The 121,395-nt window shown below is 41.5% G+C and overlaps 5 protein-coding genes across 12 annotated transcripts; 1 reads left to right on the plus strand and 4 right to left on the minus strand.

Moving 5' to 3' along the window:
* Nucleotides 1-596: 596 nt before the first annotated feature.
* Nucleotides 597-8,921, minus strand: kptn (kaptin (actin binding protein)). The gene is made up of 12 exons (XM_028422380.1): nt 8,459-8,921; nt 7,575-7,657; nt 7,416-7,500; nt 7,277-7,331; nt 6,298-6,376; nt 4,851-4,924; nt 4,272-4,378; nt 2,894-2,998; nt 2,754-2,817; nt 2,526-2,661; nt 2,007-2,180; nt 597-1,689 (listed from the first exon to the last, which is right to left on the minus strand). The coding sequence occupies exons 1-12, from the start codon at nt 8,658-8,660 to the stop codon at nt 1,522-1,524; spliced, it is 1,332 nt and encodes a 443-aa protein (XP_028278181.1). The 5' UTR covers nt 8,661-8,921; the 3' UTR covers nt 597-1,521.
* Nucleotides 8,922-14,641: 5,720 nt separating this feature from the next.
* On the plus strand, nt 14,642-16,537 carry crx (cone-rod homeobox). Of its 2 annotated transcripts, none has more exons than XM_028421664.1 (3): nt 14,642-14,746; nt 15,581-15,748; nt 15,899-16,537. In XM_028421664.1, exons 1-3 carry the CDS (start codon nt 14,642-14,644, stop codon nt 16,535-16,537), a joined length of 912 nt encoding a protein of 303 aa, XP_028277465.1. The 2 variants fall into 2 exon arrangements, with proteins under 2 accessions (XP_028277465.1, XP_028277466.1); XM_028421665.1 differs by having other exon boundaries at nt 14,642-14,738; nt 15,597-15,748.
* A 3,966-nt stretch (nt 16,538-20,503) lies between these two features.
* On the minus strand, nt 20,504-24,105 carry h3f3c (H3 histone, family 3C). Its single transcript, XM_028421026.1, has 4 exons — nt 23,974-24,105; nt 22,213-22,356; nt 21,896-22,049; nt 20,504-21,812 (listed from the first exon to the last, which is right to left on the minus strand). Exons 2-4 carry the CDS (start codon nt 22,338-22,340, stop codon nt 21,684-21,686), a joined length of 411 nt encoding a protein of 136 aa, XP_028276827.1. The 5' UTR covers nt 22,341-22,356; nt 23,974-24,105; the 3' UTR covers nt 20,504-21,683.
* Nucleotides 24,106-26,000: 1,895 nt separating this feature from the next.
* On the minus strand, nt 26,001-110,304 carry arhgap32b (Rho GTPase activating protein 32b). Of its 7 annotated transcripts, XM_028421225.1 has the most exons (26): nt 109,847-110,304; nt 109,563-109,648; nt 86,114-86,389; nt 77,152-77,257; nt 73,570-73,664; nt 73,232-73,316; nt 56,724-56,810; nt 54,243-54,380; nt 53,590-53,682; nt 52,354-52,476; nt 52,004-52,081; nt 49,245-49,326; nt 47,904-47,954; nt 47,200-47,274; nt 37,996-38,145; nt 35,378-35,480; nt 34,410-34,554; nt 33,781-33,863; nt 33,324-33,431; nt 32,776-32,921; nt 32,494-32,695; nt 32,068-32,213; nt 31,897-31,971; nt 30,952-31,785; nt 30,047-30,711; nt 26,001-29,127 (listed from the first exon to the last, which is right to left on the minus strand). In XM_028421225.1, the coding sequence occupies exons 3-26, from the start codon at nt 86,206-86,208 to the stop codon at nt 26,923-26,925; spliced, it is 5,970 nt and encodes a 1,989-aa protein (XP_028277026.1). In that variant the 5' UTR covers nt 86,209-86,389; nt 109,563-109,648; nt 109,847-110,304; the 3' UTR covers nt 26,001-26,922. The 7 variants fall into 7 exon arrangements, with proteins under 7 accessions (XP_028277026.1, XP_028277025.1, XP_028277027.1 ...); XM_028421224.1 differs by lacking the exon at nt 109,563-109,648; XM_028421226.1 differs by lacking the exons at nt 47,904-47,954; nt 109,563-109,648.
* A 2,441-nt stretch (nt 110,305-112,745) lies between these two features.
* Nucleotides 112,746-118,952, minus strand: vps26bl (vacuolar protein sorting 26 homolog B, like). Its single transcript, XM_028421735.1, has 6 exons — nt 118,580-118,952; nt 116,918-117,074; nt 116,334-116,498; nt 116,054-116,229; nt 115,821-115,963; nt 112,746-115,182 (listed from the first exon to the last, which is right to left on the minus strand). The coding sequence occupies exons 1-6, from the start codon at nt 118,800-118,802 to the stop codon at nt 115,045-115,047; spliced, it is 1,002 nt and encodes a 333-aa protein (XP_028277536.1). The 5' UTR covers nt 118,803-118,952; the 3' UTR covers nt 112,746-115,044.
* Nucleotides 118,953-121,395: the final 2,443 nt, after the last annotated feature.

Below are 121,395 nucleotides of genomic sequence, written 5' to 3' on the forward strand. Positions count from 1 at the left end.
GGTCTCCTCTTTCCGCTGCCCTGCTGCTCGTCCGGCGCGTCCCTCACAGAGCTAAATATAAAAATCCCATTGAGTGAAACGCGCTCATTTAACGCGCTCCCCGCCGCTCCAGCAGCATGCTCCTTATTGTTGACGCGCCGAACAACCCCGCGCCTTAAAATAAAGCTGCAGCACAGATCCGCAATTTAAACACGTGCAACAGCTTCGCGGAGGAAAAAACGGCTTTCCGAACTTATCTTCTCGCCATATTCCTCTGCTCAGTCCAGAGTGATGAGTGCAGCTGTTGTTATTGTTGCCTTTGTGGCAGTGCAAGAGGGGAGAAATAAGAGTTGGAGGGCTCCAGAGGACCACAGTGCCACTGACCGGCCAAAAGACGGGGCCAGAGCAACCGAGACCCAGCTCTTCTTTCCACCTGAAGAGTATTGAAGTTCATTTTTAACCATTTGGTTCAAAGTTAGTCTTATTGTAGTCAGAAGATCAATTTTTATTTTCATTATGAGAATAGGCGAAAATAAACAGAGCTAAAACTTATTCAGTTTAACACTAAAAGGGAACTATTGTCCCCAACATCCACACAAAACTCCCTCAGAAAGTCACAGCTTCCACTTTTTATTTTGGATTTTGTTAAATATCCTGGACTTTTTTTTATAAGTTTTATAGGAGCAACTGTTAAATTATTAACTACTGTAAGTATTTTTACATTGCTAGATCTTGTTGGTGCATTTATATTTTTTTTTAGAACATCGTAACTTTATTTTGAAAAGTTTACAACTGATTTAAGGTCTTCTTGAGATCATTTCAAGAGAGACCTGAGAAAAGCAAAATGGGCTGAATCAAACATAAGGCACCGACAGCCTTGTCTCCAGCACTTGAAACAGCGTCTTTGCTTTTCTGCACTGAGAGCAGCCAATCTGGGTGTTTGAGCATCTGGTTAGAGTGCCCCCCATGTGAGGTGTTTTGGGACTGTCCAACTGTGACGAGGCCCTGGGGCCGACCCAGGACACGCTGGAGGGATTACATCACTCAGCTGGCCTGCGATCACCATGGTATCCTCCCAGAGGAGCTGAAGGAGGTGGTCTGGGCTTTTCTAGGCTGCTGCCCCCTCATGACCAGTGCCCTTGATAAGTGTAAGTCTATGGATGGATTGATCGATGTTTTTTACATTTTAATAGGAAGATAAAAACATGTTTGATTTATGTGAAATGTAAAGAGAAGTGGGCTGAGTATGGCACCCCATTCCTGATGCGAAAATTTAATTTTAATTGTAGAGAAATATCCTTCCACTACATCTACATCTTTCAAATTAGTCTAAATTATGATACTTCGTCTCACTGTTCACATCAAACGGCATATGGTTATCTACATTCAGTCTGAAATCACAAGGCAGGCATGAAATGTGATGCGTGATTTTCTAACAGCGTCTGTCATCGTCAGGAACACAAACCCCTGAGAAGTCCTCAGTGCTGGACCTCACTGTGAGCCGATGGGACTTCCACATGTAAAGAATATGTAATGTTCTTGTTAGTTTGATGGCATCTGTGTGGTAGACTCCTGTTTCTGAGCTGGAGGGTCGTTCTCTTCCTCGCTGTGTTGAGCTGCTTCTGACTCCAGCTTAGATCCAGCTGTCAGTGCTGACACTCTCTGGGCGAGACGCTCAAGGACCAAATCAGCAGTGCTGGTCAGACTGTGCTGAAATGACAAAGAAAGAATGAGATGCAGAGTGTGTAAGACGGCAGCTGTCTTGTGCTGTTTTACATGTTTGACAATGATAAAGCTGTAGCATCTGTTCCACTTCTAAATTCTAAATCACTTCTTACGTCTGTTAAAAAGTGGTAAAGGGCCAGCACAATAAGCTACATGCACTTTCTGCTACTGGTCAATAGAGGTCAGCAATTACCTAAACCACAGCTCAGTTCACTTGATGACATCTTTTCTCTGATCACAAGTAACATTAATAACATACACTGTCATTTTCATAACAGAGCTCTGTCAGATTTGCCACTTACCTGCAATATATGTAAACCCTTCAGTGTGAGGACAGCCAGCTCTCTCAGACCGTCCCCGGTCAGGTCTAAGTAGAGGATGGACAGCAAAGGACTCTTGAAGCTCTGCCTCCACTGCAGCTGAAACTGTCCGTCTCCTCCAATCTCAGCCGGCTGGAATTTGTAACAAAGGAGTTCCTGCATGACAGAAAGGTCGGGAGTACGGTCATCACCAAGGTCTCACCACGCCGGTCAGGTGTTCTTATCAAATGAATGACATTGACATCAAACATGTCTGACGGTCACCTTCTGGCCCTCCTGTTAATGTCACCTCATTGTGTATTTCATTTATTGCACTGTGCCAGAGAGACCCACTGTGAGTATTTGTCTTTTTAAATACTGTTTTATATAATAAAGTGTTTTGTCTTCAGTAGGAACCACTAGGCTTGGTGTCAACAGCCTCAGCTTCAAGTTGAAAGGCACTGAGACATGGACTCAGTGCTCTTGGTGAGTTAATGACCATCAGTAAAAAGAGGCTCTGACCTGTCCATATGTTCCCAACAGCACTTCCTTCTGTCCATCAAAATCCAGGTCAATGACCAGAGCACAAAGCACTGCATCCCATTGGTCACTTTCTGAGAGGCATGTGGACTTGGTCAAACCACGCTCCTGGACGTCTCTGAGCAAAACACACAAGTACGACAACACAGAGGACGACTAAGTGACACAGAAACACATGATTCCAGTTTTATGCAGGTGTTTGACTCTGACCTGTAGACAACTGCCATCTCTATAGTACTGGTTACCAGGAGGTTGTAGCCCTCTGCTTTCACACCTGGAAAAGACAAAGTGACTTCGAGGCCTGCTACAGATTTAGACATGACAAAGTAAAGGAGATAGCAGTGACATACTTTTCTCTCTGCTGGGCTGTGTGGCCTCAGTTTGGCAGATCAGAGGAAAAAGCAGCACTGTAGAGATCGGACTGTCGAACTGGACCCGCCAGCTCTGCAAAACCTCTGATTAACACATACAGTATCATTAAACACACAAATAGAAACACACCAACATGAGGTCATGTGATCAATTCTGACTACATGTTTGATTATTTACAAGGATTTAGCACTGATTTATAAAGCCAAAAGCAACAAAGCTACTTTACTGCATCCCTGTTGTTCTAAAGGTGATCTCCATTATCCTGACTATTATACACAATACATATTTGACTATTATGCATAATACATTAAAATAGGGACTGTTTACTGTAGACTCACTCAAGTGATTTTTCATATGCATTATATTGCTCCAGTGTATGAAATGTTTGTTAAAGAATTTCCCCTCGGGGATAAATAAAGGAATTCAGATGCACTGAAATAGAAATAAAGCATCAAGAGCACGGAGACATAAGGGGCTGGATCCTGCTATCCAGTCATGTTGACTTTTTCCAAGTCTAACATTCCTTTACTTTTAGTATGTAGTGCGGCTGCCATGGAAAAGTACTATATTGGCATGAGTAATTTGGCAGTGGGAACACAACTGGAACACACTCAAATGTCACTAAATGGTGCACCAACAGTTGGTACTACAGTTCTCTTTCTCTGAGATACTACAAAATGCCACTCCCCTGCTCCCAGGGGCGTTACATGGTGGGAATAACACGGCTGTAAGGACATCAGCCTTGTTTAGTAGAATGATTGCAGGTGTGTGTAATTAGATACGATGGCTGAATTTCATGCATCAGGCTCGGTTCAGTGTCGGTACTGTCCATGCTGTCACAGCTTACTGGGACACATGAACAGAACAGAACTGTTGTTAGTTATTACTGACACCTGCGCCTCTCTTACAGAGCGCCTTACTGCAGCATCAGAGGTTGTGCTGAATGACTTGGTGTGTTCCTGGGTTTCTATTTAAAAAAAAAAACTGCCGGTAGTTTCATCTATAAATGGAAGAATGTACATGAGGAAATGACAGACTTTGCATATATGTATGATGCAATAACTGGACTATGTGGGTGATCACTTCATAATTCCCAGTGTAGGTCTGACCACCCTCTCTACCTGAGCGGATGTCTTATCAGCCACAGTAAGTGAAAACACCTGTGTGAGTGTGCAGGCCCTTTCAACAACAGTAATAAATGATTTCTGTGCAGGGGTCACAGACGTGTTCAGCTGCCCTGGAGGGAAGAATCAGCACTTCTGTATTCCTCACTCGTACTTCATAGGCAAACTGTGTGAAATCATTAGATGATCAGAGCTGCAACTCTCAGAGGGACATTATGTTTGTCTCTCTCACCTGGTCCAGTCTGGTTGACCAGAGCCAGTCCAACACAGCCGTTCTGACAGCCGAACGCTGAGAGCCGCCGGCTGCCAGCTATGCTCAGCATATCCAGCCATAACACACTGTACAAAGGGAAACACAAAGTTAGAACTCAGGATGTGTAGAATATATATTGATGCATGTGGAGAGTGAAGGCTATCAATGCTGTTCGGACTGAAAGGTGTCAGACTACAGAGAGCGTCGCAGGGCCATAATGTTGCAGCTGATCATACATAATTGATACGTCTACTTTATTGTTGCAGTTTACCTGATGCATTTCAAACTGCTGATGTTACTTTTATTTTTCTGTTTTTATCACGTTTTTCCACTTTCTTTCATTACTGACATGTTTGTAAATCAGGTGGATTTTATCTTCAACATTCCTGTATATCAGCCCAAATGGATTACAGAAGTATTTTCTGAGTGAAGACTTAAGGATAAAGAAGAAATCCATTAGGCTGATTAAACACAGAAGTAGAGTTGATGATCCCTCAACACACACAATAATAAATAACAGAGCCAACAGCGCTGAGGGGGTTTAGAATAATAACTAACTTGCTGGGCAGCTGCTGCAGTTCAGGGAAGAGTCTCTCCACTGGCTGCTCCTCAAACTGGTGGAGGGAGGCGTTCTGTTGGAGACAGGAGAGTGTGGTGTTTGCATGATGAATCAGAGTGTCTCCAACAGATATGCGAAACTCATTATAGTCGGGTTTGATCTCTTTTCCAAAGAGCAAGTAGCTTTCATTCCTCTGATCTAGGAGTCTTCTTGTAAACAGAACAATGTATTTTTGTCATGGATACATTTCCATAACAGTAGAGAGAAGCAGTATTACCTGACCATCACTTACAAACACTAACATTATGTTGTTCATTTAAGTAATATAAATATTAGACAATGAGCAATTATCTGTATCATTTCAGAAAAGATAAGGCAAACGTGTCGTGGCACACACTGCTTAACATACTAATCACACATGAACACTGAACCAGAATTTGCTTGCTGTGATCATATTCCCCTGTCCATCCTGGCCACTACTAGATCTTTTTATAATCTCCTTCCAAAGTCCAAATGTTTGCCTCATGTTTCCACAGAGAGTGTCCCTGCTGAGGTGCAGGACAGGTTCAGTCACACACACACTGAGTTTTATGTCTTTGAAGAAATTATCAGTCTGTGATTTCAATGGTGGGTTTATTTGAACAGTGAGAGACAGAACAATAACAAACACAATCCAGAAAAATACATTCCAAAAACTTGGAGAAGATCTGCAAAGAGGAGTGGGACAAACCCCCCTGAGATGTGTGCAAACCTTGAGGCCAACTACAAGAAACGTCTGACCTCTGTGATTGAAGCAAAGTTACTAAAGCACGTTTTGTGAAGGGATCAAATACTTATTTCATTCATGACAATGTGAATACATTTATAACTTATTTGAAATGCATTATTCTGGATTTGTATGTGATTGTTCTGTCTCTCACTGTTCAAATAAACCTACCATTTAATTATAGACTGATCATTTCTTTGTTAGTGAATCAGCAGGGGTTAGAATAATTTTTCCCTGACTGCATCTGTGTTCTGCTGCTTTTCTGGAGTTGGGTCATGGTGACAGCAGGCTAAGCAAGTTTTTCTGGCTTATTGTGGGGAATCACTGACTGTTCATAAGCCAGATGAGACACATAATCTCTTCAGTTTGTTCTGGGTCTCTACTGTTTGTACTGCACTTAAAAAGAATCTTCCAATTAAACAAAACCTCAGCCAGCTCCTTTTGATACAGCAGCTGCTGAGTTCCTTCCAGATGATGAAGCAGCTACTGTGCCTGGTTGGACAGCTGTGATACTATCCCTCAGTACAAATCAAATACTTTGTAAGACAAATGTGTGAAGCAAATGAGTCCACTTTCTCTTTTGATAACTAACAAGGACACAGTAACATATTTGCACAAAGAAGAGAGAACATTTCCAAGTGTTTGATAAAAATCCCTTGACCCAGTGTTTGATATCTGACCTCCTTGTACAGGTGGATCCTCTGGTCGTGACCACTGAGCAGGAACACAGTCTCGCTGCTTCCATCTGCACACTGCACCCTGACAAAGAGAGAGAAGACACACACACACACACACACACACACACACACAGGGACACACACACACACACTGTCTGAAGTGACGCTGCTCATACACAGTATTACAGCCATGTTTACCCTGAAACCCATTCATGAATATGTGTGTAGAATACTGAAATTACTGCATCACTGGTTCAGGACACTAATTATACAAAAATGTGAAAATATGCACAGTCATCAAGTGCTGCAACAGAAGTAGTATGTTAATCTGAACCTGTAGAAAGGAGCTATTGGTGCATAATGTCTTTGCAGCATCAATAAGTTCATTCATAATTTTAATCTAATGATTTCTGATCATATCACTAAAAGCACAGAATTATATGCCATTATATGCTGCTTAAGTAAGCTCTGCATCCACGAGCACATACTCACTATAGACCACATAATGAAATATTTTGTAACACAGCATAACTCATGCACAGCAAATGTAACACACATAAGAAATGTTTCCAGTGCTGTTGAATGTTTTCTGACTTCACATCCTGGTCACTTTATTCCTTATCATTCAGCTTATTATTTGCCCGGTAATTTAAATGACCTGACTGACACATGTTTAATGTCTCTGGGAACTTTTTACTTGTCATTTACACTTTTTAAGTATTAACTGTTGTGAGTTTCTACTTCTGTTGTATGTGCAGTACCTGATCCAAGATAATTTCTTTTTTGTACGGCTGTAATCTGTTGTATTTTTATAGGCTGCATTTTTAGTAAAATGTTGTTTGTTTGTAGTCTGTTTGAACAGAGTGCCGTGGACAGTGCTGTGTGTTTGTAAAAGTTCAGTCTGTGCTAACGAATGAAATACAGTACTGTCTATTCTATGATGTAGGTGACTATCTTTGCAGCAAACTAACAGCAAACTTACTCTGTGTGGTAGAGCTGGAAAGGTGTGAACTGCAGCTCCAGATTCAGGCAGCTTTCTGCTCAGAGAAAAACACAACAATCAGCATGTGGAACAAGTATCACAGTTAGCACCACACACATCCGCTCACTGCTTCACTCACGTGCGATAGACTCAAGATTGAACTCTGAGCCGGGCTCATAGTCACAGTAGATATTCAGGAACGGAGTTGCTTTGTCACCAGAGTCCTGCAGGACATCAGCAATGAGTTGCACTTTAGTGTAACACACACACAGACTGAGACTCATAGACTTAAATCTACCTTTATGAAGGTGATGCCCACCACCAGGCCTCTTTTGGGTGAAGACTTGTTGAAAGCATCAATTGATACAATCTCTGCATCAACTGCATAAAGAAAAGAATCAACTCTTTGCAGCCTGACCAACAACTACTAGCATTATTCATTAGTTTGGTTTTTCACTATTTATTTTTTTATTAAAAAAAATAGTTAGACACAACAAATAATCCTATTTGAAATGATTACATTTCTCATTTAGAATAACTCTAACTATTAACAGTTGATGAATGTCAGTTAAACTCTGTCATCATAACCATCATAACCATGTCAAGACCATACCATGAATATGAATCAATGAGCAAAAATAGGGCTGATAAAGATGATCAATGAAGACCAATGATTACGATTAGTTGTGACCAGCACCAGTATAATATTGACAACATTAATTTAACAGAGATTCAGATAACAGAGATATTCTGCAGAGAGAATATTTTGGAAGTTCGGCCATTTCTTTTGTACTTGTTAGTAATATTATGGTTTATTTATTCATTCTTATTAATAAAGACTGTACTTCCTCAATGGCACGCATGCATTGACTACCAATAACATACTATAATTTTACTTCAGTTAGCCCCATAGCTTTTGATTATATGTGGTCGTAGGGCCTACAATGCTTCTAACCCAAAAGAAACTGATCATTCACTTTGTGGTAAGTCATATTAATACATAAATCCTCCATCCTGCCTTGTAAAGTATCCAACTCTGCTGCCAACGGCCCCTTTAAATTCTATATCATTATGTGAGTTGCTATTTATAGGTTTGTTCTTATAAAACTTGCAGTGGAGGTGCTTTGAATCACTTAATATCTGTAGAGGTTTATATAAAGTCCCAGCCTTTGTGTGTGGTACCTGGTATGTAGGTGAACTGAACCTCCTTGGCCACCGGCCGGACTTTCTGCTGCAGCTCCTGGTATCTGAAACACAGCACCTTCCCCTTCAGCGTGGCCGCTAACAGCTCCTGCTCCCCGGCCTGACACAGCCCGTAAATGTTACTCTGCGACGGGAAACGGCTGAAACTGTCCTCCACGAAGGGATACGCCTCTCGGAGCATCCTGGAGGAGCCAGCTAAACCCAAATCTTACGAGAAATGTCCAGAATTTAGCCAGTTCATCATGTTTAGTAGCTACTTCGTTCTCCAACCTACAAGCAAGTTAGCTTAAACAGGAAAATGAGCTTAGAATACAAAAAACACTTTCAACAAACAGACGAATAAAACTGATTTTGAAGGCGCTTAACCTTTAAGCATCAGTGTATATATAAGTAACTTAACCAAATTCTCACGGATGAAGCAAAACATCCGGGTTTGGCTGGAGCTGCGTTCACGTGTATTTGATATATTAGCATTCAGTACTAAAAGTGCTGCAGCATAGGCGAAAAAAATAGTTTGTGGACAAATAAACTAACAAATCAAAAAATAAAAATCATACTTAACGATTTACTTTGGATTGTTCCATTGCGTATTATATACATTACTTAGTTGTGCTTGTTTTTGTTTTCAGGAAAGATTCCTTTAACTGAAACGTAGCTCAGTGCCTCATTTACTTGGTTTTTAATAAATTTTAACCTAGCCTGTAACTGACTGTACAGTCCGGTAATTCAGAGTTTAACACGGAAATTACTTCACGGGATTTTAAATGTGAAAATTTGGACCTATGACCACCGTGTTGTGTAATTTCCCATCTACTGAGAGGTTGTGAAGGCAGCGCAAGCTTTTTCTACTTCATGTTGCACATTTGTCACGTCGTGTGTGAGATGCTGCCCTCTAATGGCACTCTGTATCCAGCGCTACTGAAGCAAGTTATGTCTGTTATTTAGATCTTATTTTCAGCTTACATTTATTCCTGTTTATTTAACATGTTTTTTGTTACATGTCATCTAAAGATTGTTGACCGGCCGTAGCTGTTCCTAAATAAACAATGTATGCACAAGTCAATGATGCTACATGTACCACCATGCATGTAGCATTATTGTGTTAGATTGATTTTTAACTCACCAGTCTTGGCTTACGTTAAAGAATATAACAATTTTAATCTTTTTTGCTTAAGTTGCCACAAACCACATCAGTCTATTAAAACTGCATCCACCAGAGGTCAGAGCAAACCCACTCATCACACTGAACAGACTGTGGAGTGGAAGCTGCATGGTACCCTCTTGTGGAGAGGACGGCCTTAAGAGCAACACAGGTTTAAAAAAAATGGCTGTTACATATAATACAATACATCTACACTTCTGATCTGAAACTGCTGTGATGTCCATGTTCTCCTGAAAAAAACACTGTTACTCTGATATAAAAATCCAACAACTCCTACTTGTTGGAACCTGAACAAGTATGTGTATTTCCAAGCCTTGCATTAACTTCATCTGTGGGCTTTAATCAATCACTTTATTAGAATCAAAATTGCATTTCTTCTATTCTCCCTATTTTACCCAAAAAAGCCCAGCAAGGTGAAGGAACCGACACCTGTTGCATTGTGGGAGGCCATTTACAACAGTCCCCGCTGTAGGTTTGCATTTATGATTCATAACAAGTGTGATCTGTCAAAAATAAACGTAAAACTGTATGTATCCATGAATCAACAACTAACAGAGCCCCCAGTATGAGTGTTTGTCTTATAGCTTTCCCACAAGATTATAGTTGCCACTTATTGTGTAAATGTTACCATAAAAACCATCCATTCATCCATTCACAGGCCAGTCTATCGCAAGGCTAACACACACAGAGAAACCATTCACCTGTACCTGTCTCTCACCCAACAGGGTTGAACCCAGAACCTTCTTCTAACTAACCCCATCAATGTGCTGCCCTGCTGTACAACCTACATTTATTTTTAGAGTGTTGCACAATGTACAGGATTATTTAGGGACACAAATAATTGTTGTATAAGTGTTGAAATTTCCCTGTATCCCAGTAATTCTGGGCCTGCCCTCCAGGTGTGGTTAACAGTATCCTGGCATAAGAATCTATGTAAGTGTGGTGAGGGACAGACACTGCACCTTTACATGAAATATCACATTACAGGCAGCTGTCCTGAAACCAGGAAGATAAAGTGAACTGACATAAAAAGCCGCCTTCATCTGCGCTGATCAGTACAACAGCAGCAGTATTGTTGTAATGCAGTCGGCTCTGTGGCCTTTGTCCTTGTTGTCTGACCGCTGCACGGTGTGTGTCACAGTGTCCCATGAAGCAGACGGAGGTGAGGCCCCCACGGGCTGCTGCTCCATATTGTGACAGTTCAGAGGTGGCGGTGCGCTACACCCCCACTTCTCCTAATACCACCTGCTAATCCATCTGCAGGATTACTGTCCACTGTAATCACTCATCCTCCACACTGACACACCTCACCTCACAGCGCATCTCCTGAGTCATTACACACACACACACAAGTGGAGCTTGCAAAGTAGTTTACAGTGGCTGTAGTTTTATGTAAAACTTATTGATCAGGTTTATTGTGCAGTTTGACAGGTATTGGCTTTATTAAGACATTCCCTCACGGCTTAGGTTGTCTGTGGGAAAGCAGCCGTGCTGATGTTTAATTGATGATTATTTGTCTTTTCAACCTGATACTCTGACTTAAAACTACTTCATATGTGAAAACTCACTTTATTGTGTGAAAACAAACATGTAACAGATAACTGAAGGTTACAAGAGAAAGTTATCAGGAAACTGACTTTAATTATTAATAATAATAAACATGTAATTAGTTTAGTTTTAGGCTATGTGAATTCACTAAGACCTGTTTTTTTCTTTATTTCACAGAAGAATTTTTGTTTTGTTTTTTTCTTCCTTTTTCTTTTACCCTATATTAATTTATTTACTTACATTTTATGGGTGTTGGGCTTTTGTATGGCAGATATATGTGGAAAAAACATGAATGAAAGTGATTTTAATTTAAAATTTTAATTTAGTGACTTAATAATTTTACTTTATATTACTAATATTTTGAAAGTTTACAAGTGGAAATAATAATAATCGGCCTCTAAAGCAACAAATAATAATAATAAAAATAAATGATTTTGCAAAAAAAGATCAATTGTTCCAGGAGTGGCTGCTTCAATGTGAGTTCTACAGTGACAGACAGCAAAAAGGAACAATCTCAATGGCTGAGAGACACCGTGCAGCCTCACACCTGCAGGAGGACCTGATGAGAGGGTCATGTTGACCATAATGATGCAGTGCATACTAATGTGATAAAAGAGTTGAAGATGGACCCTTTGAATCAACCAAAGCTTGGATTAGGAACCAGTTAAACTGCCTTTTTGGAAATAAAGATGATCATCCTGCATCCTCGTTGCTGTTGGTATGCTCATGAAAAAACCTCTGAACATTTACCAATGAGGTTTTACTCTAGTTGATGACAACTAATGAGTAAGTACTGGTTACATTTCAGGATTTGAAATCTTTTTAAAATAGCTCTGAAGTACATATTGTTTTTTCAGAGTCATGCTGGCCTCTGATTGTGTGTGATTGGATTGTGTAGACTGCTTTATTTGACAGAAATGTATACAGTTCCATTTGGATTGTTTTTTTAAAGTGTCTATCTAGGTCTATTTTTTAATCTCTGTCAATATTATTTTGGTCCTGATGATTTTTCTTTTTGTCCACTTTAGTTCTCCTTCAGAGGAGAATACCCAAACCATTCATGTGTAGAAAGAACCCCGGCTGAAGACAAGGAGCAGGACCACTGCTGACAGATCACTGTGAGTTTTCTCTTCTGTGATGTCAACATTAGAAATGATACTCACCACATCTAAAACTGAGTATCTTCCCTGATCAGTGCTGCGATACACATTTGCAATAAGCAGGGGGAAAATGCTTAATCTGCACTTTAGGGAGTCTGATCGTCACATCTGCAGGTCATTTTGGGCTGAGTCAGCAGACTGGTGGTGGCTCTGACACCTGTTTCTCTGTCTACACGGTCTCATCAACAGGACATTGATCTTGAAAATCCCTGTTTCATTTTTGGTGAAATGTTGTTTGGTGTAGTACACACACACACACACACACACATGTGGAGCTCTGACTGTGTGAGTGGGCAATAGGAGGAGGAGTGGGGGTGGTCGGTGGCAGTCTGTGCTGAGCTACTGGTGGCACCTGGTTAGCACAGAGCAGATTATTACAGTGTGTGTGTGTGTGTGTGGGTGTGTGTGTGTACGTGCATGTGGGTGCAGGCTGAGTGATTGGAGCTGACAGCAGCCTCTGTATTGCTGGCTGGCCTGCAGATTTAGCCGACCTGTTTTAGACACTCTAATCTGGATTAACCGCAGCAGTGTGTCAGTGGGGACGAGGACTGGAGCCTACACCCTCCCACCCTCTGCCCCTTCACCTGCTTCTCCTCCTTCCCTCTCACTTCCCCTCCCATCTCTCCCCTCCTCCATCTACCTGGCCCACATCCCTCTTTGTCTTCCGTTTTCTAAAGTTTTTCCAGCCTGCAGCATCTTGATCACAACCTGAAGATAAAGATTGCTTGCTTGCATCAATCTGAACATGTTGCTGTTAGTACAGCTTTAGGGGGGAAGGGCAGTCGGGCAGGGATTATGCCAGCTCAGTCCTCTTCCCTACTTCCCTATTTGCTGCTGCAGCTGCAGAACGAGCTGTTCCACTGTTAAGCGTAGATTGCATCGCCTTCATCAAGAGGACGTGTTTTTACAATCTCTGTTATGCATGTCAATCTCAAGACTTTTTCCAATCCAGCTTTGGGGCCCCAAATGAGACTCGACAATAAAAAATAAAAAGCTGTGCAACCAACCATCTCAGTCACACACACACACTTCTATGTCTGTCCAACTCCTTAGAAACATTCTCTCAGCATTGGCACCACTCTGGTCCAAAAACACAAAGGATGTTCCTCTTCATCATTTTAACTCTCCTTGTCCATCAGGTGCCTGAATCCACGTTCGTCTCCCTCCTTCCACCACAGACTCCACGCCACCTTCTTGTATCCTCTGCCGTCTTCTTGTCTTTCTTTGTCCCCCCTCACTCTACACATCAACCCTGTCCATTTGCCCCCTTCAGTGTGTCTGCTTCGGTTCCCTCCAGCCTCCTTTCCCGCTCCACCACTGAACGGATTGCTCTGTCTTTCCTCTCTTTATCTGGAGATAAGATACTTACTTTTCAGATAAAGCATATTATGATAAATCAAATGAGCTTTGTCGCTTTTGTGCAGCTGGGTGTTTCTGTGCACGTGTGTGTGTGTGTGCGTGAAAACAGTGTGTGTATGTGTTGCAGCTGTTTTGGAGATTTCTGTAATCTGTCCGATATGATGTGTGAATGTATGAACTGCAGCAGATGTGCAGCAGGTTAATTGATGAGAAGGGTGGAGGAGGGAAAAGGCTCCTTTCCATCTGAATTTAACGGATTTTGAAGTAGTTATAGATGATGTGAAATATCTTTAAATTATATTTTTGGAAGATTCATTTGTTTAAAATATTCCAATTCAAAACAAACATCTAAAGATATCTTCTATTATTTGTATGCAGACATTTGTATTAGCCATCTTTGTAAACAGCAACTGTGCCTATAATAAACCGTGTTGTCCAGTTTGTCATGTAGCCTGTTGCTGTGCTTCACCTCGTGTGCGCGGTGCGTGCGTGCGTGTGTGTGGGAGGGGTTTGCTGGAGCCACTTGCTCCCTCTAATTAGCAGCGCGTGTCAGTAAAGAAACTCAGTGGACCGACTTCACCAAGGCGCAAAGGCATCCGGGGCCAACTGCACCTGTGTGATGACTTCAGCTGTGTGAGGAGAAGCGGTCCTGATGCTCAGCGCGTTGCTTCGCGGTGGTTTGCTGCTGAGCTGACAGATAGGGTGCATCTGAAAGTGCAGATTTAAAACACACACACACACACACACACACACACACACACACACACTTTGACGTTTCTCTCGGGTACTCCGGCGCGTCCCGCTTCTCTCCGCAGCGGGTTGGATCGGACGCACGGACTTGTTGCTCCACGCTGAGCTGTGAGGGGCCCGCGGCTGGTGTGTTGCGTGTCCGACCTACAAGTCAGCGACAGGACTTAAAAGCCTGCTGTAAGGATGATGTCCTACATAAAGCAACCCCATTACACCATGAACGGGTTAAATTTGCCTGGCCCCGGAATGGATGTGCTACAAACAACTGTCGCTTATCCACGTAAGTACAAACTCCTGTACGCATTTTTATGTTGTTTTTTTACTTTTACATATTTATGTCTGTCTTTGTGTACTTGTGACCTTGAATTTGTGCCGTTAAATCGAGCCAATGTGGTGCGTAAAAGTGCGCAGACTGGTGCGTAACGCTGCAGCCAAACGGAAAAAAGAAACGAAAAAAAGATTTTAAAAAAAAGATTCGTTCAAATAAGAATGAATTCAAAAGGTGGATGGTAACGATACAATTGTAAATATAGTCGAACAAATTCGAGGCAAAGAAAAAGTGACATTTATGAATAACTTCCTAATAATTTGATTTTAATTTCTAAGCTGCTGTTTTGTGCGGACACACACATTCAAAGTTCTTTTGAAACCAACACGCAGCTGCTCTGCTGAGCTCAGCATCACTCAAATACAATGTCACATTTTTTTTTATCTCACTCTTTTTCTTCATATTTTCTGATTTCAAACACGCCGACACAACCTTGATAGAGAATATACAGACATGCACTGACCCGGCTATTGTTCCTTGCTTGTTCTGATACAAGTACATGTATGGAGGGTGAGATTTATGAGACTTTATCTGTACAAACTATGGTCAAATAAAGAAAATCTACATGTGCGTTCTGCTCCTAATATTGTGCGTAATTAGGAAGTAGCCGCTCTCATACAGTTTAATATAATGTTCAGTTTCCATTCATATTTATTCACACACTGAGAAACAAACCACTCAAATCTGTCTGAATTTCTGAAATCATCTGACACACACACACTCAGAGTTGGGCTCATAATTCATATCATCTCTAGCGCTGCTGGTATCCCATAATAATCCTCTGTCTCTGTGTATCTGCGGTGTCTGCAGCCACTCCCCGGAAGCAGCGCAGGGAGCGCACCACCTTCACACGGACGCAGCTGGACATCCTGGAGGCGCTGTTCTCCAAGACCCGCTACCCAGACATCTTCATGAGGGAGGAGGTGGCCCTCAAGATCAACCTGCCGGAGTCACGTGTGCAGGTACTGCAGAGAAGTAGGCTGGAGCCAAGATGGAGGCTGTTCTGTTGGTTACTCATGAGGAGCCATAGACAGATGCTCTGATATTACTGCAGTTACACGTCCAGTCTTTCCTGCCACCTGTCCTGAATCATGCTGTCTTTGTATCTTCAGGTGTGGTTTAAAAACCGCCGTGCCAAGTGCCGCCAGCAGCAGCAACAGAGCAGTGGCCAGTCTAAGCCTCGCCCCCCCAAGAAGAAGGCCTCGCCAGTGCAGGAACCCAGCGCCCCCGATCCTGTCCCTAACCCAACTGGCTCCTACAGCCCCTCCTCAGCCCAGTCCGGCCCTAGCCTGGCTCCCAGCTCCAGCACCGGAAACACAGCTGTGTCCATCTGGAGCCCGGCCATCTCACCACTGCCCGACCCCCTGGCCTCCTCCTCTGCGCCCTGCATGCAGCGGCCCTCACCTTACCCCATGGGCTACGGCCAGCCATCGGCCTACACCCAGGGCTACGCCAGCACCACCTCCTACTTCACCGGCCTGGACTGCAGCGCATACTTGTCCCCTATGCACTCGCAGCTGTCAGGCACCGGGGGTGCTCTCAGCCCCATCACTGTGCCCTCTATGGGGGGCTCCCTGAGCCAGTCCCCAGCATCATTGTCCTCGCAGGGCTACAGCACCGCCTCCTCCCTGGGCTTCACCTCTGTTGACTGCCTGGACTACAAGGACCAGCAGGCCTGGAAACTGGGCTTCACCACTATGGACTGCCTGGACCACAAGGACCAAAACTCCTGGAAGTTCCAGGTCCTCTAGACAGCAAGAAAGGGTGGCGTTTTTGTGTGTGTCGCCATGACACGTGTGTAAGTGGTGAGATAGTGTGAAGCAGTTCTGCCAGAGGATGTGTTACCATTGATTTTGAGTTTGTACGTTTTTTTCGTGACCTCTGTAGAATGTCATCAGACTGATGAAGGGACCGCTGACTGTAATTGATGCTGCCTGTCGTCTTCATGCTATGATAAATAAGAGAACAAACGCCTTTAAAGAGTTTGTAGGTAAAGACTGGAGTCCTACCTATGGAAAACACTGAGCCATCACACACACACACACACACACACACACACACACACACACACTACACTTCATCATTTTGCATTGTTATAGAGTGAAAGGAGTTTCGACATGCAGGGTTATGTTAAGCTATTTATTATTATTATTATTATTATTATTATTTTAAGCTACAATAAAATCTGTAATTTGCATTTAGATTTTTTTTCGAGCATTTGTGTTACAGTGTTAGTGAGTAGTGTTACCATTCTGATCAGTTTGATGGAAACTGTTCTGTTTTAGCTGTGTGACATATTAAAGCGATCTATTCTTTACATTCTTGTGCCCCGCTGATCATTGAGATTCAGTTTGAAGCTGATAAGCGTCAGTATGAAGTGGCGGTAAAGTGGCCGTGTCAGGTGTGGACCCGTCATGTTCGTCATATGGCCTCCATTGCTCTCACTGGTCCGTCTTGGTTATTTTAGCTTATCTGATTCTGGGAGTGACCCAATCCTCTTAGCCTCCCTTCAGCAATGCCCTAAGTGAATTAGCTAGGATTATTGCCCTCTCCCCCTCTGTGTGTCACTCACCTCAGCTTCTTCCTCTGCTTGTTTTCCCTGCTCCGTTTTCTATCTATCAACTCTGCAGTATTGTTTTCTTTAGGGTCTCATCATTCCACTCATCACCCCAGCTCCTCTGACATCTTGGTAATCCTCACATGACCTGATTCTTGCCACATAAATGTAACTGTAATAAATAAAAAATGGCCACAAAGTACCAAATCTCAAGAAAACTGGCACCTTTTAGATGCTCCACCATGGTTCAAAGCTAACATGCTAAAGCTAAAGCATTGAAACAATCAATAAACTTTACTGTTGATCAGATTTGTGCTAATCAAATCTGAACTGATACAAAGTCTTCATACAGTAACACTTCTGAGACATTTGGTGTACGGTATTTCTGATGTAGATAATAAAATGATGACATGTGACCACCACCCTCAGCCATGTTAAATCTAGTGCACTCAGAGAAGACATTTGAAAGCATTTTTTTTTCTGCACTCAACACTGACCTAATCCCACAGTGCTCAGTTTAATCCCTCTGCCCACCCCCTCTGCGGTGCAATTGGTTAATCCCTGTGTATGCATGCACTGATTGGTTAACCTCCCCTTTGGAGAGTGCAGCGCATTTAATCTCCCTCCCTCACCCCCCCTCCCTCTGCACTGACTGTTTCAGACAGACATTTGCGCTGTAATCCCAGGAAGGAGCAGATGTGATGGGGGATGGACAGCACTGAGCAGACCTTGAGGAAGGTGAAAACTAAAACATGGCACGTGGCCTTGGAAGGAAAGCTGGAGGCTTTGAGCAAAGAAAATGTGTTCGGAAATGTTTAAACTGGTTAAAAACAACAGTAGCAGATAGGCTAATGGTTGAAATCATTACAGAAGGCCTGAAGGTTTAAGGTTAGCTACAAACAGTTAGCCAAAGTGAATTAGGGGAGTCTAACAGTTTAAAGTTCCCTAAAAAAATAAAAAATACATACAGTGCTGCTTGAAAGTTTCTGAACCCTAGACTTTTTGTATATTTCTGCATAAATATGAGCCAAAACATCAACTAAATTTCATATAAGCCCTGACAGCAGTAAAAGTGAACCCATTCAAGCTACTGAAACAGAAACATTTAACTTTGTCATTTATTTATTCAAGTAAATGATCCAATGTTACATGGCAGAGCTGCAAGGAGAACCCATCCATCTGATGGTGGGGGTGGTAAAAGGTTTGGGCCTGTTCTGCTAAGTCTGTATCAGGATGATTTGCCAACACTGATGGAACAATGAATTCTGAATGATCCTGGTGAATTTGACAAGGAAATGTTTGTGAGCTCAAGGCAAAGTGGCTCATGCTGCAAGACAACAACAACCAAACAAGTTGTTCTACAAAAGAATTGTTAAAGAACAAAGTTCATGCTCTGAAATGGTCGAGTCAAAGTTCTGACCTTATTCCAACTGAGATGTTGTGGAAACACCTGAAACAAGCAGTTCATGTGAGAAACCTCCCAACATCTCAGACTGTAGCTGTTCTGTACTGAAGAACGGCTAAAATTCCACCAAGCCATGTTTATGACTGATCAGAACCTTTAAATGTTATTGCTGCACATGGGGACACTGATGATGCTGGAAGCCAAGGCTGACATACTTTTACTTACATTATGTGATGTTGCATCGCGGACTTAAGTACATAATAAAGTAACATGTTTCTGCCACATTTGTTTGATTGGGCTCTCCTTTATCAGTGTCAGGATTTATGTAAAAATCAGCTGGTGTTTTGGTCATATTCATGTAAAAAGTCTAACCTAAAAACAATGCTATATCTATGTCTAAGATGTATAGAGAAAACTAAAGGGGAACTTACAGGTGAGACAGGTGAGAATGAAACTAGCAATAGGAGCTGCTGAACTGGTGATGTGACTGAATGCAGGTGTGTGGCCTCCCTCAGCTTGGGGAGGATCCATGCCTGAATATTTCTAGTATATATCTTATTATTATATATTATTAGTCTGCATATATTCAATGGTTCATTTTTAACTGCATTGTAAAATGACTTGTTATATCGTTTTGTTTATAATGTATGTGTATGTGTATAATGTTACTATGCAGATACATGTAAATGTAAAGATGTAAACACCTAAAAGTGAAATATTTATACATTTACATTGTACTTTTCTTTATTTAGACCACAGAGAAAAGAACAGAAACATTTCCAGCACTGCAACGTGAACTTATTGGATTATTATGACCGAACAAACACAAACACAAGCGTGCATGCAGTGAAGTTAAAATGCACAGGAGTACATGAAGTTCCTCCATGTATCCGCTAGATGGCATGGGTTTTCTTCCAGATTTCAGTCACCCCAGTGAGGTTTAACTGGGAGCCGCAGAAATAATACTAAATGAGAATGAGTCCCTCCAAGCAGCTGTCACAAATCAATACAAAGTGCAGCACAAAAGCTTTGTAACATAAACCTCAGCTTAGTCTGTTGTCTGTTGTACTATAAGTAAGGCACTCAAAGAAAGACGGCACTGGATTGTGACATTTCTGCCAACACTTCAAAATACACAGGAGCCACAGCAGCGACACACTTAAAGCATGGGGTTTTGTTTTTATACACTGATCAGGCCCAACAAACTCAACTCTGTCCAAATGATTAGTGGTTATAAAATGAGTTCCTAAGAATAGCTCAGAATAGCACAATTTGTATTTTATAGTGGCCATAATCTACTGAAGTTTGCATTATTTCATTATTATACAGAAATACAGAAAGAAGGTGACTAGAGTGGCCTTGTTTAAGGTCGCCCCCATGTGGCAGATTAGTTCCTCTACACTGTTTTTATCTACTCTGCACTTTTATGTGTATATATCTGTATTTTTTTGCTATTTGTTTGTAATGCCCATTATTTTAGTATAAATTCTTTTTATTATGAATCCATCTTTAATGTTTTCTGAAAAAAAATCATACAATTTAGATGTTTATTTTATCCAAATGTTTTAAATTCTGTTGTCCTCTGTAACTGTCTCATTCTCATTTTCAATGTTGACCTCATGGACAGTGCTAAACGAATAAACCTGGATTGATTATTACTACATCTGCTCGTATCCTGACTTCCTCTTTAGGATAGGTACAGCAGCATATCTATAACAGTAAAATATTATAAATAAAAAGACAGACAAGCATCAGTTTGTTTTAACACCTATTTATTACCACCATAATATGAGAAATTTGGAAAATACAAAGATCAGCTTATTTATACGTCTGAAAATCTTGAGGAATAAGAAAAATATAAAAGAAAACAAATATGAGGTTATACTGTGTATCGCAAATTTTGAGAAAGGGACAGATTATATGGTGCAGAACACACGCAGACCCTAAACATGCAGAGTGTAACTTTCACAATGTTGTCAATTTATACTGTTGTGACAAGTCTAATGTCTACAAGCATCACACGTTTTGACGGATCTACACTGAAAAGCTGAAGAGTGGAAACGGTGCAGCACCGCCCCCGTGTGGCTGCCATTAGAATAGAAGTTTCCTTGGAAAACAGAGAAGCCCTTCCTGATTTTCTATAGCAAATCAGATCACTGTAAGAAAAAAAATGATGTTGATAATATCATTGTTTTTTTCTCTTTTTGTGACTATTTTGGAAGTGGTAAAGGAAGAGATGCCCCTCCATGAATTTATGTGTAAAAAAAATAGACACCATATCCACGACAATAATCAATATTTTTAACCAAGAGATTCTTGTCTGTTGAGTACAACTGGTTTGTAAGATCAAAGCTCACACATGTACACAAACAGACCATCCCCTCCCAGGGTGGATGGACAGGTACAGCAAGCCGTCTGGCTGCAGCTGCAGAGTATCGGAGGTGCAGAGGTGCAAAGGGACGGACAGGGTGGGAGGGGAAGAAGGTGTTCAGAGTGGGCAGAGGCCACGGGGCTAGTTTCAATAGCACCCTGCTGTGGAAGTTGCAGCTCCCCTTAAGCAGACTAGCCCTTCGGTCATGTCCCTCTGCTTCAGGCTCTGTTTGCCACACAAACTGCACCTGCTGACCTCCCATTGAGGAAGGTGAGCTGAACCCAGCGATGCATGTTTGAGTAAGTGTGCATGTGTGAGTCTGATCTGTGAAACCTGTTACATGCACGAAAAAGGTACCCTAAAAACATTTGGTGACGACAAAAAAAATCTATGAGACCAGACTTCAACATATTTCTATTTCTTTATAATAAGGATTACTCTAAAGTCTACTGAGAAGCAGGGCAGGCCAGGGAGAGAGGGTGAAGGGAGTGGGTGGGATGAGGTGAAGGAGTGAGGACAGGGACAAGTAAAGAAAAACAGGACAGAGGAGAAACATGAAGCCATCTAAGCGCGTTCTCCGCGGATACGGCGTGCCAGCTGGATGTCTTTGGGCATGATGGTGACACGCTTGGCATGGATGGCACACAGGTTGGTGTCCTCAAAAAGACCCACCAGGTACGCCTCACTGGCTTCCTGCAGGGACACAGAAGGATAACACTTATTTAGAACACAAACACTACACTAATGTTGATTGAGTAAGTGTTGTGCACACAAACCTGCAGGGCGCCAATGGCAGCGCTCTGGAAACGGAGGTCGGTCTTGAAGTCCTGAGCGATCTCTCTCACCAGGCGCTGGAAGGGCAGCTTACGGATCAGCAGCTCAGTGGACTTCTGGTACCTACGGATCTCTCTCAAAGCCACGGTACCCGGCCTGCAACACACACAATCACTCTTTGTTTAATCTCTGCCAAACTGTTTAATAGAATGAAGTTAGCCTCCATGGAAAATAGAAAATATAAACACTTCAGGATTTTAATAAACGTCCTAAAAAGATGTGTCTCAACACTGATTTATTTGACTCCATAGAACGTTACCTGTAACGATGGGGCTTCTTGACACCTCCAGTGGAGGGGGCGCTCTTGCGGGCAGCCTTGGTGGCCAGCTGCTTACGAGGAGCCTTTCCTCCAGTGGACTTACGAGCAGTCTGCTTGGTACGAGCCATGACGACAGAGTATCACCTGAAGGCAACATGCAAAAAAGAAAATAGTTTTTAAGAAACTGCTTTAGGAGTGAAGCCTTGTGGGCAAATACTAAAGCAAAGAAATGAGAAGATAACCAACGCTACAGCTAAATGAATACCCAAAAACAGCTGAATGACACAAGACAGTTCATACAATTTACTTTAAAAAGTAAAGCATGCACACATGTATGATGCAGGATGCATTAACAACACACATTTAAATGATAAAAAATGGAAATCATTTTCACTGTGATGACAGGAGAAGGCCTATGGTGTTACATAAACTATAAAACAACCATACTGTATTTAAATGTACTTTAATATTAAATAAACTACTAGGACTAAATCCTAGGCAAGGTAAACGAGTTGTTAGGGTAAACACTGTTATGAGTGGAGAGGAGGACTTAAGATGTTAAATCGGTCCTTGAACGACGGAGCGACAGAGACTTTAGAAACCTTCTCCAAACTATGACGCTGAACTCATAAAACGCTACAGACTAGAACGAGCGGGAATAATGTTTGTGGTTGAATTTGAAGGACTCTTATCCTAAAAGTCTGTGAGGACGGAGCAGACTAAAAGTCTGATCTTAGTGAGGAGGCGTTGCTAAGGGTGACGCGTGGTTCAGGAGACGCTTCTTTTTGCGCACGGTGTTCACGGTGAGTGTGAAACGCGCGGTTACTGCTGCAATGTCAGCTGAGGGGGGGGGTCGCTGCACATACACGGGGATCTGCTCGTACAGGTGATGGATGAATGCACAAAGTTTACATGAAGCATAACGACATATTCCATTAAAGCCTAATATTCTCAGGAGGTGCGCCACCCCCTAAACAGCTGCCCCAGGTGACAGAGACAGTTTAAAGTCCTTGAACAATCCGCATTAAGCACAAAGGTCAACGGTACATGTTTCTATGAGAGTTAAGATAAGAGGGGGTTCTAAGAATCTTTGTGAATACGGCTCCTGGTCTTCGGTCAAACTGGGACACCTAGGAAAACTTATCCCGGGTGGGTCTGGACCCTGCACAAACACACCGTGCCGAGCCAATGATCACACCGTGTTCCACCAATCGCACCAATCACGGCGGTACTCAGGCCGTCATTCTGAGATGCACCAATCCGCTCAGCCTATAATGTGCCTCAGGACCAATAGGGTTTTACTCTGAAGGTTTTGGGGCGGGACATACAGGCCAAGGCCCGCCTCATACCGCAAGATTATGGCCGCAGACCGAAACGAAGCTACCAATATACAGGCAATGAGCAGGACGTAAACTTTGACGTTTTTCAACCAAAACACAAAACATGTGCACACAAGACTACAGACAAATCATAGAAGACAAGTGTGGCTATCAGAAAACCGTCTCTGGCGTGACAGAAGATCATATTTAGACCGAAGAGGCGAGGTGAAAGCCGCCGCTGAAAGTGGAGCAGATATTTCGGCAGTGGAAGTACTGAGCCGTGTTTCTCTGCCCGTGCAGCGAGGCAGCTGCTTTTTCTTCTCATGAGAGCGTCGAATAAAACGCTTTTACAGCACAAAAACAACTTTATATTACAGCGTTTTCTACACAAAACGCACAATAAAATCGAATGTCGAAAAGGTTTGACAACATTTCTACTTACCGGGGGTGAATTTAGCGCTTTCTCTTCGCACAGATACAAGTGTGTTGTGGTTGTCTGGCAGTGTCAGTTATTTACTATCTCTCACACAATGGAAGCAGAGCGAGCAGGAGCAAAATGGCGCCCGTGTCAATCATCGGTCTCCCAGAATGCAATGCCAACATTTGTAAACATTGTAAACTTCATTTCCCAAACTTTGTCTTACAAATACTGATCAGGAACTACAGCGATAATAAATAGGGTAATCGCGTATTGAATAATTATTGTTTTAGTCGTAATTGCTGCATTTATTTACTACAGTTTAGTAACTTATTAGTATTAATAAATATAGTAATCCATAATCTACATAATTCTTCTTTTTATTGTTGTTGTAAAGGGCACTTCTGTACATAACTTTAATTTTTTTTTTTGGTTTGGATTGGTAAAGTTTTTTTCCCCACAGATAACAAGAATCCGTATTAAGCCAATGTTTTAATGCCCAACCAGATATATGAATATAATTATTTAAGGAGAGATCTAGCCCAATTAGTGTAGATATCTCAGAGTTCAGTTCAGGTAGAATAAACTGCTCTGCATGGCGTTACTTTACGCTTTGTTTGGCCTTCACACATATTCACTTCATGTGCAGGAGACAGCAGTCAGTGATTTGTGCATCAAAGTTGTATGAATGCTGAAGCTATGAAAACTACTTTGATTCACTAGGAACCTTTGTGTTTTGATGGATGTTTAGTCCTTATAATTTAATTTATATTTAATAATGGCCCTATCAGGTTCACCTTTTGAAAAAGCATACAAAAGTCTCTTTTGTTGTGCATTATTGACCTTAGGTTGAGATTTTTTGCTTGTGTTGTTTCTTGAAAAATAAACTGCATCCTTAACACTGAGGAAGGAAAAATCTAGTAAAGTATTCTTTTATGTAAGAACGTATTCATTGAGATCTATAGACAAACTTTGTTCACACAGTGCATTAGGTAAATATTAGCATTTTACTAAAGGACTTATTTTATTTGGCTAGCTATCAAGCAGGACAGATGGGATATGAATGATATCAGTAGTAAGAAAGAGCAGTAAATGTTGCATAATTGATTTGGTAAGAGGATAAAGAGGAGTTCAGACCAAGCTCTGAACTGGGTGTTAGGCAGACTTGGCAGCAGTAGACGGTCATTTTTGACTTGGGTAAAGGTTGCTGTGCGGTTCCTTCAGGAAAGCCCAGACTGCAATGGTTCATACTGTAATCAATTATTGTTGGTGCACAGATGTGTCTGCATGTCCATAAAAAAGCAGTCTGGACAGAAAAAGAGATCTGTAAGCAGAACATTGACATCAGTGTTCATCAGTCTATTGGGGAAGTCCGTAATGACGTATTTAATAATTTCCTTTTTTATTTCCTGGAGGAGTCCCTTTCAGAAGAGTTTGATGTCCACATTATTTTGTCCTATGAAATGTCAAGACTAAACAAAGCTGAGGTGTATTAGAAACATCATACATATTAACATATTGAAAGCCAAAGAGTTTATCTATTCCTGAACAGCTTTTATTTATTTCATATCTGACTGTGATACCTCTAAGAGTGTTTTCACATTCAAGTACACAGCACCTTACTTCAACGCCCCATCTGAAAAGAAGGAGACTTTTGATAAGGCGATAGGAGCAAAACCTGCAAGCGTTATAGAAGTCAAACAGTTACAGAATACAATCTGGATTGAGACATATTTGTAACATACTGTGATCCATTCTTTATGCAGACCCAGACGAGTGTCTAGTATAATACTAGATACATGTAGTATACATAGAATTTTTACCTGAACCAAAGTGGACCCAGATATCTAAGACAGAAATAATAAATCAGTGTTTTAAATGAGATGATATGAGACTGAATAATCTGTCAACCCTGAACTGCTGAATATCATCAAATGTATTTGTGCATTATGATAGTAACAGCAAAAAACATGGTGTGTAGGAACAAAATTTAAGGCTCTTGACTAGGTTGATGTCCACAAAGCAGCAGCAACATGTTTTTCACCACATTGTTTGAGACAACATTGTTTTCAGCTTTATTCAGTTAGTCCAGTTTATCAAAGTACCACGAATTTGATGGAAAAAAGGAAACAAAAATAACTTCTTACACTTCTGAAGCTACAAGAGGCATTCACACACCTTCCATCTTTACCTTTATGTGCAAGAACCGTGCTGAGTCATTTGGTCCCTCTTCTAATGAAGAACAGACAAGTACCCAAACATTCCATTAGAAGTCATTGAAATCAGTTTATAGCAAAGTTACATAAAATGGCACAGTCACAGAGAAATAAGACATTGATAACCACTATACTAACTCAAAGTAACCCACTGCAGCTCCTCAAACCTCACACTCAAAAAAATGGATACATTTGTACCACCTTCTTGTGTACATGTAAGCAGGAGGATGGCGTGATGACCTACGTGTATCCTCCATTAATAACTTGTGCTGTAACATCCAGAAAGAACGCAATGGATAAAGTACACAGAACTGTTCTGTAAGAGATAGAGTGCATGCATTTCTAAAATGCAAACCGTAGTCCCAGTTGATGCTCATACCCAGCGCCACACCAATAAAAAACAAATATAACTAAAAATCCCTTTTTACTAGTGATTCTATTCATATATATATATATATATGTATTGTATATATATATTTTACATTTTTGTGGTTCCTGTTAAAAGTACCTTATGTCTTTCTTATCATATACATTTATGACTGGCTACTGTCTCAATCAATCACAGTAACATGACCTCATGGATAATAACTTCAGGTACATTCAGGACTTTCTGTAAAAAGTCTCAATATTCTTTACAATTCATTAAAAATACAGAGAAGCAAAAATATTGGTGATACAACAGTCCACTGTCCTGCAGAGGCTGCACAACCATAGCTCAACAGAGTCTTTCTACACCTCATCCTCCTCTTTAAATGCTTTATTCCGTACGGATCTCAGTCTCTGGCCTCTGCATGGCCAGGTCAGTCTGGATATAGGCTCCCTGGCCCAGTGCTGTGGAATAAGCTCTGTTGCTCACTGTGAATCCAGGTGCTGGGTAGGAGCTGGAGCCTCCACGTTTTTGCACAGGGGCCTGAGGCTGAGGTATTGGGTGGTAATCGTCCAAGTTGTCGTAGTGGGACTGCACTGTTTTGGAGCCATGTTTCTGATAGGAGTAGTCTCTGTCCAGGTCTGCTTTGCCCTGACTGTAGTGCTGTTGCTCCCGGACGCTGTGTGACCGCTCTGGTTTGCGAGGATGTTCTCTGGGAGCTGAGGGCTGGTCGTCTGTGCTGTGGTAGCTGCTTGATGTTTTTACTTTACTCTGGTGGTGTTCAGAATCAGGGCAGTCGTAACGTGGCGGCAAGTTCCTCTTGTTAGGATACTCGTGCTGCCAGTGTTTCGACCTGCCACTGTCTGCGCCCAGCTTGTCGTCACCAGTCTCGTACTTGGCCTCGTGTCGGCCGCTCTCCTGCTGGTGGGAGAGACCGTGGCTCAGAGTAGCAGGAAGGGAGTGAGAGGACTGGCATTTTTTGGAGCTGCTATGCTTGGAAGGCCCGTCAGACTTGTCAGTCACTCCACTGCCCTGGACATGCTTGTCAGTCTCTATGTACAATAGGACATCTGGGTCTGAAACCATGTGTCTGGGGAGGTAGCGTCCATCTTTGCTCTCAGCTGCTATCAGCACAGCTTTACCTGGGTCAGATTTACTGCGCAGGTGCAGGGTTTCATAGCCCGATATATCTGCTGGTGTGAACAAGCCGACATTGTCGTACTGAGAGAGGACAGGGCCTTTGATCTTCAGCCTGGCTCTGCTCTCCCTGCGAATGGAGTGCATGCGGAGCCTTTCGGACTCCTCTGGATCCCAAGAGAGATAAGCTGGAGCTTCCTTGCCCCCATGACTGGGGGGCATGTCTCTGCTCACAAAGCTGTGCTCCTTTCCTGGAGGGAGAACATGGCGAGCGAGGTAATGGTACCCAGTTGCTTTTCCACCTGGACGTCCAGCAGGAGCTCCTTGGTCTCGGCCATAGGAGTGGAAGTGCCTAACTCTAATAGTACCGTATGGATCAACATCATAGAAAGGAGCCTCCAAAGGGCCTGAACCCGAGTATGGGCTGTAGCGGTACTGGACTCGTCCATTCTCAAAGTAAGGCTGCAGCTGGGTGACGTGGTAATCTGTTTGTGAGGACTGCTGTGGGGGCTGCTGGTAGGCGTTGCACTGATACATAGGCCGGTGGTAAAAGAAGATGTCGTCATCTGGAGGAACTTCGGTCCTTTGGATAGGAACGGAGCGAATAGAGGAAGGAACATGGAGTGAGTGCACTCTGCGAATAGTGGGATAGCCATGGGTTCTATCATGGCTATAACCCTGATGCCCTGGCCCTGGAGACACATACACACTCCGGGGGTTTCCTCGGGACTTGATGGAGTGGTGGTAGGACCTTGGGCCTAAAGTGCTGTATCTATTATCTATGCGGGCACTGTAAGGTATCTGAGGCTCAGACTTGGACACATAAGAGTGAGGGGGGACACTGTCTGGTCGATAGTGGTGTTGAATGGACTGTGGACCCACAGGAACAGGCCTCTGGTGGTAGTATGAAGCTCCTGCAGGTTCAACTAAGACTTGTTCTCCTTTTGCATGGTACAGGTAGGCTGGCTGGTGCATGGAAGATTTACGAGGAGAAAGAGGACGGTGAGGCAGAGGATCCTCCAAGTGGCTAGAGGGAGGGCCTTCAGTCAGGATATGGTAGGAGGCTTCACTTTGGCTGAGTGCTGCTGTGGCTAGTTTGCTTTCTATTGTGCGGACAGGAGGAGCTGGAGGTGTGGTACCATGTGAGTCGTGATATTTTGCAGACTCAGTACAGGGCTGTACTGGCTTTATGGCCTCCCATGGCTTCTCAACAGGCTCAGCAGAGGTAGGTGCCACTCTTGCACTAGCTTTTGAGAGCTGAGGTTGGGGTTGGACCTGTGTCTGAGGCTGCGATAGAAGATGAGGCTGTATGTGAGTTTGGCTCTGATGCTGATGCTGAGTCTGAATTTGGTGTTGAGGCAGTGAGACGGCCGGCTTTTTGGGCTTGTCAGCATTTGGAGGTGGCTTTTCTGATGGTTTTGGAAGGATGGGGGGTGATGCGGTTTCCTCTGGTTTGACCTGAGAAAAACAAGCAAAACAAAAACAAACTGTTATTTACCGAAGAAAGTTTATAAAAAAAAAAAGTTGACCATTGCTGTTTCAGACATTTACTAATTCCAGGCTGGAAAACAGACAAGACTGGTGACACTGGACACACCAGTCTTGTCAGTTGAGGGGGGTTGTCCGAGCTGTTCGCTTGGGAATCAGCTTATTGCCACAGATTCTTAAGGTCTTACTGTTTTGGCTACCTATGTTTTCCATTTGCACTTTGAGTAGAGACTAACACATAAGGAACACTTTGATGGTGTCTCAGCCACCTCATATGTTCTGTATTAATGTGTCTACCTAATAATCAGAAAGGTGAGCTGTATATGTACTTATTTAACTGTCATCAAGAAAGCAGATAATTGTATTCCTATTGACTGGCAGTTTAATACATTCAGGTCATGCATACCAAAAAACATTATTAAAACGAATTCACCTAAAATTGACCAAACTACACTTAGGTCCCGTTCACACTGGGGAAAAAAATGTGGCTTAAGCAGGATTTGGTCCAGATCAATCCAGATGTGTTTTTTTCCGAGTGTGAACACCTCCAATCCGTCTGAATCCAGTTTGATTTCAAGCCGGCTAGATCCACCCTCGAGAGGTGGATCTAGCAGCATTGGCTCAAATGTGGCTCAGGTGTGAACGCAAAATGGCTAGCGAATCCGGCTAGCCACATTATTAGCCATATTACGAGGCGCCACCTAGTGGTTTGGAGAACAGCAAACACGCTGGATGAAGCCGGATTGAGTGCGGACACAAGTGTGTGCTAGCCAGATTTGAAAATAGGTCTGAACGCATCCAGCTTAAAGGCTGTCTGGGCTCAATCCTACTCTAGCTGGAATGACTTTCTCCAGTGTGAACGGGGCCTTACAAAGGATGTGATATTTACCTCTGGAACAGGCTGTGATAACATTCCAGTGTCTTTGCAGCTGCCACTGGGGGTGCTGGCTGGAGTGGTACTGGATGAACTTATAGGAGTTGAGGCCTCTCCTGTGACAGGGTGCTGCCTCTCTGGACTTTTCCTGGTTGGAGACATCAGGCTGTGTGAACTAGGAAGTGGGACAAACTTTGGAGTGTATGGAGGAGAGGACTCTGTTTCCTTTTGTGTTCCAGCTGAAGTTGTAGAGGACTTGGCACTGTCTGATGGCTTGGTAATCATGCTGATTATCTCCAGTGACTGCCGTTTGACTAAGGGACTGGATGTGGAAGGATGAGGTGAGGTTGTGAACAAAGTCATTGCAATGCCATTTAGTGGTGGGGAGCTTCCCCTCTCTGCTCTCTCCACAGAGGAAGCCTGGAAATGTGGGACAAGTGTATGCGGAGAGTCTTGGGAGTTTGAGGCCTCCTGGGGCTGCAGAGGGGACACCAACGTGGAGGGCTCAGAAGACTGGGACTGAGTCTGGCTGGAGACCTGCTGGGCAGACTCAGCGAGGGCCAGGGCCAACATGCGGGCAGCATTTTTAGGAGGGGGAGGAGGCGGAGGGACAGATGTGGGAGCTGCAGAAGTGAAGGAACGAGGGGTGAGGTCCTTTGAAGACTCCAGAGATACAACTCCTGGCAGGAACACAAAAACACAAGGGATCTATAGTTGAAGAATGAATAAGCAAGTAGGTGATGGTGACAGCAGGCAGGCAAGTTTTAAGGTGCTTCAAGAATGGGAAAGCAAGGAGGAAAGTTAAGGTACAAAATAAATCTTTGCAAACCTGGCAAACTAAAAAGTAAAAATCTATCAGCACAGAAGAGCAAAACAAATCAGTGACACGCCAAAACCTCCACCGAATCTCTGCCCCTTACCTTGGTGTTCTTGGCTGCTAGCAGCTGGTGCTTGCTGTACGCTGTCCTCTCCCTTCAGCTCTTGACTGTCCACACTGTCAGAGGCTGCCAGCTTGGAGTGTAGCTCCATTTGAAAAGCTTCACTCAGCGAGGGCTCAGCTGCCCTCAGCAGCACACTGCCCATCAGCGGAGGAGAGTTCTTGGGTATTGCAGGAGGAGATAATGGCTGTGGAGAGATACCCTGTCCAGTTGAATACTTGTCAAGCATCTCTGCAGAGAAAAACTCTGAAGTGGCAAAAGGTGTCAAACTGGCAGCTTTTCCACATTTAATAGGAGACACAGCCTGTGTTGGTTTATCAGTGTAAGAATAGGAAGTGATCAGTTTCTTGTTTTCTGTCTTTTCTCCAGCAGCCAGGCTGAAGTCTCTGGACAACAAGGGGGAGGACAGACTGCCCAGGAAGGCGGAAGGTATAAGGTCAGAGCCATTGGCCTTGCCACAGACACTGCCAGGGCTCCTCTTTAGCGTAGAGCATTCGGCCCCAGGTGGTGAGTCATCTAGGGGAAAGGCGTATGAGGTGTCGGGGAGACTGCACTGGAAAGACATGGGGTCAAAGTCCAAAGAGGCCATGCCAATGTCTGGCGGGCTGAGATCCACATCTTCACCTGCTGAGCGTGGAGGTGAGATAAGGGCAGGCACACAGATGGGCCCGTCATCTCCATCGCTGTCTTCTGTGGCATCCAGGTTATCGTAGGAGTTGCAGTGCTGCCGGCTGTCCAGCAGCTCGCCGTTAAAGGAGGCTGACAGGGCATCACTGCTGGAGCGTGGCCTGCGAGGGCGGTACACCTTGGACTCCCCTGAGAGAGGAAAAGAAACAATGTCCTCTTTACAACAGTCATTTACCTACGCAGTCAGTGATTAAGCCGGATATGATTAGACAAAGTGATGTGAAGGACACAAATGATTACCTTCAACATTGTGGAGCGAACTCAGTGACTCTTCACTTTTGGCTGACCTTAGTGTTGCTGTGTCTCCTCTGCCACCTGGAAAAGCAATTAACACATCTTAATATTGGCCATGTTTAGCTGATTAAACTAAAAATAAAGGTTTTTATTTTTCATGGCAGTGCAATGACTTACCAGCAAGAGCCATAGCCTTTAGCTCATTGGGCTCACTGGGGTTACGGTGTAGCTTGCGTTTGGACATGGAGGAAGACTTGCCCAAGTTGAAAAAGGAACGCCAACTACCAACAGGAGACTTCTTGGATTTAATAGGAGGCCTCTTCCTATGATTACAAGTGGACAGTTTAATAAACCCAATAAACTCGCAATTATAGACAAAATAATCACAGTCAATTTGGCTGAATGCTCATTGAAAACTCTCTGTGTCGGTCTCTCTGTATCTGGATATATTCTACCTGCTGCTAGAGGACAAATGGTTACGACGGGAGACAAATTCCAGGATTTTGAATCAAAATCCGATTTTGCTACACTAACTAAAGTAGCTCTAATTAACATTTGATATTTAGTATTGTTAAGACATAAAAGGATGACAAGTCAACAAACCTCTCAGTGGGAAACTCGATGACGGTGTGGAACTTGCCCTGCAGGGCGGCTGGACCTTCGCCCACCTCAATGTACTTGCTGTCTTCTGTGACTGGAGAGTTGATCTGGGCTTGGGTCCTTGCCTGGGCCTCCTCCAGACTCAGGAGTTTTGTGGAGGGTGATGAAACCAACAAGGATTTGGGCCGTGACAAAGAGTTGTGACCTGGTGACGTGTGGCAATTAATGCTGGTCTATACACATTAGCTGACAGCATGTGTGTGGCAGTCTGATGCCTCTTCTTACCTGCTCCCTCTCTTATTAGTGAGCTGAGTTTAGTGCTGAAGAGCACATCGACATGGTTGAGGATGAACTCTACCACTACAGACTGGATTCGGACCTCCATGAAGGCTGCTGTGCCACTGAAGCAAGCAGATTCAATCTGTTTTGACCTGAGGCAACAAAAGAAACAACAGATTTGATTGACATCAAAGTTCAAGTTCAAGTTAACGATAACATTTGGGGGGTTGTCAATTAAATTTTAGATTCAACTCAAAGTTAAAGTCCTCAAATAGAAGGACTCATTAAAAACAGCTGTACAACCACACTTTCTGCAGCACACAGCTTATAGATGAGACTGAGTCTAAGAAATTATTAGTGTGTGCTCAATTAAAAAACCCCCAAAACTTCACAGCATGTATGTCAAATTAAGATGATCATTATCGTCTGAGACCTTGAGTTATACCCCATGCTTACAAAAAGAAAAAAATGTAAAGCTACAGTTGCCTGAGAACAATATATTCACCACAGTGTAAAAGAGCATTCAAAGAGCACCTTCTTGTTTGACCTCTCACCTCAGCAGGTTTGGAGCCCAGACAATGGCCAGGTTCTTGCTGTGCATGTTGGTAATGTAGCTGAATGCTGCCAGGCGGGAAAGGTGTCTCATAAGGAACTCCAGGGTTCTATGAATCAAATATTCATTTATGCAGAGTTAATTGCCTTCCACTAGTGATGTGCACGCTAATGGAAACGATAAAGCTTCTACTTCAGAGCATCAGTGTTTCACTGTGTTCTCAAATCCCTCGGCACTTGGAAGTTTGTATTTGCAGTTTTGCAAAGGATGGAAAATTCAACTCATCATCACCAGTACAATGGTCAGCAGGGACCTGGTAATTGATTCCACTCAATGCAGCATTACATAAAGCCTTGACTTTAACACAACAGACACACAACTGATGAGACTGCACAGTGCATCTGTAACCTAGTTGTTCCTACGCCTGCCAAGTGGGGGCAGTGTGCCTCTACACTGACCTGTAATGCGGTGGAGGAAGCTGCTGGATGACATCATGGATTTTAATGAGTCGCTCTTCGTCCGTTGCTGCTGATACAGCCTCCTTCAGGTGAAAAGAAAGTGAAAGATGGACGGATAGGGAGAGAGATAAATAGTGGGATGTACCATTGTATCAACATTCAGCTCATTCTCTTCTCATCCCAGATTCACGCTGTTACACAGCACAGAGAAGACATCAGTTTGCAGCCATGAGGCCCCCCTCCTCAGCTGCCATAACAACCAGCAAACATTTACTTCATCCTCAGGGACGACTCTGTTGTGCTTGGTTTTTATTCTAAGTCCCACAGAAAGTGTGTGTTTGTTATAACAGGGTGTGTCAAGTACAATGTTATCAATTTAGGGTATCTGTGGCCCATAAACATAAAATGAATTCTAAGAATCCTAATTAAAATCACAGGAATTTTAACAGTTTTCACTGGAAATAAGCCACAATGTCTGTCATACCCAATCTGAGTCCATGGGGAATAAACGTCTTTGAGACATTGTTAGACACAGAAACAACACCAACACTAAAAGAGTTGGCTGGCCACACATTCATGTAAGATACTGATGTGTGAAAACTATTTAGACCTGCCCGAGTTTTACTTACAGAGAATTTCTCGTAGAGCTGGTAGGTGAGCAGGGGGTTGGGCAGCTCTCTGAAGTAGAGCTTACACAACGAGCCTACACAGTGTATGTCCTGGATGTAAACATCTTTGGTCAGGTCTGGGATCTGCTCAGAGTCAAACTCATGCCTAGAGAATGAAGATGAAACAAGAGTCAACAAACATGCAACTTTGAATGCTGTAGCTTGATGGATGGCTAGATGTGAGACATAACAAAGGTCCACTTACATGCCCTAACCTCATATCTGCACATCACAACACTACAAGTTATTGAGCAAAACGTTTCTGTTGCATTAAAAGGTTCGGACATACCCTCTCATTATGAATATATGAAGACATGACTATGCAGAACAGGTTAAGGGTTTTAACAGTGTCTGCAGATCTGCATCCAGAAACTACCAATCAGAAGTCACCAAACAGTCTCAGCACCTTGATAAAACCCTGTTTTGTGTGTCTATAGTGAGTCTGTAAAGGTACACACATACAAAAAAAATCCAAACCCAAAACATACAAACAACAACTACAGATGTCTCGGAGTAATCTTACTACTTTAGTATGTTATATTCAGAGACTAGTGTATCATTTCTATAAGCGCCTCTGTGCTCTGGATTTTGGCTGCTGGACAAACAAAATGGAACTGATACACTTGCATAAAGACAGCCGAAAAGTCCCATTTTAAATACTCAGATTAAAATGATGTATATTCATCAGACTGCTCAAAGCATAGCAGAACAAAAGCAATGCCTTCTAACACATCAACAAAACATGCGTTGTCTTTTTCAAAGCAGGACTGCTATAAAAGTACACTCGAAGTCAGCCTTTGGTACAGATGTAATCATCTCTGATGGAATTTGGACTTTGTATGTATGAGCATGGATTCAGAGATTCTCATAACCACTTGAAACTAATTCTGTGCTAAGCTGTGTTCACAGGTCAGAGCGCATGTCCTTACCGCAATTTCTGGATATTTGAAGCAATTCCAGAGAGGCGGTAAATGCCATCCACCACGCCATGCTTCTCGATGAACTCGGTGCAGCTCTTGAGGACCTGGGGCACTGCAGACAGAAAAATGAATCCTTCAGTCACTGTTTGTCCAGCCTTTGCTGAGAGCTACAGGGTCAGGAACAGGAGTTGGTTTTTGAAGTGTGAGTAAAAAGTCGAACTGGGTAAAGTAACTGGGACAGATTTAGGAACATATATATGGTGTTTTGTTATTTGAAATACCTTTAATCTTGTTTCTACCCTTCCAGGTTTTTTGGATAAAGCAAATACATAGTAAGATAACATGTTTTCTGTCTGCATGTGAAGCAGCCAATCACATGCACTCAAAGCATTTAGTGAGTGATTGTGCGTTAGAGATGGACACACACAAAAAAAACTTCAGAAAAATACAGAGCTTCTTCATTTTCCTTCAGCAACCATGAATCATAGAGACGTGTTATTTATCTCTGAGTGCATGTGTATGGCAGATAAGGATAGCGTGTATGTGTTGAAGGAGGTTCCCAGGCCTCCCACAGCTCACACATCATTTAGAGGATGACAGAGAGTGGGACACTCGCCGAAGCAGCTGTTCAGACAAATTCCACACATAGCCAAAGAGAAAACAAGGACAGATTTGATGAAACTAGTTGGCATTCTCCAGCAGTGGAGAGGACTGAGGGTGGATAAATCCTTTCCATATTCTTCTCATGGGAATATTTTCTGAGGTTCACTAAGATGCACAAAATGTGTTCTAACATACTACTAAACTAAAAACAACACAGCAAGAAGTGTAACATTTACCAACTCATGGATCTATTATATGCGCTGGCACCTAGAAGATGGCAGGCTGGTAAGTTTTAAGGCTTCTGAGATTTTCTCTATTTTTTTTTTAAGGGAAAAGATCACAGGACGTCCTGTCCTCTTAAAAGATTATTCAGTATATCCATAGATAAACAACAGGTCATATAGATGTTGCATGCCAGGATAGTTTCTTATTTATTTCTACTTGCTGTATCTTCTGTAAATGCAAACTATGGCTCTATGGGTAATCCCACTTTAAACTCTCTCCTTCTCCATTATATAGATCTGGAAGGTACCTTGCCCAAAACAGCATGGATCAGGAGAAGTAGCATGAACTTCCATCAGTTCAGACTCGTGTTGCACTCTGATCAAAAGCAGCCATTTGGAACAGTCATTCCTCTCAAGTTAGCCCAAATTTATTTAGCTGGAAAGTTAGCCTTCCCTCTAGCACGTGGTGCCAGTTTTTCTTATTAAAAAAGTAAAATAAATTCCAGTATTCACATTCTTTTAAATTTGTGGTTATCTTATTTTTTGCATGTTACTAGTGAAGTTTCTGTTTTGTAGAAATCATGTTCATTATCTGTGTTTTACTTGTCATTCCTGAGGGTCTGTTTTAAATTTGTTTCTACAAAATGAACACCTTTAATGTTCGACCCAGCACAGATGACAGAGTGTCTTATCTCTCCATGTCAGGGTAAAGCAAGCTTTAAAGAGGACAAGGATCCACTCCCTCACTCATGAATGTGTGACACAACACCCAGCAATGACCCGTGACAAGGGGCTTGTTAAATGGACAGGACTCGCTGTGATCTTGGGAGCTAAAGTGCTTGTTGATGATGAGAACCCTTCATGTCAAGACACAGAATATGAGCCATTAACATGAGCAAATTGAGCTTTTAGCTGGTGTCAACATGAACTGAAATTAGGTTACTGATCATTGCAGCAGAGTAGTATAATACAGTCTGGTATAAGCTGATGTTACAGGACACCATTATCTCCCCACTCTGTCACTGATATCACATCAACTCACCTGCCAGACATTAGGCTTATTATTGTCAACTGAAAAAACATTAGCTCAAAAGTCACCAGGTGTGGGTCTTAGCATCACTGTAAAGGCTGCCAGCTAACTAGAAATGCATAACACCCCAAGGATTTGACCATGAAATACAAACATTTTTTTACCTTAGCCATAAATGCTACAAAGTCTGCATATGAGTATAAAGCTTGCTACATACTCATGATAACAGAGAAACTTGCTTGCACTTGCTTTCAGCGCTTCAAGAAGAAAATTGCATCACCTTGTTCTCTGCGCACTGGTTTGGCAGCTCCCGCAGCTTGTTCTCACCACATGAGCAGAACTTTTTTCATGGCCGGGTCCAAAAACTAGTGTGTGACTGGTTGGAATTTCTGAGTGGGCCGGACTTATTGTTCCATCTATTATCATGCTATAAGCATGTACGCGCCCACCTCTCTGAACATTATCGGCTTGTTATTGTCCCTCATTCAGGTAAACAGATATTTGGGAAAACAAGCTAAACCATGAAATCCAAAATAGCAGCAACCTGATCCTCCTCCACTTCAAACATGTCCACCTGGACTGCTGTTTCTGCCGTTGTTCAGCAGCTAACCTGTCAAAACCTGTGTGTGATTCAGAGGGAGGGCCGTATGAGGAGTTCTGCAAACACGTTTCTCAAAGTCTGGGTCAAAATTAACATTATTCTAGTTTATGCCATCTCAACACAAAGAGATTTCTCTGTTCTAGTGGAGTATGTCACACGCTTTACTCACCATCGTGTCCTGAGTTAAGGAGGTGTTCTCCCAGGTCGCAGCCAAACACCCTCTCCCGGAGGATGCCCCTTTGCTTCAGCTTCTGCTTGGTGGGCCTGGACTTCATGAAGGAGCGTAAGAATGTTATCAGCTTCCCGTGCTTCTTAGACACTGCAGATTCAGAAAAAGGAAGGACACAAATTTAGTCTCCTCACACAACTCTTTACTACTCTACGGTAAATAGGGGCTTGACATTGGATCAGATTTCACACAAAATCTACCCATGCACCAAAGTGAAACTCCAGACAAGCAGCTCAAAGTTGGCCTATTGTTAATTTCAGCTTCATTCTAATGCAAACCCTTCCTTTATGTTTGTGTAGTTTCCTTGAAGGAAAAGTTTCGCTCTTAAATACCACCTCCCAGGCAACTACAAAGGAATCCTCCACATCCAATACCAGTACCCTCCACTCCCTCAAAGATAGACAAAAAAGGAACAGACCTTGTGCATGGGAGAAAAAAAAACCTCTGTTAATCAGATACAATGTCTGGGAAGGATCGTAAGCTCCTTAAACTACACCAGTTGTTTATTGTTTTCACTACATCTGCAGCTTTTGGAGGAGGCGGCCTGAGCTGCAGTCATTTGTTCACAAATATCTGCACTAAAAAACACAAATAAACAGCCACTAGTGACATGAGAGTAGCAGCAGGCATGAGTGAACTTGACCTAACTGTGAGGAAGAAATGAACCTAATGCAAGCATCAATATCATTTTCATTTTATTTACAATGCATCCTGGGGAAAGTTACAGCTGATAGTTTTAATCTAACATCATCACCTGTTGAAATGTTTATTTGGGCATTGTCCAGATTTACTCTTCGTTAGTCTCCCCTCTGGACGGGTTGTCGGAACAAGCACGGCGGATACAACTCGTAGTTTCCACACTTTTTCACACAGACACACGTACTACGTGAACCATCAGCTGAACTAACTTTCAGAAACTCTCAGAAACTTTCAGAAACTATCAGGTTGTAAACCTGCAATAAAACACACAAACAAACCCAGTTATTAACGGCTAACATTTTGACTTAAACAATACATTCCAAAACTAATAATGCCCACTCACCGACACTGCGTATGAGTCCCGACGGGCAATCAGAAATGATAAAACAAACAGTTGCTATAGCTGCACTACAACTGCGCATGCTCCGCAGTTGCGTCATTCATCCAACATTCATGAACAACTATTACAGTCAAACACATAACTTAACCTTAAACGTCCCACACCCACATTAGGAAATAAAGTTTTTCTACTGGAAAATCCTACAGGCATTATGTGATAGAAACACTGCAGCAGAACAGCTAACTTGCTAGTGACAACTTTATCTTTGTCAACCCCAGTCCTGTCTTAGGTCTCACTTCTTTTCTACTTGTCTGTGGAAAGTTAGGGAGTGCTGTCCTTCACACCGATTTTCACCAACAACTTTTACCACTATTCTGTCATTTGCACTCTTTCTGCAACTATGCGTCCAATAAAAGAAGCTGGAGCACAAGCAGCCACATTGTGCACAGTGCTGAAACCTGACACTTTTAAACTGACAGTGCAGATGGTCTCACTCTGAAAAAAACACTTACTGAACTTTACAAGTGAGGACAGTAATGAAATGAAAAAAAAAAACATTACCTATCTACTGATCATTGTGTTCTTTCAGCTACACATCTGGAACTTCACTAAATCCTTCACCCCAGCATCTCCTGTCTGAGTGGAAAAACTGCTACGTTGCCTTGGTTTTTATTTATATTCCAGGACACATTCCTTTAACTGATTCTGGACACAGTCACAATCAGAACCCCTCCACTCCTCTCATGTGTTTTCAGACTTCATATCATATTTATTTTACCTGCTAGATAGTTCAGACAGGAGTAAACAAACAAGTTACAACTTCAAAAAACAATTAAATAAATGCCTAATCTTTTGAAGGGATGCAGCCTCTGTTTGCTGTCTGCTTTCAGGCTGAGCTTTGCCTGTAATACAAAAGAAAGTAGGCCACTGCTTACCAAACTAAATCTCCAGAAACAAAACAAGCTGGGTTAAAGAAAGCTCAAGCTAGATTGTGTGTTTGGAAGTTACCATAAAGACAATTAACATGTGTCAGGCAACACAGTCACTCCATGATTTATCAGTAATGATGCTCTGATGATCTTAGACATACAAAGCATCATCTCACACACACACATGTGCTGGTATTAATATTATTTTTGCACAGAACCAGCTCAGAGCAGTCCATGTTTGAGCCCTTCTTGCACAGGGATCATTTGGTAAAAATTAGAGGCTGCCCGTTTGGCATGTTAAATATACACTATTAACATATGTTCTTTCAAAATTAAACAAATGCAGCTGAAAATGACTACATTGGTGGCAAGGAGGAATTAAATAGGATCCAGCTTTAGTTTAAATACAAATCACTTTTTATTCTAAAATGAATCTGTTCTAAAAGTTATTTTTGTACATCAACAGATTTACAATGACCTTCCTAAATCTCATCAGCCACTTTAATGAAGCAGCACCCTCAGTGTTGAATCAACAGCCAGCCTCTACACCAACATCCACAAACAAGAGACATCATTCCATTTCAGGGAACTCTACAACTACAATTCACCCCTCAGGGAGAAATTCCTTCTGTGCTGTGGTACCCGCATACAAAACCGCTGAGGCAGCTTTGTTTACTTACTGTTGAGGCATCAAAAAGGGTCTTCAGTGTCGTGTATGGGAGGAGGTAGGAAGAGGGGCTGACTGTGCAACTGTGTTGGCTTACACTGAAACGTCGCTTTTATTTAGGAACCCAGGCTGAATGTAAGACGTGAGCAAGACGAGTGCAATGACAAGCATGACTCTCCAGAGGAAGGACAGACTCCCATCTGCTTACTGTCACAGCAGATGACAGCCTGAGGGCCGAGCACGCTCAGCCATGATGCTGCCTCCGACACACTCACAGCTGCATTCACACCAGCTAAGTAAAAGGCTGGCAGAGTAAAATGATTTAATAATTCTGTTATAGCTCAGGGGACTTCAGCTATTTAACATTGTAACAGACACATTTTGTAAGAGAATACCATTTAATATATTCTGACTTATGCTGACTTTGATATAGGTGAAAGTTGGAAATGTCCAAGTTGAGCACTACAAATGAAGAGGCCACACACTGCTGCCTAACAAAGATGAGTTTCATTTGTTACATCACTTTTTTGTGAATGCTGTTATAACAGATAACATCACACTGTGTACTTTTTGTGCAGCTGTGCATGGACTTGGCTAAGTTTTCACTACAAAACTACACTACTAAAAAAACAAACACTCAATACTACAATTCCCATGATGCCATTCTTCAGCAGACTGTGCCTTGCATGGTAAACACCCACACTTTTGTTTTGCATTTATAACTTGATGAGCTCAAGCATTAACAAATAGAGATGAGATCACATCTGATCATGAGGGTTTTCTCTAAAACTTCACAAAGATCCTCTACAAATATTTGACAGTTTTTGTATGTCTGTAGAATCTGTGCCTCCATCATAGCAGAAGTGTGGAATTACACCGACTATGTTTAAAATTTCTGGACACAAAAGAACATTCTTGGCTAGATAAGCCAAGATAGTACCAGGCTAAAATTGTTCAATTGCAAGACTTAGTTAACTGTATTTGTGACAAGGCTTTTCCTAAAGAAGCTGGGTTATGACGATCAGGCACTGAGCAGAAACGAGGTCAAGCATCATGTTCTTTTTCCCTGATCTGACCCAAAACCGACTACCTCATTCCTTACAATTAGCTGGAAAGTATTCACAGGACACAGAATAAAGGAAAATTCCAAACTCACAGCAACACAACAGAGCTTCCAAAAGCTGTGACACCACTGAGCCACTCGGCAGACTCCAGCTTGAGACATTTGATACAACAACCACCAGTAGGCGTGGCTGCAGCTCCTTGGGGCTTCACAATGCTCTCATCACAGTCTTTTCACTTCAGCCAGCACCCCCTGGAGATTTAACAACCACCCACGCCCATGTAGGCGACAGAGCGGGAAATTCAAACTACCCTCCTCTTGTCTGTAGTAGTTTCACAAACTCATTATGTAGATGGTTAAATGTCATTACATCACTCCATGAAAGGCTTCTAGCAGGAATGTGAAGTGTAGATGTGCCAAGAGCTTTTCTAAATAGGCTAAATGTTGGTTTACTGTGGTGTGGCCTTCAAAATAAAGTTAACTCTTTCAGGAGAAGTATCAACAGCTCTGTAATAAACAGGGACCCGCAGGATAACTTCACTGACTTCCAATGGCTGCCACTGAAAAAAAAGACATTATTTCGCTGAGTGGCAACTTCAGCATGTTTGCATAACAAACTAACAGAACACAACAGTGGGAGACGCTGTGTTTAAACCCATTAACACAACTCCTGTTGGTAAATGTGTAAACAACAGAGCAGTGTCTGCTTATTAGTAGGCAGTGACAGTGACCTCTGTTTGGATAGAGGAGCCGCACATTCACTGATAGTGTCTTATTGTCCCGTCTTTCAGTGAGGACCGAGGGGCCACATCTGCAGGGTTCTGTCTGTGTGGTCTGGACGAGCAATTATTCCACACGGGCAACCTACAACAGTGAGCAGCCTCCTCAAGGCAAATGTCAATAAACTAAACTGAACAGGAAGTAAACACATTTTCACATTTGTTGAAAGAAAGGTGATAATATTCGAAGTTCATGGTGTCAATAATAAACATGGTAGAATTATCACCTTACAAAAGCTCTGTAAAAGTAGAACTGAAAACAGCTGTAATTGCTCAGGTGTCCCTAAAGCCACTGATGAGCGGATATTCAAATATCAGGAGGAGCAGCGAGCTGTCTGTGACTGTCTCATTAACCTATCAGCTGCTTTATCACTAAATGTTTTACTAAACAACAACCTTCGTCTTTTTGACATTTAATATAAATAGTTTGTGAATCTGTATTTTTTGTAGCATTTCTGTCCGTTTTGTTTGGAAATTAGCCACATTTCAGGAGATAAACTGAGAAATATGGAGTCATAAGGAGGAGTAATGTATTTTCATGTATCCCGAAAATCATTTTCAGTCATTCTACAGTTTTAAATGTAAAATCCCTAAATTCAAACGTATTTTATCTTACCTCTTTTCCATAACGTCGGGTTCCCCGATTAGTGTTATGACAGTACGTAAAAAACAGTAGCCTATAACTTGTCTTTTCCTTCTGCTAACTGTACACCGGTAAAAAAAAATATCGTCCTAAACTCGCCTGAAAGCGACAGGCTCTCTTAAACCAAGATACTCAAAGTTTAAAGTTCAAACCGAAGGAGCGAAGGAGCGAAGGAGCGCCGCAGACCGTCCTCTCTGCTCCGTCAGCCACAGTCCGCTCACAGCACCGCTCCACTCTGTACTAGTACAACCATGCTGCCTTCAAGTGCACCCGGAAACATCCGCTTTCACAGGAATTCAGCCCCATTAAAAGCAGTAATCGAATAAGCAAACCTTCACGTCAACTTTTCAGCTATGCTACGTTTAAAGTTCCAGCACTGTGTGTGTGTATATATATATATATATATATATATATATATATATACACATTTTCAAAAAACAGACCACTTTATCAGAACTAAGCAAAATAAAGCTTTTACCACCACATTTTTCAGCCCGTATATAAATGCAAAATGCTACCATTTGTTGTTCTGAGCGCAAAACTATTAAACATTGATTAATGTGTTAAAATTCATGCTCAAATCCGATTTTTCCATTTGTGGATCGCATAATTCTACAGTTTTAACTTTTGACAACTCAATTTAACAGACAGCCTGGAAGGCCACATAGAGATCAAACTGATTACAAATGCAACTTTTCGCTGCACATACAGCACAAGACACCTGTATTCTCTGCAGCATTGATGAGGCTTTGGTTGTTATTGGATTCTTATGTGAACAGAAATGTTTTGTGACTTTGAAAGTTAAAATAAAATTACAACCCCTTAACTGGATTAGGATGAGTTAGCTATGCTAATGTGCAGTTTCTTTATGTGTATAAGTGCAGTATTTTCAGACTTCATATTTACTGTTCCTTCCCCAACCTAATTTTCTATTGGCTGTTGTCAGGAGCAACTGACTGATAAAATCAAACAAAGATTTGAGTTCCAGCAGGGGCGACAGACACTGTAGGGACAGACCAACTCAGTCCAGCCTATATAATGTCTAAGTAGCCTAGTGTTGACATTTAAGTCAACTCTCTCCTCTAAGGGCCCCTTGGCCCCCCAAAAGCATTATGTGATTTATTCATTAACTAGCTTATTCCCTAAGCAGACATGGTGAGTCAAAATAAAGTCTATCTAATTTGTTGCTGGGACAGAATCACAAGACTGTGGTCAGACTTTTCCACTGCAAGCCGATGTGATGTGTGATGTGATCGCTTTAAGCCGACATGCATCTACTCCAGTACCATACTTGAGTATAATTTTGAAGTAGCAAGAGTTTACAGTATTTCAATTTCTCACCTTTTACTCCATTATAATCCTGAAGAAAGTATTCATTCAATTCACATTAGCGACTATCACATTTCAGATGATTTGTTAGAGGATCCAAAGCAATTTCCTTCCTTTCTTAACTTTCCAGATGTTTTTAATAACCACTCAAAGCTCAAAGACATAAAGTTACATTTCCACAAGAGTGCAGATTTATTCCAAACACCAAAAGACAAACCATTCTGTGAAGCAGATCTTTATCTTTTACCCCATTAATCTTTCCATGTCTGCTCAGAATTATCTTGTGACCCTCAGATGGGCCCTGACAACTGGGTTGTGAACCACTGGACTACATCAACAAACTGTGTGCACGATAATTAACGCTAGCTAAACCTTGAACATCTATATAGAAAGGAATGCATCAGTATAAACAATAATACTGTCACATGAAATCTTTTTCTATGTGTTATGTTGTTTTAGTTTTCCTATATTATCACGCAGCACCAACAACTCACACTGCTAAAAATGACTTAGTTTAAGCAGTTTCTTCCTGAGCAGATCATGAGGAGCAGCTGTCACAGATGCCATGGGGCAGAATAAACAAGTTACACACAGCTGAAGGTTTGCTCTCCTTCTAATCAATTTGTCTATTTGTGCCTTTACTTATTTGCTGTATGATACATTCCAAATCAAATCATAAAAATGTTGTTTTGTTGGCACTGTTGGAGGAGTGAGGGGTGGTTTGGCTTTCAATATTGCAGCAGACTATGCAAGAGCAGATAGAGTTACAAGCCTTTTCATTGCTACAGCTGTGTAGTTAGGTAGTTATTAGTCATTTTGGCTATTGCTATGTGTTGACTGTCCGTCCTGTGACTTTGACCGTGTGCATAGGTCTGTCTGTGGGAGTGCCCATCTTTCTCTGTGTAGCTGGCTGTCGTTCTATGACACTAGCTGTGTAGCCTGCACTGATGCATTACACCACCAGAAAAAGCGCTTTATGTTAGATTAAGTATCACGCAGCTGGTATTTTGCATTATATTAGCAGCATATTTGACTCCTGGGATGTGGAAAGGAGGAGAGAGCGTAATGCCAAAATCAGCTTGGAAGAACAGAACTCCATGCTGCCTGAAACGTAAACATGGCAGCAAATATGAATTTCTATCTATCAGTTAAATCTCAGAATGTTTGCAACACCAGCGAATGTGAGACATTTATTTCTGTGCTAATGTATTAATACAATACAACTACAGATATTAATATTTCCCCTACTTACTGTATGAAGCGGCAACATGAGTTGATGGTATGTAACTGAAAGCTGCCTCTCCAAATAAAAGTATAGCAGGTCTCTTTTTGAAGCTCCAGTGCAGCACATTACACAAGGGGCCTTGCATAGTTTCACAGCACCAGGAAATGATCTGAGATCCTCTAGAGCAGGAGGACAAATCATACTCTGTCTCACACATTCTCTCGCCATTTCCCTTCCTTTCTGCCTCACATAACCAGCTGTCTTGGCTCATGTGTGCTAACAGCTGCCCAAATCACTGGTCCCCAGACGTGACGACGGCCTGCACTGAGAAGGGGAACTAAGAGGCTCTACATCTAGGTCAGTAACTGGTAGGTCTTCTAAGGCTGTCTCTGGAGCAAAGAAGTCAGACTGGATATGTATCAAAAGTTTATAACTGATGTCAACAAAAGAGAAAACATGTATTGTGAAGGGAGTACAACTGCAACACAATACATGGACTAATAGATGGGCTAATAGCTCCTAGCTGGTATGGACTTAATTTTAACTGGAACAGTGCAGCATGTTAACAATTTCCATCGTTTTACTGGGAAGCAGCAAAGGTTATTGGTTAGCAGAGTGGATCTAGGCAGAGCAAGCATATTTTTCCAGTGCTGCGTGGCTCCCTGCAGGAATGTGCTCTTTCAGTCACCATGGAGAGGGAGACAGAGATTCTTACTGTTGCAGGACAAAGCTTAACGCTCAATGGATGGGTTTACAGCCCCCCTCATTGTAAAAGGATTAAATAAATCAAGGCTGGTCGAGACCTAGCACTACGGCACCCCTGCCGCGGCCTTTCAGCTTCAACTAAACAGACACACACAAACACAGCTGGCCCTCGTCCAGACACAGGGTATATTCAACCGTTTTGAGTAATGCTGTAGTAACCTGGCTCACCCCTGAAGTCATTTGCATACACCTTGAGGGGCCCCAAAAACCAGAGGCAGGAGGGTAAGATTGTTCTTTTTTCAGAGCATGCATGCAGGGTATTGTTGCCTCAAAACTTATACACAGTATTTTTTTCATTTTTTATATTTTTATATATAGAACATAATATTAGGAAATGGAAAAAAGTAGTTTGCATCACCGAAACATACATAAACACGACAAGCTACTACTATACAGATGAGGCTACAGGCTTATTAGTCCACCGAAGTGTGGTAATGACGTGAACAGGTAGGTTAAAGGTCACAGACAGGACAATTTACAAGGTAGTGCAAGGTAGTCCCTCCTCTTGAAATGGAACATAAAAAGGTGCACAAGATTTACTAGAAGTGAAGCTATAACCCGACGTTAACTCCCAATTTAAAGTGACAGGTACGCAGTGGTTTTATAGTCACACAAAAGTGAACACACATCACTCAGGGGTAAGGAGTTAGTTTTTAGGTTAGGGGGTGCGACACACCGAGGAGGAGGCAGGGTTTTTTTGTCTACCTGAACTTAGGCTGTAGTGGTTTAGCGGGTCGGCCACCCATGCACTGTCCTGTATCACACTCTCCATTTCCAAGTCTGCATGCATCCCGATGGACATATGGACCAACAGACATTTGGATGGAAGGATGATGGAGACATGAGAGAATCAGCAGAGGGAGAGAAGCACTTCAAGTTAGAGAACAGAGGAACTTAAAGTGCAGTGTACATACAAAATGTCCAGCAATGAAGTTTGTGCAATGAATTAAACGTCTACAATCAATTCTAGGTTCATGAGAAAACATAACTCTAAAGTTATAATCCTTAAGAATTTCAGGAAATTAAACAAGGTTTTTGGCATTTTTGGCATTCCAGGACGGGATTCAAAGAGTTGAATGACTGTAGTTCAGTAAAAAAATTTAGGGAGAGTTAGGTTAATCTTTAAAAGTATTCAGCTGGCAAAACATGGGAGCCTTTTATTGCGAAGCAGGCACAGGAAATGTAATGTCAGTCAAAGGGCAAGAAGCTGACAACAATCACTCCTGAAGCAGTCTCCTGCCACAGATCTCTGACTTTTAGGAATGGAAACTCAAAGAGAACTGAAATCTTAAGGACTATAACTCTTAATCTTCTAAATTATGTACAAAAGTCCAAATGCTTATGTGTGTGCATGTTAGTGAGGGTGGCTTGAGCTGACAGGCGGGTGAAGTGTATATACCAACACGCACATGGGGGGAAGAGATTCCAAGAAGCAGGCTGCAGGCCAGAGCAGGGGGAGGCTGAGGCAGAGGAGTCACAGTCAAATGCAACAAATCAAAACACATGCTAACACTACTGTGAAGCCATTTGCAGTGAAACAACAACAGTAATAATAATGCACTCAGGGAAGTTAGGTTGCAATGCAGAATCTGACATAGAACAGGCAGTTTAAACAGCATTCTATTTTTGAGTTTGATTTTTTTAGATTCATTTTTTTTGCAGCTGGCAAGGGGGCATCTGCAGGTTTTAGAAATTGTATTGAATTGTATGCACACATGCAAAACTAAACAAAAAACAGCAAACAAGAATTAAAACATGGCTTAAAAGCAGAGGAGTGGACAAGCAATAAAGACATGGATCGAGGAGTGAGCTCTGGTTGTGAGCAGAAACTCAACACCACAAGATGCTTTTAAGAACTAGACTGATTAATCAGATAACATGGGTGTCCACGACCACCAGACATCCCCCTTCCCCTCAATTGTAGATGTTGTGTGGTTGGTGTGTCCGACCTGAGAGGCTTTGCGATGGTTTGGAGTCCTGGCTTCGTTAGCCTGGCCTCAAAGCCAGCAGGATGACTGTGACACTGAATCATGCTGGTTGAATCAGTGTTTGGATTTGGAAGATGTGACGTGGATCAGTATGATGTGAGCTGCTATTTTATTTGGCAGCTGCAGTGTGTGTGTTCAGAGTGTGAGGGCAAAGTTCAACCAGAGTCTCTAAAGCAGCTGACACATGCTGTAAAGTGTTCTCTTTGACTCTGTGTTATGCATTCGTCGCTGATGCTCCCCGGAGCGAGCTAAAGCGATTATCTGTTTTCTCCGTACAGCGATAGATTAGCACACTTATTTGCAGCTGATTTGCATAGTGCTGAGTCAATATAACATGATTAGGGAGCTATTTCAGCCAATGATGCGTCACAATTATGGGTTTCCTTTCACGGTAACATCCTCATAAAATGAATATTTATACAGATGCATAGTGTTCCAAAATATGCTCTGTATAGTTACTAGCAGTGTAGTCTAATAAACTGAATGTTATGGACACACTTTGTCTTAATTAAAATGATCAAATGTTAGAATATTAAACCACAAACACATATAGATATTATTTTAAATGCAAAATCACCTCAGTGAAGCAGTGAGTCTCTTAGACCAGCACGTACACACATACACACACATACATCCCAAGCCATCCATCACAAACCTAACAATTCTCTGAAAACACAGTCATACCAGTGAGACATTAGGTGCCACTAGGGGTAATGGTTTCTGTGAATGCCTTGTGAGGAGAAGGAGGAGGAAGAGGAGTACCTGGTTTTGGCACTGAGTTGGTCATGGACTGCGGCACTTTATCATTTATAAGCTCCACACATTCACTGGGAAAGAAGCCAACCTGGAGAGAGAGGGAGGGAGTTGGAGTGAGACAGGAGGAATCAAACAGATAGTAAAATGAAGGTTATATGAGGCATGTTTGTCCTTTCAGTCAGGTGAGCTATAATTTAATTTCCACATCTTTTCCTTGATAACAATGTAGATTAGCTGCACCTGAAGCCTGAATCCACCCACTTTGAAAAAAATGATAAGAGGGAAGAGGAGACCATTTACCTATGTAACTACCTACCTACCTACCTGTAATCTTATTTATAATAACTGAAACACAGCCTGTAGCCTAGTAGGTGGCATGTTGAGCCATTTTAAACTTATGACATTAAGCAGTTTTTTTATTATTCATGTTTACATTTGCATAGTATCAAACAGTACAGCACCTCTGACATCACTTGCTGACTACCCTCTAAAGGAGAGAAGTGGTACTGCCAGTGTGTGCATTTGCTGCGTGACTTTGTTCCCCAACATGGTAGAGTTTAGTGTACATTCACAGTGGAACCTTGAGTGTCTGCGTGTTCAGAAGTAGCAACTCTGTAATCCAGAGGAGGCCAAATGTCTGTGGATGCCGACTACTCTGAAATCAAACTGAAGGGATCAGTGAGAAGCTGCTGGCTGCCATCCTGCCAGGGAGCCTGAATGGCAGGACTGCTTCTTGTAGGCAGAGAGCCAAAACACACAAGATGAGGGAGGCCAGCAGGTCAGCGGAGGTTCAGCCAGAACCTGAGCATTAAACCCCAAGCTTGGTTACTGTACTGAGAAAGACTGCAAGGGGAGTTCTCTTGGCTCTTATTTACTTCACTAAAATGAATCTATTACTGTATGAAAGGTATTTTTGAATAAGATCGTTAAACTTGTACTTGAGATTCAAGTTTTACACGGCTGTAATTTTTCCTATCAAACCTCCAATTACAGTCATTTTTTGCGATTCAGTGAACACTAATGTACGGATGCAACAGCTCAATGCACAGTCTGCATCACTGACCTGCTGATGTATCGCTGAATGTCAAAATGTGTGACATCACCACTGAATCAAGGTGACACCAAATTCCAAACCTTAAGTCTTCAAATCCACCTGAGCCTACCTTAGTACTCATAGTAATTTTTATACTACTCATCAAGTATAATATCTGTGTTTAGTTGCCGTAGGATACAGAGTGTGTGTGTGCAAAACTCCTTTTGCCTGTCTGTGCAGGAGGAACATTGTACAAATAAAACTACTTTTTGAAGACACAAACTCCATTTGTCTTATAAGCTTTCTTTTACACAGATGGTGGACTGTGGTTTTCACAGAAGTAGTAGTCGTTCTGAACTGAGGTGTTTTAATGTGGAGTATGTAGGCGTGAGTCCTGTTTCAACAAGGATCCTACACACACTACTGCCCAGCCCACTCATGCCATTAGATCAAATGAAAATGTGTTCATTAATGATCACCCCCTAGTACTTAATAAGATGTAAATATAGCCCTGTTTCATTCACTAGAACTGCCTGGCTTGTACTACTACATCCCATCTGCACTGTATTTACACTTGGTCCTCACAAACACAGAATTTTTCCACCGAGACCAACTGTTGCAACTTGTGTGTCTTAATAAATCCAACAGAACACATATTTAATCTCCGTTACCATATGCTCTTCTATTATACACAGGATTCTCTAGAAAACATATTTGGTGTGAGTGAAGAGGGCTGTAAACACTCAGGCGACATGCACACTGTGACTCTGGCCTGCTGCTCCATTTGTCAAAAATGCTGCATGTGTTTGGGGCAGAATGTGTCATATCTGTGGCGGAAAAACAGATGCAAAAGCCTGTGGCTGGGTTCAGAGGATGAAAAACCACAGCCCTCTCATTCATCTGAATGGAGCCAGTCAGGCAATGCATTGCAGCCGAGATGACAACATAGCGGACGAAGATCAGGCACAAAAAGAGCGGGCACAAGGCCGAGCTCCTATGCAACCTCATCCAGGCAGGGACTGCTGGGGCCAATCAAAGACGGGGAAAGGCACATTCCTGGTTGATCCCTTTGTAATGTGAAGGCCGCTTTCTAATTTTTAGCCTACTTCTGTTGTAAAACCCTGTGTGTAAACAACTGCACAGCCTTTAATGGAATACTCGTATTTTGCTGCCTCACCATTACCTTAAATAACACCAACACAGCCCCCTGCATTGCTTTAATGCTGGCCTGTTTTCAGCCTGAACGCCCACTGAGTAAATCTGGCTGGCAGTGTTTGTATACATTTGTCAGGGTGCAGCCTATGCACACACACACACAAGTGGACTTGGTTCTAATTGCTTTTCTAACAGCCTTTGGCATCATTATAAGAAAACAAATTGCGTAGACTGCAGGATGCTGAGATATGACCCTGGTGGATTCAAACATAAGTTCTGAACAACACCAGGTTTAGCCTGTTATTGGATTGTACTGAGAACTGCACAGGACTATGAATCCGGTATTACAGAGGAGGCAGGCTCTCCCTGTAATCTGCCTAAAAAGCTTCGAATATAAAAGGATTTGTTTCTTGTTTTGTCTTTCTGTAGACTCTTCAAGTTATGTGAAATCTGCTCTACAAAGAAACACCACTCCTTGTCCTTGAAATACTCAAATCTAATCAAAGGTTTAGAGCCAGAGGGACAAAAATGATGTGTTTTTGACCTGAAAGTGCCAGTCGATTTGTGAGCTTAGTACCTGAAAACCATGCTTGCCCCTCCACCACGTGGTGTCTTCTTTAGGGGGCATGTCAATGACTGACACAATGTCGCCAACCTAACAAAGAAACAGACAGCAGAAAGAGAGGCAAGTAAGCAGGATAGAGAGGAAGAGAGACAGAAAAGGGAAAGGTGAGATTCCCTTTCTTAAATCCTCTTTAGGACAGGGTCTTATCTGAGGATCACAATGTAAAAACTTTTCACTCGAGAGTTCAAAATGGATCATAATCCTGTTAAACTGAGCTGAAACTAGACAGGGATCAGTTGTGATTTGTCCTCCTACTTATGGAAAGTAACTTAAGGAAAACTAAAAAACACTGCTGTTGTCACCTCGAAGGACAGCTCGTCTGAGGCCTGGGCGATGTAGCGCTTGATGACGTGGGCAGCGGCAATAGCTGGCACGTTGATGGACGACTCTTCATGAACCAGCAGATGATTACCCTTATTGTCAACCTGGTGAAAACACACACACACACACACCTAACAGGTTACAATAGCAGCTGCCACTTAACAAATGACAATGACCTCTAAAAAAATTGTATTTATTTTCTACTTGAAAAGAAAATTCCGTGATGCCTACCTGTTTGCTCAAGTGTTTTTGCAGGCGAGTAAAACTTGTATTACAAAAACTAGTTTTTAACAAGTGTTTCCAAGGACTTTTGCAGTCATTGAATATGACACAGCTGTTTTTTCACAATAAAAGCCCCGTTACAAAATAAAGGGTTTCTGACTAATACTTTTATTTTGAAACAATAGCATAAGGGTCTGTATTCACAAAAAAATATAGAATATATAAGAGAAAAATAAAGACTAAAGTGTGTCAAACTAGGAAATAGGAACAAAATTCCAGTCACTCACAGACAGGCCAGTGTGTGCCAGTGTCCACTCATTTATCATCTATACAGAATAAGCCATAAGTGCTGCTTAAAATCTTAACTCACCCACTATACCATGCACTCAAGATAGTCACATGACACTGACATGTGGCGCATATAAGATGTATGCTTCATGGATTAAACACAGACCAGGATGCACTGTGGCCTGAGCTGTCAGACATAAGCTGATGCTCACTAATGCAAGTGTGCAAGTGTGTAGTAGCTCATCGCTACCAGAACATATTCAGCAGCACCTATTACCTTTAATGTGAACCTTAAATACAATATTAGTACTTTAAGTAGCTCACTTAATTATTTTAAATGAAAGTTATTTCAACAATTGCTTCCTTAAAAACAGTGTATCGATTGCTTTGGACATGGTTGTTAAGCTCTATGCCACTAATGGTACGCTTTGAGTTCCATCTTTTTTTGACAGTACAACCAAAGTACATTGTAAAAAAAATGTGTGCGCACATCTGTATTCTTAGTATAAATCTCTTTGTTTTCTGGGATAATTAGGGACACAAAACACATAATTATGTTGCAGCATTGCATCCAAGTAGTAACTGAAATGAAGCAGCAGCTGTCTGCCATCATCCCCTACAGAGTCTTCAATGTAGCACACACATAGCAAACACTATGTAATGAGTATATGAGCACGCCTTAAAGACAGATGGCAGCACAAAGTTACCTCCATCCATGTGAGGGCCGGCCCACAGTTGATCTTGTTGTCAGCGATTGCTGAGAGTCTGGAGAGGTAAGCCAACAACATCTGGGAAACTGACTAAGATGGAAGAAAACATACACACCAGTTAAGAGCCACTGCATTGACTTCACACAGTTTAATTTACCATTGTAATAATGTATTACTAATGCATTGAATGTTAAACGTAGCTGTTAAAGTGGGTCATTGCAGTTTAAGATGCCTTCAAACCATGTAAATAATTACCTTTTAGAGTCTGGGTCCCTTTGTTCTGTGTTTGCAAAGGGACAAAGGAAGCTAATTATGCAGCATTGCGTGGCAATAAACCACTTGAAATGACATTTGCAGCCATGACTTCGTGTTACAAGGGAAATTTAGTTTTACAGGTTCTGGTGCCACAAATCTGTATGATGATCTCATGCTGGCAATAAAACTTTGCTGAGCAAAGCAGGGAGAACATCTATGTTTTCTTAGTACCTGATGGCAAACCTCATGTTGAACTTTATAATGGGGGCATGTCTTTTGTAGTGGCCAGGATTTGTTTTAGATTCTAATGTAAATCTGATCAGCTGCACACTGCAGCAGGGCTCCAGTTGATTCCACTCAAACACTTGTGTGTAGATGCTGCTGTCAGGGCTTACCTCTGATTGATCAGTCAGACTGTCCAATCGAGGCAGCTCGGGCAGCTGTGAGAAGCGTCGGTCGTAGATGCAGAGGTGCAGATGCTTGTCCAGGACACGGAAATCCTCATAGCTGCGCTTCACAATCCAACTTCGACCCTGCAGAACGAAAACATGAGGGCACAAGTTTAACCAGCAAGTAGGTACAGCAGTTCTTCATTAAATACCATGCTGCATGAAGCACTTGGTGTGGACTGGAGCCTAGAAAAATGCATCCACACAAAACGTTTACTGATATTGCAATGTCTGGGTCAGTTGCAACATCCAAATGAAAAAGTAAGGTGAAAAGGTAAAAACATCTCTTTACCAAAATATCATTTGACAATTGGAAGTGCAACTATTTGGAGGACATACTTAAGGATCCTTTACAGTGCATTGCTGCAAACCACAGCTTTATCATTTAAGTATGTTAATCAGCTGACAAAATGTGTGGAATGTTTTTTGCAGCTGCACTACTAAGCAAAGTTAACTTAAAAAAGGTAACACTGGTTCACCAGTCTAGACTGATAGACTGATAGACTGACGACCCACCTCTTGCCCGTAGATAGCAAGACAGGACAAGGGGGTTTTAGGATGGATGGAGTATCAAAAGTTATTTGTAGTTACAAAAGGGAGCATAATCTATTCTCTGAGATCCCACAAATCCATCTTGCACGATTCTTATGTGTAGTCCAAAGATCCAGTTACCAAACCATGACGAAGTACTGGCAGGTATGAGAGTGTTTTAGGTTTTAGAATACTGCCTATGGGGTCAACACTGAGAAGCAAAAGTTCAAATATTATGCTATACTTTCTTGTCTCCCAATATGCTAACTGCTGCTGGCTAGCTTTCAAAGATCCTCAGCCAGCAGCCTGTTGCATCTCCTGTTTTGGGATTTGACCAATTAGCTAAAGGTAGCACATGAGAGACACAGTCAGCAATTAGTGGGGGGTTGTAGTGGACAAATAAAAATGCTACAAATGAAAGACGCTCACAGACACGCTCTTCTTTTCATGCCTCTAATACAATGGCGCTGTCTCAAACAATGCAAAATGGAAAAAAGAGCAGCTTACTCAGCCCTTCCTAATAAAACACAGTGATTAAATGACAACAGTGCAAGTGCAAACCAACAGACATCTGCCATCATTCCACCACATTAAATGTAACTTTTGTGTTTTTCTTGTTTAAAAATCTGAAAGTTATTGCTTGGATTCGCCATTTCTTTTTTATCCAGTCAAGACGGGGCTCCAAACCTCAAAACCCCACAGAGAGAAGCAAGTGGTGGAAAAAGTCCTTTGCTTTGATTTGCCCTAGAAAGATCCGTCTGTGCTGAGGCCAGGGCTTGTGCGACTGGGACTGCAGTGCACCACTCTGCCCACTGATTCTAGTGCTGTTTTAAAAGCGCTGGCTGAGAGACACCACTGGGAGGGCTCTGTGGGCTTGGGAAACTCTTTATGCTTTTCTGCCCCACTTTCAGACGGTGCTCCTAGTTACCCCCTCCTTTCTGGGTCTGTGGAACTGAACCAATCCTTCTGTGCTGCGCTACTTTCCAAGTGTACAACTCAAGGCCACATCTTTGCCAGTTTTTCCTTTTTCAAATAGAACTGGTGTAGATTTAGCAGTTTTCCGAAGGCTGAAGAAAAAAAAGGTGGAATATCCAAGTACCACATACTTGTGTGGCATTGCCAAGGCTGTGCAACTGGAAGATGATCTTTGCAGGGAAATGCATGAAACTGGAATCAGAAATGTCACAGGAGGAGACCAGGGCAAAGCTTCAGAGCAGCTGGTGTGCATGTGTGCAAATTCTACTTGTAGGCCTAATGAAAAAATGCAAAACTTTGTATATGATGTAATCATGAATAATAAAGTTCGCTTCACCCTGATATCTCGACTTAAATGGGATTTAGCAGATGACTGAGCCAAGTTTTTGTACTTTGAACAGTCTTTCGCAATGAAAAGTAAATGAAGAATACATGAAAAAAAGCCGTGTCAGTTTGATGGTAAACTGCTGGATTTGCCCTAAAGGACCTCTGCACTTCAGAATCAAACCATGTCACAGAACGTCTGGATGTTTCTCTAATGACTCAACATAAGCTATTTAATGCACATATATTCATCAAGGTAAAATTCTGAAACATTCGGAGTAGATTTGAACTGTTTGAACCCTTTCTATCAGACATTCTTCAGAGCCACTCACCTACCCTGGCATTCAGCCCTTTTCATTTCCTACATAACTTGGATTTTTGAAGTTGCTCTAGGTGTCTCAGAGCACGGCAAGCAGGTTGTACTCAACACACACATTTCTTTTTTACTAAATGTCTGTGTGGGAGCTTACATATATATATATAAAATCATATAAAATCATATATATATATATATATATATATTTTTTATAAGAATATATTTTTGTGGGAGGTTATGCAAGTATCTGTGTGCTGCAGCGGAGCCTGCAGTCCTCTTACCTGACAGTAAATGTGAACTAAGTACACCAGCTCTTTAGACTCATAGCCGTTTCGTGTCACTTCACACTGCTCATCTCCGAGGGACAGCTGCAAGACACAGAAAAACAAAAGGGATGGTGCATTAGACAAGCATTTCTTCATCTCCAGAAAGGAAATGAAGTGACTTCAGCAGCTTTATGGGACAGGCACTTTGACAGGTCCATTACTGCAAACTCATGAGTGCACCAAAAAAATTCACAACATTTCATCCTATTCATGATCCTAATCCTGTGTTTTTTTCTGTCAGACAGAGAAACCAGGGCTTTATATTTTATCTAATGATGCAGTTGTGACTTTTTCAGGCATGAATGTAATATGCTGTCAACTGGAAGCAGCACTATGGCAAGATCCAAAATAAGTATGAACTGTAGCAGGAAAAGACCTTTATCTCTAAAGGTGAAAATTTGACAATATCAGATCTCATTTCTTGCCTTTATTTCAGGTGCGAGCTGTTCAGCAAAAAGAAAAGCAGGAGACATACAGAGCCCACTGACAGGAGAATAAAGATGATTATAGTCATGATTCCCAAGTAAATGCACTGACCGCCCACACGCCTTTATGAAATATAGATGAGGAAACTAGCTGTAAGTTTGGAATGCTGGCACAGCTAGCAGCTGCTCATAGGCAGACCAGCCTATGACACTGTAACATTCCTTTAACCTTAAGCACACCTACTGTCCTCAGTTAGCCCTCAGGTGTATCATAAACCATACAATTAACTTAAGCATATATTCTAGAGTTATGTGTCATAGTGTAGCCAAATCCCCTTTGCCATATTAACACTCTCACATTCACAACTTTGAATATTTGTAACATGCAGGTTTATGCAGGTTGCATAAAACTAAGTGGGCCCCAGATGGCCTAGATTTCAACCTGCTCACATAAACACTTCTGAAAACTCCTTAACCCATTTAAATTATTTTTGTATCTGATCTGTGAAACCTTATCTTTTATTTCTGAGAATTGTAGAGGTCAGAATGAGGCAAACCAGCCCGGCCGGATTATTTCCCTGAAAAGTGAAAAGGTCATGAACACAAGCAGTCCACCGAGCTTAGGCCCTGAGATCAGGTGTAACGTTCGGAAACTCTGAAGGTTACCCCCCCCGACGCCCCCCTTTTAGAAGTCTACCAGGCACGGCAAGCTGGGTGGAGGCCCAAAGACTGACCCAGGACTCAGTGATAGGATTACTGTGTAACTCTCAGCTGGCCTAAGAGCAGCTGGAGGAACATCTCTGCTCCGTTAGACTTATCAGTTTGGAGAATGAATGGAATGAAAGAATAAATCTGGACGACTCAACATCAACACTTTCATTAAAACCATATTTGAACAGTTTACAGTGTTGACCAAATCCCTTTCAATGACTCCAAATCAGGCTTTAACCAACACATGCCTGTTTGAGGTTTTGAGATGAATACACAGGAGTAGATAATGTTCTATAATGTGTGCAGAACCACAAATGCAATGGAAAATGGAAAATGAAAACTAATTAAATATATGTGAAATTAGATAGAAATAATGTAAGAGACTCTGTGGAGGCTTTGCACATACACTGTTAGTTCCTGCTTGGAGGGAGTTTCCAGTTGAAAACAATGGTTATATTGTACAAACCCAGTTTCAGTGACAGTGAAACTTGAGGAGTGCATTTCTCTGCAGCTGACCGTGTCTCACTCTGCTACTCCGTGCCCTTTGACCTTGTTCTTCTCATCTTCCTCCCTCTCACCACTGCATGATAACCTTTACTTCTTGCTGAATCTCATTACAAATCTATGTGTTCATACAAAAAAGTTCTGCTTTATCAACAAACGTTTAAACTGAGACACAGATGGAAGTGTTTTTGTTCCCATTAAAACAGACTTAAAGATGGCTGTTTATGGATGGACAGCCATGAATAAAGCCTTCACAGAACAACAATCTCCTTTTCTGAGGCTGTATCTCTCCTCAGAGACACAAACTAATATGACAGCAAGTGACCTAATTACTCCTCTGTTGTTCACTATCGAGACTGAGCAACCCAGAAATGTTTTGTAGTCCATGCACAACTAAAAGCCTCTCTCTGGAGAAAGCAGCTAGCAAAAAAACTTTAGAAGCAAAAAAACCTTAGAAGCAAGCCCATAGAAGCAGACACTTAAGCAGAGTGCAACAAAGCTTTCTTCCATTTTACTGCAAGGGTTTATGGGTCTGGACATAAACTGTAAAAAAAGGACAGCTGCTCGATGAACCAGCAGACAAGAAGAACTGTTTTGCTTGATTGGGATCGTTGCTATCGTTGCTTCAAAACTTCATGGGAAAATGTTGGTGTGAGACAGGCAGAGCAGGGTTTGAAAACATAACAGTAGATGTCAAACGTGTATTGTTTTAGTTACAGAGAACCAAAGTGGTGAAGTGAATGGCCCCCTGTCTAAACTGGCATCATCACACATGTAAATTGGGGGTGTGTGTATCAAACTGTCTGAACACAACTGAGCAGCTCAACAACCAATCAGAACTATAGAAGTGCAGTTAACTCATCCAATGATAATCTGCACATAATTTCCTGCAAATCAATTTGCAAAACTTGCATTGCAGTGTGGACTACAGAAATACAAAATGTCTTTTCTTGTGGGGAATTACTACTCATTATGATCTGCTGGGTTGATAACACCAATCTTACCACACAAAAACTGAAAGAGGAGAAACTGTGAATAGTTAATATAAATAATCTTTGGGTCAGACTCATGCTTAGAGCTTGGGTCATCCACTGGACCCCCACAGTTGGAGCAGTAACACATGAGATCATTCCTTATGCTATTCAGTGCAGAACTCTTTCCCTGTGTAGCCTTTTGTCTCAGTGACTTTTATGTGACCATTACTGTCAGGGTCCGTTATGTAAAGTTGTTTTGCAACAATAAAAAGAAAAGATATGAGCTCACTTATTCCGTCAGGTGTTGGCTTGAATTAAATGTATTTTGCCTGGTTTCCTGGCATCTTGTCTCTGCTTTCTTAGCACACTGTTGTGCACTTTCTTACATTTATTGCTTACTTTTATTCATCGTTTGCTTTCCTTTATTTGTTATTACCAACCACTATATATAAGCCAAATTATCCCACAGGGCCCCTAAAGCCAGTAGTGTGTTCTTGTGTTTACTTCACTGGATTGTGCCCTCAAACCTGGAAATGTTTCAGCATGTTGTGAATACACTCCTAATTTAAATAGTCAGAACCATTACGGAACTACTGTACATAAAAACCCTAATGGCTCTGTTTTTTTACTACATTTTTATATGTACTATACTATACAGAATAATTACAACAGACTTGAGGATTGTTTTGGCAATGGGTTGGATCTTGAAAGTAGCTGGATTCTGCTGAGATTTCTAAGACTAGAGATCATATGACAACCCATCATGCCTTGCTGCAAGCCTTGTGTTTATGTGCAAACAAGTCTTCAGACTAGGGCTGGGTATTGACCTCAGCTCTTTTATTGGTGTCTAAGTACTTGGTACTGGTGATTATGTCAGTACTACTGAGTAACAGTAGAACATAACAGCTCATTTAGGTGAGGATGAAAAGAGACAGATTCCTGTGTTCTCATCATCACTAGTACCAACTAGTAACAGACTACTTTCAACAAAATACATCCAAAACAGCATGCAGTGAAAATGCATGGTGCTATTAGCAATTTTAGAAATATTTTTTAATTGAGGCAAGCAGCAAGCCCCCGCATAAAGCCTGCCCAATAGGGTTTGTACCAAGTAGCACTTGCTGTAAATGGGAGGGATACCAGACCCTTTTATTATGGACTGAACGGGTATAGCTGGCCAGTCTAGCTACACTTGGGTACAGGTAGCAAATTCCAGGTTGGTTTTCTCAAATATAAATGTTAACCAGTTTGGATAGGTGGTGTAGCACAAAGGATTCTGGGTAACAAACAGTAACTGTACTGTTTTAGAATGGAAAAGAGGAAAAACATATAAACTAAAATCATGCTGGTAAAATAAACTGACTGGTTGCTTACATCAGTAGTCTCCCACCTCATGACTCAACTGAAATATGTATGGATCTATTTTACTTTTTTGAGGAAAAGATACTTGTCAAAATATGAGAATGTTCAGACTAGACTTTTTTTCACCTATGTACTGTGCATCTGCTGACAGATCATTTAGAAATGACTGGTGTACAGCAGGGCGGCTGAATAATAACAGAACTGTTGTTTTTCTAAACTTAGTACCTGCAGAGACATATTCAGCGGTGGAGAAGACTATAAACACACAGACACTGCAGTTTCACCGTTTCTACTTTTAGCCCATAGTTTATTCAAATTACAACTTATGATGAGATCCTGTGCCAGATCCTGCGCACTCAAACGGAGATGTCTTTTCCTATGTCTGTTTTCTGCAGTGCATGCAACACAGCACAAAATAATTAGATTTCAATCCTACCTGTGCTGCACTAGCACACATTGTCCCTGTGTAGCTCATGTAACAGAAACAGGCAGCTGCAGCCCTGCTAGTCCTGTGCAAACTGGATTAATGCAATGAGCAGACTAATAAAGTAGGAGAGATTGTGTTTCACAAAACAGAATACTAAACAAACAAAAAAGGACATTCTGGATACATGGTTGCATGCCATTAGGGCAACAATGGGTTAAAAGATGTGAAAAATCCAGACTTATAAAATCAGCAACTTCCTCATTGTCCTCAAGCTATTCATGGTCACATCAGGGAAAAATACACATCAATGGGTGGTCAGGGCTTTCTTCTTGTTTACGCTGTTGTAAGAGCATGCTCATAAAATTCCTAACAGCCAGAAAAGAGCTCATCTGTGGCAGTCCATATACAAAGAGAGCACCTCAGACACGAAGGTTAAACTATCAAAGGTTAATAGAGGTAAAAAAAAGCTTAATGCAACACACTAGACTATACTATTTTGATGAGTCCTGTAGGCACACAAGGAGAAGGAAGCATCGCTCTGACAACTGCAGAGCAGCAGAACATTACAAAGAAAAGGACAGAAAGCCTCCTCATACTTACAGCAGGTTGAGTCAGCCCCTTCTCAACACCCCAACACCTGTCCTCAGACTCTGTTTCCCTGTCTGAGTGTGAGAATGTACATCCAGCCTCGCTTCCCTGCTCCCGAGCACAATTCCCCTCTGCGGGACGTAAATGTCAGCTCCCCACTCTCTTTCACGTACAGTGTAAGCTCTCCCAGTGTGGGATTCAGAGAAGAGGGAGGGTGGGAAGGGGGTGCAACAATATCACCAGCAGCTGGTATTGGAGGATGAGAGGCAGTACTCTTGGTAGTGGTGGTTTGGTGAATTCCACAACGGGACAGCTTTCATCTCCTCCATTTTACTCTCTCTCTCATCCTACCATTGTGACGCCTCATCCTGGTTTTCTTGTCTTCTTCCTCTTGCTGGCTACCCTCCTCTGATGGCTGGCACCCAACAAAACTTTAACACCCAATCTGATTAGCAGCAGGAAACAAAGGGCGGGAACAACCTAGTTTAAAAAAAAGAAAGACGCTGTTTTTCTTTCAGTCCTCTGCCGACCTCACCGTCTGCTTGCTGTGTCCCTCCGCCACATGCTATTCTCTCTCTTTTTCCTCCTCTCCTATGTCTGACATGCTGGCTCACCCCTCCCCCTTCTCTCCTCTTCTTCCCCCTCGTTGGTTGGTAGGTTCCCGGGACAAAGAGCAGGGATGGAGGGAGAGCAGAAAGAAGAAGAAAAGAGGGAGAGAGCAGAATGGGGGGAGTACACTTGCAGGAGAGCAATTTTGTTTCCTCCACATGTTCAGTCCTCAAGCACAGTGGCATTTCACTGAAAGCACTCTGCTGAGGAAACCTCGAGCTCTTCCAAGAACACAATTAATAGATTTGAAAAAGACGTCCAGGAAATGCAACAAAACCATGACTGACGCTTTGTAAATAATTGGAAGCTTCTTAGACTCCAGGAGGCAAAGCCCTGCATTTAAAATTTACTGCACAATAAATAACCATGGAGTGTGGTAGCTTGCACAGTAGAAATAGAGTTACCAAAAATATAACCCCTAACCTCCCCTCTGCTAAATGGCCTGCTCTGGCTCAGGTTGCAGCCAAATACCAAAAAAAACCAAAAAAAAAAACCAGTGCAGGTTGCATCAGCTGTGATGACTTCATATGTGCCATCCATACACACATGAGATGGATTAAAGAGACATACTGCTGGAGAGCGAAGCAGAAACACAAGCACACGGTACAGCTCACTGGGGAGGGTGCCAAGAGAGGCCAAAAGGGTGCAGAGCTACATGGGACATAACACTTACTTTGATTCTTTTAGCCTTCATTCCTGAAACCCCTACAGGATCGAAATGTCTGAATATGCATGCAACCCAACTTTATAGCAGTCCCCATTAAGCAAATACTGTCCTGGCTTTCCTGAAAATGCAGATAAACATAAGCTGTCAGAGGATCCACTCAGATGGGATGTCTGCTCGGACCGGCTTCAAATCACTCTCTACTACAAGTCTGCTTATGAATATCAAATGATAATCCAATGATGACCCAGTTCATTCAGCCCTCTGCTCTGCTCTGCCAATGACAGGCTGGACGGACTTATTACAAACCACATGTGGGTAAGTCAGATGTCCAGGAAATGTTACACCGAGAAAACTTCTGGATATAAAAATATGACTATGAAATGTTTTCCTGACTACTTTCAACAGCCGTCACTGTGGTTCATTCAGGTGTGCTGCTGTACTAAACTTAGACAGGGTTCCAAAACTCCAGATTCACTCAGGCATAAATGGATACAAATTACTTCCACTGCACTGAAGACAACAATGTTATCTGTGGAACTGACTGCAGTAGACATGGCAGCTATTAGTAACACACTAGTAAGTTACATGACCTGCAGAACGCTAAACTCAACTTATACCCATGCAGTCCCTTTTTTTTATTTGTTGTATTCAGGAGATTGTTGGACAGCAGGGATTAAATTACATTGCTCCCTCCCTGGCCCTGTCCACACCTGTCATTAACATGGGTGATCCAATCACTGCTGGTCAGCTCTAAAGTGCAGGTGTGAGTGCACACTGTGATTTAATAAGCCAGGTGGTCTGGTGCGGAAAGCCATATTGTTTTAGCAGTGAGTGTCACAGACAGTTTTAAAATAAAGGACTGCTCACTCAAAAACATCATCTCTATAAGCGCAACTTGTCCACTGCTTGACAGTTTTCTGCAGGATATTTACAGTAGTGACCTTATTGTGCAAGTAATATGTGCTTATTTCCACATAGAGCAGATACGTGTGATCCAAACACAATAGAGGTGTGTGAACCACTAAGATTAAACCTGCTTGTTGTCGGATCACTCAAGATGCATGTTAATCTCATGTGTGAATGGCGCTCTGAATGTATAAAGAAGTGCAGGTCTCTGTGTCCATTTATCTGCGAGCAGCACTAAGCTACACACAAACACAAAGAAGCAGGGCCACAAGGGATAGCATGATGTGTGTCCTTCGACTGCACTTACACAGAATCCAGCAATGCGGCACCTTTCTACTGGGCGTGAGGAGATGTAGACAACTTGAGAGGAAGAATAAGAGGTGCAAACACTTGGTGCCAATCTATAAAAGATGCTGAGATATTTCAGTCTGACAGGACAGGATCCTACTAGAGCATCAACATAAGCATGGTTAATAAAAATGACCAAAAAATGGTAGGTAGCAGTGCCCGCTGGTCCATGATGTCATTCTATGCTACAGTGTGAGTGAGTGCATCAATCCAACACAACTTTTTGCCAAAGAAACAGAACTAGACGACTCCCGATGAACTGTTATAGAATGAAAAAGGAATAAATAAAAACAATGCCTGGTCTCCCTTGACACTACTGTATATTCATACTTTGGTATTTTTGTCAGACTGCAGGTTCAGGTGCCTTTGGGGCTGTGCTGCAGTGCCTCAGAGCTGAAAGAGGAAGTGTGAAGGGGCTACATCAAAACTCCTTCCTAAAGCTATAAAACTGGATCCGATAAAGAGACTGAGGAAGAGAGAGAGAGTGAAAGTGAGGGAGAGAGAACGAGAGATACAGAGTGGGTGTGTGATTGATATAAATGGATGAGATCATAGCTTGGAGCAGGTTCACAAAACAAATCCCATTATGAAAAAGATTTGCTCACTGTAGTGGACACATGCTCACACACACTGTACATGAAAACTACAACGTAGTGCAGAAAACTAACAAGATGCTGACAGAGCTAAAAATGGATTTACACTACGCACAATGTATAATGTCAATATGTGCTTCTCGGGCCATTCCACACATGCTTAGGATCCAGCTCAATGTGTCGGATAATGTACAGTCTTTGACTGGTTTTTGAAGCTAAATGGATTTGATCCTTTTGACGTCTAGTTAACCAGCAACCTTCACAGTGGAATGCAGCAAATACCAAAATCATCTCGATGCCAAGAGGATATTGCAATTTTGTCTTCTCTATCCCTTCTTCATTTTCATGAGGCCAGGAAGAGGTAATAATTCCAAACATGCTTTCAGCTGCTGAAGTGCAGCAGTTACTCCAGCAGCCAGCTCAGCAGTTAAAACATTCCCATATCCCAGGCATTTCCCCACCGGAGGCACTCCCCAGGTCAGGTAGGAGAGGAGAGTACACTTTGTCAAGTGTGAAGGAGGAAAGGGAAATCAATCAGTCTGGTTGAGCTGCAAATGCTATAACAAGAGAGAGCACAGGGAACGATCCGGCCCGGTAATGTTTCTTTGCTGACCGGCTGGGTGTCAGTTTAGTGGACGTATCGCACAAATCAATTACGCCATGGGAACATGAATACAGAGCTGATGCATTAGCCTTAAGGAAAGCATGTGTTGGGTACATGGATGCACACAGAGCCAGTACTCAGATTTGCTGATCTAAACAGTGCAGAGGGCTGTGGTGCATTAGAAGGGATGTGTATTTCTAGTTGAATACAAACAAAAGAGGATTATACCGTTTACTTCCCATTTTGAAGCACTTAGGTAGATAACTTGGCAAAAATGTCTGCATTTATTTATTCCCTGCAGGGTTTAGCTGAAAAAAGATGGTGGCATTGCAATGCTATAAAATCATATGAGTGCTTTCAGAGGCAAAGGTTTGTAATCATTGGGCTCCTGCAGCAGAATCATGGCTGGAAGATGAAAGAACTCAAACATGTCTTTGTGTATTATAACACAGGTTGACAGGATTCTTAGAAAACAACTGACAACTCGATCAAAAAAGTAAATAAACTGGATACTACTTGCCTCTACAAACCATTTTCACTCATAAATAGTAGAAAATTTGCAGTTTTGCCACAGATGGGTGCAGAATGTTTTGTTCACAGAATCCTTTCCCCAAAGGAAATCAAAGCGACCCAACAAGTGAACGACTCACAATTTTAAAAATGTAACAAGAGTATATTCATAAAAGGAGATACTTTACTAGAATAAGTATTAATACATATTCAGAAAAATAAATTAGTGGGCCTTTGCTTTCTTTATGGATGTTTATGTGGCCCTCATGAAATCAAATTGCCCACCCCTGCACTAACACATGATGCATTTAAGGCTAAAATGGATTTATGCACAGTTTTGTTTTCCATCTGTCTACTAGTCATTAATTTACCCACTTGAGCAGATAGATATTGAACTTAAAAAGCCTGCCTTCTATACAGCAGTAATAACATTATTATTAGCAGCACTATCACTTATACTCATTGTCTTTAGCTAGTGGGATTTCCTTCTACTTTGTATGCATTGCAGCTTTAAGCATCCTTCAACAGTGTTGTCCTCCAATAATAACCATGCAAGACACAGAAAGAGAGGTTCTCTGTGTGTGTGTGTGTGTTCTGGCTCTAGTCTTTTGTTTCCTCTAACAAGGGCAGAATGAGTCTAACCGTTACATCATCCCCAGCTCAGAAGCAGTACACAGAGGTCCACAGAATGAACATGTGGCCTGACATCATCTCTCTACAGACCAAGGCTCTGGTTTTGCTTTGTCTAAGCAAATACATGTCCCCAAACTAAAACAGATTTAAAACCAATCTAAAGAAGTGTGTGTTGTTGTTTCGATTGCTGTGCCTTTAAAGGACAGCCAGCCTGTGTGTATGTGTGTGCTTTTGGTGTGGTGCTCCAGTTGATGGATTGGGTCCCACAGGGGGAGGGAATTCATCCCTATGCATCTCTCTTGGTGGATTGTGAGTCAAGGGGGTGAGTGGGCAGCAGGAGCATATTGTGTCACGATTGTCAGCTAGGAGGAAGCTCACAGGCAGGCAGGCAGGCAGAGAGGCAGGCAGGCGGGCGATGGATAGAAAGATGAAGAGTAGACGGGCGATCCCCTCCCCTTCTAGGATGGCTCGGGTCAGAGAAGGTAAAAGGCACTGGGACACATCGCCTGTACAGCAACACACTACGAGCCAGCCTAAAAAAGGCCTGAGAGGGATGTCAGTCTTCATCACACGCATGACCGCACGCATACATGCAGTCTGCTGCTCTCATTCACCCACACAGAAATCACAACCTTTATAACTGCATGCACTGCTGTCGACATGAGAGAGGGGGCACTCCCTCACAGCTGTTAAACGCAGATTGATTGCTGCGATTATTCTCACACACAGACACACCAAAATGCGTAGGCTACACATTTATTACTAATCTTTACCCATCTGTTCACTTTAAATATTGAAATTTAGATGCAATTCTTTTATTTCTTTTGGTGCATTATTAATATTTATTCATGGTGTATGAGGACAGAAAGCTTTGGTTGTGATGCTTTCTCTGCAGAATCAAGTTGATTGTAACATTATCCTTAATGCAACATGAGTACCTTTTATTCAGATTTAGGTGTGTTATGCTATTAGCAGCTAATGTAGCTTGGAAGGCTCATTCAGGTTCCTGCACATTTCCAGACAAAATTTTGAAACTTTTCTTTGACTTTGTAATATAATATGATTTTTTTTTCACTGCTGTTTTGCACATTACAAGAAAATTAAAACCGGGACTTGCACGATGTTACTTTGATCAAATTTCCATGACTTTTTCAGGCAACCATGATAATACTGATTTATTTTTTCCATTTGTAGTGTTCCGATCCAACTACTAGTGACACAAGGGACATTGCAGGAAGAAATTCATAATGAGCACCCAACTTTCACAAGGGCTTTTTTCTTACATGCACATTTAACGTGTACATTTGATAAAGTTTCCCTTATAAATAATGTGAAAAGTTGGAAGGCTGTTATAGGCAGAATATGGTTTGCATATTGCCTCTGTAAACATATATCCAAGGGTTAAAGACAAAAATACTAGGACACACACACACACACACAGATACGTATCTCGTTTCTTTCTCAGAAAACAGAAACACTCTTTATTCAGCAGATCAAGGTAGATCAAAAGTACCAAACTGCATATATAATCTAGTGCAAATGTTTAAACTCTTAAATTCTTCTGCTGAATAATTGAGTTTCAGATCAATGTACTGCAAATTGTGGTGGGGAACTGTGACATTGTTTTTAGACAGACCATGTGTGTGTGGTTTTGTCCATTAATAGTAAGAATGTGTAAGAGATCAAACCACAGTGTGGTCTATATGCAAGGAGGCAGGGCAAAATGCTAGGTTATGGATAAACCATATGGAAGAGAAGGACTGAATAGTCGTGATGAAGTCAATAAAGTTGTTTTGCTTGTGTCTGGCTGCAGGGCCGGGAGAGAGCTGAGAGGGGGCACAGAGTGTAGCTGAAGGCCATTCAAGAGAGGGCAGAGGCCACAGACAGAGAAATGTCAGTACGTACGCAGTACAGAAAAACACTGACATGCTGGTGAGGGCAACCACACCAAAAGGCAATGTGGACAAGACCATTAAGAAAGCCGAATGTCATTTCTTTTTCTTTTTTGTTGTTGCCATATACAGGAGATCTATCCGTGCTTTAATAAAGTTAACACAATAGGGAGAACAATCAAGCAAACTAAAGACTAAGACTTTCATAAAACATGCTGTCATGTTACGATAGCTCACTGAAGTGTCACGCATTCTCCAGATTCCAACCTAAAACACTAGCTGCATGATGATGCGGAGGCAAAAATACAGCATTATAAATACATGGCAAAAACACCAGGGCAAGGAAGGACTCGTAGGAGTCTTTTCAGCCATCCCACCAAGGATTAAAAAGTGTCAGACAAGGTTAATCAATGCCACTTAATCTATTTCTAATTCAATTTAACATGTTTCCAAGTTTTGACATTTAATAGGTTCTTAGATCACCAACGATTCAGTGCCAAAATCAATACCCACTTAGCATGGAGACCTAAACATTTTAGTACACACTGAACGGCGGTTTTTAAGAATTACTGATGTAGAAAGGCCACATGCATGCACAAAATGCATAAAAGAGCCTCCAGCTAGCGCTAAAAGAAAACAGGTCACATACGGAGCACAGCATCTGTAAAAACACAACCTTTGTGGAGCCGTTATTCTGCTTTCTGTTCCTTCCATAACATATGTATCAACCTAACAGCATTGGAGTTTACAGTTATAAATAAATACATCTGCTGAAATGTTTTCAGGATAAAAGAAGTTTTTAGCAATACATTGCTATTCTTGTCATCTTATACTACATCAAAGAAAGCCTGCACGGTGTGCAATCCACTTCATTCAGCTGCAATCAATCTGCATTAATAATGGACTGTAACATTACACTGTACATTACCGATGATTGTTACTGACTGTTGTCCAGAATCAGTACCTCAAAATTATTGCTCGACTACATTGAAAGAAACTCCATCAGTTAGTCTGTGGGGATTTCTGAGCCTGTACATACACACGGCAAATGAATAAAATGGATCATTAAGGTGTACACACACACTTGATGTGTTACCACTTTTTTGTTGGTTTAGATCACCTCAATCAAGAAAAGTAGTTTTTGGTTATTGTGCCATTTTTTTAGCATCCACAATCACAACAAAACAACATGTATTTTAGTATTATGAAGCCTGATTGCGAGGAAGTTGTAAAACAGTAAGAGTGTAATGCCAAAAGTGTAAAAAAACCAAAACAACAAAACACATGAAGCCAGAGGGGGCCTTTTGTTCCAGTTTACAGCCATGCTGGTGCTTCTTATTTTAGGCATGTTAACACTGTGACATTTTATCTGACATTTCAAAAGTCAAAGCACCACAGAAGACCTTAGAATGTATCCTCTGGGAACCATGAATGTCCAAATTTTACAGCTATACAGCATTCAATAGTAATCAGGACAAAAAACAATCAGATTAAAGGAAAGCAGAATGCTGCACATAGATAGCATTTATAAAAAATGAGCAAAATGAACAAGCTTATCCTGACTGATAAGACCAGAAGCACAACAATACTCATTATCTCAGAGGAATCACAGCCTGAATTTGAATCTGTACACCCTACACACCCACAAATACACACTGCTTACTCATTCACAGTGAGTCTGCCACTTCATATATGTCGTTTAACACACTTCACCTCAGCTTATCATAAAATAACACGTCTGTCACAGTAAGTTGGGCCCTCCAGGAGCTGAACTCCTGCCAGATTTAGCAGCATGCTTTGCTGTGATGATAGGAAACTGCACAGGGGATTGTGGGGAGTCCTCTCCCACACCCGGACTCTATATACGAGAGCCGGTCATATAGCTACAGACCCCACCCACCCAGGACACGAACTCTTTGTGCCTCTTCTGTCTGGAAAGAGGTAGAGGAGCATCAGAACCCACGCCAACAGACTGAGACACAGCTTCTTCCCCAGAGCTGTGAAATCCATTACCCCATCTCCTCACACATCCACCCCCCACCTCCCCAAAGACTGAGCATTAAACCCTGCAGACAGACACTCACACTGCACTTTAGGACATAAATACGCTGCAATATGTACAATATATTCATACCGCTACAACTGTGCCTTGCATAATGACAATAAAGATTCTTGATGTTATTTATCACAAGTGTACAGCTGTAGATAAACCTACAAATTATACAGTTCAGGCTGAAAATTCAAGAAAAATGGAGAAAAAAAACGAAAGGTCTGTTTAATTACCTATTTGCAGCAACAAAAATAGAAATCTGACAGTTACACAACCTTGTTTTCCAGACTATGCCCGAAGACACACAACACAGGCGAGGTGTGACAGTCTGCTTGTCAGATTGTATTAAAGTAGTGCATTAGCAAAGCATTGGTGGGAAACAAAAAGGCAAAGTAATGAATGATCCTGTCTCTGATCAACAATTACAAAAACTGAAAGGAGTCCAACTCGTGCCAACTAGGCTGAAAAAAACATCGTTCACATTTCTCACAACAGCTGACACACACAAACAAACTGCCACGCAAGCGCTGCTCTGAGTGCAGACGGACTCCTCTCTGGCCTCCTGTGACCGCGCAGCTTTCACGTTTCCACAACAAAACCTCGTCTGACTCAAGCTCTCCTTTGGCAAGCTTTTTTATTATGGAAATGAAATAACATGTCTTCCAGCAGAAGAGCTAATGCCAAAGCTGAGCCCAAATCCTAACCTTGCCTCACTTCGCTGCACATTACACACAGAATCTACACAAACTGGGGATTTTTACTTCAAAAATAAACCTCACTAAATTCACCTCTGACAGTTTATTTTGGTGGTGTGGCTAAATCATCACGCAGCAACAGAAAGTGGAGAAAACTCAGTCTCAATGCTTAAACAAGTAGATATGTCAGAATCAGTGAGAAGTGCTTGGGCGACCAAATCATTTAACAAGCGAACATGTTGAGTTGAGGCTTGTTTATAACAGATATCGAGTGACAAGGGGAACAAATATCAAATAATTAGTTGTCTAATAAGCAAACAGGATGTGAGTTTCCTCTGAGGTCCTGATCAAGGAGGAGGCAGCCAAACTGAATGCTAAAAACCAGACAACAGCAGACGCCCAGGCAAAACAAAGAGCCAATATGAAAAACCACAGAGGGTGAGATGGTGTGCAAGCAGCCTGCATGCAGACAAAAGGAGCACCAATACAACTCAGCACAACACAGACAATTCAAATCTTTATATGTACACACATTAGGTGGATTCTGTGGTGTAACCTGAGTTCCATTCAACAGAAACCTGCAGGTGGAGGAGGATGGAGGCTTGTTAGGAAACTCTCTTGCTTTGCCTTCTGTAAAGTAAAAGTGGAATAAATTCAGCTGACTGCTGACCCCTACTGGTTTACTCACACACTGACGAAGCTGGCTGAATATGATGATTATAAACTCACACTTTCTAAAAGGGAAAATGTTCACATTGACATGAGACAGTTTAACTGTGAGTCACAGAGGGAACGGAGCCAAAGCCAGCATGCGTTTGCTGAAAGACAATTTAAAATGATTAAAACAGTCTATCCTTGCATCCTGTATGCAAATATAGCTATAGTTAACAGCACTGTGAATTAAAACAGCTATTCTGCCCCATTTAATGGGTACTTCAGAGATTCGTCATTGCACATGCAGAGAGCTAGAGGACTCACAAGGGATTCTGTCGATAAAATAGTCCTGTGTGAAGCATCGGTGGGCTAGCATATCCTGTATTTAAACCCAACAAGGAAAAACACTTCTCAGAATATTGAGTTTCTATTTTCAGGAAGTAAGGCAACCTGTATGTGATGTGTTTGTATCTCTACCAGTTTTAAGGCCTAACTGAGCATCAAAACTAGTTAAAAAAAAGGAAAGCTGCAATAAAGAGTTTTTAGCTAAAGTTTTTAACTTTCTCAAATTTGTAGTCAGACTGCACCTCTGTGAAAACAGCACAAGAAGCAAAAAAAATATTTTAAGTAAAGAAAAACAAATATCTTTGTTGATTTCATCAAACTGCAGTCAGTACTAATGCTACTGCCACGTACACGCTCCTGAAAACCAGATGAACATGTTTACATAGTTCATCACAACCAGGACACTAATACATATGTAAACATGACTTGGTTCAGGGTTTGGTGCTGGTCACATAAGGGGAAAAAAAAAGTTCAGCTTGTGATTACACAGCCAGCAAAATCCGTAAAAGGTCAGGCTACAGCAGCTCAGACCTTTGAGTAACTTTAACCACATCTGAGGTGAGTAAGTGTGAGACGAATGAGGTCGTCCTGTAGCCGACAGGCGCATTCAAGAAACTTCAAACAAATGCAAATCACCAACCATCTCCATGATATCAACCACACAAAGATTTCTGCTTGACGTCAATTGGAAAGACAGATGAGTCATAAGTCTGTCGAGCACGATCTCGGCATTTCTTCCACTGCAGGGGGAATAACTAGAAAGAACATGTGTCTGAAAAAAGTTCAAAGCCTCATCAACACCAAGACTGACATCTGTGCTGCTGTGATTTCAAATAGCCAGGTCCACTAAAACTCTAAAATGCATCACTCTTTCATTCTTCATCATTTTGAGTATAATGTATGTTTAACAGATTTGACATCAGTAAGTTGACATCAGTTTAAGTAATAAAAGCTTCAAGATTGTACCTGAATCGTGCCAAAGTCCACATTTTCATAGTGGAAGTGAGCGCATTCTGCCAGTTTCGGGAAGTGGCCCTTGGTGAAGCTAAGTCTGTAAACATAACACACACACAGAATTTGGTTAGTACCGGTACTTCATCCTCTGCTGAAGGTAACACACTGCAGTGTATATCACTGGTATAAGAGGCAGAGGGCAATGCCAACGAAGGGAGTGAAAGAAGGAGGAAGGCACAGAAATAGATGCACAGAATGGAAGAAACAGAGGCGATAAACAGCCAGTTAGGAGCAATAAATAGAGACGAGCAGAGAGAGGTGTGTGTGCGTGAGTGTGTTTGCCTACTCACTTCTTGACATTCTTAACCTTCATGCTGGCCGTGCTGCTGCTGCATGACCGCATGAGGGGCTCTGTCCTTAGCTCGGGGATCTCCGCGCTCCTAGCCTAAAAGACACAACACATAAATAAAAAATATATTTGATGCTGCCGTTACAATGAGACGATGTGCAGAGACACTTGTGGTGTTAAGTGTCTGCAGGATAACCTCACCCAGAACAATGAAAAAGTGACAAACCTGCATGTTATTCAGTTAACGAGGCTGAGAAAAGTATCAGGTTGTTAGCCTGGAGTGGTCATTTGAAAAAGCATATGTGATTTTCCATTCAATCATGGCTGACTTATGCAATCATCACTAAAGTGCAGCCCACTGTTTGACTGTTAAGCTGCTTCCATGAGCTGACCCACTTCCTGCTGGGGGAGGCAGATTGATTTTGTATCGTCATGATGATTGTGATCACACAAACGCAGCATGATGCACACTTTTTCCATGTTCCTCATCTTTTACATCTCCACTGTTATGCAGGTTGTATCTATTCTCACGCTTCACTTGTCCACAATAATAAAGCCTAGATATGAGCTACATCCCAATTCAGGGGCAGCAAAGACACATGTACACCGAATATCTGGTTGTTTGCATCTAATGATGCATCAAAGGATGCTTCACAGCACCACATGTCCCATAATACATTGTGTGCAAGTGCTGGCTGGACTCTTTTCACAATAGAATACAGTGACCCTTCACAAACTGAACTCTTTACAGCCTTAGAGCAACTTTTGAATGTTAAAGTCAAATGCAGGTTGCTAGGCGACAGGAGCAGTGGGTCCTGTCCCATTTAACAACCATCGGTGTGGTCAATGAGGGACTAAACCTCTGCAGACCCCTTCAAAGAATGGGACAGCTATGGACAGGCTAATTATAGGAGCAGGTCGGAGCATTTTCATGAGAACAGTAAACGGTACAAACAGTAAACAATCATGATATCTGTGCAACCTTTGAATTGGACGGAGAGTTTCTGTGAGAATAAAGAGTTAATAAACTGGAACTTTGTGAAACTGGTCAGCATGAGTGCTCCAAGTGGAAGTGTAAGGGCTTTTACAAGTTGTTTCACCCTTTAGTAACTATAGTTACAAATGTTGATTTGTTAAGTGGCATTAGGTAAAGAGTTACTTACCTTAACTGTATCATCATTAAAATCTCTGCACTTAAATAAATGAGTTTGACCTTTAGGTATTATGTTATACTACCACTAAGTGAGACATCATATGACGATGTTACTTTGTATCTCACTCGCTTCCTTTTACTTCAATAATGACAGTAAAAATAAATGCAAATGTGGTTTGTAAACAGTAATAGAGGATTCTACAAGTGGATGTATTCACTGTGGAATTGGACACCAGTTTGTTGGAGGCCACCTCCAAGACAAAATAACACAGCCAAGGATACATCTACTGAAACAGTAGAGACTGCACCAAACAGATGCTATGAGAGTGTGTGCCAAGGGGAATGAAGACAAGGTGGCAAAGTACAGAGAATGTTTTCCTTGTGACTCCACACTCAGTGACAGGAAAGGTGCTATGCAGATGAGCCCAGGTTTTTTAGGACAGTTCAGAGTTTTTGCATCATTTCTATCCAGGGGCAGCAGCCCTTTAGATGCAGCAGAACAACAAAGACTAGAGGACATGTGTGACAGAAAGCAAGATTGCAGGATGATGCTGAATAAAACCTGTAATTATTGACAAGTGTTCTGTTCCTTTTATCAATATGTGGCAGGGATTTATAAATGTTTTGTGCTTGCACTGCAGTCGACACTGAAAATGATCTTAGAGCACAGTGCAACAGGGTATTGGTGTGACAGCTTACACTAAGTTGCTTAGCGCTTCTCATCACTTCGTGAAACCACAGGAGACATGCATAATGCAGGCGGCTGCAGCGCACGGTCCCTCTCGTATCAAATATTGAACAAAGAATAGCAGACATACAGTATTTAAAGCCCCGCCTCTGTGATCAATATTCATCAGCCTGGTGAAATTGTTGTGTCTTTCTCTCTGTTGCCCGATCGAACTGAGCGCTTTGCAGTAGGGCTCCAACCACGCGCCGACCACGGGTGGCTCGGCATGTTACCATGGAGACGGCCTCATTTTCAGCATGCTGTTGATGCAAGAAGTAAGACCCGAACCAAAAAAGGCAGGAAAGGAAATAATGAATGATGCTGTCTGGTGAATGGGATCGGAGTGGAGAGATGGGCTGATATAAACAGGAGTACACAGACAGCAGATAAGATGACGAATCTGTGCACAGAGTTTGGAGTAGGGTAGCTTTAGGAAGCCAACAGACATCTGCATTAATCATGCATGTGTGACTGCATTTTAGGAGCACAGGAGACAGTTTCGATAGGAGAGAGGGAAAACAGATAAGGACGTGACGGGCAGAAAACAAGCTGGTGTGATGGATCTGATCGGAGGAATGATGATCAACATAAGCCTTTGTTGCCTGAATGATTGCAGTACACTGATCTATACCGTCTACCAAACTGCTAAACATTCATATGAAATCTTTGTGTGACTAAAATGTGGTTATATGTCCCTGTGAAACAATAAGGTTACATCCAGACACATGTGGCATGAAAACATGGCTGGAGCTTTTGCAGAACATCATGATGTCAGAGTGAAGCTGATTTTAGAGACTTCTCTGTGGTTTATCTGAATACAATTAGCTGGATATCTACTAAGTGCATGTTTGATTTCAGCACGAAATGCAGTTAAATGATACTACATTATTGTTACCTCATTAAAAAAAACATAAAACCCCAAATTTAGTGCAAAAAAACAAATAATTTTAATATCACTGTACAAAAGTGAAGTGAAAGTGAATTTTTCCCAAATGTATTCAGGTCTGAAATTATTATACTTTTCGATACTAAATATATAAAACTCATCACACTCATTACAGGATGAGTGACGATCCAAATCTAATCTGTGAATCCTTCAAATGTTTAAAGAAACTCCTGATATATCAGATTCATTTCCAGACAGATCCAGAAAGGATCCTGTCACTTCCACTTCACTGATGTCGCCCGCACAGAGGCAACAAAACAGATGCTTCAAGCTGGCTGCAGTCACATCTTGCTTGTCAGCCGTGGATGCTTGTTGCTGTAGTTCACATCCATTTGTTTCATTCCCACCCACAGATAGCAGAGACATTCTGCACATCTTTGTGTTTACTTGTGCTCAAAGAGAGGATTCAGGGGAAATTTCTATGAGAGAGATATTGTGGCTGTTGCATCACTTTATTGGTCATAAGTCCAATTCCACCCACAGCCTCTTTTGGATGGAGATTAGATGTCTTTTCTGACACAGCATGTCTATTACACTGAGTGACTTATTCCTAAACTGACTGGTACACTTTGCCAGGTGCAGTGCTAGCTGACAAGAAAGTATTAGTAAACTGCTTTGTTATGCCATCATTATTTAACACTCTGTTACCATATGCTGCGAGAGGGGTGTTGAACAGGTGCTATGATTGCAGATCACTGTTGTACGACTTAAAAAAACATTCCAAATGAAAACCACACATGACCGAAGTGTGTCTCACCATGGCACTGATAGTTTCCTCCCAGTCAGGTCTCTCTCTGGGGTGGATGTTAGCCAGTTCAGACACGATGTCGTCCTCCTCCAGGTGACGTCCAGGCCTCAGGCCCCTACAACAACAAGACACAACCTTAAACCTGGATCCAATAAAGTTACCATCACGTGTTGTCACTTATCTTTCAACCTTCAACAAACTAAAATCATCGTGTTGCATTTGCTTCTATTGACTAATTGATAATCTTTGGTTAGCTTTGTTATAGACAGAAAAGGTATTTATGACAAAACTTGCTGTTGCCTGTCCTGGTTTTCAGTAATTACAAACTGAATATACAGATCGTGCACTTTTTTTTGACACTTATCAAACTTGATGATTCAATTATTTGAGCAAATTAATCAGCAGACTAAATGATGTTGAACACAATCAGAATATAATACAGCTGGGAAATTAAACAAGACATAAACATAGTATGGGGAACAACTGGAAGATGATGATGTCTGAGGAGAAAGACGTCTCATCATCTTCAAAGACTGCCCTTGTTTCCAGAGAGGCTGACAGCAGCAGAGAACGGGGATACAGATCTACACACACACACACACTGATTTTTACCATCATAACCCTCATTCTGAATACATCACAGTCTAATAAACTAGAACTGACATCAGAGGAAACAGAAAGAGGAAAAGAGGTCTGTTTGGGGAGGAACCGTCTGCAGCAGCTGAAGGATGACAGCAGAAACTGAAACAATGTCTCTGTCTTGAGATAATAAGATTTAAGGGCCAGGGACTCTGAGTTAGGATCCAGGAAGTAAAGTTTAGTAATGAGTTATCCTATGTACTCCGTGGTCTTCCAACCCCTTTACACATATACTCACTGACTTCCCTCATTCAGTCAAACTATGACAGTGTTCCTCAGCACAGAGATCTAAATAGCAAGAACCATGAACACAAAAAGATCATTTTTGTATTCAAATTTATCATCCAATCATAAAATGACACTGCCATTTAATTCAGTAATGTTCAGGCTTCTGCTTTGACAGATAAATCCACACACTACAACCAACAATATAAATAAAAGTATATTCCCTCCAGCAGCAGCAAATCCTGAGGTGCTGAGCACACACAAACATAGATCCAGCCTGAATCCCAGTGGACCTTGTTAAAACCAGTGAAGCTGCAAAAGATCACCGAAAAAGTTTTAGAAACAGCGCAGACACATTTGGCTCATTACCATACCCAAGATTAGAAATGACTGGACAAGAGGTCACGGAGAGTTGGAGGTAACGTGACATCAATATTCAGGGAAAAAAAACACTGAGGGGCATGAAATACCACGTTGACTCTTTAACAGATACTCGGTCAGCTTAGGAGTCAAGGCCATGAATTCAAAATCTCAAACAATGTGAGCCAAAGTGAAGCAGACTTCACTATTAGCCCAACTGTAAAAAAAGGCAGAAGTTATTGCAGAGCTGTGCAAATGTGTAATTATTGTACAAGTTAAGAAAGGACAGATCAAATGGAATGTGTAGTTTTAGCTTTATTTTATGCAATACTGTGTAGAATGGTAGTGCAAAAAGAAAAAAACAACACAAGTAATTTTTGGTACTGAAATGACATGATTATTTACAATAAGCCCTATTTTATACAAGTTATATGCTTGCAAAAATGCTTGTATGAGCTCCAATTGTCCTATACCACAAATGCAGCAGAACTGAGTCACAAATATAATTCCATAGCTGTTTTTTCTATGGTATAAGACATCTTCTGTGTCATGTGGCAAATGATAAGAAACAACTTGTGAGAAGACTTCCAGAATTTCTTACCCACTAACTGACATCCCACAGCCACACTGACCCTAATGACATGCTTCAAGCACCACATACTGAGGAAAGGCTCGAGAAACTACTGACACAGCGTGAAGCTCTTCAGATGCTGCAGATAAAGGCTGCACCAAGTGTCACTGTTCAGAAATGCGCTGCACTCCCCAAATTCCCAGCATTGCTTGTTGAGGAGGCATATAAGGAGAAAGGAAACTGCTCCATCCAGCCACCTGCTCACAGCAGCACCACTAGGAATACGTGCTCCTCCTCAGCAGTGCTCTCGCCTACTCCCCTCAACAAAACAAGATAAGACAATACACTGACAAGCTTCATAAACCTGCAGCCTGCTGAGTCAAATGTTTCTGTGTTAGAAACAACAGAGAGAACACCACATTAAAAGCGGATGACTTTTCAATCATTTCCATCAGCCTTGCAATTTCAGTCCATAAAAGAAACAGCAGCTCAATTCTTGCCCTCAAATGAAAGCCATGAATCTCTCCCTGCGTTCATCCTAAGCCACCACTTCTTCATGTCCCTGCTATTAGGCTGCTTCACCACTGAATGTCTGACTCAACATGTGTGCAGCCACAAACAGAAGTCACATGCACTCGTATTTCAACACAGCCACAGCCTGTTGGAAGTGGAGGCCTTTCCCTTTACATGGTCCTACAGGTCACTTCAACTCACAGACCTGCATTATAGAGCAGGCTGTGGGTTTAACGTGTGGAGGGCTGTGGCTGGAATTGTTGTCATTATTGATTGAAGTGTTAATCATTTTCTCAAGTAATTGACTGCTAATGGAGGGCCGTCTCACATTTACTGTGTCACATGATACAGACACAAGTCCAGGGTATTAAAGCAGCACTAAATGAAGCTTAAATTGGTAAACTGGCATCAATTCTCAATACCAGGGACATTCTGATACAATTAAATGTGAGCACTTTAGCAGCATAAGCAGCATTCGCTCCTTTTCAGCCTCAAATCATATAGCACAAGGGGTCATAAGGTCGTAACGATGACAACAGCGATCCAAACCATGATGCTTTTTAAAAATATTAACCATGAATACTTAATCCACAATCACAGAAGTCAACACCTTGAACCAACAGGATAAAAACCTGAAACAACTGGACAAAGCAGGTGAAATACTGCAGATATGATGGAAAGCCTGGAAGTCTCCTACCATCGTCATTTCAGCTCCCATTTAGTCCAACTAAGTAGAAACAGGTAGCATATGACTGGACGTAGGGGGGTATATATAGGACTCACACAAGCAGAAAGCCTGCGACAGAGTGAGAGTCATAACCCACCTGTCACTCCCTGATCACCACAGAAACCCCCATAACTACAGACCTACTGGTTATCACGTCACCTATAGGTTTAAAAAAAAAAAGAAGCAATTTTTCATCTCTGTGGTGTGAGGCTGCTTATATAAAATGCCTAAAATGCCCTTTGTATGCTTTTATAGAGCTTTCCAAGGTACTTGGCTGATGGCTTGTTTGAATTACCTTGGAAGACATTCCACAGGCTTTTATTCTCCGTGTTTCCTATCTTTTGTATTTAAGAGCCGACTGACTTCATAATGTAGAGATGAGTGCTCTATAGGGACCTGACCATCTGTTGCAGGACACCTCACTCTTGTTAGGCCTAAAATGACTTTACATTTGGTGTTTGGGCTCTTTAAAGGAATCTGATTTGAGCTGCAATTTGCAACTTGTGGCCAGTTTAAGCCTAATAAATGGCACACATCCACAAGAAATAAAAACACACAGCCAAAGCATATCAACAAGTGCTGCCAGTTTTGGGTGGCTGTGATCACTGTTTATGTGAGCCACTCTTAGGAGCATAGCATGTTTTCTGTACTGGACTGAACACACATGGATACATGCCACTTTTAGAACTGCCAATAATACCCCCCAGAGAATATTATGGCACTGGTCTGATGAAAGAGAGATCCAATGAGTGGTGACTGAAGGCTGCAGGGAGTGCACTACCTCATGTTCAGCTCTGCAAGAATTAAAAAGCATTTGTTATGAGATGGTATTCATTTATAAGCACTGAATGGACTTGAACTGGCTGTTAGATGAATAACACTGCTTACTTGTTGTGTATATCCTGTGTGTTAGTCTTAATAACTATGACCATTTAATACCATTTTAAATGTGCTACAATTACCCTGAGAGCCTTAATTTTGAAGCAAGGCAAATGTAATGTAATCTCAACTCATCTAGAACTAGCTAGTAATGGTCCAAAGAGCAGTTTTATTTCCTTACTTCTCTGGGAGATGACAGACATGCCCATTAGCCTATCTAGGCCATGTTATCCAATATCACAAGAAAGACAAGGAAAACCTATTTTAGAATGGATGTTGCTGTAATGTACCCAAGTTTCTGCTAGGTGCCTTTGGCTGCAGCCATGACAGGAGACGTTTTTGAGGGTGAAATTCAAGCTTGGTTTCGGGGTCAGTAAAGACATTCAATCAGTGAAATGGAATGAACGTGCTGCTCTGCAGAAAACAACAGGAGGGGAGTTAAACTAAGTCACACAACTAGGAGGGAGAGATGTAGTACGCCTACTCAAAATTACCAACAGAGGCAAAAGGTTTTGCATCAATGCAATGTTTTTGATAAGACTACACATGTAAGCAGCAACAGATCTGAGCTGCTTTGATGGACACCAGGCTAGAAGGGAACAGTGCACAAACTGTGTGTTTTCTGCTGCCAAGAAAGATTAAGATTACTATGCAGTGAGGAAGTTTTTACCTCATTTAACTAGATTTTTTAGGATACAGATCATTTACTGCCGATTTATCAAACAAAAGGTGCTGCTGCTTCACAGATGAGATTCAGACGCCCTTTTATTACCTCCTCCAGCAGAGCATATATGTGAGTGAGATACCGTTTATCCACCAGTCAGTACAGAAGCACTCCTGCCACACTGATTAGTCAGCTGTGATAAATCCACTGTGATGGCTACTTTTTATTTACTTAAATTACTTTCTACAATATGTTGTACCTCCAAAAACATACCACACAATCAAACATGCGATCTTACCTGTGCAAAACTTGCTGCAGTGCTTTAATAAATGAGGACACACTAAAAGAGGGGCTATAAATCCCTGTCTCCCAAAGTACTGCTGTGCACTCAAAAATTAGAAAACAAAAAAGGCAGTAAAAAGACTAAAAAAAATGCAGCAACTTGCACACAGCACGAGCAATTAGCAGGTTGATCTGGAGAAAATGATGCATTATCTATTAATAATGCAGCGAAATATCAAAAGGTTATTATTATTGCTTGGGGGAGTAAAACCAACAATTCCGAAAAATCACATGAGATTCTATTCATGAGATAATTAACAGTTACAGAAAGAGAAATGAGGCTACAATGATGGCTGTCACAGGTAACTCTAACGCAACTAATTAACTGCAGTTCAGTGCACTGAAGAAAAATAACAGAAATTAGAAATATTATTCTTCCTAGTTTTTGACATTGTGTGTTCACAATTTCTTTTCTTCTGTTCTAAAATGAACAGCCAATCAGAGTGATCTCTCAAGGTGCTCTGCTGCCGATTCAACACGATCATTCAGCTGAAAAAACCACAGACAGGGGTCAGACGAGTGCCAAGACCACAAGACACACCGTGAAAGCCAGGAAGGCAGGCAGCACAGCTGACCATCAGTTGGGTGTGACGTACCATAGAGGATGATTTCATTTTTTTTCATTTCACAATACCTTATGGTCAGCGTTTCTATAAAACAGCCAAAAATCTGAGTAGTTTATCTGATTTTATTCATTTATGTGATGGTGTTTTGATGGAAGGAGTAATAACAGACTTGGGTTTCATTTAGTTCGATTAATTTCAAATTAATAGTTGCAATTGTCTTAGGTCAACAATAAAAATCCAGATTACGGTAATAGTGTAGTTGCAACAACAAGCAAGAGAGAGCGAGAAGAAGAAACTGTAAGAAAGCCATTAGCAGGCTGTGCACGGGATTTCCACCCTTTGCATGTCCTGGATCTTGTCCACGGTCTGGGAGTCTCTCCAGTCGGGCCAGCAGTTTAGCTCCTATCCCACTGAGGCGGTTTATCTGTCCTACATATGGCGTCGCAGACAAGACCTCCATCCACATATTTCTATCAGCTACTAATAAACTGCTATCATGCTACATGGGGAAACTCTGTCTGAACAATCTGATCTGGGGTGTTGCCGAGTAGCAGTTTTATTTCAAATTCAGCACTACCCTACAGCTCAGGCAGCTATTCATGATCAGGTGAAACATGCTGTGATGTCTCCATAAATATTGCTCTGCTGTTGATGCAGATTTACAAAAACGACAGAACATCTCTATGGACCCCGAGTATAATTATTTATCCTTCAACAGAATGGAATTAATAGATATTGAATAGCAGCACGGCAGAATGTTGATTGATTATTAGAAAGCTACACATGAATGAGGTGTGAGCAAACCAGTTCACTGCACAATTACACTGTGATGTAACAGAGAAATGCTAGTGGGGAAGCAGGATGTCTACAGACTAACCACCTTTAAGCGATGACTTCTATGATATATCAAAAACTGTAAATCACATAGTGGCATAGTGAACTAGTATCTAGGGTGAGTTTCACAACTCATAAGACACAGTAAATGTCGTTTTCCTGATTCAAATTACATTTCTCTCACTGTAGAACTTTATTCCAATGTTTTATGCTTTAAAGGCTATTTCACTGATTCAATACAGCCCATAAAGTCAAGGACTATCAGAGATAAAAATAATCAAAATCAAATCAGCAAAGTCAAAAGCCCCTTTTTTATACTGGTGCGTGTAAAAGAACCAGCAGTGGCACTGTGTGAAAATACTAGCCAGCACAAACACTGGCGACAACTGAAATGAGGCACACCTCTACTTGTGCAAAGCCAGCATATCCTTTGAAAACGCACAATGAGGCGCATTACACTGGCTTCATTTGATCTTGAAGTAAAGGCACATTAAAGAAGTCAACCTCTCTGTGTGAAAGGAGCTAAAGATGTTATGACATTGAGCTCTGAAGACGCTGAATCGCACATTGTGGATAAAGCAATCCGTCATTACATTTAATTTGACCCTTCTGTAACAGTTTGCATTTTTTGTTTTAAGCCAAAATCAAATGTACCGTAAATAAAATATTACATTAAATGTAATTAAATTAAACTATCTGGCTGTACACACACAATGAAAGCTACACCCCTGCAGCCAGTGCCTATCTTTAATGAACAGGTATGCCATCTATTGAGTTTCAGCTTCATGGGAGCTTGGTTGCTTGTGTGGTGCACACTCCTCTGTTGCCCACTCATCTGTCTACAACTAGATCAAAGAATCGCATAACACAAAACAGAGTGCTGTTTTACGTTTTCTCTGGGTCGTCTCCTCGTGTCCCCAGTCCACCCTCTCAGTCCTGCCTGCTGATCCTCTGATCCACCCTTGTCCACCAGGATTCACTGACAACTTTCATAATGCACTACTCCAAGCCACCCTCACCTGTCGACTGTGAAGAAGTCACCTTCAGCACCAGGCTGAACACACACACACCATCGTATAGATACTGTACATGTTGATAGATACTGTAAGCATGTTAACAGAAAAAAAAACCTCTTTCCCCGTCTCCCTCTACACTTCTGCCCATCCTGTTTTTCAATCTCTTTGCTCACACTCAGTAGTAATGTTGGACTGCTGTCTAATGTATGCTAAGCTGCTGCTGCCATGGTAACCCTGGTGCAGGATTTAGACCCAGTTCAGGACTGGAGGGGCAGTGAGAGAGGGGCAGGTGGAGGGGCAGTAACTGTGTTCCCTACCATCCCCATCTGAGGTAGAAAAAGATAATATAGAGCAGAACAGGCAACATCCCAAACAACACGCTAACGATCCATTAGTGTGAATGAACCTACACCATGCTGCCTTATCTGCAGGGGTTAGGGTAGACATGAGGAGGAACTGGATACCTGGTTAGGCGGCAGAAAAACAGCTGTATGTACAGATGTGTATTTAAATATATTTCAGATAAGGAGCGTGAAAATGTATTCCTGCCAGTCACAATGTGAGTGGTGACTGACAGAAATAGTGAGGATATGACAGCTCAATGAGTCATAGCCTTAATTTACATCTCTGATTGTACAATGTGCTGAAGGAGATCCCCAGGACGTGTGTGAGAGATTAGTTATACCTTGTTGGCAGAGAGTGTAAGAATTGTAATGTAGGGGAGATAAGTGACATCCCAGCAGCACCTGCTAGGTGATGAGAGAGCTTACCATGCACTGGGAAGCGTGTGAGCTGTTGTGTGTGTTTATTGCCAGCAATGTGTTTCCTAAAACGTTCTTGTGAAGCATGCTGGATGTGAGTCCATATGTGTGTTTTTTTTGTGAATGTGAATGCTTTGAGGGAGGGTGTGTGTTTGATGACAGTGCACAGGCATGTGGGTGTGGGTGTACAGCTGTAGCAATGACGTAACTAGCTGAAAGCTGATACACTCGGCCCCTCGGTGTGAGCGCTGGTCATTGAAGCTGGGAGTTGACCGGCTGTGCGAAATGTGAATGAGGGGTTTCCAGCATGGTTAGTGATGGCTGTCACCCAGTTGCTATGGGGGTTGATGCTGTGTGTCTGTGTGTGTGGGGTGGGGGTTAATGGGGGTGGGATAGTGACTGTGCAAACTCACCCTATCTGCTCAGCTATAGGCACGTCTAACGATGCCTCCCCCTCCTCCTCTGCATGCGCATACCCTGGTGTCATTTCTCCTTGAGGCATTGAGGAAGCTAAGTAACACCCCCTTCTATCATCAGCACACACTCCACCGCATGCATGCGCACACACATGCACACTCTGAAGCACAAAACAGATTCTCCAACTGTCAAAAGCAGGGCATTCGCCATACATACGTGAGAAAGAGACAGATGCATCTTTCTGTGTGTGTGCAACCATGCGCACTTGCACACAAATTGACACACTCTCCATGCTCCCTCACTGACTATAAACAAACTAGTATGCTTGCCAAAGCACTACATAAGGTGTGGTCCATCTCTCCATACACACACATATGTTATACACACAACTCTGATAGAGAACATACTGGATGGTCTATTTCTGTGTGTGTTCTGCAGCCTCATGCTGCATTCTTACCTGTCCAAGATGTCATGGCTGGACGTGGCTGTGGCTCCCAGCAGTCCCAGTGCTGCACTCCCCACCGCTGCGGCAGCCCCGCTGCCTGCCTCCATGATACTGACTCACCGCAATGAGCAGCCTGCCAGGGAAGCGGAGAGGGGAGGGGAGGGAGGGGAGGATGTGAGGAGGTAGATCAGGAGGGAGAAAGACGAGTGAGATAAAAGAAATCACATGTAGAGGCGAGAAGGAGGAGGACAAGAGAAGAAGACAGTGGAACGCAGGGAACAGACAGAACTGTGAACATAGGGAAAGGAGTACAGAGAAAAATTAAAGGGAAGACAGGGTAGGGGCACAAGGGAGGGAGGGAGAGAGTTGGTATCATTAACTATGTGCAGTCTATAGATCAAATGGCAGAATTTTTTCTTTGGCGTCAACACGTGGATATTCTGGCACACACTTCTCAGTGAGAATCAACAGTCAAACACCAACATCGGCTGCTCCGCTATCCTGTGGCGACTGTGCTCTCTGACATCTCTATCCCCAGCCTGGAAAGTTAACAGTCACTTTGGTCTTTTAACAGTCAACCCATTTTAACATTAAATCAACAGACTGAATCTAAAATGCTGAAAATTCTGAACTGACAACTGAAGTCATCAACTATGCAATTCCCAGCATTTCTGCTACCAGACAAAAGAGCAACAAGTTTCACAAATTTTTCAACAACTAATGTGTTTCCCATTACCACCATTAAGTCCCCTTTCATAGTAGCTTCAGTCTGCCTCGCACCTGTGGTGCTGCAGAAAAAGCATTTTCCCTCGAGTTGTTCCCTGAAACAAGGCTTTGATTAAGATGCCTAAAAGGTCTGTGCTTAACACATTCTTAGAGGATCTACACATTTAACAACTATACTACCTGTGCAATAACTTGGCTCTTTTACACGGTACAATAACTTTTCTGCTCTTATGAATAAGGTGTATTTGTCACCATGCCTGATCATAATGTGCAAATCAGCACTGGGGCAACAGTGGCTCAGTGGGATAGCAGGGTTGTCCAATAACTGGAAGGTTGGTGGTTCGATCCCTAAGTCATTGTTGTGTGTCCTTGGGCAAGACACTTCACCCTAGCCTGTGGCGCGCCTTGCTAGTCATTGTATGACACTGCTTGGCAGCAGCCTTAAAATAATTTCCCTCTGGGATTACTAAAGTATCTAAAATAAAATAACAATTCAGTACTGCTGTCATGTTATCATCACAAGCATTCATTCTTTTTGTATTAATTTTTTATATTCATATTTTTGCTATTTCCTCCTTACAATGTGTGTTTCTATCTTTCCTGGCTCCTGTACCACTGTGAATTTTCTCCTTTAGTAAAAGGATTAAGTAAAGGATTATCTTATCCTATTGTCAGACACAAAATACACCAGTCAATACCTCTTTCATGATTTTTTTTTTAATGTCTTAAAAACGTAGTTAATATGTGGCTAAATTAGACTACAAACATTTTCAAGACATTTGTACTATCAAAGAGCGTAAACCTGTGTTACATGTGTAACATCAGCTTTTCACTGGCTTAAAAATCATTAAGTCATGAGATAGAGACTTCCATGTTGGCCAAATCAGGAAACAGCATGGGTTTCAGAGAATGTACCTACAACCAAACTTGAAACTCTACCTGATAGTTGTCCCTGTAAAAAAGACAATAAAACATACACTTTAAGGGTTGCAGGTGTTCAAAAAGGACGTGGTTTTTAGTGCTGTTAAGCCCCCACAATAAAAAGCCCTACACTTTAACCTTAAGGAATGGTGGGTACTTATTTTGGGGGGTTAAACTGTCTCCTTTAAAGCCAGACACCGAGTCCTATAACAATAGGCCTTACAAACATCCTGTTCCTCAGAGAAGGCTGCAGCAGTGGAAATGCACCTTTAAAATTCTCATAAAATACCCGATTACCTACTGCATGCAATAAGATGGTGGATCTTGCCAAGTTTCCTGCAAAGTGTTAGACCCCTAATATTGTCACTACACTTAGTGTTCCCCTAGTTCACATATATGCACAAACACACCTCTCTAATTCAATACACTCTCCCACCAACAGACACAGGTAGGAAGAAGATAATGTAATCACTGCTGGATTGTACATACCTACTTTCTGATAAAACAAAATGCATAACAGCATGATAGGTGTGAGTATGACACTGAGGGCAAACATAGAAGGACCCTTTTCTTAAATTGTTTAGCTAAGAAAATCAAAGAAACATCTTTTTATCCCTCATAAAAAATGATTTGGATTTACTATAATAAGACAGATGATGCATCCTCACACCTGAGAATCTAGTATTATTGTTATAATACTACCCACCACTCCACCACCTTCCAATGAAATCCTTATGTGACGTTGTCAGCAGGCAAAAATAGAGGACAGAGACACAGCAGGCACCCAATAAAACAAAGAAGTCCATACAGCTAGAGATCTGTGGTAGTCAATGGCTCTTCTCCGTAATCCCAGGAGAGCGATAGAAAGGAAGGTGGGTGGGGGGAGAGAGCGTGGGAGGAAGATGATCCTCACATCCTCACAGTTTTACATGTAAGGCAGACTTACTGGGCATATGTAATCCCAAGGATCCCTGGTTTATGGTGTGTAGTTGAACCAAAAAGACACAGCAGTTTGCGATTATATCATAATTATTATCCATTATTAACTCCTCTACACAAAATGATAAATATAAATGTATCAGGTATTCCCTCTAAAATGCTCAAGCTCAATATGTCTAAGAATGTTTCTCACTCAAAGTGATTCAGACCTTTGTTGTAAAATAACAAGGGAACAGTATGAATCATGAGTGATTGAGCCTTTTTCTGGCCCAATCAGAAACTAATGTCACCTTCTTTTGACCTGTGATCATCTGTGCTATAAGAGGTATGTCTGTAGGGAACGATTATCAACTTCTGAGTGTGTGCAGTGCAGGAGTTCATCTATTTAAACCAACACATTATTGACCAGCACATGGCTATAGCGACTGCACGCTGTGTGACATGAGCAGGGTGAGTCGTGGACTCACAAACAAATACTACAAATTGAAATTTATCTCATGTCCCAGGCTACTGTAAAATCCTGAAACCACACACACACACACACACCTCAGCCCTCACTGTTAACTAGTTGATTTTGTGTGACAAGGTCTGCCTGCATATGCCGTAGGCATGAAAATACACATCTCTTTTGTTTTGTTTGCAGAGGGAATGAAGTGTGTGCGTTCGTTAAAAGAGGAAGTGAGTTTGTGTATGCCAAGCAGGCTGCCAGGCAGAGCAAAGCAGGGCTGAGCTTCCCACAAATACCTGATGCAGCAGAAAACCTATAAAATGGCCGACCTTGAGAGAGGACAGGGCCTGAGCTCATCTCAGAGGAGATTAAAAATCAAGAGTGAAGAGTCTGCACAATAAACAGCCTCACTCATTAGGACAGCCCCATAAGTAAAGTCAAAGTGGAGTCAGGAAGTATTCAGTGTCGTCTGGTTTGTGTGACAGAGCCATTACAGGAACATCAAGCTATATTTCTTCAGAAATCAGCTTTAGTTAACACTAACTGTGGTGTGACGTTTTTTTCTAAAATGCAAAATTCAGATTCAGGTCATTTATTTGTTAATTCCTAAACTACATTTAAAAAGAAGAATGATTGGTGATTGGGTCAAACCCTAGTGACTAGCATTCTGCAGCCTCTAAGCAACATCTTACATTGCTGTAATCTCTGCCAAAAACCTCTGAACATCGACACCAACACTGAGGTGCAACAAGGAGTTTTTGGGCATTTTTGAGCAGTGTACAATTGAATAGTCGATGCCTGTTTTTACAGTATTTGTCTATAATAAACAGTGGAACCAGCGATTTTAAAAGAAAGAAAAACAAGTATTTCCAACCTGATGATTTGAGCTTGAGGAAAAAAAATAACACCATTTACCGAGGAGCAGAATGACAACCGCCATGTGATTCTTACAAACACATAACCAATGCCTTTCCACTAACCTTGCAACAGATGAGAGTAATACATGTAACCATAACAGCTGTACATACAAGGTTGAAATAGCTGTACTTTCAGCTCTGTGGTTACAAAACTCTTTATAAGGTTGTTGTAAAGCTTCCGTGTCATATTCTGCTTTTGCTAATGCATTTCTTTCCCCATCCGACTCAATAACACAAAACACAGAGCAGGTCAGGTTCTACAACGAACCATGTAAATGCACACAGGCCTCTGCATGAAACCCATACTAGCAAGGTGAAGTTCACCGACACAACCTCTTTCAGTTGACAGCTGAAGACAGCTACAGCAGCATAGAAAAAATGTGGTGCCATTTGTATTTCCTTTTTAAATCGTTGGTTTAATACCCTAATGATTGAAGTAAAAGCAATTTGAGATTGAGACATGTCACTAATGTCAAACAACAGATGGTGTGTCTCTAACAGACTTCACCATTAGTAATCTGCCACTGCCACAAAAAGACTAATTCAGTGCGACTGTTCAGTCTCATGAATGCTAAATTCAGTTGGTAACAGTGACACAGAGGGTTTAATTGAATAAAACATCCAAACAATCATTTCATATATTGGCCCGTGTGTACAGGCATTAACGATTTGTACTTGTTGTTCATCACATAGTGTCCACTGCATTCAGTCAGACGGGGCAACCTGCCAGACCAGAATTTAGAGATCAGCAACAGCAGCAACCGTGTGTGTTTGATGCAGCCTTATTTATCACTATATTCCAGCTGTCATTCAGATTCTGAGCATCAATGCCTCAGAGAGAGCCAGACTGTTTTGCTCTCACCTCTGTGACACCATAAACCGTTATTCCATGTCTGGTTCTAGTCATCATTAAGCTGTGGTCTGTCTATAAATCCACATGTTCTACCATTTGATTCACATGTGTTATTACATTATTGTTGAACTTGACATATCTTCGCTACCCTTGTCTTGTGTTTTTGATGTGTATACAAGTATACCCTGATATTGACTGAATAACATTGGGTATCCATAGGGCCATATTATCCATTGTGCAACCCATGCTACATTATGCATGAGCAGCACATGCAGCATGTTATAGTTGACTAAAAACAATCATAAAGAGCAACAACAGCTAGTCCGCCAAAGACTGTTTCACACATTCTATGTCAACAAGTTTGATTTCTGCTTGCAATATCTGCAATTAAAATGTTACTGGATCAGTATTGGGTGTCAGCTAACACACAAAGCCCATGTGTCAGTATCAACAGCCCTAAATAAGAAGGATTCATACACCCCTACTTTGTAAACTAGTACTTGCTAATAACTAAAGTTAACATGCTCAGGATGACAATAACAGGTAAGAATTCAGTGTTCTTATTTAATGTGTTGGCACCAGTCTGGATTAAAGTGGTGACCTACTGACAGACAATATTGCATTTACTGAGCCATGTCAATGGTGTGGCTAAAACACTACACAGCCTGTAGTTTAGCAGTTTGGTTCTGTGTTGCTCCACAGAGAGCCTTCTGTTGTGACACCACTCACCTCCTCTGCTTGGAACGTGCACAGAATGTCTGATGACCACGGCCTATCCAGTGTTGGCTCTCTTCTTCTTTTGAAAGAGTAGACCATTCAAAGACATTGACATGCAAATTAACCAGTGATGTCAACCTGGGCACTTCTGGACCAGTTCTTGAAAGACCCTGGCAACAGCATTCAACTTTCCATGGAGCTTTTCCCTCCTTTCTCCTGTGTCTCTGACAGCCACGCTGAATGCCAGCAGTGTGTAGCCATTTCATGGTTTCTGATATGGACAGCGAAGTAGCAATTTGTAAAGCCTGTTCTGCTGAAATATCAAGAGGGCATTAAATCACAGCAGAGCTTCTACACTACAAACTTAATTTACCACCTGATGGAACAACAACCTGAGCAGCACGCAGACTGAATTTTCTCACTTATGTGTCTGTGACAGGGTCAAAACAATATCAGAGGTTTTTATTTTATTTTAGCTGACTTTATCATTATGCGTAATTAGATCTTACATTTTTGACTTCAACAAGGGAAGAGAGCATTTCAGGACATTTTACTGTGTTTATTAATTTCTAATGATTTCCCAGAGACACTGATACGATGCTTTAATGGAAATTCTGTATTCAGCTTTGTTCACAAACTTTACAAACACAAAGCCAGTGCAATGCTACTTCAGTTCATGCTTTCAAAGGCCATGCCAGCGCAACAAGAAGCTCCACTGTTCTTTCTCCCTGCGCCACAGTGCAGATGCTTTAAACAGGTCTTAAAGATGTCGAGGTTTCCCAGGAACTGGATTTGACAATCTTGAAATTGAGTTCCTCAATAACCAGGATGCGGTTGTAAGCTAGTGACTGAAAGATCATGCTCCATCATAGGTTTGGGAACCCATGGCAGAATTTCCGGACTGCGCCAGTGCTAGCCTTGTGCCAGTTTTTAGCCAATGGCGAACTAGCTTTGAATTAGCATGTTATCACCCGCTCAAATTGCCAATACTTCCATCCAATTTGCCTAAATAAGTTACACCCAAATATGCATCAATCTGAACATCATTGATGATCAGCCGAAAAAAACTCTACCTGTCTTGCACAGAAAAGCCCATTTATATTTTAATAATCATTCTTATTTGCCACATGGCAGATATACCATAGCCTACAAATTCCTATGTACAAAATACACAATACATGAACCATCATGCCCCACCAGCAAGAAACCATACTTTTTTTAGGTCAAAAATGCATACCAACATCTGTTAGTGAGCTCTGCAGTAATCAGGATACTTCCAGCTTAAGTAACATATTGCAGCAGATTCTACTTTAAAGCAGATAATGAGATCCGAGTATAGGCTGGTCCCATTAAGGTAGAGTTATTCTGCTTAACTTTACAGCGACCTTCACAAAGACTCAATCAACGGGCTGATGGTGGATAAAGCGGGATTAAAATGGCCTGAATTGCCTTTTAAGTAGATTGAGACACATTCATAAGCGTAATCCTGGACGATGACTGTCCTCGGTATTCATCCGCACCTGTGTTTCCAGAACTCCCATAATGTGAAAGACAGCTAGGGCACTTCTGTGTGAACATTATTAAATTTTGAGAAGCCTAGCAGAAATACCTGTGTGTTTTTTAAGTCAGGTATACTCACTGGCATTTGCAGCAATGGATTGTTCACAGTATTGCAGAAAATTTTAAGAAGTTTGAAATATCCGCCATAAAAGCAGCCCTATGCACTATTCAATGATTCCAGTCAAATAAGGGCATATTACCCTTCATGTACACAAGCTGTGAAACAGACTTTGTCAACAGCACGTCCTAGAAGCTATACATTGATGTAAGTCCTCAAACCACATTCTGGTTTATAAATCATTTTGAAGAACATCTGTTGTACATCTCGTGTACGCAGCACAAAACCATCCTCAGTGCAATGCCTTTGTCAAACCCTGACACCTGCTCCAGTGTTTTTGTTTAATGAGGCTAGAACAACTCTCCTCATTCCTCTAATTGTGTCAAACCTCATTCTATGTCCCACTCCATCCCTGGCAGCCACTTTGAACAGCCGTGTGGAGAGATGTCCTCTTTCAGCCTGTTCAAAGGACACAGAGGTAGCAGGAATCACAATGTTTAGCAGTTAGTATCTTGGAAATATGTGTTTCCAATATTCAGACAGAAGCAGCAGGGTTGCCTGCTGCTTAGAGAGAAGCTGCCAATAGGTCACCAAGTGTAACCTTAGAGGGCCATCTATCCTCAATCAAGAAAATGAAGCTCCACTCATGCAAGCTTGTATGCTATAACCTCACTGCTCAGTCTTGCAAAAGGGGTGTGATTAAGCAATTCCACTGTTCATGACACATCAGTCATGAGGAAGCAGAAAGTGTGATCTGCACAGTAAGTATTTGTGCCACAGGAGAGACACTCCCTTTCACAAGATATCACTGGATTGGAGCAGCTCATAGTCAGAAATGCTACTGCTTATATAGTATGGTATAGTGCAATATAGTTTATCAACCACTGTTATGTCCTCTTAATAGGAATGTTCTCTTCCTCAGATGACAGGTTTGCTGAGGTTGAATTCAGTTAACTGGAACCAGGTGCAAAATCACGGATGGAACTTAACTTTGAGGCCTAATGGAAAACAAAAACCTTTCTCTGTGCACTGCCACGGATGCGAGTTTGGTTAAAAAGTCACGTCAGACATAACAGCTTGTTTAATAGACTGGCATGTGGTTGGGTCTCAGGAGATGAAGCAGAGGATTTGATGAACCAGACTGCATTTGGGTTGGCATCAGCACAGCTAATCTCACTGGCACAAATATGTGAGGCAGCAAGCAAAAGACAGAGGAAAGCCCCACTACACCATGACCAAATAATTTGGCTTTGACAAATACTAAAGTCATCACACTTTACACAAGCATAAACAACTGTGATTAGAATAAAGATCCTACTTGAGTGTAGGACTGCAGCATTAATCCACAGATTTATTTTCTTTGTTAAAGCCAGGGTGGTAATCTTTTTCCCACTATTTGTTATATTGCTTTAAATGCGGTTTACACCAGACCGAAAAAAAATAGCATACAAGCTCTGGAAGAACAGAAAAATCATCTGTAGGTGCTGTAATCCTGAAAAAACAGGGACAAATCATGTGTCCCCTTCAGCATGCACTCTAGAGCTACCTCACACCAGCCACACCTAAATGCAGTCCTAAACCTTGTTGACATTTTCAGCTTGTTGGGTGTCTGTTAGCAGTACACCTGGGTAATGCTAACATGCTTTCACTGACAGCTATGAGTACTAACAATAGTCACGTTTGTTCTTTAAACATTCATTATGACAATATGAGGGTTTTTCTTACTACAAAATGGGTCATGAGGAATCGCTGGGGTGGATCTCAGAACCGTGAAGCTGGAAAACAACAGTCTTTCCAATTTCCCATCAGAAAGCTATGACATTAATAAACCGGACCAAAATAATAATTTTCAGTGTACAATAAAGTGATTAAGAATAGCAGCACATTCTCTCTGGACGGCCTACAACCATAATAATATACATGCATAAAACTCACTAATAATAATAACTGACTAACCTTTGCAGTTCTCCTCTACAGCCAAAAATCTATTTCTGCTAACAGACTACAAAAAAAAGTCACATGTGATGACAATGACATCATGGGTTTTTGACTCAGTGATGCTGACCTCATCTCAGTGAGATATTACTGTTAGACATGTGCTTAAGTGTGAATCAGTGAGGATGAGTTCGCTAAAACGGAGTTCTGTGTGTAGAGAAAGAAGTCGCTCACCCCACCCATCAAAGTATGCACTGGCTCCCTAAAAACAGGCTATCCCCTTTTCTTATTGGACTGTGGTGGCCTGACAAACCAAAGCAAGTTAAGATGTGAGTCACAACACTTTAGAAAATGCATCCAATGAAATGCTTCAAATGAACAAACAGGCAAAGAGGAGATGAGAGGAATAACCTTGGAGCTTGTTTTGGAGCCGAGTAATAAAACTCGATAATTAGCAGGCCAAAATCTGATAAGGTTCCCACACTAAACAGCACACGATGTGGTGAACACATTTAGTGAATTAGTAGGGAGGATAACACAATAAAAAGTGAGATGTAGATCTAAATTACTGAGTAGAAAAATGGGCGGCCATGAGCAGCAAAAATGGTTGTTTGTGCATGGAACAGCGAGGTAATAGTGGTTTTTCGCCACATAAACATCTTCATCTAATCAAAAACAGCAAAACTCAATTACCAGAAACTGGGTTACTTGTCAGTCTATTAAATTACTCTTGCCACGTTTGCTCCTTTTGTCTTGTCGCTACCACAAATTTAATTCTTTACAAACACACACAGACGCATACAAACTGTGGTTAAAAAGGAGCTGCTTGGCAAGTAGCAGTGGAAAAAAGCTTTTGGAGACAATGGCAGAAAAAGTTGTCATTAGTAAGATCTAAACTACCAACATATGTGAATGCATGTACACAAATAGTTATACTAGTGGCAAAAAAATTAATCAGGATTAATTGTGGCACTTAGCCGATAACAATTAATTGATGACAACTGCACTGACATGTTTTTGACTCTAAATCGCCACATTGTTCTAAAATGATACCGACAAATCATCAGTCAAGTTAACTCCTTCATTCTAACAGGTTAAGCTGGTGAGTAATGATTAGGCACCAACCAGCCATGTTTGAAATATGTATTGATAATATTGAGGCACAAACTGTTTCAAAATAATAATGAAGCAAACATTTAAAGTAACTTTGTGCTTCAAATGTTCTTATCTTCAGGTCACAGAGCAGTGCATGTCAACATTAAAATTAAACAGGACAAATAAGTTCAGAAAAGTCACATCAGTGATTATTAAAGTTAAAAAAAATGTGTCTGTGCAAATGAACCTGTGACTGGAATATGTCCCACACTAGTGCATGTTTTCACTCAGACTGTAGAACAGCAGCAGAAAAAACAAACAAACAAACAAACCGGACAATTCCACATTTAGACTAAAAAAAATGCGTCATCACGACGAGACACTAATCGCCGTAACCGATAAGTGGCAATTAATTGCACACGATACGATTTTGCACAAGCCTAAGTTATACACAAAACTTATATTCCTACAAACAGCCAATAGACTTTTACACTCATCCTTAACTTTTAAACAACTTCAGTAAATGGAGATTCCCAGAATATCCTCTCTCAGGTAAGACAAAGCAAAGACATTGGAAAACGTGTTTACAGTTAACATTACAGTACTGACCAGCATGGGATCCTATTTACTGTAAACTGCTGTTGTGTGCAGAAATTGGATCTGAAGGCATGGTCATCAAAAATCCAAGTAGGATCAGAACTAGACTGTTCACAAAAAGAAGTATTAAAGGAGATTTATTATGGTCATGTTTGAACTCCACACTAATACAGTAAAAAAATAAACTGCTGTCTTTAAACGAGGCTCAGTTGGTACTAAGGGCACAAAGTGTGTCAAGAAAATCTCCCGACACCACCACAGCAGCAGCAGCAGCCTGAACTGCTGATACATGGCAGGATGGATCCATGCTTGTTGTTTACACACAATTCAACCATCTGAATGTGACAGTAGAAATGGAGACCTCTCAGACCAGACAGTGATTCTCTAATCTTCAACTGTCTGATGTTGGTGAGTCTGTGTGACTCAGTTTGTTGTTCTTAGCTGACATGGGTGCAGTCAGAGCTGTTCTTCTGCAGACCTTGGTTGGAATCGGTGTTTATCCGAGTTCCTGTTGTCTCTCTATCAGAGCAGTTTCTGAGTCTGAACACTCAACCACACCACATTAAATGAAATGCTGCCATCCGATTGCCTGATTAGGTTTTGCCTTAACAAGCAGTCGAACAGGTGCAGCTATTAATTCAACTTCAAACATGGTTGATATGAGTCATGCTAGTTTTATAGCAATAGCCTTTTCTGGCTGAGAAGAAAATGATATATTCAGAATGACTTTTGACTGTAGAGAATACCGGGACCGACAACCACAGCACGTTCAAGTGAGAGATCACCCTTTATTCCCCGATCTCATGCTTACTTTGAAATTCAGCAGGTTGTCCTCACTACGTCTACATGCATGTATGTTGTCTTTTGAATGGCGGATTAAACTTAAAAAAGCAGCTGAACATAGTTAAGTGAGCAGTTAGTAAAAAAGTAAGATGTGGTGAACTACACATTCAGAATGAGTGTGGGACCTATTTAGGGTCCATTGTCTTTCCCAACTACAGAACAAATGTTAGAGTTAGATATTAGATATTACTGCTGATCAGTGCTGCAGTAAATATATACCGTACCTGAGATTATATATATATATATGTTTATTACTATATTAGACTCAGTAAAAAATGTGAATCCTTACTTAAGTCCACATTTAGGGAAGACAGTTAGGAAGAAAAAAACAAATTTGATCAAAACCAGCTCCATAAATCTTACATAGCAAACCATGCAATAGAAGTTCTCAGGCTTCACAGGAATTAGCTCCCACAAAGCAATACTACACATTACAACTGCATGTTAACAAATCCATCAGTCATTTCAAATGCAATTTCAATTTTGTAAGCCTCATCAAGCTGAGTAGTGAAAATACAGGAGCTGTTTTTGTATTCATTTTTAATTATTCAGATAGATAGTGAATCAATTTATTTAAATTAGCATTGACTAGACAGAAGCTGTCCATTTTAATCACTTGGTAGTCCAGAAACAAAGCAAATTACACAATAAGGGAGGAGTGCTAACTTCATCAAGGGCCCTGGCACTTCATAATTCTGCCTGATTGTGAAGTGTTTTTCTGGGGCGTCACCAGCACCTTGCAGGGCAGGGTGGCACCCACTCAACCCCTGTATGGCCTGCTAGCTCATGGTGACAACCACAAATACACATAAGATTTATCAAGAAACCTGAAACATAAATCTCCTGAAAGGCTTTGCTGAAAATAGTGGTGGGTTCAGCTGAAACTAATCCTCTCTCTCTCCTGTCAATTATCTTTGACTGTATTTGCAACAAGCTCACACAGACCCTGGTTCACTGATTGGATGCATCCCTGCATGTCTTGTCTTCATTACCTTTCCTCCTGCTCTGATTAATGAGGCAAGAATAGCTTGCCAGTGCTAGACGCCGTCAGCAAAAGTCCAGCTCGTTCTGACCAGCATCTCACACTATAAAATGCACAGTTTTCCAGGTGTGTGCTTCACTCCATTAGTCAGAGACATTTCATTTATATGGATTTCCTGATGACATCAACAGTAAACATCATCCAAAGTAGCTCAATCAATCAACAAAATAGTGGCTGCCATCTGTGGACCATTTGCAATTTCTAATTTCATGCGACTCAAAGCCAAAATCCAGCCGCAATGAAAAACACATTTGCCAAATGAAAATCAGCCTGTTCCCGTGCAACGGCTGCCTCAAAGCTGCTGTCTAATAGCCATCAAAGGCACCACAACATGAACTTGTGCTATCTTTTAGCTTGCAGCTATGCGTAAGACACTCTGGTAAACCATTACAATGTGCATTTAAAGCCCTTTTACAGAGATGATATACAATCATGTGGGGATGACACCTGTGCTCAGTGTGTTCCACCATCCCTTTTTACTTTCCCTGTTTACTTTCTAAGGCCTGTCAAAAGGTTCACCTCCTGCTCGAGGCCCCTTCAAGGTCAAAGTTGAACTGTGGGTCTAAAACCTGGCAGGTGGTGTGTGCTGCTTTCACTTGCACAGCTGTTTAAGAGAGTGTTTTGTTCAGTGAAAACAATGGCCCTACCCTTCATAGTACCATGGCTGTGATGGCCTAACATGCAGGAGAGGAGAGGCTGATCCAAGTTAAACCTAAATGTCCAACACACCTGTTCGCTCCATTTCCATCTGAAACATGAGATGCTGAGAATATGAGATGCTGGCATGTCTTTGTGAGGGTTTTAAGCACATGACGACATTTTAAACTATTTTAGTACATACTAAAAACTTAACTGAGAGATAGAAGTTTAGTCCAAACATTTGATCTTCACCATCCAACAGACAGAACTTCTTTTTAATTTCTTACTAAAACAATAACACCTATTTATCAGTCTGCAGCAGTATAATGCTAAACTTACTGATTTATAATGACACATATGTTTTGCTGAATAATTACAGCTTGGAGGCATCTGTCAACATCATGCACATGCAAAACCTGTTTTAATAAATGCCCTGCTGAATAGGAATAAAGAAGAAGCTCATTAACCGTTTTTTTTCCCAACATTTTTTTAAGATGAATAATTTATCTTGTGCTGATTGTGGCCACCTACAGCTCAGGCCTTTCATGAAGGAAGAAATATTGCAGTCCTACTTTGCAGACAGATTAATGTGAAAAGCTGAGAAGGAGCTTGAATAGCCAAAACAATACTTTTGCTTCAGACCTCCTCGCTTCAAAAGGCCAAAGCGTGAGACAGCAGGAGTGATTTTTTTCCCAGCTTTCTGTCTTAACAATATTAATAGTATATGCAAATGAACAATGTTAATGTTCCATCTGCATTGCCTGAATCCAGAGCTAAATGCTCATTTGCCAGCAATACCACTGGGTGGCTTTTTGCCATTGTGTATCCCTGGGAATGGACAGTCGGATCAAATGAGGAGCAAAAGCCACAGTCAAGACAAATCTACAGACAAGAAAAAGCAAAGGAGGATCATAGCATTAGTTTCTGTGTACAGAGACTGGAGGCTAGTTTAAATAGAATGTGCAGGTTTTATAATGTAAAGACACCAACCCTGCTAGGGACAGTGGTGCCGAGCTGCTTCGTGTCACACTCAACCTGTGCAGCAGCTGCAGTCAATGTGTATGAAAGGAGACAGAAGTGAAATTGCTCTGTTACTTTGAATTTTATCAAGGCCTTTTTCTTGTGAAAGTACAGCAGAATGGGCATAAGTAAGGTTACATGAGAGCACATGGAAAGGTGGGTAGAATATGTTTCTATCCAGAAGATACCGTTCAAGGCTGTTTTAGCACATACAATGTCCCAGTGTGTTACCCTGTGGTGCTATCAGAGTCCCCCCCTTCGTTCTGAGCAGCCGTTTGTAGCAGCAGTGAAGGTTGTGAAGGTATTAAACACCCTTTAGATACCAGAGAATTTCTTTAGGATGGAGGATCTTTTGATTAGAGTAGCAAAAATCCACCCAACCAAAACAATCGGCTACATGACAGCTCTGGAAGTATAATGAAGGCTTTTCTGTTATAAACACAGGTTTCAAATTTGAATATCATTTTCTCCAAGTTTCTTTCAAAGCCGCAGAAGATATTAGATTTAACCTTGGAAACTGCACAACAGATGTTTTTATTGGCTGCTGGAAATACCCAGTTAGACACAGCATTTAGTAGACTTGATACAGGTAAACATCGTACTTCACCTTTAAAAATACCACAAACCACAGACCTACGTAAAAGAAGCCATGCAGCGTGGCTCTGCATGTTTCTTCTGGTGTGTTGCTCATACACTAACCAGCACAGGATGATATGGAATGCGCTGACAGGCGCTGACCCTAATTCCTTTGGTGGTGCATATTCATGAGGTAATTTGGAGCTTTACAGGAATTAGGCCATGACTAGGCAGTCTGCTCATCATCCTTCACCGACACTGTAAAATGCAGCCAAACAAACAGCAAACATCACATGGTTTCTCAGCACCTACCAACCAAATCTGTTCCTGAGGTCACGGTCCTGTATTGATGTCCACATGTCCACCCCAGCCTACTGGAGCCAGACAGTGGGCACTTAGATGTCCCAGGACAAACTTGAGACAAAGATCAATTCAGCTTTTTTTTTAAATTCTTTTACAACAGTGTGTTTTTATCCGCCTCCTTACGCTTGTCATCCGATGCCTCCTCCAAAGTCTACTGTCTCAGCCTCTGGAGACCAGACATCAGGATGGTGACCTTGTTAATTCAATTCACCTTCGTAAGATGAATACAAAGTCTGTCTGCCAAGAGACGGTGTTGGGTATCAGAAGCAGGCACTTTACAGCTCTACACATCAGGGCTGGAGTGTGAAACAAGAGCAGCAGGAGTTTTCTTCACTGTTATGTTGACATTAATGAACCCTAAAGGCGTTTAAAGCACAGCATCATTGATATTAACCTGGAAATAATTCCCTGAAATGCAAGTGTTGGTGGTGCAGCCAATGCTTTGAAGAAACATCTCAATATGGGTCATTAGCTCACACTGGATATATCATTATATATTCCATTAAAACCATGACATTCCAACATTATCTGATTTTCCCACTGTAGTTTCTTTACACTTTGTACAGTCACATTGATTACAAACACGACTACAGCTATTTCTTACTGTATGGCACTGAATGCAAATTGAGTTTGTTTTGGCTGCTTCTTATAGACACCTATACAACTATTAAAGCAATCAATGGGTCTATTGATTTTTGATTATATTGATTAAACTATTCAACTAGTTGGATTATAAGTCAAACGATCAATCAATGGCTCTAATTGACACATCAGGTTTCTAATTGTAGTTTTACACATGCTAAAAATAAGGACAAAGATGGAATATTATCAAGACAACTGTTAATTAAAATCCTTAGCTACTTCCATCATCACCTCTTGAAAAGCAATATTTATCTCACCTGCACAGGTGAAAAATGAGTGAAATAAATAATCAACTATGAAGTTTGCAGGCAGCCAATTTTGTCATTGACGACTTTGTCTACTATATTGGTTATTTATTGCATCCATTATTAAGAAGCAAATGTGATGTTAACATTGAGTTGATGTTTTGCAAACACATAAGATACATTGGAAGATAGATTGGAAGACTGACGGCACACACATATCTTACATTCAACGAAGTTCAAACATTTTTACACACATTTTAAACACTTCCTCAACCTTCAGTCCTTAAATTGTATTGGTAAGCCTCTGGCTTTCTTAGCATTTAAACAAGCGAGCTGAGCTGAGGGTATTGTAAGATCTGAGCTACAAAGGAAAGTGAAGGACAAACATGCTTGGAATCAAGAAGTTTATGTGACTCTGTGTTAACAGAAAAATGAGTGTTTCTTGGGAAAGAAACATGATTTAAAATCAAGGGCAGGCCCTTAATTACAGCCAGTTTGTGTAGCCCTTCCGAGTCAAAAACACTAAATAAAATAGATAATAGAAATAAATATATATTCAATGAGTTTTTATTGTAAATAAAGTGAAACTATTCAAATTGGTTTTACTTTTCTTTAAAGGAAATATTTGACAAAACACAGCCTAGCCTTTGCATAATAAGCAAACATAGGGACAGCAACATTGTGGAAGACTATTATAGAGTAACATGCCAAACCAGAAATGACTTAATCAGACTATTTATTGCAAACTGTCTTGAAAAAGCATACAATAACAAAATGTTCAAGGCTTGTAATACAATAGACTTCGCCTGGCTCTTTCAATAGGAAACAGAATGGGAGGGAGGCACATTTCGCATCACTGACCAGACAGTTGAATGCTGTGTGGCTCATGATAAGCAAGTGAATAGCTCTGACTACTGCCAACTACTGCTGTTACAAAGAAATCAACTGCTGCTCAGCCACAACTGCACACTCCATAAACATCACTCAAAGGGCATGTCAGGCGGATTCAAAAGTAGGAAACAATGCCATCACTGTCCATCTACAGAGCAGCAACACACTTGAGTAGAGCAAAGGAGCCTGATTAAATGCAGCTTACATACCCAGGCCGTTCTTCTGTGTTGTGACGTGAGAAGAGGCTGTGAACAACGTACCTTAGTATGCTTTACCTGATCCCAGTCTCAACATGACAAGGGCTGTTCTCACACAAACAAATGACCCTGTAGGTCCTTTGCATATGTCCATAGTTATGTATTAGTGTTACAGTGCCATAGTGTCTAGTGACGTAGCTACAGGATGGATGTGGTCAGGATTGGGCTTTGAACTAAAATGGGAGACTGCTATTCATTTCCCAGTAATCAGTGTTTCGCTTGATATTAAAACTCAAAAAAGGCTTCTGTAACAAAGCATTAAAATAAATGCTGTTGTGTTAATACAGAAATAAGGCCAGCTGTGATCTAGAGTGTTTTGAGCACAAGAACCTCTCTCACATTCACAATATAACAAGTAGGGAAAACAACAATATCTAATTTTTAATTATTTATTTAAAAAAAAAAACAACAAAAGTAGTCAAACTCTTGTTCAATATTTACTGTCAGGGCTTGGTATTAACAGGTGCCCATGACAGGTAGGCGCATGGAGTAGAATAAATTAATTTTTTTTATTTTTTTATTTTTATTTTTTACAAGAATGAATACATCCTCCATTAACTAGTTCAAAGTCTTTTTTAATATTATTGTAATTAGGTTACCGACAAATACCAGCTGTGTACAGTGTAATAACCTCCACATAAAGATTCAGAAAATCTCTTGCCTAGTTGTATAAGATAAGACTTTATTGATCCCCAGGGGAAATGGAATTAATAAATCCTCCAACCATTACTGCACATTTTAACTGCAGCCTTTGAGCTTTGCTGATTGAGAAGTTTCAAATCACAATTTCTAACTGTTCAATCAATTAAGCCCTACAACTAATTGTATGACATCAAACCCTTAGGTTATGAAACTCTTTTCAAACCCATTTGAAAAGACCCGTTATGTTTCAGTGAAGAAGACGTAAGTGATCTTTCACATTCAAAATGCTCCTTGTGATTGAAAAGACATTACAGCATAAGAACAGCAGCTCGCAGAATCCATACTGACAAGAAAACAAGACCGTCCTTGGCAGCACCAGGCCAAACAAGCATGAAAACTCATCAGAACACCAAACACCAAGTTATTGCATTTCACCACGCTGTGTAGTTAAGCTGATGTATCTATTTAACCAGTAACAGTTCACATACAAAACAAACACCAATCAAATCAAACCTCTAGAAGATGATGTGCTTGTACAAACTGACATCCATCGTGTAACAACAAGATAAGAGAATCTGACCTTAATTTGCCCAGACAAAATGACACCCATCAACCTAATTAGTGGAATAAGAAAAGGGAAGTGCAGGAGTCTGAAAGAGGGTGTGGATGGATTCTAAACTGTGACCCACAAGACGAGTTTGCTCTAGGGGTTGGTTTAACCTCATTGGGCCTCTGGTGTCTGGAGCCCCGAGGCGTTCTGGAGATATAAAGCCCTGTGAATAACTGGCAAACAGTGTGAGCAAAACAACCTTAACACAGACACAGACACAGGGACGCTGTGTATTCATGACTAACTTTTAAAACTCTGCAAGTTTTAAAAGTCACATTTCTGATTCCAAAAGCCTCTGTGAGAATATCTGTCACCTTATAAGAGCATGTACCAAACACGTATGGGTTAAAGTTTAACCCAAGAGCTGTTTTTCCTCACCTTTATCTTAGACACAAATCCAGAATAGCTGCACTGTCTTAAAAAGATACATGCTCATGTATTTTGTCAGAATGAAACACAGTACAGGCTGATGAGATATTAAAAGGCAACACACACACAAATAACACTGTACTCTAACAATATTAAAAGGCCTTCACACAAACTCTCCACAGTGACCCCGATGTGTTTGTAGCTGCTGATCTGATGATCCTGTGGCAGCTTGCGAGAGATTTCTAAATAAATGGATCATTAGTAACAATGCATCAGTAGCAGAGGTTGGCAAGAGATATGGGAAACAAATAATGTACCAATTCAGACTATAAAAGCACATTCTGGGGCATATTTGTTGTATTTTTAGCATCCCTGCCTTCATCAGATACCTCTGGGTAGAGTGACACTGCAGAGTGAGAAGAAGGGGGTGACATGTGACAAAGGTCAGTGGCTAGAACTGAACCCAGGACATCACGGCTGCTTACACACACCGAGTGTAACCACTGTATCAATTATTGACAGCAGGAGTGACGTCATCCTCCTGTCACTCTTACAACGTTACATTCAGCTGGATGTGAAAGAGACATGAAGACCCTACTAGGAGCATGATCGCATCAGAAAGACATCAGAAAGGTACCAGTTATTAATCAAAAAGATTTTTCATTTAACACACAAACAAGGGCTTTCTCTGTCTGTGAAATCTCTCGGCAGAATTTTATTGCTCCTTCAAGTAGCTTCACCAGTTCTAGCAGAACTGATGAGGATTGCTTGGAGGAGCAGCGAAACTTTCTCTCCTGCTCTCTGTGCACATACTGTATTATAATGCAGCCAAACCCCCATTAATGCTTTCCCCATTTATGAATTGTTCTCATTCTGACGTTATGAGTCTTAAAGGCAGTTTCCAGCACCTTCCAAGCTGCATGATTAAAATGTGATAACACACACACACGATTAATGACAGCAACAGTACAGACAATTTGGCTTTAAATGTATTTGTCATGAGCAGCAGTCCAGCTGTGTTTTACTTTACTTTATCTGTTTTTAGGAAACATTGGGGACATTTCTCTTTTAAGTCAAAACACATAATATGATAAAGGTGCTATATCTTTAATATTTCACTTCATTATCTGTAATCCATGTCTGTTACTGCCTTCAAGGGCTGATAAAATTATATCTGTGGCACGACAACTTGAGTGACTCCAAATTTCCAAGAAAAGGCAGACAGAAAACATAAAAGCCAAATCTCTGAGCTCCCTTACAAACAGCTCCGACAGCTTCCACTGCTTACTGGATGCTTTCAGTGCATTGTCAGAACAATCTGTTGAGGACTGTTGGTAAGACGGTGAGCTTAACTTTCAGTGGCACTGCTTGCCTAAAGTCGCCCAAGTAGCTTCGTACAACTCGTTGCCAAGAAAGTCCTGAATGAGCGCTCCATTTTGCAGATGAAATCTCATTATCCTCTGCTGGCCCATTGTGGAAAATACCCTGGCAACTCGCTAATCAGTGCCCGTGTGTCAATGCCAGGATTGTTTACAGGGGAATGGAATCTCCTTTGGGAATGTCACGGCATCCTCTGAGCCCTGTGACTGTGCACAGAGCTTGGAGGAAGATGCTTTTTCACACTAAGAATGAGCCTGCGTCTCTGTGTTTGTGTGGGACAGAGCCTGAGGATAGCAAGCGCCTGCATTATGCATAATTAATGAACATACGGAGAGGAATAACAATGGATGCTCGGCCCCGCACAATGCGTCACTTATCAGGGGCTGGGGTTAGAGGTCGTGTCTGGTTTTGTGCGTGGCTGTCGAGGACGGACACAAACAAGGAGAGCTTTGAGAGTGCAGGAGGGTTTCATGTTCATAGCAAGAAAACAAAAGAAAGCAGTTGGTTGCGTAACAGGATAATGAGGACAGCAAGTCTGCACGCCGCTTTAAACGTTTGTTTAATTTATACCGAAGGAATTATTGTGCCATAAACCACAGAGTCTTGACTTCAGGACACGTTTTCATATTTAATAGTATTACACTCTTATCATTGCCCCTTTATGCTAACAACATGCCGAAATAAAGGTTTAGCTTTTGTCATTTAGGCTGTTCAAATAGGAAACACTGTACATTATGAGGCAGAATCTGAGTTAGAAAGCCAAATCTAATTTGCTAAGCTGACAACAGGCCAGTTTCTCAATATGAGAAACTGACAACTAAAATCAAATCCAAAACAAATCCTGCTCTGTCTCTTTGCTCAGTAGCAAAAGCTCACAGCCACAGTGGCCTTGAGTGAGATCAGACCACCTCTGCACCCATCTGTTTCACAACCTGCACCAAAACTTTCTTTACACTGTGTGAGACATGAACTGCAGCCTCTGTGTTAGCTACACCTTCAGTGAGGTAAGATATGACCAACCCTACAGGTACCAGAGCAGTATATCTAAAATCTGTCTTATCGGTTGCACAACACAGTTTTATCCAAGCTGCAGCTAAATGTCCAGACTTGTAACAGCAACACTTAACCTCAGTAGTTGGAACAGTCTTGACGGTCTTTACAGTTTGAAATTACAGACTTATAAATCGAAGACACTTGGAGAGATGATCTGCTTAAGTCTCTATTCATCCTATACAGACACAACATAAAACAAATGAACACATGCCCTCCACACCAAGCCGAATACTTTGCAGCAATCACACATCAATGGGTTAAATATAAAGGTTACTTTCCCGGAGGGAAAAGGTGTTTAGTCTAACTTTTCACATAGTGGTGCAAATGCAAGTCCCAGACCCAAGATGACCTCTACTTCTGCCGTCTAATGACGACACTGTGACTCATGGGAATGCTGTTAGGAGGAAAATCTGTCTGGGTATAAAAGCAACCACCTGACACAAGAACATAAGCCAGTGGAATATCTATAGCATATGAGCTGACTTCACTTCCCCACCAGAACACTCCCGCCTCACTCACACTAAGAGGCAAAACAACTTACTAAATCTACAAAGCATAGCCTGCAGGCTACAGAAGCCTTGAATCTAAATAAACATGGCACGTAGTCAGGGTGTGGGGGATCGCTGCTCTTTCTTCCTGAAACCAACACGATGTTTCCAGCATGAATGTTCATTTATTTCTATCTTTGTGCAGGAAATACGTGTTTCATCATTACTTAAAACACACAGTATGTCTGTGTATTATTATTTATTGTTATTAGTATATTATTAGACCCCCTTTATGTTCGAGCAACAGACAGGCTTTTATTAAATAAAGGCTCATAAAAGAAAGAAAGATACTAAATATTTTGTGAACAGTATTTAGTCAAAACCAATGTTGGATAACATATATGAGACTAATGCTTCATCTGCTGTTTCCCAGGCTAGAAAACAAGTTGGTCCACTCCACACTGCTTTCTCAGCACTTTTTTAAAAGTTACTAGCTCGTGCAGTTTACAACACTGAATCATCAAAGAGAGTAAGTTGCAGGACAAACAGTGTTAGATCATTACAAGCAGTCTGGAGCAAATGTACAAGCAACAACATGTTGGGATCAGTAGTACATTTGTAGGGAAACAGAGATAAAAAGTTTTGAGGCTTACACATTTTACACATTTATCATATCAACGTGATTTTTTGTAGATCATGAAGTTTTGGAACTGGTGCCATTGCATCATTTGTTTGTTCTGACTCCGCTGGTCAGAATAATACTGTACTATAGGCCTAAAAGCTGAGGAGAAGATACTGAGCCACATGAGGTCAGATATTTATCATTATCATAATGGCGATGCACTGTCAGCTATGAGATCCAATCAGCTGCTCTCTGCAGCTTCGACTCGCTCCCCACGTCCTGTTCCAGCTATAAAGGCTTCAATTTGTCTCCAGTGGCAAATAAATAAAAATACAGTGACGACACAGACCCAGCTGGATGAGCTATGTTTCACTGCTCTGAACCGTGACCCTGCCGGCAGAATACAGTAACGAACCATATCTTGTAAAGTGTTCCGCCCCAGTCACAAATGTAATAGGTTTCAGAGGCGTGTTGCTACAACTAATTAGTGGTGCTGACCGAGAAATGTAGCACAAGGGAGATGACTGGAAAACACTCGCTCCTCCTGAGAATACTTTGCTCCAAGTGCCTCTCAGCGACTAATACACCTCCTGGATGATGCTTGGATGTGGACGTGCTGGGCAGCCTGGGTATGAACTGTGTGTGTATTCCTCCCTGTTTGTAGTCAGTTTGCCTAGTTAGGGATTAAAGCCATCCACTGACTGATTAGATCGTAATCTAATACAGGGAGTGAAACATCAGAAGACCAGAGGAACCGTGGATCAAATAACATGTGAGGGAGAGGGAGTGCTTTCAGACACTCCCTTGTGGATGACATCAAATTTGGGATTCAACATTTCAAGTGAAAATCACGTTAAAAGAGAATTTAAGATTAAAAAAATACTGAAGCAATACAGAGCTTCCACTTGACTATTAACAACAACTCATCACTCTGAAAATGAATGATGTGCAGCACATCACATGAGAGCACCATGACCCAGGTTCCATTAAGGAAACTACAAATTAACACTTACCTAGTTAATGGGCAACATTAACCCCTAAAACGACATATGGTTCCATATCATGGCTCGACGTGGTCTCTGGGAGAATACGGCGTAATCTGATACACAAAATGTCACATGTGAATATTTAATTTTGACTAATGTTAGTAAGAATCGTAGAGTTGGCCATTTTTTTAAACGAGGTCCTGCCTTAAGCCAACAGAGGGGGTGAGGGGCCGGGAGGACGCTCCCGGACGCCTAACACACGGCAGCACCTCGCACACCGCGGGCATGTAGCATGAATGTGCTAGAAGTACCTGGGGCTTCGAGGTCGGGGCTGCGGTCGCTGACCGCCGCTGGCTGTCGGGGAGACGAGCTTAGCTTTCGCTGCCTCCGTCTGGCGCCTCGCCGCTGGTCAAGTCCCTCTTCATCACAGCTTAACCCGGCTCACTCAAACTCGTACCACACAAAGTGTGTGAGGGGATGTTCCCAGTTGTTCTCCAGGCTGGAGGAAAGCGCGCCAGTTGTCGTCTTCCCAGTGAATGAGGTTAACCCCAAACAAAAAGGGCTCTCCCGGGACAACAAGGCGCACGGGCAGTCACTCACTGTTGCTCCTCTGAAACACAAAAATACAGACTTCTGTTTGCTCCGCTTCTCTTACTCCTGTCTGAAACAACCCGCGGACTAAACACGCGTTGATCTGAAGTCTCGGGACGTTTTTATCAGGTTAAAACTTGTCTTCTCCGTGTGCGACTCAGCGGAGAGCGCGCACACCTCGACTGGATCCTGGAGCGGAGGAGCAGCGCTATCACTGCGCTGCATTCACGTGCAGTCGGAAATGTTGGCACCTAGCACAGAAAAGCGTGAGAAAACAGAAGGAGATATTCCAATAGCACATGTGATCGTATGAGGATCAATTTGGCAGTAAATGAAAATCGATGACACATAATGAATCGATGTAGCATTACATAAAAAGTCAAACTGCAGGACAATTTGCCTACAAATGAACAGATTTAATTTAATATCATAGTTATGTAAGTAAAGTATAAAAAATCAGCGCCTAGCTTTTTAGTTTGTCAGCCAGACTGCACATTATATACAAAATGAGTTTTAAGTAAGAATTATGCATTGGTTAAAACCGTTCAGAATCATTCTGAAATGAGAAAACACGAATTGTACTTGAAGGCAGCATTGAAAAAAGCAAAGTGCAGACCATCAGAAGCTGATGTGCAGGATTACCACTAAATCGTGTTCATACTTATATAATATTAGTAAAATACATGTTTATTTATATATTGACAGTATCTGACAGCAGGTGCAGGTGGAACAAAGAAGTCAGTTGAAGAAAGCTCTCAGGAAAAGCCTGAACGTTGACCCACAGACAGCAGTCTGCCTTGTGATGGATGCTGTGAGGGATGCTCTCTTCACAGATCTGAGAAGTGAGAGGATCTCTGTGACGCTCCAGTGTGCAAAGGCAATTTCTTTTGGCCTCAGGTTGACCTCACCAAAGAGTGTTGATCCTATATTATACATCTTTGTATGTACATTTAAAGGAAGATGCTGCTGCCAGATTATTAATATGTCATTTAGCATAATCTGCCATCAGTCACTGTCAGGCAATTTTCTACTAAAAACAGTTATGCAGCAAGTAGATGAGGTCATTTCCTGTGGGGAAAAGGGATCATTACAAAAATCCTCATGGTTCCAACAAAAAGAATCAGAGCAGGAAATGTAAACCTGGTCCCTCAGCCTCATCTCCTCGCCCCTGCATGCCCGTGCACCCTGCAGACAGATGATCCCAGGCCTGTTTCAGATCACTTTCCAGCTCGCAGGTTTCAGTGACGGTCTGAGAAGAGAAGTGAAACACCTGACCATCAGTCAGACACATCCCCCTCTGAAGGAAGTGACCTGTAGCCATCTACATCTGTATTCCTGACTGCACTCTGTAGCACAATACACCACATGTGAGACTGTATGAGTCATACATTTTGTACATGCTGTCCTCCTTCCACATACAGTAATATCATTAATTATACACAGCCAGTGGTGCAGTTTGTAGAGCTTATGGAATGAGTCACTGTGCACAATGTATTTTTTGTAAAATGTTATTCACTCTCATTTAAAAAAAAACTCTTCTGAATGAGTGCTGCCATGTTTTGCACAAAACTGTATAATCAAATGAAATGAATGTCTTTCAAAGTAAAAGCCTCTTGACAAAATTCCCTCTATGAGTTTTCAGTGAACTCGATTTGACTTCTTTGACAGCTGGAGCTCCATAATAGAGAGAGAGTTTGCAGAGCTGTCCTTCTTGCTGCACCAAATCAATTCCTACTGCACATTTATTGGCAGCTGGCTAAGAATCTTGTCTTTTGTTGCAGCACTGTATAATAACTGTAATTGTTCTTGTCGGCTGAAAACAAGGACCTTCTGATAGGACTTGCTGTGAAAGTCATGCTTTATAATAGGACCTTTACTCTGCAAGGTTTCCTTTTACATAGCAGACATTCCTCCTCGATTATAAGAAGCATTCATCACATAATACCACACCAACATGTCATTCCTGTGGAAGACGCTCAGCGGCTATAGAGTTTCATTTAAAATGACAAATGGATCGTTTCAGTTGTCTGCACAAAGGCTGTGAATCAGTCTTTATAAAGCTGTGTGTGTATTTACTTCGAGTTAGGCATATATAATGCTTGAAATGTGAACCCCTCGCTCATAATGACCTATTATTGAACGCACTGGCCTTCACTCATGATCTTGGCCCAGCCGCCAATAACAGAATGAAATGCCTTTCAATACCACACAGACTGAAGTTTAATACGTTTTTTTTCCATGGACAATCTCGGTCAAAGAATTACAGAGTAAGTTATACAAGGCCTATAATTATTCATTCCTGTGAACTGTTTATAAACAAATTCTAATGATATAATTTATTTACAATATATGTGACATAAGTAGCAAAGGATCATCTGCAAACCTCAGACATTGTAAAAAATCATCTTCTTGGTAAAAGGATTAAATTCATTTAGACATTTAGACATGAAATCTTTAAGAAGTCTGACCTCTACTGCCCTCTAGTGACCACATTGGATCTACACCGTGACATTTTACATTGAGGATCACCTGATTGCATTAGAAAAAACATTTTAACAAACTGGACAATTAGATTTCTAATTACATAGAAATCTGAAACATAATTACACAGAGTACATGTTTTTTCAGTTATTCCCTTTTAATTCAGAGAAAACAGGAATATAAAATGATTAAAATCAACACTTAAAGACATGAGAATAAAACACATGAATATAAACAAACATGAGTAGGGTTGCATTTACATTGTGCATTTATACTGTACATTTAATTATTCTCTCATTGTAATCTCTTTTTTTTAATTACAAATGGGTGATTTTAGTAATTACATGTCTGTACCAGTAATGGCATTAGGTTAAATCACAGCCATATAGTAAAAGAAAACAGACAAACGTGGACTGTGTTTGGGTCATTCCATTGTACAGTTGGGAGTTAGACAGAGAAGTAACGTGGAATACTTTAGGGACTGTGAGAAAATTATTAAGGTTAAGGTCAGAAAGAGGAAGATGTAGTTTGGATGCAGACAAGATGGTCTACTTTTTGAGAGGCACATACAGTGACCTCGATTTTATTTTTTTTCCAGGGACTATTATTAAAAAAAAAAGGTTTTTTTTAAGTCTAAGGTGGTTTTACACTGCAGGAACTTGAGAAAGGTGCAATGTGTGGGCACAAGGGTGCAGCTCAGAAACATTTACACATGCTTATTTTCTCTGAACAGCCTGAAAAGCATTCTACAGGGACAGTTCCAGTGGTATGAACATACCTACAACTGTCCAGGAGTTCCTGCACTAAAAAAACTAAAAACACCTTTTTAAACCCTGTGGATGTTATTCAGTTGTAACTGGTGGTCCAGTTTCTTTTCTCATTCCAATAACTTTCACACAGTCTCTTAGTGTAAATAAAGCTTTAGTGACGAGAGGCTCAGGCAGTGATATATCCACCACTATCGATAACATAGAAAAAACCCTCCTGCCAAGTTAAGCTACATAAAACTAGATAAAATGTATTGTGGGCTCATATCAACACACCCCAGGCTGTTAGCTGTGTCTTAGCAGTTATATAAACAGCAGTGTGGTGATAGCGATTTAGTACATTTACAGCATACTAAAAATGAGACCGCGCTTAAAAATATTAATATGATACACAGTGATCTATTTTGCAAAGTTGCACAGAGTAAGCTTGTCAAGTACAAAGTTCCAGGCTGACAGGAGCGAGTTCTGGGGTTCAGTGTCACTGCTTCACACTTACAAGTCTGTTCTTTTTAAGTGTGAAAGACACAAAACCGATGTTATTTAATTTGAGTCTGGGATTTTCTGAAGTGGAGTGCTCAATATATTGCCTTCTGGTACATTCACAATGACATTATTTACTTTATATAAAGAGTGGGAGAAAAGGTTCAGCAGGAGACTGTGACAAACGTTCTCTACTATTGCACTGCAGCATTTTGGCACTAAATCCTTATAGGCACAAAGCGAACTACCCAAACAGCCAGTCCCCGCAGCCTATAGACATATAGGCATCTATCACTAACCACGGGTGTAATACTGTTGCTCTGAAGTGATGGGGAGGGGGGAGTCTGACTGTGACTCCAGTACTGAGAGCAGGGAGAAGCAGATAGTGCAAACAACAGAGCAGGGCTTCAGGCTGACGATGACTGACATGGAAGAACCATGGAAGAAAAAAAACTAAAATCCCACAGTGCTCGTAAGTGCCACGTTTGTTTTAGCAGCAGTGGCAAACTGATGCATCAAACAAGGCTGGCTAAAGATGGATTATTGTTAAAAAATAAACACTTTTGGGGACAGTCTTGGAATGTATGAAAATATTTTTAAGCATACAAATGTTTTTTTTATGTTTTACTGATGTTTGTTATGCAAGAGTCATAGTAAAATCTAAATAAAAGGTTCTTCGCAGATGGCATGGAAGCAAATTAAAGTTAATTTCACAGTCTGTGATTACATGTTTATCCACTCTTTATGTACCTACTGTATAACTGCACAGTTCAATCTTCCAGCCCAGGAGTTAAAGGAAAGGTTTTGTGTTAGGAGTACACCCGAGGCCCTGTGTGTCACATATTTTACATTCACACACACAATGATATTTAAGTGCATCTAATGGCTAAAGTTCACCCCCACTCAGCCTAATGCCAACAAATTACGCACTCATAATTTAACTTTGTGCTAATCAGTCTTAGAGCGGTAAACTCCACCCAGCTCGTACTTCCAGGTGGGTAAATCGAGAATAACTTGCAACCACAGCCTGGTCCAACAGATTGTTCCCTGGACACACACACAATCACGTTCAGAGCCTCTCATATACACTCCTGCTGCAGCACATTCCACACAAACAAGATTTACACATTCAGAATTCAGACAGACGCCTCAGACACTCACTACAGGAGGACGAAGAGTGCGCTTGAGCTTTAACTTTTGTCTTCGTCACTGTTCTGGCTCAGGGTCCTCTCTGGATTGGAGGAGCCTTCAAAGCGCTGGGAGGCGATGGCAGCTTGATGAGACATACTCTTCCTCACTATGTCGCCTTTTCTCCATAGAGTGATCTCCTGCAACACCACAAGAGGGAGAGGTAATCACATCCATCCTGCAACAAACACTAACACCTGCAACTACATACTATTCAATAAATACATTTCTAGAACAAATCCATCTATTGTAGATGTATCTTTTCCTGTTCACTGGGAGAGCTTTAAATTAATGGACAAAGGCAAAGACAGACAGTGCCAGTGGACACAGGGAATCAGAACATAGTTCGATGCTTATTGGACTTGAGTTATTACTGTATCAGGAGTGACACTTGATGACATGATAATGAGTAGACATCGGTAGCTCTGTGCTACTAAAAGCACCAAGCCCTTCTTCACATTGTTTTTACTCACAGCCATCTGCTCCGCCATCAAACACTGGCAGAAGAAAACACAACCTGCAAATCACAGCGCCTGTGGTATTTTCACAGCTGCTGTAGCTCTGAGGTGTAGTTACTTTTTAAGGAGCAGCACATCAACGGAGATGTAGCCTTCCACCCTCTTCACATTACAACCACTGTAGGTATGCATTCAAATCCAGACTGTACTGCATGCTCTATGCTAGGCACCAAGAAAACTGCATGAACCACCCACAGCTGGGAAAAGAATTAGTGGCTCAGATGAGCTAAAGTACAGTGCCAACACAGCGGCCTGTGTACCTGCTGTTTGAAGTAGCGCCTTTCCTCCTCATCGATGAGGACCAGGTTGAGGTAGTACCGCACTGAGAACTTTTTATTAATGTCCCTCATAGTGGGCGTCAACTCATAGCCTGCCAGAAACAGCCTGATGGGGATGGACTCCCCTGCAGATCAAGAAAAAAAACCTGATTTAGTCAGCAACAAATACAGAAACCTACATCAGCTCTGCCGGCGGTGAGAAGCAACACACTCACCTCTGACTGGTGCACCGTCCATTATTTCATACTTTGCTATGGTGTCGTTCTCGTGATAGACGTTGGGTCCTGTGCCGGTCGTCTCCCGCTTGATGATGTCAATCTCCATGTGTTTGATTTTAATTCTTACTAATAGGAAGTAAATTTTTCCTACGATCACATCTTTTAGGTGATACCTGCAAACAGACGCCATGATCTGTCAACATTTTTGTCCCATTGTCCTTTAGCAGATAAAGTACTGAATCAAAGTTTTTGATGGATAGTGCAAAGACAATCATACTTAGACTTGTTGTACTCAAACTCTATGTGTAAACAGTCTTCAATTCCCACTTCCATCTTGATGGAGGAGTTGAGCTCAGGGTAGGTGCTGAGTGTGTGAACCACAATGTCCAGCTCTTTGCTGACGTCGTTCAGCCGCCGGCCGACTGTCGCCCTCAGAAAGTAGCTGGAAGCAAACCCAGAAATTAGCTCATGAGATCATATGGTGACAAAATTCTATCACTGTGCACAAAAATAAGTCAGAAATAAATTGGGATGATTGGGACCTGAAAGGGGATTTTTGTTAAAGCATTTTATTTTTGCCAAGAAGAAAAGCTTCCTTTCAGTGTGCACAATTAGATCATAGCATTAAGTGATCTGATCTGGAGCTTGGATTGCAGCAAGGTGTAGGTTAGCAGAAAGTTGTGAAGCAATAATGACTGTTTTCAGTGTAGACAGCTCAGCATCTGTATATCTATGGTAAGAATCAAGTCAACGTTAATGAAGTTCTAGTCATGTTAGGTGGTGACAGTATTAATTACTAATGAAAACAATAACATCATTGTTATTGATCATCAGCACAAACACCTGGAAATAAGAGCTTACCGTAATTTGACATTCTGACCAGTGTAGGACTCATAGGGCTTCTCAACATGTGTGAACTCGAAGTCAAACGTCTGTGACTGTGTGAGCTCCCCAGGCCGAGCCAAGTCTTTAACCAGAGACACAAACTCATGGTGGTTCCCCCTGTCATAGTACAGCTCTGGAAAAGACACAGTTAAAAACACATCAGTTGGAACACCTCAGAGATGAAGTACAGATGCAAAGACCCATGATTCGATAGAGACTGGGCCATCACATCGCTTCCACCGCAGCTATGAACAACCTGTTTGATGGCAGCCATTGTGTAAGAAACATGAACAACCTTTATTTCTTTTCAAGTGGCCAGTTTGCAAGCTGCTATGACACACTCTTACTCTTGATTAATGTACTTCTTCTTCCCTATTTTGAAATGTGATGACACAGAAAATGAGAAAGGGAGGGGCGCAGCAGTTAATACAATGATGCATTTATGCTTTAAGTGTGTGGACAGCACAAAGAGGAACTCCTGGGTGCTGCTGCAACTAAGCTTAACTTGGCACACTGAATATTCACAAGTCACATAATTAACGAACATAGATGAGTATGAACCGTCAAAATGATGCCAACAAGCTGCAGCAGCTGGACACAATGAAGGTCTTTTTTCCTAATCAATGGTCCCATTGGCTGACCTAACACAGGGCAGCTTTTGTTGCCTTTTTTAAAGCACGACAGAAAATTTACTGTGTAAAGCTAACGTCATTCTGTAAAGGTACACAATGTTCCTTTAGAGGTCACTGCAACAGAATCAAGGCTGAACGTGGTGCAGCCTGAATTCTTGTCTAAAGGAAGCAGTCAGATCAGAGACTGGGACACAACCAGGCAACATAACTTCATCCTAATCTTATGTATCTGATCCCACTGTGCCTGATACACGCTGCACCTGGGTCAGTGTTCTACTGTGAGGTTATTATTAGTAAAACATGTCAGGTTACGTGTGGTATATATTTGTGAGGTTGGTAATAGCTTTTAAAAACTACAATGATATATCTCAAAGCAGTAACTAGTCATTTTAATTATTAACCTTCACTTGTTAACTTTACTTTGTGACAATTATCTAACAATACCAGTAAACATAAAGCAGCATGAGTGTTTATACAGAACAGCCCTGCAGCTTTAATGTGTGTTTAATAACACGCGTCTTACTTCTCGTTAGCATTAGTTTATATTTCTTGTGTTAGCATCGTGAAAGCCCGCGGGCAGCCATCTTTGTTTTGATTCTGAAACTAAGACTTGAATTAGAAGGGAATATTTTTATCTGCATATCATAGACTCATTATTTACTCTTCCTGACTCTGTGACTCAATTGTTAACTAACTTTACATACGAAGGATACGATTTTTGGAGCACTTTGACACAAGGACGGTTTTAAAAAGGAAGGTCAAAGTTCAATGAGACAACTCGCCAATGGCTGATGTGTCAGCTGACGTTAGCTCGCACCCACATCTGTCACAAGACGAGACACTCGTTCCAGCCTCGCTGCGTTCTGCTGTGTTTCCGGACACAACTTTAACCGAGTTACTTTACGAGCTGCGGTGGAGTCCGCGCCCGTGGCGAGCTCCTCATCACCTGCTGCCACACTTGTGTCGGCGGGCTCGGTTGTGAAATGCAGGCCTAGCAGCCGCTCACCTATCTGGCCGACAAACTCGATCTTGATGCCGTTGTGCTCCAGCCTCTTTCCCGGATATTTGAGGTTAACGTTGACTTTCCCCGACACCGTTTCCCCATCGTAGAAAAGAAAATATTTGTCTTTCCTTCCGTCTTCAGTTTTGTGCTCAGCTTTCTTTCTCGTTTCGGCGTCATTCAGAACTATATCGATGTCCGCACTTTGCCCAAACCCGAAGAAGCTCATAGCTGACGGTCAGTGAAGCGAAGCTCGGTGAAACGCGCCTGCTCTCCGGTCAAACACAGTGTGTTGTCCTCGGTTTACAGCGAGCTGTCCAGCCTGCAGCTTCCCAGATTATTGAATCTTTCGAGTTACAACCGGGCGACTGCGCATGCGTCGACAGTCATGTGACGCAAAGCTTTATTTACAAAACGGGGTTTATTCGCATTTTTTCTCGCCTTCTTTACGTTTAATACAGATTGTTTTCTTAGTGCTGAAGTAACGCAACGATATATTGTCGAATTCGATCCTTTAAAACAGAGTTTTCGTCTGTTGTAACAGTTTGTCTGCAATTTCGTGGCGCAGTATCAACAGGCGGAAGAAGCCTGACCTACAGGCATTGCAGCCCGGAGTACAGCCTTGCAGGCACTCCTCATTACTCAAGAGTCAATTCCTGTTTAGTGCAGTTGTTCATTATTTTAAGATTAAACAATGTTTTACTGTTGTCCCTAAATTACCTTATTTAGTCACTTGTGCATTTGTCTGTTGCGTGCTCAATATACCCACTGTGGAGGATATAGTGGGTATAGTCAGATTAAGATTAAGAAAACCTTTCTTTGTCCCACAATGGAAAAATTGAAATACATTCATAGACAATCAATCAATGATCAGTGATCCTAATGAGCAGACGTCTTAAATTGATGAGCTTCGACAACATCAACAGCCATAATATAATCTGACACAGATTATAACCTAACTATATGCCCGGCTAATCTAAGATACATTTGCAGACTTTTTTTTTACAAATTGAATAAAGAGACGATTTATCTCTTCAAAATAGCTGTTTTTTATTATACCATATAAACTTTTAAAGATCATTTTACGATATTATGGTGATGTTTAGTTTTAGTAACATTAATTTATGTAACAAAATGTGCAAATGATTCATAGATGCAGCCTACTGTGGATTACATCATGACGGATTATCATTTTGAAAAGTGTAACAATGCATCTTTTATTAAGTTAAACTTGTTTTTTGTTGCTGTTTGCAGTTTTTTTGATTCGATGTAAAGATATTCACAGAATGACTGAAAAACATCTTTAAAAACCTTTGTGGTATAAGGGCATCATGATAAAATTGCTGAATTCTGATTCTGAATTTGTTGTATGGGGTCCCTCCATATACTAATGTTACTAGTTGCACCATTTACTTTGTTATGATTTCCAAATTGTTACCAATAAAAACTGGTCTGCTCAAAGGAAGCATACCTGAGTCAGTCTTTCCAATAAGCTAAAAAAGGCCTTGTTGTAATGGCGGGGTTGCGCCAGTAGAGGGCAGAAATGGACCACGGCAGCTGATAGAGATGAATCAAAACGCACTCAACATGTTTTGTTTTTTCATTTAAGCTCATGATGGTTTGGATGGTTATTCAGTATTTTTGAATTTCCTGTGCCAAAATAAATCCCCACCCACACTCTAAACACTGTGTGTCTTTTATTAGTTTTTAGCCCCAGATTTGAATTCTTGAAATCCTCTGAAACTTGAAAAATGTTCCTATGGAGAGCCAGTGAAGTGCTGCACAAGTCACATGGTTTATACACACAACAGCATTTCAAATATTTAAGGATTATTACAAATGTGTGTGGATGTGTTGCTTTATCTTATTACAAGGCTCCTCTGGGAAGAGTTGCTTTTATCTGCCTAATTAGTTGTGGTGACTTATGAAGAAAGATTATAATGATCCTCCTTTTGTGAATAATTTTATGATCCGACCTGACAACAGTAAATGGTTCCCCTGAGGCTGCAGACAGAACATTGTTCTTTCATAACACTGACTCACAGGAAAAAAAATAATTCTGTAAGAGACACTACAACCCCTTCTCAGGTTTGGACAGATGACTGAAAACTTTTAACAAGCAGAGCCCCTGTAGCTGTCATGAAGTCAGTTATGTTTGTGTGGACAGGAGCAGTAGGTGAAGCCGCAGCCCACGCTGGGACACAGACATGTATCAGGTCAGTTTGTCACTTCATCACATCCTGCTGTGATATTTTCTAAATAGGCAACATCCTTCTGTCAAGTATGATTTTCTGTACAGGGGAGTCTGCTCGGCTCACACTCCTGCATGAAACCACAGCACCAATGTATCTATAAAAATAAAATAAAATAAAATAAAAAACAATCCTCTAGGCCCTCACAAAAATCCAGTGTTCCCATAATAAATTAAATTAAATTAAATTAAATTAAATTAAATTAAATTAAATTAAATTAAATTAAATTAAATTAAATTAAATAAAATAAAATAAAATAAAATAAAATAAAATAAAATAAAATAAAATAAAATAAAATAAAATAAAATAAAATAAAATCTGTAGGGCCCGATTGCTTGGTTAATAATCCAGATTTGGCCTGTGCTGCAGTGCTTCGGAGTTTCTCCTTCACTGTAAAGGTCAGCCTGCTGCTGCTAAGAGTACATCTGCCTGCTGTTCATGAACAGTTTAATTACATGTGCTGCTGCTCTTCTTCTGGCCGCAACATGTACATGATAATATTTATGGAACATGTTGCTGCTCTTTATAAGGGCTACAAAAAAAAGAGTAATCAGCCACCTCATGGAAAAT

Source organism: Parambassis ranga, chromosome 14, assembly GCF_900634625.1.
Source record: "Parambassis ranga chromosome 14, fParRan2.1, whole genome shotgun sequence".
NCBI lineage: Eukaryota > Metazoa > Chordata > Actinopteri > Ambassidae > Parambassis > Parambassis ranga.

Coding starts and splice junctions, on each gene's coding strand:
- crx (XM_028421664.1), top strand. CDS start 14,642: ATGATGTCCTACATAAAGCAACCCCATTACACCATGAACGGGTTAAAT. Junction 14,747..15,580: donor TCGCTTATCCACGTAAGTAC/AAACTCCTGTAC, acceptor TGTCTCTGTGTA/TCTGCGGTGTCTGCAGCCAC. Junction 15,749..15,898: donor TGCCGGAGTCACGTGTGCAG/GTACTGCAGAGA, acceptor TTGTATCTTCAG/GTGTGGTTTAAAAACCGCCG.
- kptn (XM_028422380.1), bottom strand. CDS start 8,660: ATGCTCCGAGAGGCGTATCCCTTCGTGGAGGACAGTTTCAGCCGTTTC. Junction 2,999..4,271: donor GGTCAACCAGACTGGACCAG/GTGAGAGAGACA, acceptor TGTGTTAATCAG/AGGTTTTGCAGAGCTGGCGG. Junction 2,662..2,753: donor GAGATGGCAGTTGTCTACAG/GTCAGAGTCAAA, acceptor TGTTTTGCTCAG/AGACGTCCAGGAGCGTGGTT.
- h3f3c (XM_028421026.1), bottom strand. CDS start 22,340: ATGGCTCGTACCAAGCAGACTGCTCGTAAGTCCACTGGAGGAAAGGCT. Junction 22,050..22,212: donor AAGAAGCCCCATCGTTACAG/GTAACGTTCTAT, acceptor TGTGTGTTGCAG/GCCGGGTACCGTGGCTTTGA. Junction 21,813..21,895: donor CTGCCATTGGCGCCCTGCAG/GTTTGTGTGCAC, acceptor GTGTCCCTGCAG/GAAGCCAGTGAGGCGTACCT.
- arhgap32b (XM_028421224.1), bottom strand. CDS start 86,208: ATGGAGGCAGGCAGCGGGGCTGCCGCAGCGGTGGGGAGTGCAGCACTG. Junction 35,481..37,995: donor CCTTAACTCAGGACACGATG/GTGAGTAAAGCG, acceptor TTCTGTCTGCAG/TGCCCCAGGTCCTCAAGAGC. Junction 31,786..31,896: donor TTCGCTCCACAATGTTGAAG/GTAATCATTTGT, acceptor TTCCTCTCTCAG/GGGAGTCCAAGGTGTACCGC.
- vps26bl (XM_028421735.1), bottom strand. CDS start 118,802: ATGAGCTTCTTCGGGTTTGGGCAAAGTGCGGACATCGATATAGTTCTG. Junction 115,964..116,053: donor GGACGGTGCACCAGTCAGAG/GTGAGTGTGTTG, acceptor CTTGATCTGCAG/GGGAGTCCATCCCCATCAGG. Junction 115,183..115,820: donor GGCGCTACTTCAAACAGCAG/GTACACAGGCCG, acceptor GTGGTGTTGCAG/GAGATCACTCTATGGAGAAA.